At 35.8% G+C, this 144,179-nt stretch overlaps 6 protein-coding genes and 3 pseudogenes across 6 annotated transcripts; 1 reads left to right on the forward strand and 8 right to left on the reverse strand.

Annotated features, from left to right (window-relative positions):
* Window positions 1–5,971: 5,971 nt before the first annotated feature.
* On the forward strand, window positions 5,972–6,916 carry LOC141421456 (olfactory receptor 5P6-like). Its single transcript, XM_074067003.1, has one exon. The coding sequence runs from the start codon at window positions 5,972–5,974 to the stop codon at window positions 6,914–6,916; it is 945 nt and encodes a 314-aa protein (XP_073923104.1).
* A 15,279-nt stretch (window positions 6,917–22,195) lies between these two features.
* On the reverse strand, window positions 22,196–23,274 carry LOC109680812 (olfactory receptor 5P1-like; annotated as a pseudogene).
* A 108-nt stretch (window positions 23,275–23,382) lies between these two features.
* Window positions 23,383–24,148, reverse strand: LOC109680813 (olfactory receptor 5P4-like; annotated as a pseudogene).
* A 16,632-nt stretch (window positions 24,149–40,780) lies between these two features.
* LOC109680814 (olfactory receptor 5P1-like) lies at window positions 40,781–41,378 on the reverse strand (annotated as a pseudogene).
* A 676-nt stretch (window positions 41,379–42,054) lies between these two features.
* Window positions 42,055–42,993, reverse strand: LOC109680806 (olfactory receptor 5P4-like). Its single transcript, XM_020155489.1, has one exon. It carries the CDS (start codon window positions 42,991–42,993, stop codon window positions 42,055–42,057), a length of 939 nt encoding a protein of 312 aa, XP_020011078.1.
* A 19,301-nt stretch (window positions 42,994–62,294) lies between these two features.
* On the reverse strand, window positions 62,295–63,233 carry LOC109680803 (olfactory receptor 5P1). Its single transcript, XM_020155487.2, has one exon. The coding sequence runs from the start codon at window positions 63,225–63,227 to the stop codon at window positions 62,295–62,297; it is 933 nt and encodes a 310-aa protein (XP_020011076.2). The 5' UTR covers window positions 63,228–63,233.
* Window positions 63,234–72,945: 9,712 nt separating this feature from the next.
* Window positions 72,946–73,891, reverse strand: LOC109680804 (olfactory receptor 5P76-like). The gene has a single exon (XM_074067017.1). It carries the CDS (start codon window positions 73,888–73,890, stop codon window positions 72,946–72,948), a length of 945 nt encoding a protein of 314 aa, XP_073923118.1. The 5' UTR covers window position 73,891.
* A 27,854-nt stretch (window positions 73,892–101,745) lies between these two features.
* LOC109680807 (olfactory receptor 5P6-like) lies at window positions 101,746–102,691 on the reverse strand. Its single transcript, XM_020155490.2, has one exon. The coding sequence runs from the start codon at window positions 102,688–102,690 to the stop codon at window positions 101,746–101,748; it is 945 nt and encodes a 314-aa protein (XP_020011079.2). The 5' UTR covers window position 102,691.
* A 24,943-nt stretch (window positions 102,692–127,634) lies between these two features.
* Window positions 127,635–128,579, reverse strand: LOC109680808 (olfactory receptor 5P76-like). The gene has a single exon (XM_020155491.2). It carries the CDS (start codon window positions 128,577–128,579, stop codon window positions 127,635–127,637), a length of 945 nt encoding a protein of 314 aa, XP_020011080.2.
* Window positions 128,580–144,179: the final 15,600 nt, after the last annotated feature.

Raw genomic sequence — 144,179 nt, forward strand, 5'->3', positions numbered from 1 at the left:
AGAATGCCTCCTGTTGCTCCATTAGAATCAGTTCCTTATCTCATCACTCAGCCTCTAGCAACCACATGAGTTAGTTTTGATGAGCTTCCTTTTTTTTAAATTTATTTTATTCATATGCGCATACAATATTTGGGTCATTTCTCCCCCTTTCCCACTGCCCCCTCCCTTACCCCTCCGCCCCCTCCCTTACCTCCCCTAACCCCTCCCTACCAGGAAGAAACTATTTTGCCTCTATCTCTAATTTTGTTGAAGAGAGAGTATAAGCAATAATAGGAAGGAACAAGGGGTTTTTGCTAGTTGAGATAAGGACAGTTATACAGGGAGTTGACTAGCCTTGCTTTCCTGTACATGTGTATTACCTTCTAAGTTAATTCTTCTTGAACTAACCTTTTCTCTAGTTCCTGGTCCCCTTCTCCTATTGGCCTCAGTCGCTTTAAAATATCTGCATTAGTTTCTCTGCGTTGAGGGCAACAAATGCTATCTAGTTTTTTGGGTGTCTTACCTATCCTCACACCTCCCGTGTGTGCGCTTACTTTATCATGTGATCAAAGTCCAATCCCCTTATTATGTTTGCCCTTGATCTAATGTCTGCATATGAGGGAGAACGTACAATTTTTGGTCTTTTGGGCCAGGCTAACTTCACTCAGAATGATGTTCTCCAGTTCCGCCCATTTACCTGCGAATAATAACATTTCATTCTTCTTCGTGGCTGGATAAAATTCCATTGTGTATAGATACCACATTTTCTTAATCCATTCGCCAATAGTGGGTCATCTTGGCTGCTTCTATAACTTGGCTATTGTGAATAGTGCCGCAATAAACATGGGTGTGCAGGTGCCTCTGGAGTAACCTGTGTCACATTCTTTTGGGTATATCCCCAAGAGTGGTATTGCTGGATCACACGGTAGATGTATGTTTAGATTTTTAAGAAGCCTCCAAATTTTTTTCCAGAGTGGTTGTACTAGTTTACATTCCCACCAGCAGTATAAGAAGGTTCCTTTTCCCCCCCACATCCTCACCAACACCTATTGTTAGTGGTGTTGCTAATGATGGCTATTCTAACAGGGGTGAGGTGGAATCTTAGTGTGGTTTTAATTTTCATTTCCTTTATTTGATTAGCTTTCTTTTTCTAGGAGTTTTTCAGCTCATCAAAGTATTTTACATTGAATTGTTTTTAATTAATTTTATATCCCTATCCATATCTGCAAAATCTGTAGTTATATTGCCTTTTGGCTTCGCTACATTGATTTCATACTTTTTTTAATTTTTACATGATAAGGCCAGTAAAAACCACCATGAAAAAAGAAATATTTGTCTATATTCTCTTTCATTGTGTTTTGATTTTCTACTTGGTTAATTTCTGTTATTAATTTTATAATCATTTTCCTCTTCTATATATAATTATTCTTCTCTACCATATTGCAATGAATATAAATATTGGTAACTTTTAGTATTTTTCAATATGTGAATTAAAGCTTAAAACTTACTGTATAAAACTGTATTTCTCATTACAGGTTTTTATCTGTAGAATTTTTCTTATCATTCGGTTATTTCCTAATATCTATTTTGATTTCCTCCATTGATTCATGGATTACTTAATGGTCTGCTAATTTCTTTACCAAGAAATAGGGATTTTCTACTTATTTTTGTTGCTAATATCTAGCCTTTCCATATTTACTTTATCATTCAAGTGATTTCTATGATGTTCCTGTCCTCCATCTTTATGAATAGGATTGTTCTTCATTTTTCTTATGTCTGTATTAACAGCATCTGTCAGGTAGGTAGAGAGCAGGAGATTTATGTTTTTGATTCACATGTCTTCAGATCAAAAAGGACTACATCAAAGAGTCGTGCTCAAGGAACATCAAGATGCCTGAACTTGATTTAGATCTCATGATGTAGCTGTGATAGTGTAGTATTTTAAGTGACCATGTAAGGGTATCAATGTACTTTGGCATGTGAGAAATATATAAATAATTGTGGCCAGGTGGTTTGTGGTAGCATGGAAAAGGCTGAAAAGTCTTTGCCACTTCTCTCACTGAAAGCAGTGAAAGAAGTAGTAAATCTTATTTCCCTCCCAATTAATATAGACTGACTTTAGTGTTTTGTTTTACCAGTAGATGTAGGTGGAAGAGATGCTTTAGGTGATAGGAACACTACATTTTCCTTTTTGGTCTATTGAAACACCTGCTGTTGGAGTGAGTAGTAGGCTACCATGTGAGAAACCCAGCTCCCCTGCTGCTAAGACCATATGGAAAGATTTTAAGGCATGAAGAAAGGTGAATTTCCAATAACCCCTGCTAAGGTGCTGAGTGGTTAAGTGAAGCCATCTTGGATTCTACTACAAGTTGCCCCCATTAATGTCATATGAAGCAAAATTGCCAAGCCAACCATACCCTGTGTTCCTGATTCATGAAATAATGTAGTATAATAAAATAATTTTTAAGCCACAAAGATTTGGGTAACTTATTTATGCAGACAATCTAATACCTCCTTTCTTCAGGTAATAGATAGTATCCATTTAACATTTGCTGAATAATATTAACCACAGTTTCTGACTTGTCCTTAACCCCTTCTTTTATTTTAAACCTCCAATACTATTCCATCAGAACTTCTTTTCAGTCCTTTATATCATCTATATATTGAATAGGTCAATTTACCTCTAATGACAGTACAGCTATCTTAGTACAATTAATCATCATTCAGTTCTTGATTATTAGCCCTCTCACTGGTTCTTGTCTTCCACTTTCTGTTTAAGATCAATTTTCCAAACAATGGGAGTGATCTTTAAAAATATGAATCATATCATATTAAATTTCTTTCAGCAGCTTTCCATTCCTTTTAGAATAAAAAGTAAATACTTTTCCATGGCCCCTTATCTCCCTATGGTTTATCAGGTCTCCTTTTATTTCTTGTGATTATCAGGAGATTTGCATTTGCTATTTCACATCTGGTAGCTTCCCCCCTCTCTCCATTAATAAGTTCTTCTCAATTTTCTACTCAAATGTCACCTGATCTATGGAGGTTTCCTTGACACCTTATCTAAGCTAATATCTCTCACACCACCACATCAAACCTTAATCAATCACATGAATCACATTGATTCATTTCTTCCATACTACCTACCATGTTGTGTTTGTAAGTTTGGTTTATTCTCTAGAGTTTTTTCCACTGAAAACTAAATTTCATGAGAGTTCTTTTATTCATTAACATATCTTCACTGTTTACCAAGTTTCTAGGATACAATAAATGCTCAATAAAATGTTTTAGAAAGCATAACTGGATAAATGTTTATCTTATATCTACCTGTGGAACATCATTGGTCATCCTTGAGGCACTTAAATCTTGGGGGAAGTAGTAGTGAAAGCACACTTTCTAACATCCAATCTGACCTGGATTTAAATTGAATATATTTGGACAAGTAGTTTAAACTAAGCTTCACCTACCTCATTTATAAAAACTAGATGATGGAAATGTTTAGCTCACCAAATTATAGGGAGGACTAAATGAGATAATGTATACAAAGTGTTAAGCATAGCACTTGGTATAGTAAACTTTGAATTAAAGTTGGTAAGTACCATCAGTGATTGCATCATGGGGGCATTAGGAAGGCAAGGTAGAGCTTTGTAAAATTAGAGTTTGCAAACAGGTTTGAATCATCATATATTTAAATATATATCTTGAGGTTAAAGGTTATCAATTCTACCATATTTACTAGCTGATATCATCTAAGCCACTCACCAGTGGTCATCCCTTCAAGGTATTATGAGAGACTCATTCTTATCTGGAAGTTCCCCAAACCACTTTTCATTCATAGTTATCCATGTAATATTTAAATGTTTAATTTATACTGTTCACTGTAAAAACTATGTGTGCATCTTAAATATTGTTTAAAGCTCAAATTTGCGTGTCATTCTTCCCTATATTCCTCAAAGTACTTAATGGAGTATCTTACATTTATCACTGAAAAGTACTTCCCAAAAGAAAAGATGCTGAGAGAAAGAATCAAAAGTGATCCATTTGCTATTTGCAGTTTATATTCTTTTCATCTGAAATATGAAAATTAAAACCAACATTTAGGGTTGATGTCATTTGTTATTGTATGCTCCCAATAATTATCAAATGAAGGTGCACCAATATTAACATGAAACTTTAAAAAAAGGATCACTGAGGGTTGACAGAATCCTTGAAGATCTGTTATGTTTGTATGAAATGAAGTGTTCAATATTCACCTGAGAATGCAATAATGATCCCTAGTGTATTTGAATTCACATTTGAATCCAAACCTTCTGAGACTTATCCCCAAAGGCAAATAATAAAAAACATAAAATCTTCTATATAACCATAACAACTTAGAATTTCTTACAGTAAGATGAATGAATTCTTTGACTTTGACTTTTGTGAGTAAACTGAGTTTACCAATTTTCCTTTACCATTGGATAAGATTTAATCTTTGAAAATTATCTGTATTCATAAGCCCTAGTTGAGAAATAAAGCAGCTGGAATCAATCAATGGCACAAAAAACATCCTCAAAACATAGGCATAACTCAAATTTTCAAGATATGTAATTTATCTGCCCATAAGACCAGAAACTCACATGGTCTTTAACAGTATCTAAACTTAGCACTCACCCATAATATTAATAAATTCACTAGCTTTGAGATGCTTTCAGGGCTTACTGTCTATAAATATTTTGTAGAATGACCTACTTAGTTTAGTGATTGAATGCTCTCAGCATCACAGGCACCAAACAAAGAAAATGGTATAAAGCCAAAATCTCAGGAGATGATGGTTAAATTGGTCCCTAGCTGGCTGAACCTTGGTAAACTTCTAAACTTTTTATGCTGAAACTTTATTCACCATTATACTACATTGAAAACATTATTTAATTCCGTAATACTCCAATTAGAAAAAATTTTTATATCAAGAACTGATTTATGTTTAAATAGATAAACCTTAACAATTATATGCTAAATATTAGTCATATAATATTTTCATAGTAATTTGATTGATATTTCAAATGATGTGAGTAAACAATGAAATATAAAAATATTTAATAAATTTATACTAACTTAATTTATAACTTTAATTTCAGTTCCTTTCTATTTTTCCATGTTCTATGGAGAAAGTTTATTTTTCATTTTAAATAATAGCCTTAAACATGACCTTATTTAATTGTTAGACATTGTGAACTATGTGACTAAGGAGGCACCACTTTTATATATTAACAGTCACAGTACTGAAAAGCTAACCTGTTATCTTCCCACACATCTTCTGTTTACATGTGCATTCAACCATAATTTAGCTCATTATAACTAGAATTTCATGTGTAGTATGGTTACTAAAGGAATGGACTGAGTTAATCCTGCCTGAGGTTCATATTCTGATTCTACTACTTCCGATGTAACCTTAGGTAAGTTACTTTAACATTTTCAAACTCAGTTTCCTCATCTATAAAATGGAGACTTTAAAAAAGTACAAATATTTCAGGGAAACTAAATAGATTTGTATATAAAATTTTAAATCCTGTGCTGGTAATTTAGTAAGCATTTCATAAATGTAATTTAGTAAGCATTTCATAGCTCTATTCATTACATAGAGCTATATTCATGCCTTGTAATCCTTTTAATATGCTTACTATTACTTTCTGTCATTTTCATCTATCTTGTACTTTAGATTTAAAGCCATATGATTATATTTTATAGTACATATAAAATGAAAAGATACACATTATTTGAATAAATTTTCTAGTGTTTCTGTAAAAACAAAAATTTGAAAACAGACTTACTGCACACAAACATATAAACAATGTGACTCTAAAGTAAAATCCCAATTATTAGTCCAAATTTTAAATGATATATTTGTTTATAATAACCATATGCATGTATTAATGAAAATACAACCTCATTTATAAATTCTTTTATGAAATGTTTTATCACTAGCTTGTTTTGTCAGCAGCTACATTATATCATGGATTCTCTGGTGAATGGGAACCACACTGCGGTGACAGAGTTCATTTTGTTGGGATTAACACAGGATCCAGTCCTTCAAGTCATCCTCTTCATGATCATCCTGTGCATCTACCTGGTCACCATAACTGGCAACCTCAGCACAGTCATTCTTATCAGGGTATCTTCTCAGCTGCACCATCCAATGTACTTTTTTCTGAGCAATTTGGCTTTTGTTGACATAGGCTTTTCATCTTCAGTCACACCCAATATGCTTGTTAACTTCCTGGTGGAGAGAAATACAATCTCCTACCTTGGATGTGCCATCCAGCTTGGTTCAACTGCTTTCTTTGGGACAGTTGAATGCTTCCTTCTGGCTGCCATGGCATATGATCGCTTTGTAGCCATCTGCAATCCACTGCTGTATTCAACCAAAATGTCTGCTATGGTCTGTGTTCAGTTGCTCATAGTGACTTATACAGGTGGTTTTCTCAATAGTTGCACTTTTACTATTTGCTTCTATACTTTACTGTTTTGTGGGCCAAACAGAATCAATCATTTTTTCTGTGATTTTGCTCCACTAATTGGACTCTCCTGTTCTGATGTCAGCGTCCCCACACTTGTTCCTTCATTTTCTTCTGGATCCATCATTGTGGTGACAATGATTGTCATAGCTGTCTCCTACATCTACATCCTCATCACCATCCTGAAGATGCATTCCACTGAGGGCCGCCACAAGGCCTTCTCCACCTGCACATCCCACCTTACTGCAGTCACTCTGTTCTATGGGACCATTACATTCATCTATGTGATGCCCAAGTCCAGTTACTCCACTGACCAGAACAAGGTGATGTCTGTGTTCTACACAGTGATGATCCCCATGTTGAACCCCTGCATCTACAGTGCTAGGAACAAGGAGATTAAGGAGGCTCTGAAGAAAGAGCTTAGTAGGAAAATATTTTCCTAGTGATATCTATTATTTTGTCAGACTTTATATAATAATAACTTCTCATAGATGTAATAATAAAAGGAAACTGTCTGTGACTGAAATATATCTACTGATAAGTAATAAGTGTAGAGTTTTTTAGTAAAGGTAGAGTGTGAATTTTTAGATATCAAATAGTAAGTCATAGGTTCACCATAAGTTACCTTTAATTAATTTAATCTATAATTAAAACTAACAAAATATTGTCCATAAAATAATCTGCTCAAAGTAATTTTAGTTGTATTTATATTTTAACATAGTTTTTGCTATAAATTGAGATTTTGTAAATACAAATGTTTAAGATTGTTTCCTTTTTCAACAGCAGTCCACCCTAAAACATCCATAATAATTACACTTGATGGGGTGTGCATTCTGGGACCAACATTTATCTACTATTTCTCTCCTCTATCTTCATTGTTAGTTCTTATACTTCCTGAAGCATAGTGAGTGTTAATACATAGTAAGCTTAAATGAGTGAAAAAAATTAATAAATCAATGGATGGCTGAATAAAATATTTGCTAGTTCTAGAACAATTGATTCTGAAGGTTATGAATCCTTAGTTTATATAGAATATAACAGGTTAAAAGATCAAGATCACAGATTTCCTCTTAATACTTTGACATCTTTTAAAGCATAAATTCTTTAAGGAGAGGTGAAGAAAAAACTGTTTTAGAATTCTTCACCACGAAGTATACTGGGGGTACATTGTAACATATATAAAAGTTCTTACATTATATTATAATTTAACTCACCCCTTCCACCATTCTCCTTTATTCCCCTCCCTCATTCCTGGAATAGTTTCAACATGTCTCACTTTTCCATTTTCATACACAAGTACCTAGTATTTCCACTACATTCCTCCTACACCCTTGCCTTACATCCTCCCCCAGCACATATCTTTCTAGAAATGCTCTTCTTTTCCAAGTAAATATGGAGACATTCACTACTGAATAAGCAGGCTAATTTGTATTAGAGTAACTTATCAAAATGAAATAAATAAGGAGCTAGATAAATATACTTCAGAGTTCTAGGAATAGATTTCTGGTTTCATTGATGATGAATTAGCCTATTTGTTCCTGGACAGTCCTCTTATTACTAAAAGGAAACTAGATGTAATACAAACACACATATAGGAAGACTGAAAAGTAATGGGAAAATGCGTAGGGTTGTCAGCAGATGAGGAACAAGATAGCAGTTGGTCTCATGGGTTTCCTTATTGTTTCCATACACTATGAAAGGAGAAGCTAATCCTCCAACCCAGGATCATCACCACAGGGGCAAAAAAAAAAAAAATTAAAAGCTCTAAGAAATGCCTGGCCAGAAAACTAGGAAGAAAATGGTCTTTACACAACAGAGAATCCTTAGGACATACATTGGACAAACACTAATGAACAAATACTGCCCTCTGCTACCCCCAGGTTTCATTGGGACTAATCAAAAAGCTGATCCTCACCCTACCCTTCCTCCCATTCATTTGTATGGCTAGTGTCAGTAGGGAACACTGGGAAACATGAGTCTCCTCTGTCACCTAGAAATCATAGACCTAATGAGCAATGTGAGATGGGATTAGTTGGTACTCTGCCTCCTTTCCTGTGTGTAAGGACCTTGACAACCTCATCTTCCATCTCCACCTGGAAAACAAAGCACTGTGAGTCAGCTTTCCACTTCCTCCTTCCCTAGTGGTGATGAATCTCAACAGTGAGCAGAGCTTAGTAAATGCGAGAAGGCATGCAAGCCAGGGCCACACTTCCACTGTGAAGTCGACAGGGCGGGTGGGAGCTGAGCATCCATTCATCCACCTGGAAGGAGGCAGCATGAGTCGTACTTCACTTGTGGAAGTCTGGTATTGGTGGTGCTCAGCCAGAAGCTGAATATATAAACTTACCTGACCATTGTAGCTACTCCTCACCAGGAGGACTGCCTGCTAAAAAAAGAAGGAATGACTGTGACCCAGCATCTCATACTGTGATATGCAAATTGTTTATAATACAATATAAACCACCAGTCATATAAAAATGCCACAAAAAGTCACCTGGAATGAGAAAAGACAACAGATGCCAATACTAAGATGAATCTGAGTTGAAATTATTTGACAAGGATTTTAAAGTATTCATGAAAATGATTCAACAGAAAATGACTAAGTTTCTTAAAAGAAATGAAAAAGATAAAAATGTCAACAAAAATTAGGAGCTATTGAAAGGAACCAAGAGGAAATTATAAGCTGTAACATTGTAAACAATGACAATGTTGTAATTAAATAAGGGGAAATAAGTTTTCACAGTCTATTTCACAATAGAGTGATATTTAAGAATAATGTACTGTGTATTCAAAATAGTTCAAAACAGTCTATTAAATGTTCTCACCTTAAAGAAATGATAAATGTCTCAGGTGATGGTATGCTGAATCCTGAAATCACCATTGTAAGATGCATATATGAATTAAAACATCACGTGTCAGTCCAAATTAAAAAAAAACAAATACCCAAAACTACAACAATAAAAGCAGAAAAATAAATTATAAAACTGAAAATTACAATCATCAAAGTTAAATAAACAACTTATGTGGATGATATCCATAGTAGAGGACAGACACAGAGGATAGAGTAGTGGAGTGGAGACAGAGTATTCAAATGAAGATAAATAGAATTTGCCTGACCTAAAAACAAAAAGAAAATACACTGAAAACATAGTGAACAGAACTGTGTGTACCCCTGGGAGGAGAAAAACAGAGCCAACATTCATGTGTTAGGTGCTCCAGAAAGAGAAGAAGTCATGTATGGTGTCTCACACCTATAATCCCAACTATTTGGGATGCAGAGATAAGAATATCACAATTTGTGCCTGTCCTGGGTAATAAATCAGTGACACTGTACCCTAAAAACAATCTGAGCGTGGGGGCACATGCTTGTAATCCCAGATATGCAGGAAGCAGAGGTAGGAGGATTGTGGTCTGAGGTTTGCCCTGGGCAAAAATGTGTAACCCTATCTGAAAAAAAAAAGGACTGGGAGGGGAGTGTGGCTTAGATGGTAGAATGCCTGCCTAGCAAGTAAGAGGTCCTTAATTCAAACCCCAGTACTGGAAGGAATAAAGGCAGGGAGAAGAGGAGAAGAGAGGAGAGGAGAAAAGAGAAGAGGAGAATGAAAGGACAGAATAAATATTCAAAGAAATAATGGCTGAAAAAAAATCAAAATAACAACTTATAGAATATAAAGTTACAGAATATAGTCACAGAATCAGGTAACCTCTAATTTTAAAAATACCCAATGGCATACTCTAATTAAACTCTTTTCCTTTATTGTTTTTAATTTTCTTCAAAGTAGCCAGAGAGAAAGGATTCATTATGTTAAAGGGAAAATCAATCTGAAGGACAGTTAAGTTTCTTATCTGAAACCATGAAATGAAAAGGAAACAGCACAGTATGTTTCTTTTTAGTTCTGCTTTGATTTGTGTTTTTAAAATTTACATATGCTGAGCCAGGTGTAGTGGTATATGGCTATAATCCCTGAACTAAAGAGTCCTAGGCAAGAGGTCGCAAATTCGAGGCCAACATGGGCTGCATAGCAAGTTCTAAGCCAAGCTAGGCCACTTAGTGAGAACTTGTCTCAAACAAACAAACAAACAAAAAGAATTGTATGTGTTTGAGGTATAAAACATGATGTTTTGATATTCATATACATAATGATACCATTATTACAACCAAACAGATTGATATATTCATCATCTCATTTCACAGTGGTGGGAGCATTTAAAATCTATCTCTCAGCAAATATTCAGCATGTAACAGAATATTATTTGACTATATGCCTCGCACTATCCACTGGGTCACTGGAGATTCATTTTATGTAACTGCAGCTTTGTGTTCTTTAAGCTACATTTTCCATTCTCCTCACCTCCAATCCCTGGTAATACCAACACACTGTGTTTATGTATTCAGTTTTTTAAAAGATTCCATGTATAAGTGAGATCATGCAATATTTTTCTGTATCTGCCTTATTTCATATAGCATAATGTTCTCAAATTCCATCCATGTTTCTGCAGATGGCCAAAGACTTTCTCTTTTTAAGGCTTAATAATACTCCTTTGAATACATTTGCCACTGACATGTACTTAGGTTGTTTCTGTATCTTGGAAGCTCTGAATAATGCTGAAATGAATGTGGTCATGGCAACTGAAATATCTCCATGAGGTGCTAATTTCATTTCCTCCAGGTATACACCCAGAAAAGGAATTGCTGGGTCCTATGGTGGTTTTAGTATTTATTTGAGGAATTCTATACAGTTTCCATTCTGGCTGCCCCAATTACAATCACACCAACAGTGTACAAGAGTTCATGTTTTCCATACTTTCACCAACACTTGATATATTTTGTCTTTTGAACAATAGCTCTCCTAACGAGTATGAAGTAATATCTTACTGCAGCTTTTATTTCATTTTATTAATGACACTGATTAGCAATTTTTCTTACACCTATTTGACATTTGAATCTCTTCTTTAAGAGGGAAAGATTTGTTCACGCTCTTTGTCTATTTTTAATCAAGTTATTTGTTTTCTTGCTATGGAGTTGCATTGATTCCTTATGCATTTGGATATTTAACCCTTATTAGATCTTAGTTTGTTTAATGGATTGAATATGAAATGTCCCCTACAAGTTCATTGCACTGAACACTTGGTCTCCAGATGGTAGAGCTATTTTAGGATATTCTGGAAAACTTAACAAGTGAGGTCAGGTTAAAGAAAATGGGTCACTGTGGGGAGTGACTTTGAAGGTAATACCTGGTCTCTTCTCCCTCCTCATTCTCTCATTCCTGTCCACAATGAGGTGTTGCATCTCCACCATCACATGCTCCCACCACCATGTTGTTTTCCCAACTATGATGTCTCACCTATGCCTGAAATTCATTTCAATCTCATGATAGACCTCAATGCGAAGTGAAAACAGGCCTTTGGCCTCTCAAGCTACAAGGATCTTGAAATTAGGCCAAGACAAGTACTGTCCAGTAATGTAGTCTATTGTTCTTAAAAAGGAAGAATAATTTAGAGGTTGGAACTGAAAACCCAGAAGAACTGAAGCCAAGAGGCAGGGAGACTTATTAACAAGGAATAAAACTGGACTCTGATCAAGAAAATGACAACTTGGCGGAAATTCCAAGATGGCGGCTAGAGGTAGGAAGCAGAAAGCGAGCCTCCTATAGTGAAATCTTGGAGAGACGCTGGAGACACACTTTGCAGGCAAAACCACTGAGAAAAGGCAAAACTTTGACTCCTCCACATCTCCAGCCGGCGCAGAGAATCTCCACTTCACGTTAAACGGAGAACCGAGGAGGCCCCGGGGCCGCCAGTGGCCGGCGCCCATACGGCTTGGGAAGACGCGGACCAGGTGAGCTTCGCGGTACCGCGGTTCCCCCACAGACAAGCCTGGGCCAGAGCAGCATAGCCCCCTGGACAGACTGACCTCCACCCGGGAAAAAAAGAGAAACTGAGTACTAAGCAATAAGAACAGTTAAGACACGCTGGAAAGAGGGTGGGGCACCCTGAGCGCTGAAGATTGGGGGAAGGGAATCCTTCCCGGGACTGTAAATAAACGAGCCGGGCGGGCCGGAGAGGCTCTGGCGGGAGCGGGGCGCGCCCAGCAACCAGGAGCGGGGACGCTTGTGAGAGGAGGGAAGACCCACTTCCCACGTGAACTGTAAATAAACACGCAGGCCTGACAACGCGGGGCAGTGACGCCTTTCCCAGTGCTTGGAAAGGGAAAAGCCTGTAGCAGAGGCCCCCCTCCCCCGCACAGGAGAACTCTGAGCAAACAAAGCCTGTGGGACCAGGTGAGTGCTAAGCTCACCCCAGAGATCTGCATAAATAACGCCGCCAGCTACAGGCTGAGAGCAGCAGGCAGGCAAGCCACAGTTGCAGATACCACTCTCAGAACTGTCTCCAGACGCTTTTTTTTCTTTTTCTCCCTACCTTTGATGAGAGAACAACCGAATTACACCTGCAAGCCGAAAAACTTACTGAAACTATTGCATTTGAACTGGGGACACTTGGTGGGGCTTTTTTTTTATTTTTTCTTCTGTGTGTGTGTGAGTGTAGTTTTGTTCTACTTTATGCATCCCCTTTGATGAGACAACTACAGAACAACATCTGAGGCACCAACTCCAGGACTGGAGATTAAGACGGACATCCAAATTATTAAGACTGAAATTGCATTGCATATAAACTTGGAAGTTTTTTGGTTTTTTTTTTTTTAATTTCCTATTTTCCATTTTATTTTAATTCATTTTTATAAATAGATATTACTTTCATATACTTATTTTTTATTTTTTTTATCTTTGATTTTCAATCCTCTCTCTGTCTCTCTATTGTCTGTTCAGCTTACTGTCGATTAGTACACTAACACTCCCTGTTTATACCTTTGAAACTCTCTTGTCTGATACCTTGTTCTGCTTTCTCCCTCTTGTCTGTATATTTGTTTTCCCCTTTTCTTTAACTTCTTGCTTTCCATCTCAGCTCACTCTTCCGTTCTCAATATTACCATTGTTATTATTACAAGCTAGAAAATACTTAATTACACACAGTACAGGGACAGTAACAACACCAAGGACAATGACAGGAAGACAGAAAAAACAAGGAAACCAGTTTCCCCACAGCAAAAAATTAGTACAGGAACCAGAGGGGAATGAAGAGAACAGAAACTCAGAGCCAGACTCCAACAAAATGAAGATAAACTATGCCAAAGGACCCAATGAAGCCTACAAGAATAATTTAAAAGAAGACATACTACAAGTACTCAATGAGAATTTTATAGAGATGATACTGGATAGGGTCAACCAAAATGTACAGGAGACACTCAAGAAATTCCAAGACAATAAAAATAGAGAATTTGAAAAAGCAAAAGAAGAAATAAAGGAAACCATAGAAGCACTGTATAAACACCAAAGTGAAAGAGAGAACACAATGAATAAATGGATAAATGAACTCAGGACAAAAATAGACAACAATAAAGAAGAAAACAGCCAGGATATGGAAAACCTCAGAAAAAAGAACGAAACAGAACTGCAAAACAAAACGGAAAGCCAATCCAGCAGAATAGAACAAACAGAAGACAGAATCTCAGAACTTGAAGATGAAATGGTAATTAAAGGAAAAACCGAAGAACTATTAATTAAACAACTCAAGACCTGTGAAAAGAAAATGCAAGAACTCACCGACTCCATCAAAAGACCAAACTTGAGAATCATGGGCATCGAAGAAGGAGAAGAGGTGCAAGCGAAGGGAATGCGTAATATATTCAACAAAATAATAATGGAAAATTTCCCAAATCTAGAGAAAGATATTCCCATACAAATGCAAGAGGCCTCCAGGACACCAAACAGACCAGATCAAAATAGAACTACTCCACGACATATCATCATTAAAACAACAAGTTCAGAAACTAAGGAAAGAATATTGAAGGCTGCAAGAGAGAAAAAACAAGTAACATACAAAGGTAAACCCATCAAAATCACAGCAGACTTCTCAACAGAAACATTAAAAGCAAGAAGAGCGTGGGGTGAGATCTTCCGGGCACTGAATGAAAATAACTTCAACCCCAGGATACTCTACCCAGCAAAGCTATCATTCAAAATAGATGGAGCAATAAAAGTCTTCCATGATAAGCAGAAACTAAAACAATATGTGATCACAAAGCCACCATTACAAAAGATTCTGCAAGGGTTCCTGCACACAGAAAGTGACACCCAACTTAACCATGAAAAGGCAGGCAGCACCAAACCACAGGATAAGAAAAAGCAAGACAGTAGAGAGTAACATCAAGTTAGGTACACACAATCAAACCTTCAAACAACTAAGATAACTAAATGGCAGGAATCAGTACTAACACTTAATGTCAATGGACTTAATTCACCCATCAAAAGACACCGTTTGACAAAATGGATTAAAAAAGAAGATCCAACAATTTGTTGCTTACAGGAGACTCATCTCACCGACAGAAATAAGCATATGCTTAGGATGAAAGGCTGGAAGAAGATTTACCAAGCCAATGGCCCCCGAAAACAAGCAGGAGTAGCAATACTTATCTCTGACAAAGTAGACTTCAAACCTACATTGATCAAACGAGACAAAGAAGGACATTCCATACTAATAAAAGGGGAAATAGACCAAAAGGAAATAATAATCATCAATCTGTACGCACCCAATGTCAACGCACCCAATTTCATCAAACATACCCTAAAAGACCTAAAAGCATATATAAACGCCAACACAGTGGTTGTGGGAGACTTTAACACTCCATTATCATCAATAGATAGGTCATCCAAACAAAAACTCAATAAAGAAATCCAAGATCTAAAATATGCAATAGATCAAGTGGACCTAGTAGATGTCTATAGAACATTTCATCCAACCTCTACACAATATACATTCTTCTCAGCAGCCCATGGAACCTTCTCCAAAATAGATCATATCCTAGGGCACAAAGCAAGCCTCAGCAAATATAAGAAAATAGAAATAATACCGTGCATACTATCTGACCACAATGCAGTAAAAGTAGAACTCAACAACAAAAGTAAAGACAAAAAACATGCAAACAGCTGGAAACTAAATAACTCATTACTTAATGAAGAATGGATCATTGATGCAATAAAAGAGGAAATTAAAAAGTTCCTAGAAGTCAATGAAAATGAAAACACAACCTACCGGAACCTATGGGACACAGCTAAGGCAGTCTTGAGAGGAAAGTTTATAGCCATGAGTGCATATATTAAAAAGATTGAAAGATCCCAAATCAATGACCTAATGATACATCTCAAACTCCTAGAAAAACAAGAACAAGCAAATCCCAAAACAAATAGAAGGAGAGAAATAATAAAAATAAGAGCTGAAATCAACGAAATAGAAACCAAAAAAACCATACAAAGAATTAATGAAACAAAAAGTTGGTTCTTTGAAAAAATAAACAAGATCGATAGACCCCTGGCAAACCTGACTAAAATGAGGAGAGAAAAAACCCAAATTAGTAGAATCAGGAATGCAAAAGGGGAGATAACAACAAACACCATGGAAATCCAGGAAATCATCAGAGACTACTTTGAGAACCTATATTCAAATAAATTTGAAAATCTAAAAGAAATGGACAGATTTCTAGATACATATGATCATCCAAAACTGAACCAAGAGGAAATTAATCACCTGAATAGACCTATAACACAAAATGAAATTGAAGCAGCAATCAAGAGTCTCCCCAAAAAGAAAAGTCCAGGACCTGATGGATTCTCTGCTGAATTCTATCAGACCTTTAAAGAAGAACTGATACCAACCCTCCTTAAACTGTTCCATGAAATAGAAAGGGAAGGAAAACTGCCAAACACATTTTATGAAGCCTGTATTACACTTATCCCAAAACCAGGCAAAGACACCTCCAAAAAGGAGAACTATAGGCCAATCTCCTTAATGAACATTGATGCAAAAATCCTCAACAAAATAATGGCAAATCGAATTCAGCAACACATCAAAAAGATTATCCACCACGACCAGGTAGGCTTCATCCCAGGGATGCAGGGGTGGTTCAACATACGAAAATCAATAAATGTAATAAACCACATTAACAGAAGCAAAGACAAAAACCACTTGATCATCTCAATAGATGCAGAAAAAGCCTTTGATAAGATCCAACATCATTTCATGATAAAAGCTCTAAGAAAACTAGGAATAGAAGGAAAGTTCCTCAACATTATAAAAGCTACATATGACAAACCTACAGCCAGCATTATACTTAACGGAGAAAAATTAAAACCGTTCCCTCTAAAATCAGGAACCAGACAAGGATGCCCACTATCTCCACTCCTATTCAACATAGTACTGGAATTCCTAGCCAGAGCAATTAGGCAAGAAGAAGGAATAAAAGGAATACAAATAGGTAAAGAAACTGTCAAAATATCCCTATTTGCAGACGACATGATCCTATACCTTAAAGACCCAAAAAACTCTACTCAGAAGCTTCTAGACATCATCAATAGCTATAGCAAAGTAGCAGGATATAAAATCAACATAGAAAAATCATTAGCATTTCTATACACTAACAATGAGCAAACGGAAAAAGAATGTATGAAAACAATTCCATTTACAATAGCCTCAAAAAAAATCAAATACCTAGGTGTAAACCTAACAAAAGATGTGAAAGACCTCTACAAGGAAAACTATACACTTCTGAAGAAAGAGATTGAGGAAGACTATAGAAAGTGGAGAGATCTCCCATGCTCATGGATTGGTAGAATCAACATAGTAAAAATGTCGATACTCCCCAAAGTAATCTACATGTTTAATGCAATTCCCATCAAAATTCCAATGACATTCATCAAAGAGATTGAAAAATCTACTGTGAAATTTATATGGAAACACAAGAGGCCACGAATAGCCAAGGCAATACTCAGTCAAAAGAACAATGCAGGAGGTATCACAATACCTGACTTCAAACTATATTACAAAGCAATAACAATAAAAACAGCATGGTACTGGCACAAAAACAGACATGAAGACCAGTGGAACAGAATAGAGGATCCAGATATGAAGCCACACAACTATGAGCAACTTATCTTTGACAAAGGAGCTAAAAATATACGATGGAGAAATAGCAGCCTCTTCAACAAAAACTGCTGGGAAAACTGGTTAGCAGTCTGCAAAAAACTGAAACTAGATCCATGTATATCACCCTATACCAAGATTAACTCAAAATGGATCAAGGATCTTAATATCAGACCCCAAACTCTTAAGTTGATACAAGAAAGAGTAGGAAATACTTTGGAGTTAGTAGGTATAGGTAAAAACTTTCTCAATGAAACCCCAGCAGCACAGCAACTAAGAGATAGCATAGATAAATGGGACCTCATAAAACTAAAAAGCTTCTGTTCATCAAAAGAAATGGTCTCTAAACTGAAAGGAACACCCACAGAGTGGGAGAAAATATTTGCCAATTATACATCAGACAAAGGACTGATAACCAGAATATACAGGGAACTTAAAAAACTAAATTCTCCCAAAACTAATGAACCAATAAAGAAATGGGCATGTGAACTAAACAGAACTTTCTCAAAAGAAGAAATTCAAATGGCCAGAAAACACATGAAAAAATGCTCACCATCTCTAGCAATAAAGGAAATGCAAATTAAAACCACACTAAGATTCCACCTCACCCCTGTTAGAATAGCCATCATCAGCAACACCACCAACAACAGGTGTTGGCGAGGATGCGGGGAAAAAGGAACCCTCTTACACTGTTGGTGGGAATGTAGACAAGTACAACCACTCTGGAAAAAAATTTGGAGGCTACTTAAAAAGCTGGACATCGATCTACCATTTGATCCAGCAATACCACTCTTGGGGATATACCCAAAAGACTGTTACTCCAGAGGCACCTGCACATCCATGTTTATTGCGGCACTATTCACAATAGCCAAGTTATGGAAACAGCCAAGATGCCCCAGCACTGACGAATGGATAAAGAAAATGTGGTATCTATACACAATGGAATTTTATGCAGCCATGAAGAAGAACGAAATGTTATCATTCGCTGGTAAATGGATGGAATTGGAGAACATCATTCTGAGTGAGGTTAGCCTGGCTCAAAAGACCAAAAATCGTATGTTCTCCCTCATATGTGGACATTAGATCAAGGGCAAACACAACAAGGGGATTGGACTATGAGCACATGATAAAAGCGAGAACACACAAGGGAGGGGTGAGGATAGGTAAGACACCTAAAAAACTAGCTAGCATTTGTTGCCCTTAACGCAGAGAAACTAAAGCAGATACCTTAAAGCAACTGAGGCCAATAGGAAAAGGGGACCAGGAACTAGAGAAAAGGTTAGATCAAAAAGAATTAACCTAGAAGGTAACACCCACACACAGGAAATCAATGTGAGTCAATGCCCTGTATAGCTATCCTTATCTCAACCAGCAAAACCCCTTGTTCCTTCCTATTATTGCTTATACTCTCTCTACAACAAAATTAGAGATAAGGGCAAAATAGTTTCTGCTGGGTATTGAGGGGGGGAGCGGGAGGGGGTGGAGTGGGTGGTAAGGGAGGGGGTGGGGGCAGGGGGGAGAAATGAACCAAGCCTTGTATGCACATATGAATAATAAAAGAAAAATGAAAAAAAAAATAAGTGACAGTGCTATAAAGAATAGATCCTATCTAGGGTGTTGGTACCAGTGGGAGAGAGGCAGGTATCAGAAGAGGGTTGTGGCGGGGTGAATATTGTACAAATACTGTATATACATGTATGTATATGGAAAAATGTATCTATTGAGACTATTCCAGGAATGGGGGAAAGAGGGATAAAGGAGAATGATGGAGGTGGTGAATTCAACTCTGATATATTTGATATCTTATAAGAACTTTTGCAAATGCCACAATGTATTCCCCCACATCAGCACAATTTACAAAAAGAAAAAGGAAAAAAAGAAAAGAAGCAATCATTCAACTTTCTCAAAGAAATCAATAAATATTTTATTAACTCAAAAAAAAAAAAAAGAAAATGACAACTTGTGTCTTCTTGAATTTTGAAAATGTTATAGACTAGTGTTTGCTATGTTACTCTATATGACCTGGGGTGTTATCAAAGTTTTCTTGCCCCTATATTAACAGAAGTTGTGTTAGTATTAGTTATGTTAAGTGTTGTATTAGTTACTTTTGTGTCACTTTGAAAAAAACACTAGGCATAAACAAGTTAAGAGAGAAAGATTCATTTTTGCTCATGGTTACAGAGGGTTCAGTCCATGGTTACTTAGCCCCATATGCTTGGGAAGAACATCATGGCTGAAGGGGGAGGGGCAGTTCTTCAATTAATGGCAGTAGGGAAGCAGAGACAAGAAAGAGCCTTGGTCCAGTTAGATAACTTTCAAAGCCATATCCCCAGAAACTTACTTTCTCCATGTAGACCCCACCTCTCAAATATTCCACCATTTCTCAAAACACCACCACCAGCTATGGATGAAGAATTCAACACATGTGCCTGAGGGGTACAGTTCATATTCAAACTCTAATAAGTGCATAGGGGGCAAAAGACATCTGTTCAAATCAAATATGAAGTTTATCACAAGATAAAGACCAGGAAAAGGGCCTCAGGAGAAAATGTGAAACACTCCCCACTAGTGAATGTTGTTATGTTGAATAAACAGGGCAGCTGAGTACAGAGCAAGGAATATAAGGCTGAATTCAGAGGAGATTGGACAGGACTGGTTGATGTGAATTTGAGAAACTTTTTGCCTTTCAGTTGCACAGTATCTACTTCTATGGTGGCAGTGGACACAGTGAGAGAGCACACATTTTGCAGATATGTGATCTACCCTCTTTCTTATCTACTCTATCTTGAGACTAATCAGAGACTGTTGTTAGTAGATGATCCATTCATGGAAGTTGGACCATGTGAGTCATCACAGACTATACCTTCTCTCTAATTGCTCTAAATCTGTCTGTTTTGCTTCCAATAGTTTCTCTCTGGATGAGGTGCACCTCACATGGAATTTATGGGTTTTTGTAAACTGTTTCTGGTTGAGACCATCTGTCACCACTTCTCCTCCCTGAACTGAACAGTCAGCAACAGCACTGGAAAATCACTCCCTTGGGTTCTCTCTGTGGTATAAGATTCTTCATTGGAGGAGGAGGTCTTGCCAAGGTCACAGGGACTTTTTGCATGACTATAGCTCTTTCGTCCATAAATCGCAGGCAGAATATCCAGTGCCAGTATGTATCAAGCCTTTTTCCATGTAATATTTAATTTAGTTTTAATTTATAATGTTTCTTTTTTTGAGAAAAGTATTAACAGAGTGAAATTCAAAACAGAATATGCCATAGGCTATTATTAATCATTTCATAAGTTTTAATTTATCTTTGTTACCTTTCAGATATTGTTTTACATTTCCACCTTAAATGCAATACTATTTTATATTTTCCATGTTTCACTTAATGGTATATTAAAATATTTTTCTTTTGGTAAAAAAATTGCTTTTTAGGTCTCACAACTCTCACTTTTTTCAAGCATTACACTGAGATTAAGGGAGTTTATCTTTGAGTTGGGAGTCCTGGGCTCCAGAAAATCTCTCCTTTTCCTTTCCAGTCTGATTGCAGTGTTGTGAAGGAGACTCAATGATTCTCCATATTCATTCCCTGTGATCTCTGAAAAAGTTTTCTACTTTTTTCCATGAATTCTAATTTCTTTATAGATTACAACCAGTGGAACAAAGATTATCACCAATCCATTAACTGCAATGTTTAGAAGAAAAGAGATACCATTCTAAATACTACAAATAAGGTTGTATTATGGAAATGGGACTATGTATATTTTAATGCACACATAAATATGGATAGACTTCCAGTGAAATCATGTGATCATGATGTCAAGACCTGAATTCCTAAAGATGGGAATCAATCCAGTTCTATCCTCATCCTTGTTACTAAATCTCTACCACTAAAACCATGTGGGGGTGAAGACTGTTTTAAGCATCGATCCAAAGTTCTAGCTAAGGCTTGATCATACAGTACAAATCCTCTACCTCAGAAATAGTGCTAAAGCCATAAGAGTCATTGTAGTATGGTATAGACTAGCTGAATGGAGTCTTTAAACAGAGGACTTGACACACATCTATCTGGAGAAACTACTGGTACTCTCTATAACCCGGTTTTCCCTTCTGTAATTTGGAAATTTATAATCTCCTGAACCACAGGACTATTGTCACAGGCTATTCACATAGAATATTGTGAAAGTTAAATGGAAAAGCAAGGTGGATTTGGAATCAAACTTTCTGGATTCATATTGTGGTCCCACACAGCTTCATCACTTTGGGCAAGTTACTTCCTGTCTTTTGATTTCAGGTTACTTATTTTCAACAAGAAATAATAGGACCATGTCATAGAGTTGTTATAAGAATTAGATGAATAAAAGATGTAAAACGTTTAGAATTAGACCTGGTACATAGTAAATGCAAATTATTGTTCACTAAATAAATAAAGGAAATTGGCATCTGCATGAGTTCAACAGCAGTGATGGTTGCTGTGATCAGTATAACTGATCTCATAGTGTCTCCCAATTGTTTAAAAGAGATAATTAGAACAAACATATTGTCTTAATTTAAACAATCAATGGTAGGTCCTAAGTGTGATAATGATAATGAAAGCTTTATAGGTCATCTTCAACTCAAAGACTAGACCCTATGAATACAGGATGGTTGCCTTTCTCAGGGCCCCTTAACATCTCTGTTCCTTAGACTATAGCTCAGGACATACATCTGAGGTGCTTTTCTGAGTAGCTGGACTTGGGCATCACATAAATCAAGGTAATAGTTCCATAGTAGAGAGTGACTGCAGTGAGGTGGAAGATGAAGGTGGAGAAGGCCTTTTATTACCCTACAGTGGAGAACATCTTCAGGATTGTGATGAGGATGTAGATGTAAGCGAGAGCAATGAAAAGCACATGACCACAATGATGGAGCCAAAAGAGATGTATGGGAATATTTCAATAATAGAGCCATATGAGCAGGAAAGTTTGAGCTAAGTGAACAGAAGTGGAAAGAAATCACGCAAAAAGTTATCCATATGATTTGTTCCACAGGACAGACTCAATAAACAGCTAGTAAATGCCCAAGCATTTACACAACTACCTAAGAAGGAAACCCCGAGTAAGGAAGGCATACTCAGAGAGACATGTTTTAGAGCAGTGGTGAAGAGATGGCCACATAGCAATTGTAGGCCAAGGCAGACAGCATGAAGCATTTGATTAGCCCATGTATCAACACAGAACAGATTTGAGCTCCACAAAACCAATAAGCTTCAAAATATAGACATCATAAAAATTGAAGGAATTAAAATAAAATATTATAAAAACATAATAGTAAGCTGTTGACAAACCTCAATAAAAAATCAATAAGAATATAGATTTGAAAAATAGTTTATTTCAATTCCATTGAAATGTATGTAATATATAGTTTCACTATTTCCAAAGAGTTTGATAATCTTGTATAAGAGAGACTGAATCTTCCAGAGAAACTGACGTGGGCTGTCATTAGTGTCATCAATTCCATTGCTATTAGCACATTCTATTTTCCGAAATATTAATTTAAAAATAACATTTAAAATATATACTATGTAACTGAAGGATTAAAAAATCCTTCAATCAAAGACTCACTAAATTGTAAGCAGAAGAGAGAAAAAATGAAATTATGTTCCCCAGGTATCGTAATCCTGATCTGTACATATTAATATGTACAGCAGATATTTGTGAAAATGACATTTTATTTTGTGACTCTGAAAGGTTAAATTCAAGGTGGCATTAGTCAACACACTGGCACTATACATTTAAGACACTTCTTCACATAAAATAAAACTATTGGACAACATAAACAGGTGTCACATATGTTCCCTGAACCATAATTTTACAATTTCTGGATTCACATTGAATTTCTTTCAAAATAAGGAATATGTTCTCACCATCAATTCCCTTATGGCCTCTTTTGCATCCTTGTTCCTGAGACTGTAGATCATGGGGTTCAACATAGGGTTCACCACAGTGTAGAGCACAGACACTTCACTATAGCCAGGTGAATGGCTCGACTTTGGTATGACATAAGCAAAAGTAACTGTCCTATAAAACAAAGTGGCTGCAGTGATGTGGGAAGTGCAGGTGGAGAATGCCTTGTGCCTTCCCTCAATAGAGCGCATCTTTAGAATGGAGTGGAGAATGTGGACATAAGAAATTACAACGGTGAACAGTATAATTATAATGACTGACCTCCCTGAGATGTCAGGAAATATTTCAGCAATGTACGTACGAGAATGCTTAATGAGTGGTGGCAGGTTACAGAAAAAATGATTGATTTTATTTGGTCAACAGAAAGTCAGGCTCAATAAACAGCTGGTAAACGATGGAACATTCAAGCACCCATGCAATTAAGAAACAACCAGTAAGATGATGAAGACCCTGTGGGACATGTGGGTGGAGTAGAACAGAGGGGAACAGATACCACATAGCAATCATAGGCCATGACAGCCAGCAGGAAGCACACGCTGTCCCAAAGATAGCATCAGAAGCAAATTGGGCCATGCAACCAGTATCAGGGATGGTAGGTTGAGGGTAAGAGATGGAAAATGGGGAGACATTGGACAAAAGATCATAAGGGCACAAAGCTTCAGTTACACAGGAGGAAGATTCCTCAGGGATACTGTGCAGCATAATGCACGACAGTGTATTGCATATTTCAATATTAATAAAACAATAGATTTTAAATGATATCACTCCAAAAAACACGAGTTTGATGAGTGGTAGACATGTTAGGGAGCTTGATTTAATCTTTACACAGTGTATATACTTAACAACATTATGTTGTACCCCACAAATATACACAATTATTAGACAATTAACTAATTAATTGTAAAAGTTCATAACACAGGCAGAAGTGAGTTTTTATGCAATAAAATAAGTCCTCCCCAACTACTCTCACCGGATAAGAAGTGATCATGAATAAAACAAGCTGAAGTAGAACTCCAAGTGTCTGGAGACCTGTGCTGACTCCACAGCTATGACTTTGTGCTTTCATAGCTGTGTGAGCTGAAGATGAGGGCTTTCAACAAAGTAGGGTGGAGAGCTGACATTGCAAGCACTCCCTCCAAAGTCTACTCAAAATGCAAGCATCCTTACTTTAACCTCAATGGAATGACACTCTTTAAAATACCCTCTTACTAGCCAAAGGGAATGGAAAGGAAAAATTTCCATCTCAGTCTAGTCCCTAGAAAGGGAAAACAATGAATATCCTCATCTAAGAATTTTTTATAGTGCAAATTTGGGGTTGGACTTTACATTTTTTATGTAGTCTAAAATCTCAAGCTCTAAATTATCATGATGAGTCGTGCACTGGCAATACTATAGACTGAATTACTGTGATGTATTGAAGAGTGACAGAATAAAGATTTATTTGTGACAAATCAAAGATGACTGCTTTGATTTGTTTGCTTTGTTCTACTACTGCTACTTAGGAAGCAGTGTAATTCCCCACTTCTTGCATTTAGGTAGGATTTAGTGACTTGCTTCAGAAGCAGAAGCAATGGTCTGGAATTTCTGAGACTAGTTCAGCTTCCTTTTGGAACATTCATGCATCAGTAACAAAGAATGAATGTTACCTGCTAGTCAAACATTGTGATGAGGACAGAATACAGGATTCATCTCTGTGGAGCAGGTTTACTTACAGAGGACTTAGGAAACTTTGGAACACAAGACTGTAAGAACCTTCGTAACAGCCACACACAAGTTTGTTAGCATCCTATTGAAAATCCAGTGGGAGAAAACACAGTGAGACTGAGACAAATTTATGTATTTGCGTATTCCTACACCATTGTGCTGGCTAAGATATTCATTAAGATCTCATGGGCTTCATTTACTTTCTTCATTATTACTATACAGTTTTACAACTGGAAACATCTAATTAGTTTTCAAACCCGATGGAATAAACATAATTCACATGGGCTATGCTGTGATCATCAGTGGTATTTCACAGAAGTCATGACTGGGTGCCTGGAATTGTTGAGTATTGTCACACCTTAGGCACTGCAGGACGTGCCATGATTCCTTTCTCTGTGAGAAAGTGACCCACTATCTTACTTACATTGGCACTTTCTACTTATCATATTTTGTATTTTTATACAAAATCCTGGATTGTTGAGATAGAGAACTAGTTATTAAAAATATTTTTCTTTCTTAACCCTGTAATAATCTCTACACCAATGCACCCTGTCTTGACAAGGCAAGAATCTCTTCCTCATTCCTAATTTCCATATGGATTTTGCAAGTAATATTGTTTGTGTTGTCCTGAAATTGTTATTTTGGAAAGTATTTTAGATAATTCTATGTATTTATCTGCATCAGGCTTTGTAATAATTTCTATGATTTCATAGTATTTTTATGATTTTTTTATACTCATACTAATGCTTCATTTTGTCACTCTTTCTACTGAATCTACAGAATGAAGTGGAACTACTGGGGGAAAAGGTTTGCACAATGCAAATTCTAACAGACACTGGCAAATTGCCCTATAAGGAAAACCAGCATCATTTTAAGGAATGATGTTTCATGTTAATACCTATTAGATAAAATGTTTTGTACAAATTTGACCTACCAATACTTGAAAGTCTCACATTGTTTCTGAATTTTTAAATTTCTCATATTCATAATATATTTTTCACTATTTTAATACTGTTACATATATAAATGTTAATGATTGCTATAATTTCCTTGTTAATTATACTTACTATTTTATAAACCAATATAATGTTTTTGTCAATTTACTTCTCATAAGCAATATTTGAGATTACTCATTCCCTCACTTAACTAATGCTTGGCTTTATCAAAGTTTTTCATTTTCACAATCAACAGTATCAGTTGATCTACTTTTAGGCCTTTTTCTGTGTCTTCATCAGTTTTTTTTTTTTGCACTCCTTTTAATCTAATAATATAGAATTTATGTGACATTTCTTTTTTTTAAGTTGAACTTTTTTTACTTCATTTATTTATATGAGCATACATTGTTTGGGCCATTTCTCCCCCGTTTCCCACCCCATCTCTCTCCCCCCCTCTCAATTCCAGGCAGAAACTGTTCTGCCCTTTTCTCCAATTTTGTTGGAGAAGACATAAGCGGAGAGGTTCCAAGATGGCAACTAGAGGGAGGAAGCAGATAGCATGAGCTCTGTAAAGCAAAAATCTTGCTAAGATGCTGGAGACACACCTAGCAGGAAAAACTACCAAGAAGAAACAAACCTCCAACACTCCCAAACCCCCAGCCTGCACATAGCCTCTCCATGCCACGTTGTACAGAGAAACCAGGAGGGCTCCCGCACCGCCAGATGCCAGCTCCTAACCTGCTAGGGAGATGCAGACCAACAGGTGAGCAAATAACCGGCATGCAGTACCCCCACAGCCACCCTTGGGATAAACCAGCATAGTTCCCTAGACAGTCTGACCCCTGCCTGGGAAAAAAAAAACCTGAATAAAAAACAAGGAACTGAAATGGACACATAGCAAAGAGGGCGGGCACTCTGGAGAAAGGGGGAAGGGCAGGCACCCATGTGAACTTTAAATAAACAAGCCTGCCAGAGAAGGTGGGTTAGCAGCTCCCCCTAGTGAGCTTCGGGTAGACAAGGCTGAGTGGGACACTCTGCCAGAGTGGGGGAAAGGCAGTTCCCTGCATGAACTCTAAACAAACAAAGGTTGCAAGAGAAGGTGGATTTGGCGGCTCCCCCCAGTGAACTTTATATGAACAAAGGTTGCAACAGTGGCTAACATGCAAGATGCTCCACCAGAAAACTGGGGAAGGGCAGTTCCCTGTGCGAACACTGAAAACGAAGCCTGCAACTTTAGCTGGCTTATAGGACTCAAGGGGAGGAACAGGAGCCCAGGAGAACTCTAAATAAAGAAAGCCTGCTGGAGTAGGTGGGTATGACAGCTCCTCCCAGTGAACTTCAATAAATAAAACCTGCAGCAGCAGCCAGCTGGCAGTAGGTAGCAGCTGAGCCGCAGCCTGAAACAGCAGGTTGCGGTTCACACAGCTGTCTCCTGACCCAACCCTGGCGAGACAACCACAGTGCTACTGATTAAATACCAACACCAGGACTGGATGCTGAAGGAGTAATACCAGAACTACTAAGACTGAAACTTTATTTCATCTGAACCTGGGATTTTTTTTTCCTTTTTCTCTCTTCTTTTCTCTTTCTCTCGAATGCTTGTTTTGTTCACTGTTGATCAGTACACTATCTCTCCCTGTTAATTTCTTTGGTTCTCTATTTTTTCTTTTTCTTTTCTTTCTTTGCTTTCTCCATCCCCTCATGCTTCCATTCTAGATATCATTATTTTTACTATTACAAGCCACATAATACTAAATTAAAAACAATACAGGGACAGTAACAGCACCAAGAGGAAAGATGGGAAGACATAAAAAAGATGGAAACCATTTTCCCCCCAATAACAATTCAGTACAGGAACCAGAGAGAAATAAAGAAAACAGATACTCAGATCCAGACTCCAACAAAACGAAGATAAACTATACCAAGGAACCCAACTAAGCCCACAACAGCAACCTGGAAGAAGAAATCCTGCAAGTAATCAATGAGAATTTCATAGAGATGACACTGGATATGGTCAACCAAAATGTACAGGAGACACTCAAGAAATTTCATGACAACAAAAATAAAGAATATGAGATGACACAAAAACAAATAAATGAAATCATAGGAGACCTAAATAAATAACAAAGTGAAATAGAGAAAACTATAAATAGAGATATAAATGAATAAAAGATGAAAATTAACAACAATAAAGAGGAAGTGACCCATGATATGGAAAACCTCAGAAAAAAGAATGAAACAGAAATACAAAACAAAATGGAAGGCCACTCCAGCAGACTAGAACAAGCAGAAGACAGAACCTCAGAACTTGAAGATGAAATGGAAATTAGAGAAAAAAACTAAGAGCGATTAGTCAAACAATTCAAGACCTGTGAAAGGAATATGCAAGGACTCACTGACTCCATCAAAAGACCAAACCTGAGAATAATGGGCATTGAAGAAGGAGAAGAGGTGCAAACAAAAGGAATTCTTAATATATTCAACAAAATAATAACAGAAAATTTCCCAAATCTAGACAAAACTGTGCCCATTCACGTATAGAAACCTCCAGGACACCAAACAGACTTGACCAAAATAGAACAACCCCATGACATATTATCATTAAAACAACAAAAACAGAGTATAGAGAAAGAATACTGAAGTCTATAAGAGAGAAAAAACAAATAATATACAAAGGTAAACCCATCAAAATCACAGCAGATTTCTCAATGGGAACCTTAAAAGCAAGAAGAGCATGGGTGAGGTCTTCTGGGCAATGAATGAAAATAAATTCAAACCTAGGATACTCTACCCAGCAAAACTGTCATTCAAAATAGATGCAGAAATAAAACTCTTCCATGATAAGCAGAAACTCTTCCATGATAAGCAGAAACTAAAACAATACATGATCACAAAGCTACCACTACAAAAGATTCTTCAAGGAATTCTGCACACAGAAAGTGATAGCAAACAAAACCATGAAAGGACAGGCAGTAACAAACCACAGGAGAAGAAAAGGCAAGAAAGTAGAGAGTAACATCAATTTAGCTGTACACAATCAAACCCTTGAACAACTAAGACAACCAAATGACAGGAATTACCATATAGTTATCAATACTAACACTGAATGTTAAAGGACTTAATTCCCCCATCAAAAGACACTGATTGGCAAACTGGATTAAAAAGGAAGATCCAACAACATGTTGCTTATAGGAGACCCATCTCATCAACAGAAACAAGCATAGGCTTAGGGTGAAATGCTGGAAGAAGATTTACCAAGCCAATGGTCCCCCAAAACAGGCAGGAGTAGCACTACTTATCTCAGACAAAGTAGAGTTCAAACATACATTGATCAAATGAGATAAAGAAGGACGTTCCATACTAATAAAAGGTGAAATACACCAAAAGGAAATAACAATTATCAACCTATATGCACCCAACGTCAACGCATCCAATCTCATCAAACACACTCTGAAGGACCTAAAAACATATATAAACTCCAACACAATGGAAGTGGGAGACTTTAATATCCCCCTTTCACCAATAGATAGGTCCTCCAAACAAAAAATCAATAAAGAAATCCTAGATCTAAATCATATCACAGGTCAAATGGACCTAGCTGATGTCTACAGAATAGTTCATACAACTTCTACACAATATACATTCTTCTCAGCAGCCCATGGAACCTTCTCCAAAATTGATCATATCTTAGGGCACAAAGTAAGCCTAACTAAATATAAGAAAATAGAAATAATACCATGCATTCTATCCGATCACAGTGCATTAAAACTAGAACCTAACAACAAAAATAAAAGCAAAAAACATGCAAACAGTTGGAAACTGAACAACACAGTGCTCAATGATCAATGGGTCATTGATGAAATAAAAGAGGAGATTAAAAGGTTCCTGAAAGTTAATGAAAATTAAAACATGACCTACTGGAACCTATGGGACACAGCAATGGCAGTCCTGAGAGGAAAGTTTATAGCCATGAGTGCATATTTTAGAAAGACAGAAATATCTCAAATAAATGACCTAAAGCTACATCTCAAACACCTAGAAATACAAGAACAAGCAAATCCCATAACAAACAGAAATAGAAACAAACAAAAAAAAACATACAAAGAATTAATGAAACAAAAAAGTTGGTTCTTTGAAAAAATAAACAAGATCAACAGACCCTTTACAAACCTGACTAAAATGAGGAGAGAAAAAAACCAAAATCAGTAAAATCAGAAATGCAAAAAGAGAGATATCACCAAACACCATGGAAATCCTCAGAGACTACTTTGAGAATCTATATTCTAATAAATTTGAAAATCTTGAAGAAATGGACATATTTCTAGATACTTACGATAATCCAAAACTGAACAAAGAAGACATTAATTACCTGAAGGTATCTATAAAACAAAATGAAATTGAAGCAGCAATAAAGAGTCTCCCAAAAAAGAAAAGTCCAAGACCTGACAGATTCTCTGCTGAATTCTATCAGATATTTAAAGAAGAACTAATACCAAACCTCCTTAAACTGTTCCATAAAATAAAAAGGGAAGGAAAACTGCCTAACACGTTTTATGCAGCCAGTATTACACTCATCCCAAAAGCAGGCAAAGACACCTCCAAAAAGGGGAACCATAGGCTACTCTCCATGAACATTGATGCAAAAATACTCAATAAAATAATGGCAAACCAAATTCAACAACACATCAAAAAGATCATTCACCACAACCAAGTCGGCTTCATCCCAGGGATGCAGGGGTGGTTCAACATACACAAATCTGTAAGTGTAATACAGCACATTAATAGAAGCAAAGACAAAAACCACTTGATCATCTCAGTAGATGCAGAAAAAACCTTTGATAAGATCCAATACCATTTCATGATAAAATTTCTAGTCCAGAAAACTAGGACTAGAAGGAAAGTACCTCAACATTATAAAAGCTATATATGACAAACTTACAGCCAACATCATACTTAGTGATGAAAAACTGAAACTATTTCCCCTAAAATCAGGAATGAGACAAGGGTGCCCACTATCCCCACTCCTATTCAACATAATACTAGAATTATTAGCCAGAGCAATTAGGCAAGAAAAAGGAATAAAAGTAATACAAACAGGTAAAGAAACTGTCAAAATATCCCTATTTCCAGACCACATGATCCTGTACCTTAAAGACCCAAAAAACTCTACCCAAAAACTCCTAGATACCATAAACACCTATAGCAAGGTGGCAGGATATAAAATCAACATACAAAAATCATTACCTTTTCTCTACACTAATAACTAACAAATTGAGAAAGAGTATATGGAAACAATTCCATTTACAATAGCCTCAAAAAAATCAAATACCTAAGAGTAAACGTAACAAAGGATGTGAATGACTTATACAAGGACAACTACAAAACCCTAAAGAAAGAGCTTGAGGAAGACTGCAGAAGGAAGAGTGATCTCCTATGTTCAAGGATTGGTAGAATCAACATAGTAAAAATGGTTCTACTACCAAAAGCAAGCTACTTGTTTAATGCAATTCCCATCAAAATCCCAATGATATTCATTCAAGAGATTGAAAAATCTACCCTGAAATTCATTTTGAAACACAAGAGACCACGAATAGCCAAGGCAATACTCAGCAAAAAGAACAATGCTGGCGGTATCACAATACCCGACTTCAAATTATATTACAAACCAAGAGCAATAAAAACAGCATGGTACTGGCACAAAACAGACATGAAAACCAGTAGAACAGAATAGATGACCTGGATATGAATCCACACAACTATACCCAACTTATTTTTGACAAAGGCACTAAAAATATATGATGGAGAAAAGACAGCCTCTTTAACAAAAGCTGTTGGGAAAAGTAGTTATCTGTCTGCAAAAAACTGAAACTAGATCCATGTTTATCACCCTGTGCTAGTATCAACTCAAAATGGATCAAGGACCTTAATATCAGACCCAAACTCTAAGGTTGGTACAGGAAAGAGTAGGAAACACTTTGGAAGTGATAGGTATAGGCAAGGACTTCCTCAATAGAACTCCAGCACAGCAACTAAGAGATAGCATAGATAAATGGGACTTCATAAAACTAAAAAGCTTCTGCTCAACAAAAGAAATGGTCTCTAAACTGAAGAGACCACTCACAGAATGGGAGAAAATATTTGCCAGCTACACACCAGACAAAGGACTGGTAACCAGAATATACAGGGAACTCAAAAAACTAAACTCTCCCAAAATCAATGAACCAATAAATAAATGGGCAAGTGAACTAAACAGAACTTTCTCAAAAGGAGAAATTCAAATGGCCAAAAAACACATGAAAAAATGCTCACCATCTCGCCATAAAGGAAATGCAAATCAAAACCACACTAAGATTCCACCTCACTCCTGTTAGAATAGCCATCATTAGAAACACCACTAAGAATAGGTGTTGGCAAGGATGTGGGGAAAAAGGAACCCTCATACACTGCTGGTGGGAATGCAAACTAGTACAACAACTCTGAAAAAAAATTTAGAGGCTTCTTAAACATCTAAACATAGATCTGCCATATTATCTAGCAATCCCACTCCTGGGGATAGACCCAAAGGAATGTGACACAGGTTACTCCTTAGGCACTTGCATTCCCATGTTTATTGCAGCACTATTCACAATAGCCAAGTTATAGAAACAGCTAAAATGCCCCACTACTGACGAGTGGATTAAGAAAATGTAGTATTTATACACAATGGAATTCTACTCAGCCATGAAGAAAAATGAAATCTTATCACTCGCTAGTAAATGAATGGAACTGGAGAACATCATTCTGAGCAAGTTTAGCCAGACTCAGAAGACCAAAAATCATATGTTCTCCCTCATATGCAAACTTTAGATCTAGGGCAAATACAGAAAAGGGATTGGACTTTGGTCACATGATAAGGCGAGAGCACACAAGGGAGGTATGAGGATAAGTAAGAAACCCAAAAAACATAATAGTATTTGGTGTCCTCAATGCAAAGAAACTAATGCAGAAACTTCAAAGCGACAGAGGCCAGTAGGAGAAGGGGATCAGGAACTAGAGAAAAGGTCAGTTTGAGAAGAATCAACTTAGAATGTAACACATATGTACATGAAAGCAATGCCAAGAATCTCCCTGAATAGTGTCCTTATCTCAACTAGCAAAAACTCTTTGTCCTTTTTATTATTGCTTATCTTCAATAAAATTAGAGATAAGGGTAAAACAGTTTCTGCCTGGAAGCTAGGAGATAGGGGAGAAAGGGAGGTGGCAGGAGGTAGGAGGGAGAAATGACCCAAACATTGTATGCACATATGAATAAATGAAAAAAAAGAGAGAAGACATAAGCAATAATAATATAGACAAAGCGTTTTTGCTACTTGAGATAAGGATAGCTATACAGAGAGATTTCTAGCATTGCTTCCATACACAAGTGTGTTACAACCTGAATTGATTCATCTCTACTTGACTTTTCACTAGTTCCTGATCACCTTCCCATATTGACCTCTGTTGCTTTAAAGTTTCTGTATCAGTTCCTCTGCAGTGGGGACATCAAACACTTTCATGTTTGGGTTTCCTACCTATCCCCATTCCTCCCATATGTGCTCTCCCCTAGAACTGTTTTTATCTAGTTCTCTGAAGAATTCCATTTGTATTTTGATAGGAATTGCACTGAATCCATAAATTACTTGGGGTAGTATGAGGATTAACATAATTTCTTCCAACAACATTACTGCATTTGCCCTAGATCTAAAGTCCTCATATGAGGAACAATATATGAGTTTTGGTCTTCTGAGCCTGTCTAAACTCGGTCAAAATGATGTTCTCCAGTTTCATCCATTCACTTGAGAATGACAAGATTTCATTCTTCTTCATGGCTGAATGAAATTCTATTGTTTATAAGTACCACATTTTCTTAATCCATTCATCAGTAGTGGGGCATCTTGGCTGTTTCCACAATGTGGCTACTGTGAATATTGCTGCAATAAACATGGGTGTGCAGGTGCCTCTGGAGTAACCTGAGTCACATTCTTTGGGTATATCCCCAGGAGTGTGATTGCTGGATGATATTGCAGATCTATGTTTAGATTTTTAAGAACCCTCCATATTGTTTCCAGAGTGGTTGCACTAGTTTGCATTCCCACCAGCAGTATACAAGGGTTCCTTTATCCCCCACATCCTCGTCAGCACCTGGTGGTGGTGGTGGTTTTGATGACAGCTATTAATTATAACAGGGGTGAGGTGGAATTTTAGTGTGGTTTTGATTTGCATTTCCTTTATGGCTGGAGTGGTAAGCATTTTTCATGTGTTTTTTGGCCATTTGATTTCTTCTTTTGAAAAAGTTCTGTTCAGTTCAGTTGCCCATTTCTTTATAGGTTTATAGATTTTGGCAGAGTTTTAGTTTTTTAAGTTCCCTGTATATTCTGGTTATCAGTCTTTTGATGTATAGACGGCCAATATTTTCTCCCAGTCTGTGGGTGGTCTCTTCAGTATAGAGACCATTTCATTTGCTGTGCAGAAGATTTTTAATTTTATGTAATCCCATTTGTCTATACTTTCTCTTAGTTGCTGAGCTGCTAGGGTTCTATTGAGGAAGTACTTGTGTATACCTATTATTTCCAGAGTATTCTCTTCTCTTTCCTGTACTAACTAGACTTTGGGGTCTGATAGTATGTTTCTTGATCCATTTTGAGTTGATACTAGTATAGGATGATAAACAATCATCTATTATTTTGTCATTCTACCTACTTGGTACTTAGTGAGTCCTTCCTCTCTGAGGACTCTTGTCACTCTTCAGCACGTCATTTCTTTTTGAACTATTTCATTAGTTATTGCTTCTCCAATCTTACTCTATTCTTCATTTTTGGAGCTCTTACTAGATACATGTTGGAGTTCTCAGTTCCTCTTCTCCATCTCTTACCATTTTAATTTCTTCCGTCTTTGATCTTTTTGCATTGCATCTTTGCATATTCCTCTGCATTACTTCCCAGATAACTAATAGAGTTAATTTAATGCCCAACATATCTTTGGAAAGTTTGCTTTTTTATTTCAACAATAAAATTTTATTTGCTAGTATTTGAAGTCGACTTCTATTTATGAAATATTTCTCATATCCCTCTGAGTTTAATAATCATACTTACTCTGAAGTTTTTATTCTAATTGTTTTAACTCTTTCTGTGGATGTCTGAACTTATTATGACATTTGTTGTCTTGCCTCCATCCTATTGTTTTTCCCTCATTGATTAGCTAGCTGTTTCTTATTGCTTCTTTTCTACCCTCTCCTTCTGATTGTCTATGAGCTGCTGTGTGTGAATGGCTACATATTTACCATGGCCACCTCCAATGTCCTTGAGAGAAGGACAGGGTGTACTTTCAAGGAGGGAGTCCAGGAGCTGGATTTCTGGACCTGTCTTTTCCTCATTTTTCCTGGATGTTGGCCACTATGTAGAAACTTGAATTGTCTTTGGGCCCCAGATATTTCCTGACATCTTCCTCCTCGGGGAAAGCCTAACTGATCTTGGTTTGCAATTACTTCAAGTAGGGAGAATTAAAATGAGTTACTTACACTAGGATACCTCAACAATGACCCTGTTTGTTTTTATGGAGGTTTTTCTTGCTCCCTTTTGCTCTTGCCCTCAAAGTTCTACACCTCAAGAATTTGGTCAGTAGTTTTCTCTGATATGTTAGATTGTGGTTCTTTCTTTTAATTGTATTCTATCTGCTTTAATCTATGTTTATAACTGGGGCCACTAGAAGTATCCTTCTCCTTTTTGGTTTTTGAGGATTACTATAATTTCATTTATCTTTCCTATCATGGATCTTTAGTAGGAATCGTTCTCAGGATGCCTATTTATTCCAATCCTTAGGATAAGTCACTGAATCCTCCTTTATAAACACCTGCTTTATATCTTGTTGCGACAAGAGATGACACAATTGACACTAAAGGTAAATGAGAGGTAGAGATTGAAAATTGAATTGTAAATTAATGAAAGGTAATTAGGAAATGCCTTGAGAATAATAAAAACCAATGAAGGCAATGTTAAAAAGTAGATATTAAAGGAGTAGAGATGGTTTGGAAATGAGAGATTAGCAGGGGAAGTGAACAAGAAGGAACACTTCCCTCACCTTGTATGACTTAGTGCAGAATGTTGGGAATAAAGGGAGAATAGAAGTTCAGATGTACCCAGGAATTTCAGCAATATTGGGGGAGAGGAAACAAAGAAAAGTGTGTTCCCATAAATAGTAGGCACAGAGGATGGAAAGCAGAGAAGCTTGAGCAAAAGTGAGTAGTCCAGGAATAGAGGAAAGAATAGGGAAATGGTATGGGATTTTTCCTTCCTCAAAGTAAAAAATATCTACACCCAGGACTGAAGAGGTGGAGAAAGGAAGTAGGACAAGTTGTGTTTAAAAGAGATGTAATTAGCCCCCAAATTCTGTTTCTGGAGCCTGAGTTGAAGAAGCCCAACTCCAAGGGTCCCAACAAACAAATTTCAGCCACTCATCCCAAGAGAAAAACAAAGAGATGGATGGTAAAATAGGAATTGAAACTTTAATTTCCAGGTGGTCATACATGGAGTGTCTCTTTTATTGAAATGTTTATTCATATTCTTTGTCTATTTTTTAATCAAAACATTGTGTTCTTGCTACTGGGTTACTTTGGTTCCTTATATATTTAGATATTTAACCCTTATGAGATATCAACTAGTGTTATGATTTGAATATGAAATGTCCCTTACACATTCATTGTGTCCAACACTTAATTCCCAGCTGGTAGGGCTATTTTTGGATATTCTGGAAACTTTAGGATGTAGGGACAGATTGGAGAAAAGCCACTGAGGGGTGTGACTTTTTACCGCTCCTGTGCTGTCTTCACTCTCTGCTTCTGTTACCAGAAAGCCAGTTCCCTGTTCTCAATACCAATTTACAATTTACAAATAATGAGAGCAGGGTTTTGAGGAAAAGGAAATAAGGTTCTTTGTTAGATAAAGCGGAGGACAAGGAGAGTTAACCTCTCAAAGTTATGCCATCCCACCTCTGAGAAAAAATGTCCACTTTTAAAGGAGATTTCAGGGGTTCAGTTTGTCTACACGATGAAACACCATACCAGAGTGACTGCTGGCCTTGGTTTGCCAGCTGTCTGTTGCCACATTTCCAAAGCTGTATGTATTGACTGACAGATTTATTTTTTTTGTGATCAGAGTAGCATAAGGGTTAGAAGATTACCTGGTTTAATTGGTAAAGGGGGTTAACTTTGAACTCTTCAGCATGTAGAGAAAGAGGAAAAGAATATCAGCTTGCTTAACAGAGTAAACTAGCCAGCATGCAAGCTGGCTACAACCAAATATTTTTCCCTTTTGTACCCAGTTACACTTCCTGTCCACAACAAAGTATTGAATCTCCACTATGATGTGTTCCTACAACCATGATGCTCTACCCAACCATGATGTCTCATCCATGCCTGAAAATCACTTTGATCTCCTTATGATTTACTCAATGCAAAGTGAAAACAGCTCTTTGGCCTCTCAACCTATATTGATCAGGAAATTAGGCAAAGGCAATTACTGAGTTGTTATGTAGACTATTGTTCTGGGAAAGGAAGATTAAATTAGTGATCAGAACCAAAAATGTAGAAGTAATGAAGCAAAAAGACAACAGACTTATAAACAGAATAGGATTGAGGTCTGATAAGGAAAATGGCAACTTGTGACTTCTTGGATTTTCAAAATGTTATTGGCTGGTGCTTGCTATGTTACTCCTATATTCCTTCTATATGACCAGGGTGTTATCAAAGTTCTCTTATGTCTAGCTCCACAGTATCTGTTAAGTGTTGTATCAGTTGCTTTTGAGTCACTGTGACAAAATACCTAACATAAACCACTTACGGGAGAAATAGCTCATGGTTTCAGAGGGTTCAGCCATAGTTACTTAGCCCCATATGCTTGGGAAGAGCATCATGGATGCAAGAGTATTGGGGGGACTTCTTCACCTAATGGTAGTTAGGAAGCAGAGACAAGAAACAGCCTGGGACAATCAGACATATACCCAGTAACCTTCTTCTTCCATCTAAGCTCCACCTCCCAGAGTTTCTCAAAATAGCACCAAGCTGGGAACCAAGTATTCAACACATGTGCTTGAGGGGCACATTTCGTATTCAAACTCTAATAAGTGAATAAGGAGCATCAGACATCTGCTCAAATCAAGGATAATATGAAGTTTGTCACAAAATAAAGGCCAGGAAAAGGACCTCAGGAAAAAAACATCAATAACTCCCCACTTGTGAATGTTGTTATGGTGAATAAGCAGTGCAAACTGGGTACAGAGCAGGAAATATAGGGTTGAACTAAGAGGAGATTGGACAGGACTGGTTGATGTGAATTGAGACTTTTCTCTTTTAGCTAGACTTCCAATTGCACAATGATACTCTTATGGTGGAAGAGAACATAGTGAAAAATCTCACACATTTTTGCAGATATGTGATCTACCCTCTTGCTTTTCTACTCTACATTGAGACTTCAACAGGAGTGTGTTAGTAGATCATCTATTCATGAAAGCTGGACTGTGTGAGTCATCCTAGACTACTCCTTCTCTTAATTGGTCTGTTTTACTTCCTTTCACAAAGCCTTTCAGCAGCTCCTCTCTGAATAATGTATACCTCACATGGAATTTTTATGGCTTTCTGTAAACTGTTTCCAGTTGACACCATCTGTCACCACTTCTCCTTTCCACTTTATTCTTTATGTTTCATAAATCATCCTGCTCTTTCATTCTCATTTGCCATTTCCAATGTTGTTTCTTATATCTGCAATACTTCCCCCATTGTGCTTAACCTTGCTTTATCTAGTCATGTGGTAAGTCTGTTTTGGGGGTTTATCCTCCAGAAAGTGTTATTCTACACTACTAGATGGAAAAAGTACTCCTTCTTTGGGCTTACTGTTCCTCATTACATTTCTTGTACGTGTAAGTACCAAATTACTTCTACACAAGATAACACATAGCTTCTACGCAATGTAGTACATGTTTAGAAGTCAGAAGATTTTTGTTTCAGTATGATGCCTGGTACTTCATAAATGCTTAGTGAACCATCATGATGGTCTGAATGGTCTACAACAACACTAAAAAGCTATCCCCATGCATTCTCTCTGTGATATAAGAAGGAGGTCTTGCTAAGGACACAGGATTTTACATATGCTGTAACTTTGCTATCCATTAGTGGCAGGTAGGTTATTTAGTGGCAGCATGTATCGTCTTTTCCATATAGTATTTATTTTTTACTTCTAATGTTTCTTATGTTAAACAAAGTATTAATGAGTGAAATTCAATACAGAATGTGTATGTAGACGATTATTAATCATTTCATGAGTTTTAATTTATCTTTTACCATTTAGATATTGTTTTGCATTTTTACTTTAAATGCAATAATAGTTAAGATTTTATATATTACAATTAACAATACATTAGAAATATTTTTCCTTTTGCAAAAAATAGTTTTTTATATCTCCCAACCCTCACATCTTTCACCCCATTACATTGAAATAAAGGAAAATTAAATTTTAAGTCTTCCTTCTAGGTGCCTCAAAAAGATGCCTTAGTACTTGCTTCTAATTGGGAGTCCCTGTGTTCCAGCAAATCTCTTCTTGTTTTTTCCAGTCTCATTATAATGATGTGAAGAAGATAAGTTTCTTCTCCAAATTCTTTTCCTCTGATCTGTGGAAACATTTTTCACTGATTCTAATTTTTTATAGATTACAATCAGTGGAAACATTATTATTATTAACCCATTAATTATAATGCTTAGAATAAAAACATCAATTCAAATGTATACCATTGTATGATGGACATGGGACTACAGGTTTTTAACACGTATATAAATATAAATAGACTTCCAGTGAAATCATGTGATCATGATGTCAAGACCTGAGTTCCTACAGATGAGAATAAATCTATTTCTATCCTCACCTGTTTTCTTAAATCTATACTATCTAGACCATTTAGGGATGGAATTTGTTTTAGACATCAATGCAAAATTCAAGCTAAGGCATGATGACACAGCCCAAATCCTCCAGTTCAGCAACTGAAATCATAAGAACTATTTTGGTATCATATAGACTAAGTGCATGGGGTCTAGAAAGAGAGGACTTAACCCACATCCACCTGGACATACTACTGGAACTCTCTAAGACTCAATTTTTCCTCTATAAATTGAGAGGAATTTAGAATTACCTGCACAAAGTACTATTGTCACAAACTTTTTCACACAGACTATTGTGAAAATAAAATGCAAAAACAAGGTGGCTTTGGAACCAGACTGTCTGGATTCATATAGTGGTCCCACACATATTAGCTTCATCACATTGGGCAAGCTACTTCCTATCTTTTGGCTTCAGATTATTTATGTTTAATAAGAAAAAATAAGACTATGTCACAAAGTTGTTATAAGAAATAAATGGGTTAATGATATAACATGCATAGAATGAGAACTGGAACATAGTAAGTACAAATTATTGTTGTTCACTAAATAAATTAAATAAAGGATGAGTTCAATAGTAGTGATGGTTGTTGTGATCAGTATAACTGATCTCACAGTGTCTCCCAATTGCTTTAAAGTAAGAATTAGAACAAATGTATTGCATTAATTTAAACACTCAGTGAAGCAGAATATGGTAGAATCTAAGTGTGATACTGGTAATGAAAACTTTATAGGTCATCTTCAACTCAACAACAACATCTAAGAATACCGGATGGTTGACTTCCCTGGGGCCTCCAAAACATCTCTGTTCCTCTGACTATACCCTAGAATATACTTCTGATCTGCTTTCTTGAGTAGCTGGACTTGAGTATCACATAAATGAAGGTAATAGTTCCATAATGGAGAGTGACTGCAGTGAGGTGGGAGGTGCAGGTGGAGAAGGCTTTTGGCCTCCCTACAGTGGAGTTCTTCTTCAGGATTGTGGTAAGAATGTAGATGTAAGAGAGAGCAATGAAAAACATGTGACAACAATGATGGAGCCAGAAGAGATGTATGGGGTAATTTCAATAATGGTGATATATGAGCAGGAAAGATAGAGCAGTATGAGCAGGAAAGGGGTGAAATCACAGAAAAAGTTATCTGTATGATTTGGTCCACAGAAGAGCAGACTCAATTAACAGCTACTAAATGTCAAAGCATTTACACAGTCTCCCAGATAGGAAGTCTCCACTGAGAGAATACAGACTCTGGGGGACAGGTTCATGAAGAAAAACAGAGGCGAGCAAATGGCCACATAGCAATTTTAGGCCATGGAAATCAACAAGAAGCATTTGATCATCCCAAACATCACCATAGAACAAATTTAGTCTTCACAAAAGCAATAAAAGCTGCAAAATATAAAAAGCATAAAAATTGATGGAACTAAAGGAAAATATTATGAAAACAATAATAGTAAGCTATTCACAAACCTCAATAATTAATATACAGCACAACCAAGAGGATATAGATTTGAGAATTAATTTATTTTAATTCCATTGAAATGCATGTAATATGCACCTTCATTATTTCCAAAGATTGTAACAATCCTGTATAAGAGACATGAAGTCTTCCAGAGAAAGTGACATGGGCTGTCAATAGTGTCATCAATTCCATTGCCATTGAGTGTGTGGTGCTTTCCAAGATGTTATCTAAAGTCAACATTTAAATTGTGTGTATACCTAAGCACAGGTTAAAAAACACCCTCCAATTAAAGACACTAAATTATAAGCAGAAGAGAGAAAGAGTGAAACTATGTTCTATGGGTATCATAGTCCTGATATGTACATATTAATATATACACAGATATTTATGAAAATGACATATTTTATTTTGTGATTCTACAAAATTACTCAAGTTGGCATTAGTTAACATACTGTACAGTGTATTTGACACAGTTCTTTACATAAAATAAGCCTGATGGACAACAAGAACATCTATCATAAATGTTCCCCAAATTATTGTCTTACTATTTCTGGATTCACATTAATTTTTTTTCAAAATGAGGAATGTGTTCTCACCATCAATTTACTCATGGCCTCCTTTACCTCCTTGTTCCTCAGACTATAAATCAGGGGGTTCAACATAGGGATTATGACAGTGTAGAACACAGACACCACTTTAATATGGTTTGGTGAGTGGCTTGACTTTGGTATGACATAAACAAAAGTAACTGTCCCATAAAACAAAGTGACTGCAGTGAGGTGGGAAGTGCAGGTGGAGAAGGCCTTGTGCCTTCCCTCAGTAGAGCGCATCTTCAGAATGGAGTGGAGGATGTAGACGTATGAAACAATGATGGTGAACAGTGTGATAATAATGATTGACCCTGCCGAGATGGCAGGAGATATTTCAGCAATGTAAATATGGGTACAAGAAAGCTTAATGAGTGGTGGCAGGTCACAGAAGAAATGGTTGATTTTATTTGGTCCACAGAAAGTGAGGCTCAATAAACAGCTGGTAAACGATGAAGCATTCAGGCACCCACCCAAGTAGGAAATAAGAAGTAAGATGATGCAGACCCTGGGGGACATGTGGTTGGAGTAGAGTAGGGGAGAACAAATGGCCACATAACGATCATAAGCCATGGCGGCTAGGAGGAAGCACTCAGCTGTTCCAAAGACAACATCAGAGCCAAGTTGGATTATGCAACCAGCAACAGGGATAGTAGTTGTCTCTCTTAGAAAGCTCACAATCATGACAGGTGTGACTGATGTGGAATACCCTATGTCCACAAAGGCCAAATGGCTGAGAAAGAGGTACATTGGGGTGTGAAGCTGAGGGCTTCTTTGGATTAACATTATTATGCTTGTATTTCCCAGCACAGTAGTAGCATAGATTCCTAGAAAAACCACAAAGAAGACAGAAGAAAGTGTAGCATCCTCCGTTAACCCCAAAATAATGAACTCAGTCACCGTTGTGTGGTTCCCAGTCTCCATTCTTTTTGGAATAGCACCTATTGAAATAAAAAAACAGTGGATATTAGAATGTGTTGTTATGCTTGTTTCAGTATTTAGCCTATTAAAATAAAAATGTAGATCTCTCTGTTATCTGATGCCTACACTTCATGAAAGTTTCCAAAGATGTTACATTATCCATGATTTGAGAATATTAATATTTATTATTCTTAAGGCCATACATACAAAGCAGTCAGTGAACCCGGTTGCCAATCACAGTTTCAACTTCAGTCAATTCACATTGTTGAATTAATGCTGACAGCAGTGATGTTCTGGAAACCTAAATGGTTAAAGTGATTGACCTCATGCTAGTGTTTGACAATATTCATTCAATTTGCCCCTATTTCTAAGTCACATTAGACACCACGCTCCCCAGTCCTCTTGCAGTTGTGTTGTTTACATTGGCATGTGAACAGCAAATGCCAATGAGTTGTGGAAGGAAATATGTGACTTTTCAAGATCAAATTATATTACCAGTTTAATTTAATCTCTTTCTTTTCCACAATAATGTTTTTTACCTGATACGACTCCAAAATACTGCAACTGCTCAGCATCTTGGATTTTGAGTGAATGTGGAGAGCAGAAAATATACTGGAAATGTACTAGAAGCGAGAAAGAGATCTATACTAAAACAATAGATTTTAAATGTTCTCATTGCAAAAAATGACAGAGAGATGAGGTGGTAGATATGATAAGGAGTTTGATTTAATCTTTCAACAGTGTATGCTTATCAACATCAAGCCCCACAAATATACACAATTATTTGGCAATTTAACTAACTAATTTCAAAAGTTCATAATGCAGGCAGAAATAAACTTTCATGTAATAAAAGAAATCCTACCCAGCCACTCTCACCAGGTAAGGCATAATCATGAGCAAAACAAGGTGAAAAAGAACTGATATTGTTGGGAGACCTGTGTCAATTCCACAACTATGATTTTGTGCTTTCATAACCATGTGGACTGAAGATGAGAGCTTTTGACAAAGCACAGTGGAGAGCTGACATCCCAAGCACTACCCCCAATGTCTACTCAAAATGAAAGAAATCTTGCTTTCAACCTCAATGGAATGACATTCCTTAAAATATCGTCTTACTAGTCAAGGGAGATGAGAAGGAAATTTTTCCATATCAGTATAGTCCCTGGAAAGGGAAAAAGTACATCATGAATATCTTTTAAGATTTTTTTATATTGGCCTTTCATAGTGCAAATTTAGGGTTGGACTTCACATTTTTTATTTAGTCTAAAATCTCAAGCTCTAAATTATCATGATGAGTCGTGCACTGGCAATACTATAGACTGAATTAGTGTGATGTATTGAAGAGTGACAGAATAAAGATTTATTTGTGACAAATTAAAGATGACTGCAAATTTTGTTCTACTACTGCCACTTAGGAAGCAGTGTAATTCCCCACTTCTTGCTTTTAAGTAGGGTTTAGTGACTTGCTTCAGAAGCAGAAGCAATGGTCTGGGACTTCTGAGACTAGTTCAGCTTCCTTTTGGAACATTCATGCATCAGTAACAAAGAATGAATGTTACCTGCTAGTCAAACATTGTGATGAGGACAGAATACAGGATTCATCTCTGTAGAACAGGCTTACTTACAGAGGACTTAGGAACCTTTGGAACACAAGAGGTACCTTCACAGCAGACATACACAAGTTTGTTAGCATCCTATTGAAAATCCAATGGGAGAAAACCCAGTGAGACGGAGACAAATTTATGTATTTATGTATTTCTATACAATTGTGCTGGCTGAGATATTAATTACAATCTCATGGGCTTCATTTACTTTCTTCATTATTACTATACAATTTTACAACTGAAAACATCTAATTAGTTTTCAAACCTGGTGGGATAAACATAATTAGCATGGGCTATGCTGTGATCATCTGTGTTATTCACAGAAGTCATGACCGGGTGTCTGGAATTGTTGAGTATTGTCACACCTTAGGGCACTTCAGGAAGTGCCATGATATCTTTTTCTGTGTAGTGACCCACATTTTAACTTAGCATTGGCACTTTCTACTTATCATATTTGTATTTTTATACAAAATCCTGGACTTTTGAGATAGAGAACTATTTATTAAAGATATTTTTCTTTCTTAACCCTGTAATAATATCTACACCAATACTCTCTTACTTGTTCCTAATTTCCATATGGATTTCTCAAGTAATATTGTTTGTGTTGTCTTGAAACTATTATTTTGGAAAATATTTCTAGGTAATTCTATGTGTGTTTTGTCTACTTTATGCTTTATAATGATTCATATGATTTCAAAGTATTTTATTAATATTTATTTAATTATACCAGTACTAATGCTTCATCATACCACTCTTTCTATTCTGTATCAAGAAGCAGAAATATTGGATCAAAAGGTTTGCCCAATGTAGATTCCAACGGTCACTGCCAATCTGCCCTCTAAAGAGAACTAGCATTATTCTAAGGAAAGATGTTTCACTTGACACCCATTAGACCAAACTTTTGCTGTTTATTTAGTCTAGCAATTCTTAAATAATTTATCTTGAATTGTTTATGAATTCTTTAATTTCCCATATTCCTATTATATATTTTAAATATTTTAACACTATGGTATATAAATGTTAATGTCTGCTGGAATTTCCATGTTAATTTCACTTTTATTTTATAAACCATTGTAACTATTTTTTCAATTTACTTCTCGTAAGCAATATTTGAGAGTACTCAATCCTCAATTAACGGGTGGTATTATCAAAGTTTTTCATTTTCACAATAACCAACTTCTTCAATCATGACGTGATCTTATTTGTAAGCTTTTTCTTTATCAGAGTTCTTTGTACTACTTTTAATCTAACAATATAAACTTTACTTGTCTTCTTTCTGTTTATCTAGTAGTCATAATTCTTAAAGCTTTTTCACCTCGTTTATAATTTCTAACAACGTCTGGAATTAATTTGTTCCTAAACCTGGCTTTGAATATGACAAAAATCTGAGCTTATCTCAACCTCCCTTCCTTACTACTTTATGCCATTTACCATCTCACTATTAATGTTAGTTTTGGATTGCTATTTCAATCAATAATAATTTAGACTAACAGATCACTTTTGTTTGTTTGCTGCTATTTCCTATGCTTGCTATGTCCCCTTAGCCCTCTCCACATCCATAAAGGTAATGCTTGTGAGCAGCCAAGTGAGTATTTCCTAGGTATAACAATGTCTTATTTTTCTCTATTGCTGAGTCACATATTATTTGATATAGATTTCCATGTACCCCATTATTTTCCACTTCACAGCTTAGAAAAGTTGTTTACTAAACTTCCTGTATTTGGTGTTCTAATGAAAATTCTAGTGTCAGTATTTTCATCCTGTGTAGATAATTGCAACTATATAGAGATTTAGACATTTAGGGTAGTCTCTATAGCCCTTTTTTTGGCAACTTCATTACATTATTTTAGGATAGTGCTTTCTTGTCATTTTTCCCACTTTGTACTTAGTGAGTCCTTTCACTCTGAGGACACTTGTCACTCTTCAGCACTTTGTTTCTTTCTAAACTATTTGTTACTTACTCTTTTTCTATTTGCTTCTTACTCTTACTCTACTCTTCTCTCCTTGGAGCTCTTACTAGATACATGTTGGAGTTCTCAGTTCCTCTTCCCCAAAGCTTACCATTTTAATTTCTTCCCTGCCTTTGATCTTTCTGGATTGCATCTTAGGCATATTCTTCAGCATTACTTCCCAGCTAACTAATAGAGTTAGTTTAATGCTCAGCATATCTTTTAAAGGTTTGTTTTTTTATTTCAACAATCAAATGTTGTTTTCTAGTATATGAAATTGACTTCTATGTATGAAATATTTCTCATATCCCTCTGAGTTTATTAATCATACTTACTCTGAAGCTTTTATTCTAATTGTTTGATAAACTCTTTCCTTGGATGTCAGAACTTCTGATAACAACATTAAGTACCTTGCCTCCATGGTATTGTTGTCCCCTTGGTAATTGGCTGTTTCTTATTGTTTGTTCAACTCTGTATATCTGATTATCTTTGAGCCTTTGTGTAAATGGCATACACGTTTACCATGGCCTCTTTCAGTGCCTTTGAGAAAAGGACAAGGTGTATTTTCAAGGAGAGAGTCCAAGAGCTGGGCTTCTGAATCTGTCTGTGCCTCATTCTTCTCAAATAGTGGCCACTGTGTTGGAAACCTGCCTTGCCTCTGGGGCCCAAATATTCCCTGTCATCTTCCTACTACATAAAAGGCTAACTGATCCATGTATGCAATTAGTTCCAGTGGGGAAAATTAAAATGTGTTACTTATATTAAGATATCTCAACAATGATCCTGTTTCTTTTGATGGAGATTTCTCCAGCTCACTTTTGCTGCTGCATCCAGAGTTCTACAACTGCAGAATTTGATCAGTGCTTTTCTCATAACAGAAATGTTAGGCTGTGGTTCTTTCTTTTAATTTCATTCTATCAGTTTTTGTCCATCTAGGAATATTCATAATTGGGACCATTATATGTATCCTTTCCCTTTCTGAGATTTGAGCATTGCTATAAATTCATTTATTTGAATATTTATTTGAGAATTTATTTATAGAGTAGTAATAGAAGCTTACAGTTCTCAGGATGCCTGTTTAATCCAAACCCCAGGTGAAGTCATTGAATCATCCTTACTAAACTTCTTTATTTTTGTTGCAACAAGTGATGACAAGGTTGAAACTTAAGGTAAATTTAGGGTGGAGACTGCAAATTGAATTGTAAGTCAACGAAGGGCAATCAGGAAATGTCTTGAGAATAATAAAAAACAATGAAAACACTATTAAAAATAGATCTTAAAGGAATAGATGATTTGGAAATGAAAGATTAACAGGGAATCTGAAAAAGAAGGAACACTTCACCCACCTTGTGAGACTTAGTGAAGAATGTGGGGAGTAAAGAGAGAGCAGAAGTTCATATGTACTTAGGAATTTTAGTAACAACAGGAGAGGTGTAAGAAAGGAAGGAGTGTTTCCACAAGGAGTGGGAACAGAGGATGGAAAACAGAGAAACTTGAACAAAAGTGAGCAATCTAGGAAATCAGGAGATAGTATAGGGATTTGTCCTTAGTCTGTCCTTGGTAAAGTCAAAAAATTCCACACCCAGGACTGAAGAGGGTAGGAGAAAGGAAGAGTTTAGAAGAGATGTAATTAGCCCCCAAATTCTGTTACTGGGGCCCAAGAGAAGAAGCCCAACACCAAGGGTTCCAACAGACTAGATTCAGCCACTCATCCCCTCCAAAAAATTAGAAGATTGATAGTGAAATGGTAAAATAAACTTTAATTTCCATGTAGCTACACTGGGAAGAGAGGTTTCAAGTCTGTTCTTTGGGGAGTGAATAGAAGTCTTGAGATTATAAGCGGAAAAGAAAAATGACAAGTATTGAGGTGATTTCCAGTACATGCTGTTTTGTTGATATCAAAGAAGTTGCTGCTGCTTGGAGAGGAAGAGATCATCTCCAAATGCTTTCCAGGATATCAGACCTGTTTTGTTAGAATTTAAGAGGGAGAAAGCAACTCAGAAAGAGAGAGAACAATGGAATCAGGTCAATAATTGGATCCTCTTTCAATTCTAGCTAAACTCTTTATGTGATCTCCATCAATTTCTGGAGCCCCATTTCAAGGGGTTTTTAATGAAGATCAAATTTTCATGGTAAGATAGAGGAAGGGAATCAGCAGAAGACATAGGCTAGTGACAAAGTCAGAGGATAAATTAGTTTAGAACAATTTTTAAAAACTCTTACAAGCATTAAATGGGGGAGGAGTTTGTATTATTTCCATATGTAGTGGAGTATTACTCAGCCATAAAGAAAACTGAAATTATCTTATTTTCAGGAAAATGGATGGAAATAGAGATTATCATAGTGAGCACTATTAGCTAAGCTTGTCAGGCACTGGTGACTCATGCCTTTAATCCTACCTACTTGGGAAGCTGAGATGAAGAGAATTACAGTTTGAGGCCAGTCCAGACAAATAATTTACAAGACCCAATCTCCAAAATAACCATAGCTAAATGGACTGGAGGTATAGTTCAAGCTGTAGAGTATCTGCTTTGCAGGCATGAAGGCCTCAGTTCAACTTCAATCCCACCAAAAAATAGATAAGTCAACCTCAAAGAGTCAAATATCATGTTTTTGTTTGTCCTCCCCAGAGGGTTAGTGGTCTTATGGTTGAATATATCCTTTCTTTCAAATACCTACAATAGTTATTATAGCAGTATGGAAAATTAGTATCTTGTAATCTTCTCTCCAGAGATTAATGATTTTACCAACAATAAGGCCACAGTTTATCACTTCAAGTAATAAGAGTACCAAATTCTTAATTAATTCTTAATGCTCATTTTCAGTTTGTGCATGGGTATGTTGGTGTGTACAGTACTGACACTTGTGATGACACATGTATTGAATGTGCTGAAACAAGAGCTTGAAGGAAATATCTTCTCCTGAAATAAAGGAATAAGCAAGATCTTACAATATTTCTGCATGACAACCAAAAAAAGTCCCTTTTTTACATGAGGAGGGGAAATGCTCCATTTTTTAGATTCAAATCCATCATCTTAGGACAGTATAAGCCAACAGTAGGTCAAAAGCTTAACAAGACTCTGTGCTTTAAATGAGTCTCTGAGTCCACTTTAAATGTAACCCTGGCACATTCCAGGAGCATGCTCCTTCTTCCTATACTCTTGATATTAGTACCACCCAAAATTTAGAAAGAATATAGTGAAATCTGGAGCCAAGAGAATTATATTCCTAATGAGCTTAATATGGAAAGTGATTTCAAATGAACTTTAAGAGAACTTGTTGTCAAAGAAAGACTGAGACTTTGATAATGGCTTAGATACTGATAGACTACAGACCTCTTAATAACACAAAATGTTTGACTTCAGCATTAACATATTTGTGAATAAAGACTCTATTGATGGCTTGATTTTCATTCTTTCTATAAGTGTTTACTTAATACACAGTACTCACAAAATTTAGGTTTTAAAATTTACCATTTTTCATTTACCATTTTTGTGTTATATTTCATAGATTTATTTTGTATGAAAGGAAAAGTTGCACAAGGAAGTTAGGGGTTTTTAGTTTGACATTTGCTGTTTTGAGCATATAATTTCTAGAAAGTTGATAAGAAAAAACTTTGATTAGAGATAGCGTTGACCAATTAATTTGCATATCTTGTATACTAATCATGTGCCAAAAACCCAACCAAAAATTAACCATAGCCATTTTTCTGTGCCTATACATTTACCATGTGTGTAAGTGAAAATTTAGTATTTCCCTTCTATAAACACAAAAATGGAGGAAGAATGCATATTAAAAAATACCCCAATGGGCAGTACCCTAATTTACTGTGTAGCATTATGATTTCCTGAGTGTGATACTCATTTATCTTTCCTCTCCTCTCCTTCTCTAACATAAAAATAATAACCATATAGTTATACTAGAAAAATAAGAGAAAAAATGTTTGTAATGTATTTGTGGATGGGTTTTTACAAACAAAGACAGCTTTGATATCCAATTTTCTTTTAAAAAGCTATATCCTCTACAAAGAGGAAAGTAATGTTTGCAAATGAAAATCTTAGGCAAAAACCACTTTGCTAGCCAGAAACAGCCTGGGAGAAGCAACTATTTGATGTAGATATAATGGGATTTGTTAATGCTGCTCAATAAAGCCTCTGCTTCTGTGGTTGATTCTCTACATCTTGCAAAAGATATTTGCAAAAGACCACATTCAGAAACATGGTTGAATAGCTCAAGTCTTAGTTAAGGAATAAACTTGTTTTAAATTGGTTTATTGCTGGTTTCTCTTTTTTTCCTCCTTAGTTGCTCAAAAGTTTTAGGGGTAAACTTAAGTCTCAGAAAGGCATAAGTAGGAACTAGCTAATTTTACTTGTAGGAATGGTAGTAGTAAAGAAAAAGACACATAGTAAAGAAAAAAAACAAATCTACAACTCTTTCTCTCCCCAAAAGTAAGTTCCAAATGAATTCTATAACTGCTTTTGCCTGATGGGATCACCTTTTCTGACAATGGAATCACAGTTCCAGTCCATATTCCATGAGAAACTAGAAGAAGCAAATCTATCTTGGAAATCCAATTGCTTTCAAGAAGCTAGTTTGGACTTTCCCTTGTAGTCAACATATGAAACGGAGTGAAAAGTTTTTTCACCTAGTTTTATTAAGTGATCTGGGATTGTTCACTTATTTGGACACATTACACAGTACCATCTCCATTCATGAAGCAAATTCTAGAAATGGCATAGGCTTGGAAGCATTTGTAATCTTTTGAAAAATTATCTTGCTGGGAAATACAAAGAAGTTTCACTGTAACATAATATAAATTGTGCTTTTCCTTGATTATCATAATCTTAAAATAGTTCTTGACAGACTTCTCTGTGTTCAGACTTGTGACATCTCAGAGAACCACTGTGTTGTCTCTCTTTGCTTTTGTAAGTAAAGGAACTAGTAAAATTTGTGTCTGAAGTATTTACAGTTTATTCAGCAGAAGCAGCTAGAAAATAAGGCTTTGATTCAATAGCACCCTGGATTCAGAACCAAAAACTAGTAGTTAAATTCATGCTCTTCTATATTAAGTTATACATCTCTTTGATTCTTAATTTTCTCATGAATAATGGGCAAATAACAGAGTTTGATTCATAGGCATGGAGTAGAGATTAAATAAGAAGTTACAAAAAAGAAGTTTGTATGTTTTAACATATAACTATAAGTAGCTATGCTCAAGAAAAACTACTTAACCATCCATTCAACTGTTCCATGTTCCATCCATATGCTGGGAATTTTGCCAGACCTTAGAAATACAGAGATGCACAAGACATAAGCTTTTTACTCAAAGGATTCAATAGTCCAGTGATGAAGGAACAATTCACTGCCACAGCACATCATAGCAAGAACTTTGGGAGAGGCGGAAGAGTGTCACACTCCTCAGGGAAGGGACCTTCACCCATTTGAAGAAGTCAAGGAAGATGTCACAACTTAGGTGATCTCCAATCTATAGAATAACTATTGGATAAATCAGCTTGACAAAGAAGTGATCATGAGGCAAGGCCATATAAGCCTGGCTAAAATATATGTAGAAAAGAATGGCCCAAGGAGGGACATGGGATGTGTCATCTTTAAAATATCTAGCGGTAAGTATCTTTAATAGTTACTAATTTCATAGCTATTGAGTAAAAAAAGAAACCATTGAGGGAAATAAGTAAATTCGACTTTTTCAGAGATAAAGTGTTTTTGATAAAGAGAAAGGAGTTCATTCTTCTATTACCTGGCAGCCTCCTATCATAACACTGCTATGTGAATCAGGACATTATCTTAACTCTACGTCCCTTGAATGACTTGTAGCTTTCTAACCCCAGTTGGAAAGATTCATTAATATCTGACTGTGTGGCAGACACCAGAGACTGTGCTCTCAGACTCAGCCTCTGGGGTGGAGCAGAGAAGTTTTGCACACAACTGTACTCTAAGGTAGACTATGGCATCACCACCAAATTATCTGAGCAACTCTGTGCATCAGGAAGTGTGATACATAGTGCATATATAAGTATTCTTAAAATTAAGTTCCTATATTTGAGGAGCCCACAGTCTAATTGGGTTGAAAAGCAGAAATAGAAATGATGGCATGTGACAGAATTCATAAGAGAGTACAGAGTGCTGGGAAGATCCTATCAAGGGGGAGAGAACTCAGAATAAAAAGAGGATGCATGCCTAATAAGAAAGTGGAGCTCTATCCCACAGGCCCTTAACTTTGACAGTGGAAAGTCTACCTCGTTTTTATAGTATGTATTAATTGTTAAAGAGAGGTTTAATTGTGATATTTACATACATACATGTAATGTATTTTGATTATATTCTCCCTTCTATTACTCTTTCTTACCCCGTTCCAGGTTTTTAAAGTTTATTTTTAAATGGGCTTCATTATGACATTTTCATGCATGTGTACAAATTGCTCGATTTAGTTTCTGCATATGCAAGAAAGCAGATGGTCAACAACAAATGTTGGTGAGGATGTGGGGAAAAGGAACCCTCATACGCTGCTGGTGGGAATGTAAGCTAGTACAATCACTTTGGAAAACAATATGGAGGCCTCTTTAAAAACTAAACATAGATTTGCCATATGATCTAGCAATACCACTCCTAGGGATCTACCTGATGGAATGCAACTCAAGGCACCTGCACATTCATGTTTATTGCAGCACTATTCACAATAGCCAAGCTATGGAAATAGCCAAGATGCCCCCACTACCAATGAATGGGTTAAGAAAATTGTGGTATTTATACACAACGGAATTTTATTCCACCACAAAGAAGAATGAAATTTTGTCATTTGCAAGTAAATGGATGGAACTGGTGAACATCATTTTAATCAAAGTTAGCCAGGCTCCCTCAGATGCCTAAAACAAATTATAGACCTAAAACAAATGCAGTAATATTATTGGACATGGGTCACACACTAAGGGGAGAATGTGCACAGGAGGAATAGGGAAAGGGAAGGAAACCTAAAACTTGAATGTGGTTGATGTGCTCACTGTAGAGGAGAAAATATAGTAATCTTAAACTGGCTGAGACCACTATGGGAAGGGGGCTAAGAAGTAGTGAAGAGGTCAGGTAGAGATGAACCAATGTGAGTTGCAATGCACTTGTGCATGGAAGCAACGCTAGGAATCTCTCTTTATGACTATCTTTATCTCAAACTAGCAAAAATGCTATGTCTTTCTTATTAGTTCTTTGTTTTCTCTTCAACAAAATCGGAGAAAAAGAGGGAGAGTAAAGGTGGCCTAAACAATGTATACATGCGAGTAAATGTAAAAAATGATAAAATAAAATTTGAAAAAAGAAAGAAGGTGGTGCCTGTCTTTCTTAGCTTGGCTCATTAGTTCACTTAGCATGATGACCCCAGTTCTACCCATTATCCTGCACTGAAACATTCCTTATCCCTCACCATGCCTTTTCCCAAAACAACTTCAACTGAACTCTGTTAAATTTTCTACTCTTTTTTCTTCATTCACAGATAATTGGTCATATTGTTAGAGCCACAGATCTGGGTAAATATTGTTATAAAAATAAATAAATAAATACCAACACTTCTAACTGCCAACTCTACTAAAACCATTATGATCAATTATCTCAAACTGACAATCTCTTGAGGCTCAAGGCTAGGAATATTCTAGTTCCAGCACTGTTCTTCTTTCTGGGCTGCAGTATGGGTGATCCTTTCCACAGTTCATATGTCATGGTAATTATGAGTAAGATATCTGGGTGTGTTTTTAAGAATATGCTTAGTCATCAGATTTTGAGGGATCCCATAGCATTAATGTGAACCCACTTAAGGCCTCTGAAGCAAAGGTACAAGCACATCTGTACAAGAGTTATCATCTCTGCATGTGGGGTGATCATGACTGCTCACTGCATTGCAAACAGGTAGGGAAAGAGGAATAACAAACTCATAGATGAAGATCAGCTCACTCCTCCTCTCCCTTAGACTCAACAGCAATTATTAAAACATGGGGAACATCCTGTTTGCATGACAGAGCTTGATGATACTGTCAGATGGTACTTAACTAGCAAAAAATATACATTCATTGCAGAAGTAAAATATTTCACTTACTCAAAATGACTGAAGTTAACAATGACTAACACCTAAGTGAGGAAAAAATAACAAATAGGTTTTTATGAAAAATTTCTGGCTTTCATGAATTTCAGTGAAAAAATTATCCAGTTCATTAAATATCTTTAGAAGTGAATAAAGAAAACAAAGGAAGGTCAGTAAAATGTAAATTAGCCTCTCATGTCTTCCTTGTATTGGTCCTGCTTCTCCAAGCCTTAACCTAACAACTTCCAGCCTTTATCTGCTTTCTTGTGTAACTCAAAACTTTCCATTATTTTCAGTGGTCTTGGTACTTGTGATATTATGATCAAGATCCTGTTCCTATATTTGTCCTCTTTCAAGTCTGCAAGTATTCCTTATATGCTTACATGGTGCTATATGCTAGTGGGTGCCTAAGAGACAAAAATTACTAAGACATGATTCCTATCCCCAGAAAGTTGGCATTTTAAGAGTTAGCCAGATACAGTGGTGCGTACCTATAGTTACAGCTATAGGTTAAAAATCTGAGGCAGGAGGTTTTCAGGAGTTCAGTAGTTTGAGACCAGTCTGGGCAACATAGTGAGACCCTGTTTTTTAAAAAATAAATAATAGTTATAACGTCACTGCAATATGGCAGGTGGTAGGCTAGAAGGATGCTATGTATAGGTTAGGTATCAAACACAGACAAGAGTAAGTGTAGCTTATTAAGATAAATGATGCCTTTCACAATTTTGAATAAAAGCAACACTTCTAGAAATGAAGGGTCCCAAAGCTCTTAATACATCACAATGCATCCTACCAAGTTTCTTTAAAAAAACACCATTGACCTGGGAAGATGATATCCTTCTCTTGTCATATGAGATCTCTAAATTGCAAACATGAAAAAGGTAAGGAGAAGATCCTAAACTGTGGTTATCAGTCCCAAATCCCTCAGTATGTGTGTTGTTTGGGACATCAGAGTAACGGCTGTCCTTCATAAAATACACTCCATATAAGATCTTTGACTTTGTAGCAACATACTTACTGTAAATCATAAATCATTTCTATTCGCAAATCATTACTAATATTATAACTGGGCCAACCTCATAGGATAGCTAAATAAAGTCTTTGCAGCTTTTATGGACTTGGATTACAATGTATGTGCACCTGCAGATGATTATAAATAATATTGCAAATGTTCAATTTATTGTACCACTGGCTCCATGCCTTACTACTCCTGCACTGAATCTGGGAATCTCTGCATCTTATCTAATAGCATTGGAATCATTCTCTCTTTGTTCAGCAGCCTCACACCCCACATTATCTATACATGTCATTTTGAAGATGCCCATTTGTCAACATTTACAACTGTACTCAGAGGTTCATTGAAATCCCCAATTTTACTTTGAAATCTTCTTTATAGAAACATCATCAATGTTGCTGCTGGATAATATGATTTGAGACAGACAGAGGTAACAGAGGAAACTTTCACCTCTGAAACCATTGTCATGCACTCACATCTGCAGAAATCAATAGACTATGATATTGCCCTTTTGAAGATGGCTGGAACCTTCCGATTGGTAAACATTTGTGATGCATCCTGAATTGCCTACCCCATATTCCTCCTAGCCTTTGACTCATGGTACATCTTCTGTAGTTCATGCTATGCAGCATATGTCCAAATGTTTTGACTCATGCACTTTAAGACAGGGATTTGGGTTGATAGATCACCTACCTGAAACTCAGTTTGTTTGTATTTCTGGAGATAAGGTTATGTGAAGTCAGAAGAGGGATGTGGCTGGCAAGTGACCCTGAAGGAGTCAGGAAGAGATGTCACAATTTTTAAATGGTGTTTGGGGCCCACCTAAATCCCAATTGGTGAATGGTGTATGGTGCTTTTCTTCCACAGGTGAGACAAGCCCTGTCTTGATCTTTCTTTAGGTCAGTATGTGGGGCTCATATGTCTTCCAGAGCCAGGGAAGGAATGATTGAGGAAAATTGAGGCTGGATTTACTTGCACAGCTATAGGGTAGGGCTACGTGATTGAAGGTAAGAACCTTGTGTCACTCTTTCTAATCAGAGGTCAAAAGTTTGTGATGAGTAATCAGAAAATAGAATTTTAATTTTAATTTGTTAAAACAATTGTGCAAACATTTTGAAAGTCAGAGAATGTCATGCTGTACTTAGAAATTTACATTTTTAAAATAAAAACCACAAACCTGAATCCAGTTCATGATGATGAATGGGGCATCTTCAACTCAGAAAGTGTGAACTGAGGGCATTGATAGTCCCCATCCTTGTGTTCCAGATAGCAGCCTCCCCCCAAATGTGGAAGGAAGTAAACCTGTCAATTTTGACCCAGGAGGACTATCTGGAAACTGTTGACCCTAAGTAATCCCTTTAAAGGCAAGACCTGTTTCCGGGATAGAAAGTAAGGTACTTTTCAGGTAAATGGAAGCAGCTGGGCTGACAGGTTTGTCAACAGGTAAGGCTTAAAGAAGGCTGATTCCAGATAAAACTAGAATCTGGAAAAAGAGTCAGACATAAATAGGGGATATCAAGTTAAAATAAAAGGACAGTTTTAACAGTCTGTTTTGAGCAGGAAGTGAGAAGTCAGAAGAAGGTCTGCTTTTTCCAAAAAGACCAAATAGCAGAGATACTACAAAGAATGAGGCACTCAGGGTTCTCCCTCCCTAAGGATGTCTGTCTAGCTCTTTCCTATTTAGAGGTTTCCAGTTTGCAGATGTTCGGAACTTCACTTTTCCTCCATTATCACTGTTGACCAAAACCTCACGTCAATTTTATCACTGAGAAAGTTATCTCTGATTCTGTAGCATGATACAGGATGGGGAGAAATTTTGTGACTTTGGAGACAGCCTAGGATTGGGGAGAAAGATCTGGAATTGATGGACTCCAGTGACATTAGAGGATAATATGAGAATTGTGCTTGGGTGTTCTTCCAGGACCATATGTCTAAACTATTAGAAGTCAGGACCTATCACTGATCCTATCTAGCATCCTATGGAGAGCGAACACATTGAAGCATAGACACTGGCATTAATGATGAATGTAATTGGTGCAGCCAAAATGGAAACTGTATGGAGCCTCCTCAAAAAATAAAAATAAATATCTCTCTTTTGGCTTGTTTATGAATAATTCAGAATGGAGGTAAGGAAGAGGCTTCAAACACCAATGATTTTCTATCTTTGTGACTTCTAATTCTGTTGGGAATATTTGACAAAGGCCTTTAAGTTGCTTTGCAGGTGGTTATGGTTTAATCATTTATCAAGCCATTCCATTTAAATATTCATTTAGCACTTATTGTATTCTGGAAACTGAGTAAATACAGAAGGTATGTGAATAAATAAAAGAATTATCATGGAATTTATGTTTCAGTGAAATAGACATTAGAGAATAAATCAACATTATAAATACTGAAAATAGTAAGTAGTGCATGTCAACTCCCTGTATAGCTGTTCTTACCTCAAGTAGCAAAAACCCTTGGTCCTTCCTATTATTGCTTATACTCTCTCTTCAACAAAAGTAGAGATAAGGGCAGAATAGTTTCTGCCGGGTAGCGAGGGGTAAGGGGGGGTAAGGGAGGGTGGGGGGGAAGGGAGGGGGTGGGGGGAAGGGGGAAGAAATGACCCAAACAATGTATGCACATATGAATAAAATAAAATTTTAAAAAATAAAAAAATTTTAAAAATTAAAAAAAAAAGAAATCCATGGGGTTTCTATTGCCTGATAAAGAGTAGGTATGCTTTTATGGAAAATTAATTCTTGTCACTTCTCATTGACTTGCATGAATTATCAATGATCAAAGCTCAGCTAATGGCAGAGGACCCTTGAAACACTCTGATCTCTGAGATATGGGTCCAAAGTGTCCATGGGGAGGTTAGTCTTTATGTCCAGGAATGTGCAGTTCACATAAATTAAGTTCTAATATCTCATGGAGTCAGGATGCACCTTAAATGTTTACCAGACAATTGCATATATTTATCAATGGTAAAGACCAGGAATAGGACCTCAGGAGACCAAGGTATAAAGCTCCCCTCTTCTTAATGTTGTTATTGTGAAGAAGTATGACAGAGAGGGATACAGAGCCAGAAAATAGAGGAAATTGGAGAGGACTTGTCTATGTAAACATAAGGAACTTCTTTAACTGGCCTGAATCTCACAGTGACTACTACTATAATGGCAGGATCTGTAGGGTGAATAATAATAAATTTGGAGATACTGTAATCTGGTCCCTTTTTTTCCTATTCTACCTTGAGAGTGACTGGAATCAGTAAGCTCATCCACTCACAGAAGTCATGTTATAAGACCATGGCAGCCATCCTGCTATGCCCTTCCCTCTAATGTCTCCTTTTCTCAAACATGTTCTATATTTTCTACTTTTCTATAAAACCAGATCAAATATTTATCTTCTGTCTTCTGGACTATTAGAATGCCTCCTAACCAGTCACCCTTAAAAATACGCCTAACCATTTTACTTAAAAACACTCCTAACCATTTTACTTCCTTGCAGATAGCCTTTCAGTAGACCCCTGTCTGGATGGAGTACACTCCCACGTGGAATTTGTAGCTTTTTCTAAACTGTTTCAAGTTGACATCTGTCCACATATCTCTTCCCTACCCTATTTGCTTTTTTAAAGAAATTTAATTCGCTTTTTAAAATTACTGCATATTAATTACACAGAATAATGGGTTTCATTATGACATTCTCATACATGTGTATAATATACTTTGGTTATAAATACACCCACTATCTTCCCCGATCTCTCCTCCTCTCACCCTATTCTTAATGTTTCATAAATGTAATTCCCCACATTCTGATGTACCAATTCTAATAATGTTTCTTATACCTGGACTACCTCTACATTGCCCTTACCTTGTTCTTTAGTTGTAAGACTAAATTTTAGTGCTTTATCCTCCAGAAAGTGATATTCTACATTCCTGGTAATAAAAAATGCCCTTCCTATGGGCCTACTGCTCCTCACCATGTAGCCACAAGTGTAAGTACCAAGTTATTTCCAAACAAATTAGCAAATAGTTTTTATAAGCATAGTCTAAGATCAAATTTTAAGTTGTTTTTGTATCAGCATAATTCCTGGCATTTAGAAATGCTCAGTAAACCATCATGTAAAACTGAACTATTTTCAACTATACTGTGGAAGTATTCCTTTGGGTTCTGCTTCTGTCTAATGTACAAGATGTTTAGCCAGAAGAGAGAGGGGTCTCTCCAAGACTGCAGAGATTATCAATGTGGCAATGGCTCTATAGTCCACAAAAGAGAAGGGGAATATTCTCTCAATACTTAATGGGTAAATTTAGACATCTGTGATAGGACATCTGAAAAAACAACTACATAGTTTTGAGTGTCAATATGTATCAAGTCCTTCTTATGCATTATTACATTTTATTTTTAAATTTTTCTTTATTGTCAATAAAGTATTAAAATAAGAGAAATTCAAAAAAGAAAGTCCCCACTATACCATTCTTTCATCTTTTTGTGTGTTTATCTTTGTTACCTTTCAGTCTTTGTATTTCCACTGAAAAAATATTATACTCTACATTTTACTTAATAATGTCTTATGACTATTCTCTATTTTGTTAGAACTTATTAAAATATCTCCAGACCTTCAGATCTCTCACCCCATTGCACTGAGGAAGGACAAATGGATTCTAAGTTTTGCCTTCAAATGTAACCAACAGTGGTCTCTGCATTTACTTTGGAGTTCCCATATTCCAGGAAATCTTTTCTCACCCTTTTGAGTTTCATAATGATGATGATGTAAATGAAAGTAAGTCATTTCTACAAGAAAAATGTGCAGTGCCACCTGTGAAAGAATTTCTAGAATTTTTACAAGTTCTAATTTCTTTTGCTTTTTTTACATTTTTATTAGCATATATTAGTTGTGCAGGGGAGCGGTTCTTTTTTTTCAGGGTGAAATTAGTTTATTTTCTTTTTTTTATTATTATTCATATGTGCATACAAGGCTTGGGTCATTTCTCCCCCCTGCCCCCACCCCCCTCCCTTACCACCCACTCCACCCCCTCCCTCTCCCCCCTACCCCCTCAATACCCAGCAGAAACTATTTTGCCCTTATCTCTAATTTTGTTGTAGAGAGAGTATAAGCCATAATAGGAAGGAACAAGGGTTTTTGCTGGTTGAGATAAGGATAGCTATACAGGGAGTTGACTCACATTAATTTCCTGTGCGTGTGTGTTACCTTCTAGGTTAATTCTTTTTGATCTAACCTTTTCTCTAGTTCCTGGTCCCCTTTTCCTATTGGCCTCAGTTGCTTTTAAGGTATCTGCTTTAGTTTCTCTGCGTTAAGGGCAACAAATGCTAACTATTTTTTAGGTGTCTTACCTATCCTCACCCCTCCCTTGTGTGCTAAAGCTTTTATCATGCGCTCAAAGTCGGGGAGTGGTTCATTATGACATTTATATATGTATCTACAATGTTCTGTGATTAGACTCTCTCCCACCATCATTCTTACTCATCCCCGCCCCATCAAAACAATTTCAACAGGTTTTATTGTTTATTTTCATGTAAGTATACAAAATACATCAAACTTCCTTCAACCTGTCCTTTCACTCTCTCCCCACTCTCCCCTCTGGTACCCACCCCAAACAGGTTGTTTATCTTCATCTCCCTCATTTTTAAGCATACATTAATTATTCAAATGAGTTTCACCATGGTATCTCACATGTACATATAATGTTGTTTAATCAGGTTAGCCCCAAGTTCTAATTTCTTTATAGACTCTGATCTATGGAAGTATGATTGTTGTGAAGACATTAGTTGCAATGCTTAAAATTTTAAATGCCCCTATAAATTTCTACAAACAATGAAGTTTACATTATGCCAAACGGTCTCTTTGCTTTTAATATGCATTTAAGTATGGCTAGAATGTCTGTGATCCAGGGTCAAATCAATCCAGTTTTCCCAACCTTACCCTTGCTCCAGTATCTGCAGAACCAAGACCATCTTAGCATAAAATGATTGATGCAATGTACCAACTAACACTGTAAACTCTTGATCAAATCCTCTACATCAATAGTGCTAACATCACTAGACTGTGATGGGACAGAGAGATAGGTTAAGTTTGCAGAACAGAGAGATAGAGGACTCAAATCTGTATCTACACAGACAAACTATTTATAAACCCATTGTTTTTCATGAGTAAATTGAAAAATTCATAATAACAGAACCATAGATTGATTTATTGTGAAAATTAAATGCAGGAGCAATGAGGTCTTAGAGCCTGGCTCTCTTGATTCAAATGTTTATCTCACATCCACTGATCTGTGTGATGGGTAATCTCTTTACTATTTATACCTAAACAATTTGTTGGTAAAATAAAAATTAATGGTACCACTTAATCAAGTTGCTGTGAGGAATAAACTGGTTAAGATATATTATGCATTTAGAATAGGGCCTGATACATAGCAAGTGCAATCATTGTTTGCCAAATAAAATTCCCAACATCTGCAAGAGTTCAGTATTATCATTTTTATTGATTTCAGGATATCTTTCAACTGATGCAAAGGTGAATAAGGTGTGAGATAGAACAAAGTAATAGAATTTTAGCTTAAGCAATCAGCTAAGCTGAATGTAGCAAATACTAAGTGTGACATGGGTAAATGAAATCTTTACATATTTCTTAAATTTAACAATAGAGTCTAAGAATACATTCTGACAGTCACCTTCCTCAGGGCCTCCTTCACATCTCTGTTCCTTAGACTATAAATGAGGGGGTTCAACATGGGAATCACCACTGTGTAGAAGAGAGACACCACTCTGTTCTGGTTAGTTGAGTAGCTGGACTTGGGCATCACATAAATGAAGGTAATAGTTCCATAGTAGAGAGTGACTGCAGTGAGGTGGGAGGTGCAGGTGGAGAAGGCCTTGTGTCGCCCCTCAGTGGAACGCATCTTCAGGATTGTGGTGAGAATGTAGATGTAAGAAAGAGCAATGACAAACACCGTGAGCACAATAATGGAGCCAGAAGAGATGGAGGGAATAATTTCAATAATGGAGATATCTGAGCAGGCAAGTTTTAACAAAGGGGAGAAATCACAGAAAAAGTGATCTATATGATTTGGTCCACAGAAATACAGACTCAGTAAACAACTCATAAATGTCGAAGCATTCACACAGCCACCCAAGAAGGAAGCACCCACTAAAAGGATGCAGACCCTGGGGGACATGTGTGCAGAGTAGAGCAGGGGAGAACAGATGGCCACGTAGCGATCATAGGCCATGGCAGCCAGCAGGAAGCACTCAGCTGTCCCAAACATCACAACAGAACAGAGTTGGGCTTCACAGCCAGCCACAGGGAGAGCTACTCCATGTCCAATTAATCCTATAAGCATTATAGGTGTGACCGATGTTGAATACCCAATGTCCACAAAAGCCAGATGACTGAGGAATAGGTACATGGGGGTGTGGAGCTGGGAACAGCTTCTTATTAAAGTGGTTATGCTGATATTGCCTATTAAAGTAATAACATATATTCCCAGAAATATCATAAAGAAGATGACACAAAGTGTAGGATCCCCTGTTAACCCCAGAATGATGAACTCTGTCACAGTGGTATGGTTTCCAACCTCCATCTCTTGTATAAATATTCCTATTGAGGGAAATGGGAATATTCACTTGTTTAATTTTAGCTTTCTTGCCATACATTCTTCACTTTCTTCAGTTATTCTGCAGACTCATTCATGGTAGCCTCTTCCTTTATCCAACCTGTAAATATCAGTGCTCTTGAGGATTGGGGAATTTGTCCCTTTCTCTTTGCTTAAAATGAGAATGAATGATCCTTACTCTGTGACATCTCATTTATATTTTATTTATGTAATGTTATTTCAAACCTTGACTCCTAGGCCAATTTCTCTCCCATGGTCCAGATTCATACTGTCAATGATCTATTGGGATTACCATCATTCTCAAGAACCTATTGAAAATTCCACAAATACCCCAACCTACGTGTTCCCAATTCCATACTCATCCTTTTCTTCAATCTCTCCTCCTTATATTTTATATTTGGAGAAAGACACCACCATCCACCTAGTCTCTCATGCCTGCAATTTGGGAGTCTTCCTAGCCCTCTTCTTCTCATTATACCACATTTAGTAAAATCCTATTGATTCTGTCTAAAATTTATTTTCCCTTCTTTATCTCATCATCTTCTCTTTTTCATTGCCAGTGTCCCCACTTAGATGAAGACCCTGATCATTTTTTCCCATTTTATTCATTTCTTTACCTGCTTTCCTTTCATTATTTTCCTTTATAATTCACAATAATATGACAGAGTGATAGTTTGATTTTACAAAGCAGAATTGGCCAATGTGATTCATTTAATCTGTTCAGTGCTGTCTCAGATTTTCATGGTGAAATGTAGCCTCATTCGCACAGCATCTTTCTGGTATATCCCTCCATGTGATTTTGCTTTTCTCTCAGGATTTTTCTATCTACCCTGACACTGACCCAGATTTCCTGAACTATTTACAATCCCCACTGTGAACACTATTTTTAATGATACGAACCTTGTATTTTCTGTATTAAAAACATTTAAATACTGAATACAACTATAATGCCTACACTGACTTCCGTTTTCTGAAATTAAGCATCCACAGTTCCTCTGGTCATTCCATCAATAGCATGATTTCCACATCCTTTGAAATCCTCTTTCTTCAGACTCTGAACATACTCTCATCTGAGAAATGATGCCAAGCACAAAGCATCATTTGTGCTCTTGGCCTTCTGACTCAAGCAAATTTCAGTGAGGTGACCTTGCTTTCGTTGTGTCAACATATGAGTCAGTATGTTCAGACAATGCAGTCCTTGGGCCTCCCAAAAGCCAGCTGCAATGATTTGTATGTGTCACTTAATCTTTTGTCCTTCACGTTTATACTAACAAAATAGGAAGAATTATTCCTCTACATAGTTTTGTTCTGATTTTAAAAGAAATGATAACTAGGCCTGCTGATACGTGACTACAATCCCAGCTACTTGGGAGACAGAGGAAGCAAGATCTCAAGTTAGAAGCCAGTGTGAATAATGGTAACAAGACCCTGTCTCAAAATTGGAAACAAAAATGTCTGCAGGCATAGTTCAAGTGATAGATCGTTTGCCTAGCATACACAATGCTCTGGATCCCTATTCCTCTCCAATAAAAAGAAATGATATCTATGAAGTTCTCGGAGGTATCTGGTAATCATATATCAGAGTTTTGTTTTAGTGCTATTTGGTTTTTTTTTTCTTCTTCAGACAAGGGCTTGCTATTTAGTCAAGCTTGGCTGGAACTTGATATCTAGTGCCAACTGGTCTCAACACTGTATCCTTCAGTCTCCAAAGTGCTGGGATAACAGGTATGTACCATCAGGTCTAGCTTCAAGCACCTTCTTTAATTAAATAAAATCAACAGGTTTCCAACTTTTTCATGAGAAGTATGACTTTATTTCAAGGAAGCTGGATTTCCACCAAAATCCAAAGTAAGACAGGAGTACAGTACCTGATGCCTACTTCTGTGAAATTCATAGGCATAATATAATGATTGATTTGAGGGCTTTCCTTACCTTCCAGTCTAATACTCTCCACTACTGACATTTGTGCTTCTCCACCTAGGCTTGGGACACAGACCACTCAAATATCCTTTCTTTCAATGCATTGCTCCCTTGTAATTACAGGGCGTAGTATCAGGTTATTCATCGGATTTCCTTTTCATATTCTCAGCTGCTCAAACCTCACAATTGTTTGAACTGGCACAGACCATCCACACTCCCTGGAGTCTCCTGGGTAAATAGGTCTAGGGGCACCAGAAAGACCATAGCACAGAGCCTCCCTTGGTGGGGACACAATAGCCATAAAGGTCAAGACCTAAAACTGGTGAAAGCAGTTCTTTTATTTTCAATTTCTTCTTGAACAAATGAAAACTCATCTTAACAAAATCCATTAATCTTTCACTTACCTTTGACAAGCACAATTATTGATGCTGAATTTCAAACAGGAGCTTATAAAGTACATGTTTTCCACTTATTTTTATAAGTCATGGGAACAAAATATTCATAAATATGAACCATTGAACATACCCCCTGGTCACAAAACATACTTGTATGTTGATGGATGTTTTTGTGTGTGTAGTAGGAGAGAAAAAGAAGGCAATAACCAAACATGACAAATCCTCTAGGGCTACTGTTGCTTGTCTCTTTGAGAGAAAGGTATTGCATTGGTGTACAGAAATGACTTATGGAACCAGAAGACTCATTAAGGCCTGGCTGGCTCTCCCCAAAGGGACATTGGCATGCCATGATGACCTTTGGACTTTTCCCCTTTTTAAATGAAAGTGGAGACAGTTCTTGGTTTCCCAGAAGTGTTTATAACATTCAAAACAAATAATTTACCCACTTAATTGGGATTAGTATGGTGATGGCAGAGTAGTTTCAACTAAAAGAAACTTTGAATCAAATTGAAAAGGAGCATGAGAATGGGAAGACAGAATAGTAAAAAAGAAAACTATTTAACTTAGTGATCATTTTATTGCTGAAAAAATGGGATTCTGGAAATCCATGTATGCATCACTGTCTCTTTTTTAAGTGTCTTCTAATTTGTTCTTCCCACCCCTCAATAAAACAATTCATGAAGCACTTCTAAGGCATCAGTGCAGCTGCATTCCTTTGAGGCACCGACAACATGCCAAAGAAATTAAATATTTGACTAGGTTACCATAATATCTGACCTTTCTTTATGTGTCTCATGGGTTGCCATTAGGGCTCATCATTTCTGCATCTCTTTTGACAATTTCCAGTAAGCAAAGCATTTCAAAGTGATTTATTTTCTATACATCAACTATTGTCTACCCTCAAATTCTGCTCAGAGCCAAACTCCTTTACTTCCTCCACCATACATTTACCTTATGTCCCTTCTAGAACTATCTGAGCCAACTTTGAATATGTCATTCAAAACATACCCATCAAAATATGTGTTTCCTTTTCAGGCTTGCCCAATGAACTACGATCCACTGTGGATGTTGAAATGGTTTCATAAATCAACTTCTCAATAGCTTCCTAAGAATAGGCATGAAAATCTGAGAGACCTGCACATGTGTCATCCTGAGATAGATCTGAAGATCTCAGTTTCATCTTATCTGTGAACTCTGAAGCAGCCCTGTGACTCATTTCCATCCTCACCCAAGCACATCTCTCAAACACAGAGTGCAACAGTACTGCCTGCCTCAGGACTCACCCAGTGACCCAGAGAATATCTCCCAGAGACCAAAGAAGGCATGCCTGTCAATTGAGGTGGTAATATAACCTCTATCTTCAGATCTTGAAGTGGACCTGCTTCCCAGCACCAGGCTGTGGACCAAAGTACTAGAGATAGACCAGTCATCCAGAGCCCAGATAGCATCCACAGCTCCTATATTTAACAGACCTGTTAAAGCGCTATATTTAACAGACCTGCCAAGAAAGACCACACTGTGCACCTGCATACCCAAGTAAGAAAACCAAACCAAACAACATACAAGAAAATTAACTCAAAATGTATCATAGATCAAAATGCAAATGATGAAACAATGAAATTTCCAGAGATAAATACAAAATAAAATACTTCCTTTTGGGAAAAATACTGTAGGCATAACACAGAACCACAAACCATGAGTTATAAAAAATAAAACACGTTTGATTATTGTAGATTATTTTGTTCTTATTTTCCTTTTTCTGGCTGATATTCACACCATATAAATTTGAGATTTATCTTATCAATCTGTATGAATAATGCTGCTAGTATTTTGTCATAATTTCAATGAAAATATCATTCAATATTTTGAAAAGTTGAATTTTACTGATATTGTTTCTTTTATTCCATGAACATGTTATCTCTTTCCATTTATTATATCTTTGTTTTCTCTCATAAAGGGAATAATTTTTAGTGCAGGCATCTTTCATGACATTTCAACAGCTTATCACTAAATATTTGTTTGTATTATTGCCTGTTATAAGTTACTCCAAGTACGTAAAATGCAATTTCTATTTTATACATTAAAAAAAATAATAATATCTCTCATGACTTTGCTAAGTTAGTGCTACTGATATGCTTTAGAAAGCTCTCATAAGTTTGTGTTTAACCCATATGCTACCTACAAATAGAGACATTTTTCCTATTTCTTGGCTGACCTTTCTTCATTTTATTACTTTTATTTGACTTACTGCATGCCAAGGACTCAGTAAATATTAACTAGAAGTGATGAGATTTGGTCTTCTTATTTCCTAATCTTAAGAAAGCATGCAGTATTTTACAACAAGAGTAAATTACTTATTTCAGCTAAAAATGTCTCCCTGCTTCATTTAAATTGCTGAAGTGACAGAATTTCTTCTTCTTTTTCATGGCTGAATAATGTCATGTGCTTGTGTGTTTGTGTGTGTGTGTGTGTGTGTGTGTGTGTGTGTCTTTTCAGTTTTTTCAACTTCCAGCTGATGCTATTAAAACATCTGTTTCTAAGCTTTCTTCTGACCCTTCATGACATCACTGTTTCATCTTTCTGCACCTGATGTCTGGGTTTATTAATTCAATGAAAAGAGCAACAAACCCATAAATCTTATTCTAGGCAGTCCAACAACTCAAGGATAGATCTTTTTCTTTTCTCTCAGAGCCCTATTGTCTAACCCAAGATTAAATAATTTTGTGATAAATCTAGGATTTTGGCAGAATTTATACTCAGAATTTATGTCTCTAGCCTTCTATTTATCTCTCTTCTATTAGTACTGTCATTTTAAAATTTCTAAACAAATTACCAATTATGATCTCTTTCTTCTACTGACCTCAGTTTACAAGACTGCTCATAAAAAGTGCACATTTTGGTGGGGTATTATGTAATGTTTTGATACATGTACATACTTTGTTGTGTTTAAATCAGGTTAAAATATCTAGTGCTTCAACATTTACTATGTCTTTATGTTGAAAACCTTCAAAACCATGTCTTTTAGTTCCATATTGTCATCTATAGTCAACCTGCTTTGCAATGCTGCACCAGAACTTTTTGTTCGTATCTAAGTATAACTTAGTATCCATTGATCAACTTCCTCATCACTTCCTCACCACACACTATCTCCTTGATATCTGGTAACAAGCATTCTATTCTAAACTTCAGTGAAATAAGCTTTTTCAGATTCCACACAAATTGGCTGTCAGGTAAATTGGAAAACTCTTAGAAGTGACATGAATTTTCTGGTTATTTTTTGTTGATTTATAGCTTTATCACACTATATTGAGCAGTGATAACTTATATAATTAAAAACCATTAAAATAAACTGATATTTGTGCTCTTTTTCAATTCTAGATTAAGTTTTAAGAATGCACTTTATTTAATATATTCCTTGCAATTGTTTGCTGAATACTAAATATATTCATTCTATATATCTTTAATGTCCATTGTGGTTCAGAATATCTGCCTTATGTACTTAAAAACTGAGGTTAAAATTCATTCTAAAAAGTCTATTACTACCTTCTTAATTTAATTTTTCTGAATATGGCATTTTAGGTTTTCTGAACTATTAACTTTTCGTAAGTAAGTCAATTAAGTTTAGTAGCATTAATAAAGTTATAAGAGAAATGATTATAAAATCCATCAACAGCCATATATATATAATTTTGTTGAAATAATATTTTCTGTATAGACTCATCAACAAATAGGTATATAGTTTTGGCAATGAATTTGGAAAATTTCCCAATGAAAAGGTAGAGAACTGCAAAGTTATAGTGGTATCTATTTTATACAACCTGAAGATGTATTATAATTTCCCTGAGAGTCCTGTACTTGACACACAGTGCAGGTAGTTCACTTCACAATAACAGCATTTAGGATCCTTAAGTTCTGCCTATGATCCAGTGTGAAATCTGAAGCAGAACATTAGTTCAGAGCACTTAAGATCACTGCTGACATATACTGTTGCCTTTCGACAAAAGAGTCACTATTTTTACTTCAACGAGGCCAAATTTCCTCTGGCTGAACTTCTTCTTTCTCCTAAACCACCAATAAACTTAAGTGTCAGTTGGGTGACATGCAACATTACTTATAAATAAAATAACTATTATATGATGCATCTTGATTGGAAGGACGGTACGTGAAACACATGATGCATCTTGATTGGAAGGACGGTACGTGAAACACATTCTGTTTTATGCCATATGCTTCCTTGAGGACAGTGATTTTTATAACTATAAGCAACCCTTGCAGGGACAATGGAACCATATCTGACATTGCTATGAGACACATTTATCCCAGTGAGGGTCAAGGGGTTTCTAAAGTAGGATGCTTTTATCTTTGTGATGCCATCTGCCTAAAAACCCGTGAAGACTATGCTCAGAAAAGACAATTGGCTGGTTAACTCTGCTAGCATGGTGAAATCTTCAGTTATGAAGTTCTGTATGACTACTCTGAACACTACATGGTCATAATTTTTTGGTTTTGTAACTAAAAGCATTTGAAGTAGTCTTTTACCTTTTAAATCAAAGTTATATTATGATCTGTGTTGACTAATTCCTATATCATAAATCTTATTGGATTTGCTCCTGTTGTCTCTTGTTGGCACTTGTTCTCAAATTTGATATCTTGCTTCCTTTTGATTGATCTTTATTTTTTTCTCTGTGCTTGATTGAAATCACTAGGCTTGTGTTATTTGCTTATCCAGTTCACCTTGAGCTTGTTCTTGAGCATCTCATAGGCAAGTTCAAGGCTGGCAGTTCCCTATACTTCCATAGCAGCATGAGTCAAAGACTTGGTTATTCAAGTTTCCTTTTATCCTAAGGATATATGTGAGGTATACCAATCAGACTTCTCACAGGGATATGTTCATTTTTTTTACTTGCCCCCTATAATCCTTAAAGAGCACCAAATTCAGCTCAGGTTAATAAGACTTTCTTTCAATTTATCAAATTACATCATTTCAAAAGAGTTTTTTGAGAGTTAGTCAATTTCCCTGGGTCTTCACATTTTCTTCTGATGGATATCCTTATTATCCTGTAAAGCCTAATTTGATATTTAAGCTGTGCTTAACATTTTATCATCTGTTTCAGTTGTATTCACCATGGGATTGATTAAAATGGCCAACCTTGCCATTGCTGGAATGGAAAGTCAAATTACATGTATGTGAGTGGAACATTAGACTCACACAAATCCACACACACAATTAGTACCATATTAAACATGAAGTTTACTCACTTTCTGCCATGTTTGCTCAGGTGTTATATATGCATTGAGACCAGCACTGACTATTCCCTGTCCATGGCACATCAACTTCATACACTTGGCTCTGTACTTTTTTCTCCATAATATTGATCCACTTTCTCATTATCCATAGCATTTTTCAGTTTGAATCCTATACTAAAAGTTAAATTCCATTTCTGACCATCACTTATACTTCCAAAGGCTTAACTCCTGGATATAAGAATCGCCTCAACTCAACTATATCCAGGAGTTAAGCCTGCTGGAGGATCTTTAGTTCATTGAGGGCATGTCATCAAAGTGTAATGGGATGCCAGCCTGTTACTACTTTTCTCTTTTGCTTATCAGGTAAGAGGTGTATGGTTTTGATCCAACAGATGATGATGTGCACCACACACTCAGAGGAACTGAACAAACTCGTTATGGACTTGGGTTCAAGAATTAATAAATGTGTTAGTCAGCTTTCTGTTACTATAACAAATAACTAAGATAACTTATAAAGAAAAACAGATTGATTTTACAGACAGTTTTGGTGATTTTGTTCAACCTATCAAAGTTTGCATGACATGTTGATAGCATCATGCTAGGGACCAAGCCTTTATTTCATGGGCCTTGGGAACACTTAACATCCAAACACAAAGTACAAAAATTTTAACATATGGCACAGTGTAATGCCATTTACCGGTGGAACCTGGGTTACCGAAGCCGTAAAAAGATGAGGAGACTACGGAGTCCTGCTCAATAGCCACTTTAATGATGTATACATTGCTTTTTATGAACTCCTTTTACACAGAGAGCATTTGGTCAGAAAAAGCATGCCAAGTATTACATGTCAAGGTTACATTAGTACAGGGAAGCACAGTTAAAATTAACTCTTTGTCATGTCTCATTTAAAATGGGGACAGACCACCACTGACAAATGGATTAAGAAAATGTGGTATTTATACACGATGGAATTTTATGCAGCCATGAAGAAGAATGAAATGTTATCATTCGCTGGTAAATGGATGGAATTGGAGAACATCATTCTGAGTGAGGTTAGCCTGGTCCAAAAGACCAAAAATTGTATGTTCTCCCTCATACGTGGACATTAGATCAAAGGCAAACACAACAAGGGGATTGGACTTTGATCACATGATAAAGCGAGAGCACACAAGGGTGGTATGAGGATAGGTGAGACACCTCAAAAACTAGATGGCATTTGTTGCCCTCAACGCAGAGAAACTAAAGCAGATATTTTAAAGTGACAGAGGCCAATAGAAGGGGACCAGGAACTAGAGAAAAGGTTAGTTCAAGAAGAATTAACTTAGAAGGCAACACACATGTACAGGAAAGCAATGCATGTCAACTCCCTGTATAGCTATCCTTATCTCAACTAGCAAAAACCCTTGTTCCTTCCTATTATTACTTATACTCTCTCCTCAACAAAATTAGAGATAAGGGCAAAATAGTTTCTGCCGGGTAGCGAAGGGTAAGAGGGGGTAAGGGAAGGAGCGGGGGGGGGGGAGGGAGGGAGTGGGAGCAAGGGGGGAGAAATGATCCAAATGTTGTATGCACATATGAATAAAATAAAATGAAAATGGAGAAGCACATGGTCAACATAACTTTCTTATTTATATCTGAAGGACACAAAGCCATCTGGGAACCTTGAATACTATTTTTCTAGACATCTGGCTTTCTCACAACACCAGATACCAACTCACACACACACAGTCTGGTCCTGAAGCCTTTGCCTCAGTTCCTTGGAGCTTTCTCACAAGGTCAGATGCCAACTCACACAGGCAAGGTCCCGCTGATGGCTCTGACAGCACAGAATAACTATTGAGAAAATATGAAAAAAAGACTTTAAAAGTATATTTAGCAGGTTTTGTTTTATGTAAATCAATTTGGTTTATTAATTACAACTTTAATTTGTTTTCATTGAAAGTAACTGTGAGCCTCTTATTTTCTGAAATTCTAAAAATTGAACCACATATTTACTGAAAAACTTCACATAAGCTAATGATATATCAACAAATATATTTCAACCACTCTCATTCAATTTCCTTTTATTATTATATCTATGGGATACTATTACTCTCTATAGTCCTATAAAATAACAGACTTCACTAAGAAAATATTTTTCTAGTAAGCTCTCTCTTCAGAGCCCCCTTGATCTCATTATTCCTTAGACTATAGATAAGGGGGTTCAACAGGGGAATCACCACCATATAGAACACAGATATCACCTTGTTCTGGTCAGTGGAGTAGCTGGACTTGGGCATTACATAAACAAATGTAACTGTTCCATAGTAAAGAATGACAGCAGTGAGGTGGGAGGTACAGGTGGAGAAAGCCTTTTGGCAGCCCTCAGTGGCACTCATCTTCAGGATGGTGATGAAGATGTAGATGTAGGAAATGGCAATTACAATCACCGTGAACACAATGATGGAGCCAGAAGTAAATGAGGGAACAACAGCAGGGATACTGACATCAGAACAGGAGAGTTCAATTAAAGGAGCAAAATCACAAAAAAAGTGATTGACTCTGTTAATACCACAGAAGAGTAAAGAAAAGAAGGAAAATGAAAAGGAGGAGGCATTAAGAAAACCACCTACATAAGTTACTACAAGTAACTGGACACAGACTTGTGTGGACATTTTGGTTGAATACAGCAGTGGGTTACAGATGGCCATAAATCGATCATATGCCATGGCAGCCAGAAGGAAACACTCAACTGTACCAAAGAAAATGACTGTACCAAGCTGGATGGCACATCCAAGGTAGGAAATTGTGTTTCTCTCCACCAGAAAATTAGCAAGCATATTGGGTGTGACAGAGCATGAAAAGACTATGTCAGAAAAAGCCAAGTGGCTCAGAAAAAAGTACATGGGATGATGGAGCTGAGAAGAGACTCTGATAAGAATGATTGTACTGAGATTGCCAAATATGGTGACCAAGTACATGAATAGTATGATCATGAAGAGAATGATTCGAAGGAGTGGATTATCTGTTAAGCCCAATAAAATGAACTCTGTCACTGCAGTGTGGTTCCCATCAACCAGTGAATCCATGAGACAATGTAGCTGTGGCTAAACAAACCTACAATAAAAAAAAAGAATTTATAAATATGGTAGTTTCATTTTCTTTAACATATGTGGAACATCATAAATAAATATATTCAAAAACCAATACATAAATGCAATTATGAGTTTCTACAATTTAAAAATTGATTTTAGTGGAGATCCTTTAAAAAATTCCTTCATATACATGCATTTTTCTTTAAAGTCAAATAATAATTCAAGACAGTTCACCATAGCAGAAACTGTTGTTGAGTATATTGGGAAGAAAATATGCCTAATCTTTTGCAAGAAAAACCTGAATAATAGCTAATACAGTAAGCTTGCTTTATTTGATCAAGCACAGTCAAAAATAAATGGATAAATCAATAAAAATCAAAAGAAATTTCATTAACAAAATTTAAATTCCCTTATACACAGTACATAGCTCATCTTATGCATAGATGGTTTCAGTCAGTCTTGTGTTATCATCAGTTGTGTTTAAATCATTTTAAATAATCATATGATCTGTCAAGTGTTTCCCTGCCCTTCACTTCTTCAAAAGCCAGTGGTGCCCAAAATGTAAGGTAAAATTTCCAGTAATCCTCCCTAGCCTAAAAGGGCATGTAATGTACTTAAAAGTGGCAAAGCAAAAATTTTAGTTTTGTTGAAAGGTGGATGGATGCCTTTAGAAGAAGCTGAATGGTATTATAGAAATTAATCTTTCCCAGTATTCAAGATAAAGAACAGAAAAAAAGATCTAACTCTTTGTGAGAAGTATAAATTTGCACAACAGTAATTTTTGTTTCAGTAATGTAGCCTACTGCATGCAGTTGAGGTTAATGGTTGCTCAAAACTACTGAACATATGGTATAGGTAAATTTAAGTAATTTTAGAGCATTAATGGTTTTTTCCTGGATAGTTATCTTCTTGGAATCATATACCCATGGATACTAATGGCCTACTGCATTTATAACATATTTCCTAAATGATAAGCATACAGCTAAGAATTGTATATATAAGCACATAAACATGTATGTAGTTAATGACATTTTCCATAAAATATTATTTTTAATCCTTTAATTTTTAATTCTTATTTTAATTCTTTTTCATCCCTGAGTATATTAACTTTCTCTGCAATAATTACACGTTCTTCTCACACACCATTGTTTCTTATACCTTCACCACATACACTTCATTCTCTCCCCATCTTCCTTCTTTTTTCCTTCTGCCACACCACTTCTTTTTCTTACTTAATGTTTAATTTCTATACCTTTAATAATTTTAAACTCCTAGTATACTCCATAGCAACCAGAGATACTGTTATATATAACCTTATGTAGAGAGCTGGTGCAGATGGTGTTTTCAATTGTTTATTACTTCTTTTCAATATCTGGTCTGGTATTAAATTGTGATTTTACTGTTCCTGAGCTACACCCCAAGTGCAGTTCTGAGAAACTAAGAAACTGCACATTAATGGACATAGTTGATACATTGTAAGAACCTTTGTAAATGCCACAATGTACCCTCACCCAGCACAACAATAAAGGGAAAAAAAGACTGCAGGTGACTTGGACACAAATGTACAAATCCAATGTAGAAGCACAGTAAATATGAAAACACAAGGCAACACAACTCTTCCAACAGTTTCACAACAATGGACTCTAATGGCAATGAAGTGAATAAAATCCCAGACAAACAATTCACAAGCATAACCATAAGAATTATAAGTAAAATTAAAGAGGACACAAGTAAATGTCTGAATCAGTTCCAACAGAATAAATGACTAAATTAAATAATGAAGACAATGCAGGATATGAAAGAGGAATTCAATAAAGACATAGAAATTCTGAAAAACCAAATTGAAATTCTAGTATGGAAAGTTCATAAATCAAATAAAATGCTCAGCTGAAAATCTCACAAATGGACAAGACCAACTTGAAAATATAATATCAGAGCTTGAAGATAAGGTAGGGGAATTTTGACAAAAAATTTAAAAAATAAGAAGAAAGTATGAATGGAACACAAAAGACCTCTGGGATACCATTAAAAGACCAACCCTACAAATTATGGTAGAAGAAGGAAAGGAGAAGAGGTGCAAGATAAAGGTACAGAACATCTATTCAATAAAATAAAAGCACAAAGTTTCCCAAATATTGAGACAAAGACAATTATCCTGAAGCAGGAGGTTTTTAGGACACTAAACAGATGAAACCAAAAAAAAAAAAAAAAAACCTCTCATTATCATATTGTAATTAAAACATTACATATACAGAACACAAATGAATATTTAAATTTGCAAGAGAGAAGCACCAAATATTATATAATGGAAAACCCATCAGAATAACATCAAACTTCTCAACAGAAATTTAAAGGCCAGAAGGGCATAGAATGATGTATTCTAAGCCTGTAAGAAAATAACTGTCCTCCTAGAAACAGTAACCTTACAGTATCCAGCAACACTATCATTCACAACTGAAGGAGAAATAAAAAGATTTCACAATAGGCAAAAGCTAAAGGAATTCATGACTACTAATTCGACACTGCAGAAGATACTTAAATGGATCTTCCCCACAGAAGACTGTGAAAACAAGAATAAATCTCACTAGATAAATAGATAAGCATGTGAGGATTAGGAAATAATCAAGTACTACAAAAACAGCAAAAGTGACAAGAACCTATCTTTCAATAGTAACCGAATGCTAAAGGTCTCATTTCTCTAATCAAAAGACACAGGGTAGAGGTTGGATGAAAAATTGAGACCTAACCATTTGTTGTTTGTAAGAAATGCATCTCACAGGCACAAATAAAAGTTTTTAAATGAAAAGATAGAAAAATATATTCTAAGGAAATGGAGCCCAAAAGCAAGCAGGAGTAACTATACATACATCTAACAAAATGGCTTCAAACCAAAACTAGTTAGAAGAGACAAAGAAGGAAACTTCATATTAATAAATGAAAGACTCCATAAAGCAGATATGACTATTCTAAGTGTATACACACCAAAGGCTGCCTCACTGAATTTCATAAAGCAAACAATAAAAGCACAGATAAACTCCAACATAATAGTGTATGACTTCAATAACTCACTGTCATCAATGGAGAGGTCATTCAGACAAATCGGTAAAAAAAAAATCAAAAGTAAATGATAGATCAAATGAATTTAACAAACATCTACATAACATTCCCCTTAGCAGACATAGAATACACATTCTTCTCAAAGGTCTACAGTTTTCTCTAAACTATGCTATATTTCAGGACATAAAATGTCTTAACAAATACAGGAAAAATTGAAATAATCACCTGTATTTTATCAGGCCACAATGGAATGAAACTAGAAATCAACAGTAAGAGAAACTACAGAAAATATTCAAACACAGGGAGAATGAATGATACAGTTTCAAATGATCAGTAAGTCATTGAAGAAATAAGGATGAAATTTTCAATAAATAAGTGAAAATGAAAACACAGCTTACCAAAATCTTTGGGACAAAACAAATGCAAATTAAGCTATGAATGCCAACACTAAGAAATAAGGGTCTATGAATAAATAACTTAATGATGCATCTCAAGCTCTTAACCCAAAAAAGACAGAGTAAGACAAATCCAAAATCAGTAAATAGAAAAAAATCATAAAGGTCAAGGAAAAATTAATTAAATGGAGACTAACAGAATGATAAAAATAGTCAATGAAACAAAGCATTGGTTCTTTGAAAAGATAAACAACACTGACAAAGTCTGAGCCAAACTAATCAAAAGGAAGATGGAAAACATCCAAAATAATAAAATTAGAGGTCAAAGGGGATATCATAACAAATAACAATGAAATTCAGAGGATCATTAGGGAATATTTAAAATTTTTATTTTGCAATAAACTGAAAAACCTAGAAGAAATTGATAAATTTCTAATGCATATGACCTACCAAAATTGAACAGAGGATACAAACAACTTAAATTTGTAATGAGCAATGGGATTTAAGCAGTAATGAGGCATCTCCTAAACAAGAAATGCCTAGGACTGGATGGATTCACTGCTGAATTCTACTGAACCTTTAAGGAAGAACTAATAGAAATGTTCCTCAATCTGTCCCATAAAATAGCAAGGTAAGGGATGCTACCAATGTCATTTTATGAAGTCAGTATTACACTGAGGTCAAAGGAAAATTATACAACAATTTCTACAATGAACACATACATGGTAGCATTCATTCTACTTATGTTAAAAACAGTTTATAGTGTATACAGCAATGCTCCTTATAAATGCTCAAGAAAAAAGCCTTCACAATGGGCTTTCCCCTTTTTCAGATGTCAAATGACTGAGAATCTGTGAACATAAAAATGTAGCCAATGTGGAGAAATTTTTATCCAGATTCCAGATACAATCATAGAAATAAAATGTTCTCCTGGAGTAATGCATGTGAAAGGCATGTATGTGGAGAGGTTCTCATTAGTCATTCATCACAAAATGTGCTGATCAACGTTGATAATGGACACAAAATATAGAACATAAGAAACGTGGAAAAAAGCTGTATAAACATAGGGAATGTGGTAAAGCTTTCATTTATCCCTGTTGGCTTTAGTACCATTAAAGAATTCATAATAAAGAGAAACCATATGCATATAAGTAATGTAGTAAAGTTTCACTGATCACAGAAAACTTCAAAACCATGGGCGATGTAGAAAATTCTCAATTTGATAATTACCAACCAAATTCAACAGCACATTAAAAGAGATAACACATGATAATCAAGTTTAATTGACTCCAGGGAAACAAGGATAGTACAAAATACACAAATCAATAAATGTAATACAGCACGTAAACAGAAAAAGGACAAAAACTACATAATGATCTCAATAGATATAGAAAAATTCTTTTGACAAAATTCAACATCCCATTTAGATAACAGCTTGTAAACAATAGAAAAAGAGTGAATATATTTCAACATATTAAAGACTCTGTATAACAAACTTATACCCAGCATTGCTTTAAATAGGGAAAAAATGTAAACATTTCCTTTGAAGTCAGGAGCAAGATGTGTCCTCTCCACTCTTACTCTATATAAGGCTTGAATATGTAGAGAAATAAGGCAAGATAAAAATAGGAAGAGAAGAAGTAAAATTATTCCTATTTGTAGTAGATGTGATCCTATACATAAATGACTCTAAGGACTCCACTAAAAAGCTCTTATATGTGATAAACACTTTCAGAAAAGAAGGAAAATATAAAATCAGCATTTCAGTAGTTTTTCTATACTCCAGGAATGATCAGGCTGAGAAATTAACAATCCCATTTATAATAGTCTCAAAAGTACAAAGAAATAAATTTAACTAAGGTGGTGAATGAGCTCATCTATGAAAACAGTAAAACATTGAATAAAAATTAAGGAAATTTTCAGAAGATGAAAAGAACTCCCATTTTCATGGATTGGCTAAAATAGCATTTTTTAAATGGCTAAACTGTCAAAAGCAATGCAATCCCAATCAAAATCCCAATGTCATTCTTTACAGAGACAAAAATAATCAATCCTAAAATTCATACGAAAGCATAAAAGACTGAATAGGCAAAGAAATCCTGAACAAAAAGAGGAATGCTAGAGGTATCATAATTTCTGACTTTAAATTATACTAGAGTCATAGTAATAAAAGCAGCAGATATTGGCACAAAAACAGACATGTAGACCAATGAGATAGAATAGAGAGCCCAGAAAAAATCAGCTCTAACCATCTGATTCTTAAAATAGGAGGAAAAAGTATATGTTGGAAAAAACGACAGCCTTGTCAACAAATGCTGGAAACACTGGATATCCACATGAAGAATGCTGAAAATAGATCTCTATCTTTTACCTTATACACAATTCAATTCAAAATGGACCAAAGATATGAATGTAACCCATGAAACTTTGAAAATACTATGGGAAAACACCAGAAGATATGGGCATTAGGCAACAACTTTCTGAATAGAACTCCAATACCTCAGCAAATAAGACCAAGTTTGACAAGTGCGATTGCATAGAGTTAAAAAAGCTTCTGCACATCAAAGGAAACAATTACCAGATTGAAAAGATAATCTGCAAAATTGGAAAAAGGATCAAGACCCAGAATATATAAAGAACTAAAATAATAAACACCAATTAATTAATGGTCAAATGAATTGAACAGATGGTTCTCAAAAGAAGTACAAATAGCCAACAAATACCTGAAGAATTCTAAATTTCCTTAGCCATAAAAAGAAATACATATCTAAATGACATCATGTTCCCTCCCACCCAAATCAGATTAACTATTATCAATAAAACAAACAAAAACAATGCTGGTAAGAATGCAGGAAAAAGTAGTCCTTCTAAGCTGTTATGGGGAATGTAAACTAATGCTGCCTCCAAGGAAATCAGTATGAAGATTCTTCAAAAAACTAATAACAGAACTCATATATACAGGCTACACCTTTCTTGGGAATTTATCCAAAGATATGTGCCAGCATACAATAGACATATCTGCACACCCATGTTTACTGCAGCTGTATTCACTATCCTATAGCCAAGCTAAGGAATCAGCCAAGGTGTCTATCAAACAATGAATGGAAAAAGAAAATGTTATATAGGGCACAATGGAGTATTCATCATCATAAAGAAGAATGAAATTATGTCATTTGAAGGAAATGGTTGGAACTGGAGATCATCAGGTTAAATGAAATATGCCAGACTCAGAAAGACAAATATCATATGTTTTCTTTCTTGCCTGGAATCTAAACTTTAAAAACACAAAAAAAATAGATATATATATATAGAAGGAGGATTCTTTGAGGAAGTAACGAATGGAAAGGTGGAAGAAAAGGAGAGACTGATAAGGAGGTGACTATGATCAAAGTCATTATATACAAAATTGAAACATTAAGAACTGTAACATGGAGGTGGCAGAACAAATACTAGATGGGGAGAATATGATCAAAGTACATTATATGCATGTATGAAAATATCACAATAAAACCATGGTACAATTAAAAATATACAAAAATTTAAAACACAGTGCTTTACAATAAGCAAAATAGTTGACTTTAAATAACTGTAATTTTAAAGATATTTACATTTATATCAGAAGGAAGAAAATATTTGTCTTGAATGATATATGAGTAAGTACAATTAAAAAGAGGGTTGGATGTCTTCCTAAAGTGAAATAGAATCAAACCCTTGACTGACTGAAGAGTTCAAACAGCTTGTGCTGAGGTATTCCAACTCCCACTGTCAGTTTCCTGCTTCTAGTGCTACCCTCTAAGTATCCACTGTAATGCTTCACTCCTTCTCAGAAGCTTGACACTTTCTGGGAAGCCATCAGCAGTCCACATGCTAGCACCTCCCAGATGTGGAAGAGTAACCCCAAATAATGGAGGCTGGAATTCAGTGCACAGACATTATTCTCTTAACATTCTGATGGACCATTCTGGAAGGCCCACTATGAGATTCCCACACATCCCAGGAGAATGCAGTTGCTATTGCTCTGTCAGGGACCTTTATTATACCACCATGAAGATGGACCTTAGGGTAGAATGGGAATCTCTTACTGTCAGAAATGGATAAAGAGAAGCTAAGTGGAAAATGCCTAGTTTAGTATAAAAATGTTTTCCTTCTAATTCCTTTAAAATAGATAAACATCAAATGAAAACACAATATTAACTTTTTAGTGTTTTTATATGAACAGATATAAGATGCATAGGAACAATATTATAAAGGTAGTAGAAGGTATATAGAGTCTAGGGATCTTTATATTTTGTGTAAATTACTACACTACTAACTGTGTGAAGCATGAAGTTTTAGGAAAAGACATTATACGACTGAGAGCAATTATTTAAAAAGTAATGTAAAGATGTTGAAATACCAAAGGAAAAAACTCTAATTCAGAAAACTCAAATTCCAAAAGAAGACAGGAAATGGGAAGACAAAAAGCATAACTTGATAAAGAGCACCAATGTAATTTCTGAGTGAAAGAATGAGTTGATGGTTTTCTAAGTTACAGTTTCCAGAAATACAATTAAAAGTATTCTTTTATGTACCCTGAGTGCATTTCTTCATAGTTGAGGGAGGGGGAAAGTGTCCTCAGCTTCATTTTCTAGCTGGAAATGATACTGTTATTGTTATTACTCTTCCTGCAGCTGACTGACGTTGCATTGGGAAGAGTAGAGGACAAATATAACAGCAAACAGGTGGGCTAATGATTTAGGAATCAGAAGCACAGAGTTGAAAGCAACATGCAGACTCATCTTTCTTTGGCACATTGTATCATACACTTCCATAAGCAATCAACTATGCAATTTCAAACTCCATGAAATAGAAGCACAAGAAAAATACCAATATCTAGTAATGAGAGCCATTAGCAACTAAACAGAAATCCTAGCTCAAGAGACAAATACATTTTGGCCTGTAGACAGAAATTCAATCTACATGACTATATGACTGGCGATGATGGCTAAGGATTATAATTGTTTCCTTAGTGAGAAAGTCTTTGAGCCACAAATAAAAACTTACTGCTTATACTTCACTGTTTTTAATTTTGAATGTGTGTAATGAAGTACAGGCAATTCTTATCCTGTGTTCACTCCATCTTTTGACAAATTCTTCAAAAGCAGAGTCTTAGTAATTCTCATACAAATGATTCAGTGGCATGGTCTCAGGGGAAGACTGTAGGGATGAGAGAGGCAGACAAGAGATGGGGAGATACCAGATAAAGATGTGGGACCAGCTGAAGTCTTAGCCCACAGGGAACACCAAAGCATGCATCTCAGCTCACAGCATTCCAACCTTGCCATAACAGGGTGGGGGTTTTTTTGTCTTTAAGTCACTTTATCATTCAGTTGGTGGCTATGGGCTCCCTGAAAGGAATGGCATTCACTCCCAGATTTTTCATTCAATAATGTTACTTTCAGCTAAGAGCAATACTCAAAAGAATACGGCTCTGCGTATTAGCAGCTGTCTCTCAATGAAGCATGAGGACATATTCCCTGCCTTCCTAAGAAAGAAACAAGAAATGCATTGAAATATCCACCTAACTTCCAAAAAGTCCTAATTCATTGTTATGCACAGCTACCTAGTCTACTGATTCACCAGCACCGAGGTTTTGGTAACCAGTAGAGACCATTCAGATGTCCCTCTGAGAAGATTTCCTTTTCAGTCACTGTACTTTTTCTTTCCATTATTATTCAGCATGCAAGCAAGGGCTCCTGGATGAGATAATATTTATATTGAAACTTGAAGAGTAGAAATAAGGAAGATGAAGAATTTGTCAAAGATATCATAATCAAGGCAATACTATTCAGACATAAAAAAGGATGAAATATTCACATTTGGAACAACAAGAAAAATGAACAAAAGATAACTATGTTGAGTGAAATAAAGCAGGCACAGAAAGACTAGTACTGTCTGATTTCTCTAATGCATGAAATATAAAAATGTTGGTGGGTTCTCAGGGAGGTCCCCAGAGAAAGTGGATCTCAATTCTTGACTCTGCAGGTCCTTTGTGTTCAACAGAGAAAAGCAACTTCAGACCAAGACATCAGGAAAAGTAAAGATTGGCAGAGTTTTATTCAGCATATAATGTGGAAAAGACACACCTCATAGGCAAAGTATGGCTGAATAGAAGAGATTCAATGAGCAATTTTAGCATCTGTAGATATATATATATATATATATATATATGTACATATATATATATGTACAGTGTGTGTGTAATATATATAGATGAAAGTTATATATATGTATACATATATGAAACATGTGTGTATATATATATATATATATATATATATATATATATGAAAGTTAAATGGGGTAGGGATCTTGATTTAAACATTTTTCTGGGTAAGAATCTGTGTTGTTCTGAACATATGGTGTGTTCAATCATTCCTGTTATTACAATAGTTTGACTTTATTGGATTCAGACACACTAAGCCTGCTCTGGGTACTAGATTTTTTGATCCTTATGACACAGATATATTGTCTTTTTACAAAAATTCCTGTTGATTAAAGAATGAGTTTCACCAGATATTTTCCTTAAAATATTTTTCCAGGCTGTACTTATCAAGAAGTTCAAGCAATCATTAGTGAAAGATAAAGACATCATTGTCTACTACAACCTAATAGGGAAGTAGAAATCAAAGAAAAATGTAAATGTACCACTGATCAAGTTATCTATTAATGCAGTGTTTTTCTTAATGTTTAACTCTTGATTTCCATGTTCATGGTCCCTATTCTATCCTGCCTCAGTAGACTGTGAGAGTAGAAAAGAAGGAGGGATGAGGAAAGGTTGACTGATAGGTATAAGTTATAGTTAATAGGAGAAGGAAGTTCTTGTGTGCTATTGGAAAGTATGGTGACTATAGATAATAATAATTTACTGTGTGATTTTAAAAAGCCAGAAGAAAGAATTTGACTGTTTTCACCAGTAAGAAATGATGAGATTCAAATGTTGGATTAGGGCACTAACACTTGCCAGCTTCCCCAAGAGATAGAACCAAAACAACAGGTATGTTGAGTTGGGAGTGGAGGAAAGCACAGGTATGTTGAACTGGGGATGGGGGAGAAGTTGTGGAAAGAGTCAGTGACCAGGTAAAACTGAGAAATAATTAGATATTAGAACAGTAAGAGAAACAGAGTGTTCCAGCACTGAGGTGTGGATGCTCAGCAGAGGAAGAGGAAGTACACAGTTTCTGCAAGGCAGTAGATGAAAGAGAATCTTGGTGGTCTCTAGAAGTGCAGAATCCAGAACCTTACCAACAAATAATCTAAACAGTATAAACAGACTAAACGGTCTAAAGAGACAAGAGAATTGAAATATACAGAGCAAGTTTGCACTGGAGAAGTTCTATGCACTTCCCAGCATATGTACATGGTACCATTGCAGGGAGCAATCTTGAGAAGGGCTCTATTGTCTACTCAAAGATCATGAGCCTCTGCATTTCTCTATCTATAAGACTCAGTGGCCTTTTCTCTGCACTGCTTCCGCAGATGGCTGCCTAGAGAGACAGTTTTGGTCCAGGGTAAGGTCTCAAATACTCTGAGAATTCTATGCAGTGGTATTTGTGGACTGTGATACATAGGGAAGCAGAAGGCACTTCCCTTTGATATTGGCAGTTCTGGAAGATCTGGAATTAGATAATTTGGAGAGAACAGTCATGTATGTTTTTGTTGGGATCCAAATTTGGGTGTCCCAAGACCATCATGGATTTGGATTGCACAAAATCGATCATCCCCTCTCCAAACAGGGAACTTTGAAGCCTGTGGCCTTTCCCAAACTGCACTGACTCCCCATTCTTTGTCCCAAGTTAGTAGCAAGCAGCCCAAGGAGCATGGGAGAGAATCTTTGCTTATGGTGTGACATATACAATGCTAGTTAGTTAGCACACCTTGGGGCCAGCATTTTCCCCAAAGCACAAAAAAATCTCTGAAAAGAAATTTTGCCTAGTGGATTTAGTTTTCCATTCTGGCTCATTAACCCAGGGCTGTTCAGTTTTACCTCCTGCCTAGGAGAACCTAGTCCAAGGAACTATGAAAAGAATAGAATCATTGCTAATGACTTCCTAAGTCTACATTCTGCAAGGTAGCTCCATCTAAATTGCAAACCATTGAGAAGAATTACAAAAAGCTTCACCTTCAAATCACTCCTTCAAATCTGATGAGCATCACAAGGCAAAGAATTGGGGATGCAGATCTCTTGTCATTGGTTTTTTTCTTTTTTCTTTTTGGGTTTTTTTTCACTTTTACAACTTCTCTTTTTTTGGTCACTTTTGCTTTTCTTCTTCATTTGCTCTTTTTATCATTTTGTTTTATTTTGTATTTTATTACCCTTTCCGTTAGCTATTGCAATCTTAAATTGTTTTTTAACAATTTAAAAAACATATGAGGGACATAGAAAAAAAAGAAAAATATTTTTTTATATTCTCTTGTTTATATTTTTATTTCACATATTCTTTTACTTTTCATGAGTGTTCTTTGTGTTGTTGCTGCTATTCATTGTTGTTTTTATCATTTGAAGGGCTGTTATTCTGGGTATGCCTGGAGGCCAAGCACAGGACTCTGTGGGTGCTCTGCCATGAAGGTATCATCCCAGCATAACTGAGAGGAACAGCATCTGTCTCTAACCACTACCTAGTTCTAGGTTGAACCTTGGCAGATAGTTCAACTTAAAGAATTCAATGGACTTGGCACAGCTGGGGAAAGGGTTTAACATTTGCTCATGGGAAATTGCCCACCATAACAACAACAAAAGAATAACACAACTGTTGTGAACACTACACCTGTAAAGGTTCTCAACATCAGGCACTCTCATACCATGTCAAATCGCATGCAGCTGACAACAATGGATATGAATGCCTCAGAGGGGCCCTCTGATCCTGGCCCTGACCGCTCCATGCGAAACTCCAGGACCTGCAATAATGGCTAACAAAGGATGGAAACTTCAGATCCTTCACCATGACTGGGACAGCCCAAATCAGAATCGCTGTCAACTAATGTTACTCAAGTAATAACTTTTTCTTATCCTTAAATATTACTTTCCCTCCAAAGCCTTCTCTGACTCATAAAGGTTAGTCTGATAAACTTTCTTTGTGGTGTAGATAATCACTTTGCAGGTGTCCAACTTGCCATTGTTAATCCTGGGTTATGGTTGTTTTCTTATTTACCTTTTATTCTCATCACTCATAGTTTTTTTTCCCCTTACATTATTAATACTAAGTGTTTGGGCATAGTATGTGTTGGAAAAAAAACCTGTAGAATGTATGCATGATGTGTGCCATGAGCAGGCTCTGTGGAAACAAGAGATGAACAAATTTATGTTCCTCAACTAGAAAATCATCCTTCAGTGACAAGAAGGAAATGAAGTTTAGTTAATGGAAAGTACTACAAGAGAGGTAGAGCTGAAGGCTTCTTTTGTTTTTAAATAAAAATAATGTCACTATGTTGGGAAAAAAACACTTGACAATTCAAAGGAAACATTCCTCTGAAATGTGGCTAGTATGACACGTTTAACCATTAGAACGTTGATACATTTATGTCCAAGAACTTTTCCCCTCTGGATTTATTTTAATATGCCATTTAGCACATTGAATAGTTGTATGCATACATATATATTTATTTATTTGTGTATGTATATGTAAACATATACGCACCTATATTCATAAATATGTATATACACATATATATGTATATATATATACATATACATACATATGTATGTATATGTATTTAAGACACAATCTCATTCTGTAGTACAGGCTGTCCTTGAACTCATTATTTTCCTGCCTCAGTCTTCCAAATGCTGTGATAACAGGCAGGTGCTGCTACACCTGCATGCATATATATGTGTATAAAACATAGTTTTTGAGATTTGCCTGATAATGCACTGAATCAAATTTAACTGATCATCATTCATTTTGGAAATGTCACTATTTACAACTCTTAGCTACCAGAACTAGGAATTCTACAAATGGAATCAAGTATCATGGTAATGGCATTATAACAATTTAAAAAATAATCACACTTTCAGTTATTTTTCTTAACATTAGAAAAAGTTTGTTCTGTGTGCCAAGGTAAGGCTATCATTACAATTTGCAATAATGAGCACACTAAACCAAGTTGCTCCCTGTTGCTCATTGGTTTGTTGAGTTCATGGCTGTATCTTGATTCATGGGTTTAGTGCTTTCTGTGTGTGCTCCCATTTGTTGGGACAAAGACAAAGTTCCTGTGTTTTGAAGAAATCCTAAGGAAACATAATTAATGACAAATAATATTTATAATTAATTAGTGTAGAAACAAAAAGTATTCACAAACATACTAAATATCCAGTGAAAATTACAAAAGAAAGGTATCGATAAAGCAGATACCTTAAAAGCAACTGAGGCCAATAGGAAAAGGGGACCAGGAACTAGAGAAAGGGTTAGATCAAAAAGAATTAACCTAGGAGGTAACACAAACACACAGGAAATTAATGTGAGTCAACTCCCTGTATAGCTACCCTTATCTCAACCAGCAAAAACACTGTTTCTTCCTATTATTGCTTATACTCTCTCTTCAACAAAATTAGAGATAAGTGCAAAATAGTTTCTGCCAGGTATTGAGGGGATGAGGAGGGAGAGGGAGGGGGTGGAGTGGGTGGTAAGGGAGGGGGTGGGGGCAGGGAGGAGAAATGACCCAAGCCTTGTATGCACATATGAATAATAAAACAATAAATAAATAAATAAATAAAAATACACAAAATGAAAACATCAAAAAAAAAGATCAAAGGCCTAAATCTAAAAGCCAAAATAAAATAACTATTAAGAAAAAGAAAAAAAATCAAAGAATGCAAGTAATTTCACAGAATGTCTATCAAATATTGTAAAATAAGATTAGTTTAGTTAGGAATTGCTTCAGGGTTTGAAATTTTTACTTATGTCCATTTTTTTGTCCTTCATTTCACATAAATCTCACTAGGTAAGATCTTTAGATTTACAAATTTTTGCATGCATTTTCTTTTATTGTCTTGCATACTATTTAGCAACTAAAAATTCTTTCCTATAAACATTTAATATAATGACTAGCAATCCATCCAGAGTTATTTTATTTTGGGGCTATATTATAGTAATAACCATCTTGTTTATTCCATTTTAATTTATATTTTTACTTAATATTATCAGTGACATATTTCTCAATTTTTGTGAGTAATCTTCACAACTGGAATTCTATACGAACAGATGTTAAACTCTAGCATGACTCTCACAGAGTCTTTAAATCCATCGTCAATTACTTTACCAAATTTGTCTCCCTATTACATGTTTCTTGATACAATTTTGTTCTTTATGATTTCTACTCTAGGCCATTGCATGTAATATTCATAGAGACATATTTTTTTCTAACAATGTTATTATAGTTCTTAAGATTTTAAACATTTCTCTGAAATAATAAACATCAGTATTAAATGTCTTTAATATGCCTTAATTCCTTAAATTTCTTCTTTTAGAATAAGTAAGTGTTCCATTTCTCTGATGATGAGACTGAGGTCTTTGACTAAGTGAATTTTAAAGTGCAAATAAATTTATAGTTAAGAACCTGCAGCCCATTAAATAGTGTGTTCTATTTCTTCTTTGATCTTGAGTGAGTTTAAGTTACTTTAGTAACAGGTAGTTTATTGCCTTTTGGTTAGCTTCATCATTTAAAAATAATTATTAGTTTAACCAATTTCTTGCCACAAGTTTATTGGTACAAACCAGCTACTTTCTATATAAAAGCACTGAAATATTTTAAAATAGCTATTATGTTTCCATTGCTTTTGCTTTTCTAAAATTAAGCATCCATATAGCTTCTCTGGTCATTCCACATATGGCATGCTTTTCAGATCCCTTGAAATCCCCTTTTTCGACTCGGAACATACCCTGGTCTAAGGAATGAGGTCAAGAACTGAGAAGCATTTGTGCTCTTTGCCTTCTGACTCATATAGGGCTCAGTGCAGTGATGTTCCTTTCATTGTGACACCATATGAGTCAATCTGTGCTGCTGCAGAGTCATGGAGAGGGGATTCAGACACTATAGATCCTGGCCAACTATATTAACTGGAGTAATCTGCTTGATTCTCATTCATTGTACTTGTAAAAGGGATAGAATTGTCCCTATAGTGCAAATGTGTTCTGAGATTAAAAGAAATAATTTCAGGCTGGCTGTGATATTCCAGAGGCAGAAACAAGAGGATCTCGAGTTCTAGGCCAACCAGAGAAAAGTTATCTCAAAAACAAAATGTTAAAAAAAAAGTGCTGTGGGCTTGGGTCAAGTGGTAGAGCATAAGCACAAAGACCTGGGTTCGATCTATGGGATCAGATATGGGAGTGGATATCTGTAAAATGCACAAAGTATCTGGTTATACATCAGAGCTAATGCTTATAATTAAATAAAAATGAACTATTTGGAGATTTTTCAATTCTTCAACTTTTTGAGAAGTATAATTTTTTTCTTTCAGCATGTCTGGGGCTTTTCATCACAAATCAGTGTAAACTTGGAAATGCATATTTGATGCCTTCTTTATTCAGGGCTGTGCCATTCATATGATTAATATGATGACTGGTTTTTGCCCTCTCTTCCTTAAGTGTCCACTTAAGGACTAGGGTTTTCCACTATTGGCATTTGTGCTTCTCAACTTCAGCTAGGGACTCTGACCACTCAAATATACTTTCCTTCAAAACACTGGTCACTTGTGACTATAGAGTGTACCACTCTGAGCCATATTCAACGTAAGTGTCAGGCTGTTACTTCCGATTTCCTTTTTATATCCTTAGCTGCTCAATCCTAACAATGGTTTGGGCTGACACAGACCATCCGCTCTGCCTCAGGTCTCCTGGGCAAACTGTCTAGTGGCACCAGAACAACCATTACCCAGAGCCTTTCATGATGAGCACACTATTTCCATGAGAGTCAAAGCTAAAATTAGTGAAAGCAGTTCTTTTATTTTCTATTTCTTCTTGAAGTGTGGAAATTCATTTTAACTAAAATATATTGATGTTTCACTTACCTTTTAGAAGCAAAATTATTCATGCTAAATTCCAAACAGGACTTTAAAAAGTATATGTTTTCCATTTACTTTTATAGTTAGTGGGGAGGGAGCAAATATTCCACGATATGAACCAGTGAATGCACCCACTGATCAAGGGTGGATCTCTTTGTGTGCATAGTGGAAGACAGACTGTTCTAATCAAACATGACAAATCCCCTTGAACTCTTGCTGCTTGTCCCTTTGAGAGAAAGGTCCTTGGGTTTGTTGTACAGAAATGACTTATGGAACCAAGTGACTCATTAAGACCTAGCTGGCCTTCCCTAAAGAAATCAACATTATATGCTGTCCTTTGGAAAGTGGAAAGAGTTCCTAGTTCCCGGAAGAATATCTGACTTCAAATAACTTACCTGCTTAATAGGGGTTAGTATGATGATGCCAGAGTATTTTCCAATTAAAATAACCTTTGAATCAAATTGAAAAAGAGCTAAAAGAGCTTGTGATTGAAGACAGAATAGTAAAGAAGGAAATTATTTCTTTGATTTATACAACATTTCATTGCAGAAAAATAGCATGTTCTAGAAATCCCTATACACATAATTGTCTCTTTATTAAGTATATTGGAACTCTCTTCCCACTCTTCAATAGGACAATTTAAGAAGCTTTTCTGAGGCATCTGACCACCCACATTCCATTCAGGTGGTTGACAACATGCCAAATGCATTAAACATTTATCTCAACCCTAATAACCAATCTTTTTTTTAATGTGTCTCAATAGTCTTAGGGCTCAACATTCCTACAGCTCTTTTGTCAAGTTCCAGGAAGAAAAATATCTCAATGATTTATTCTGCATACACATCCCTCATTGTCTACCCTCAAGTTCTCCTCAAGGCCAAAGTCCCTTACTTCTTGCACCATATAGTTTCCCCATGTCCCTTCTAGAACTGTTTTTCTCAACAAGGGAATATGTAATACAATGCCATTAAATTTTTTCTACCTTGCAACCTGACCCACTAAACTAGGCCCAAATGTGCATGTTCAAATGATCCTATAAATCAGCTTCAGTATCTCTCAACGGTATTATAAAAACAGACCTAAAATTTGTTGAAAGACACACATGTGTGTGACCCTAAAGATAGAACCAGAGACCTTAAGTGTCATCTCAACTGTGGACCCTGAAGCAGCCCTGTGACTCAGTTCCAGGATCTCTTAAACACACACTTCTATAGTACTGCCTAAGGACTCATCTAGTGATCCAGTAGGGTTCTCCAAGGGACCTAGACAAAACCATCCCTATCCTTTGAGGTGATAACAGGCCCACTCTCTGTGTGCCTTAAAGTGGATCTTCATCCCAGCACCAGCCCTATAGACCAACATAATGGTAATAATGCAGTCAGTCATCCAAAAACTAGACAGGATCCATTTCCACAAGAGTTCCTACTAAGAGACCTGACAACAAAGACCACACTCTACAACAAACAATTGCTACTAAAACACGTGCATATCCATGTGGAAAGAAGAAACAACCCAAGCATCACACCATATTTTAAAAATTAACTAAAAATGTATCATAGAAATGTGAATAATGAGACAATGAAATTTCCAGAGATAAATGTAAGAGAAAATATTTCCTTTGGAGAATAGCTTAAAAAGTTTTAGGCAAAACACAAGAACCAGAACCCATGAATTGCAAAATAGAAAATACTTTTCATTACTGTTGATTTATGATAAGTTTTGATATTATGTATTGCAGATAATCAAACATTTTTCTTAAACTTTTTCATTTTTCCAGCTGGTGACATAACCATACATTTTTTATATTTATCTTAGCAGACTATACAAATGATACTGTCATAATTTTATCATAGTTTAATGAATAGTTTAATATTTTGAAAAGTTACATTTTAATAATATCACTTCTTCTACCCTGAGAATAGTGTGTATGTCTCTCTACTTATCTATACCTTTATTTTTCTCACTGGGATTCTATAATGTCTCATACAGAAATCTAACATGACCTTAACAGTTTAACAGTAAGTATTTTGAGCTTTTTTGGTTTTCCTTTTCTAATGTTCAATTATTTGCATCAAGTATTTAAAATACAGCTTATGTTTTATATATTAATCCTAATAGTATCTTCCATGACCTTACTAAATAATTTCTAATGCTATGCTTAGAGACCTCTCATAATTTTCTCTGTGAAAAGGTATGGTAGATGTAAACAGAGTTTTTTTCACTTCTTCTTTGTCTGATCTTTCTTTATTACTTTTATTTGCCTTATTGCATGCCTAGGAGCTCCACTAAAATATTGACTTCCTGTTTACTAATGTGAATGTGCCTTCATGTTTACAAATAAAAGGTAAAGCATTCAGTGTTTTACTACAAAGAATAAACAGCTTATTTCGCCTAACATAATGTTCCCCAGCTTTATCTATGCTGCTGAAATGACAAAATTTTCTTTTTTTCAAGGTTGAATAGTTTGTGTGTGTGGTGTGTTCTTTCAGCTTTAGGCTGCTGTCCTTAAAATGTGACTCCTAGGGAGATGCCAGATGATTGTGAATCATCTGCTAATTGTACATTTTATCCTCAATAGAGGGAGTTCATCCCTCCTGCAGTTCCCTTATATTTAGCTACTCACCAAATTTCCTGTTGATTATCTGCTACCAAATTCTGTCCCCTTCTGACCTTTCAAGTCATCAGTGTTTCATATGACTCTGATGTCTGCTGATGTCTGGATTTAGTCATTCATTCAGTGAAGATAGCAGTAAACTCATAAATCTTACTCTATGCAGGCCAGAAATGGATCTCCAGTCTAGCCCAGGCTTAAATATTTTTGTGGAAAACTGAGATTTGGGCAGAATTTATACTCAGAAATTAGGTTTCCATCATTCTGCATGTCTCTTCTTTGAGAATGTCTTCTCTAAATTACCAAACGAGTTACCTAAGGAGAGAGATCTGTCCTCAGCTGACTGTGGCTTGCAAGACTGTTTTTAAAAATTACACATATTAATGGGTACCATGTAATATATGTGTGTGTGTGTGTTCACATTTAAATGAGGTTAAACATATTTTTGCCTTCAACATTTCTTTATGGTTAAAACCGTCAAAATTCTCTTTTACCCATTTGAAATTGTTACTTATAGTCAATCTGCTGTACACCAGAATTTCTTGCTCCTATCAAACTATAACCTCTCCCCATCCACTCCAACTCCCCCCTCACACAATTCCCTAATTTCTGGTAACTGGTAACAATCATTCCATTCTAAACTTCAGTGAATTAAGTTTTTTAGATGCCACATATGAGTTGGCTGTCAGTCAAATTGGACCATCCTTAAAGTGTAATGTACATCATTGCTTTTGCTCTTTTGATAATCCTGTCTTTGTCTTCAACATTTGAAAACTTGCCTTAGTCCTAGGTAGATTTTGTAGAGTTGAATCTGACTGCTGACCTGTGACCTTCCTATACTTAGATATTTATACTCTACTCTAGTTTATGGAAGATTTCTGTTATTCCCTTGAATAAGCTTTCTGTACATTGGACATTTTTCCTCCTAAACCCCAGTAGCCTACATATTTCCCTTTAATTTTTTTTGTGCTTCTTTTTTGTTGTTGTTCATTTATTCACATGTGCATACATTGTTTGGGTCATTTCTCCACCCTGTCCCCCTCCCCCACCCTCTCCCCCTCCCACACACCTTGTTTGCTTTCCTTATTCCTCTTCATTCTTTTTTCCTGTACTACCTCAAACTTTGTATTTTAAAATCCCTTGTGCTTGGGCTTACTGGTTCTTTCTTCTATTTATGTATTTTCCTATTGAGAACTTTTATCACACTTTTCACTTTGCTTAATGTACTGCTAGGCTGAATGTTTTCTGTTTCTTTTCTTTTTAACTACTTCAATATCCCTGTTGAATTTCTAATGGCAAATCATATATGCTATTCATAAATTTCTCATTAAGTTTGCTAATATTCTGGGGATTTTTAAATCTAATTTCATGGAAAAACTTGGATTATGGACTGGATGGGTAGCTTACTAATAGAGTCCTTGCTTAGCCTTTTGGATCCGATCCCCAGCACCCCACCCGCCCACCCACCCACACACAAAGTTTATCTCTAATTCCATTTCCTTTTATCTTTCCTGGTTTTAGTATAAAGACTTCCCAGGTATTATTGCAGTTGAACGGTCCATTCTTTGGTTTCAATGGGTTTGTGTAATATTGGAATTATTATTTCATTAGTATTTAGTAAAACCTTTAATGAGGCATTTCTGTCTGCACTTCTTTATATGCCAATTAAATTTCTTTAATTATCTCTCGATTTTCTTTCTCTGAGTTAGTTTTGACTACGTTTATTTGTCTAAAAATTCTTCAGTTCATCTAAATTATACAATTTATTTTATTTTATTTTTATTATTGTGCTGGGTAGAGGTGCATAATGGCATTTAGAAAAGTACTTACAATAAATCATACTTGAATTCATCTCCTCCACCATTCTCCTTTATCCCCCCCCTTGCATTGCTGGAATAGTTTCAACAGGTATCATTTTTCTAGTTACATACATGTCACATAACATGCACTGTATTCACTCTCCCATACCCCATACCTTCTCTCCCTTGCACTGGTACCAAAACCCCCAGGCAGGACCTTAATCTCATAATCTTACCTATAGCGGTAAAATCTGTAGTTATATTGCCTTTATCTTCCCTAGATTATCTGTACTTTCCCTTTCATTTTCACTCAATATGGCCAACAAAAATCACTGAAAGGAAACAAGTATATGGTTATGTTCAAGACCTCCACTATGTATTCTTTTCTTTCTATACCCTGAATTTAATGTTATTCCTTCTCTCTACCTTGTGGAAATGAATGTAAATCTTACTAATTTTTATCATTTTTCTAGTACATTAATCTAAGTTTACAAATTTCCTTATAAAATTATATATTTCTATTAAACATTTTATAAATAGAAATTTTCTCATCATTTTCTTATTTCCTCATATAATCTGATTTCATCATTGACCCATGGTTTCTTAAATAGTTTCTTAATTCATTTGCCAGTAAATGGGGGTTTTCCAGTTATCTTTTTATTTTTGATATATAGCTTTATTGCACTATATTTAAAGATACTTTCTATAACTGAAAGCTATTAAACAAATTTGCTGGGCAAAGTGGCTCATACCTGTAATCACAGATCCTCTGGAGGCAGAAAAAGGATGATTATTATTCAAGACCAGTTGGGGCAAAGGTAGCATCTAACACTTGTATCCAAAAAAAAAAAAGAAGGTCTGGAACCATAGTTTAAGTGGTAGAGGTAGAGCACCTGGCCTGCCTATGTTCAACACTCAGCCCTACAACAGAAAGGAAGAAAAGAAAAGAGAGGGGAGAAAGATAGAAAGAAAGAAATAGGAAGGAAGGAAGGATGAAGAAAGGAGAGAAAGAGAGAGATGAGAAGGGCAAAGAAAAAAGAAAGAAAACTTAGATATTTGTGTCTTTTTTCCAATTCTAAGTAAATTTTTTTAAAATACTTGTTTAATTGATTCATTGATTGCTATGTTCTAAACATATACCATATATCTTTACTGTTATCTATTATCGTTCAGACTTTCCACTTATACTACTTAAACATTGATGTTAAAATCCATTCTGAAAAACCAACTTACTACCTTTTCATTTGCTATAGTCGAAATGGCATTTTAGTTTTTCATCATCTATTAATTGCTTCCTAGCCAAAAATATATAATTTTGTTAATGTTTTCAGTATAGACTCATCAATTAATAGGTAGATACTTTTGTCAAAGGATTTGAGAATGTTCCAAAGAAACACTGGAGAACTGCCAAGCCTGTAATGGTACCTCTGGTTTTTCCCACATTTTTATTAGGGTATATTAATTATACAATGTGACAGGGTTTCATTGTGATGTTTCCATACATTTATGTAATATACTTTGATCATATTCACCCTTTTTCTCTTTCTTATCCCTCCTCTCCCACTCACCCTTTTTTATCTTTCTTGCAATTTTTAAAATGGGTTTCATTATAACATTTTCATAGATGTAAACAAAGTACTCTGACTATATTCTTCCCTCCCTCCTCCACCTTCTCTTTTCCCCTGGCAACATCCTGCTGGACACTCTCGCCCAAATAGTACCCCATTTAACTTCATGTCCATTTTTAAATCTTCGGATCTAGCTTTTAATATGAGAGAAAGATGTAGTATTTGTCTTTCTGAGTCTGGCTTATTTCACTTACTATTGTGATCTCCTGTTCTACGCATTTTCATGAAAATGACATAATTTCATTCTTCTTAATTACTGAATAATACATCATAGTGTATATATACCATATTTTTATCCTTTCATCTATTGACAAGCATAAAGGCTAATTCCGTAACTTAACAATTGTGGATAGTGCTGCAATAAACATGACTGTTCAAGTACCTCTTTTGTGTGCATGCTGATTTGCATTGCCTTGGATATATGCCCAAGAGTGGTATAACAGGGTTATATGGTAGTTTTATTTTTAGGTTTTTGAGGACACTTCATAGTGCTTTTATAATGGCTGTACTAATTTGCATTCACATCAACATTCCCCTTATTGGATTACTTTTTTGTCCAAATCCTCACCACCATTTGTTATTTGTTTTCTTGATGACTGCCATTCTGAATTTTGAAGACATTTCATGATTTCTCTGAGCATCCCATTCTTGACACATAACATGTAGCCCATTTCTCAAATAACAACATTCAGGAAACTTATGTTCTGTCTATGCTACTAAGCAGTGCATTTAAAAAATTTTTTTGAATTAGTGTACATTAATAGTACAAAGGGATTGCATTGTGACAATTCCTTGCATGCTTACAGTGTACTTTGAACATATTCACTTCCCTCCATTTCCACCTCCCTCCTCCCACTTTACAAACAGCGTTTGATGGGTTTCGTTATGCTGTTTTCATATGTATATATGCAGCTTACTTTGACCATTGTTACACCTCTGCACTCTTGCTGATTCCCCCCCCCCCGACATTACCTCATATGCATTCATGTCCCATCATCATTTTAGGTGTAGGTTCCATAAATGAGGGAGAGCATGCGATATTTGAGCTTCTGAGTTTGGCTTATCTTATTGAGTGTAATGATCTCCAGTTCCACATATTTTCCTGCAAATGACATAATTTCATTTTTTATGGCTAGTAATATTCCATTACATACATACATACACACAGATGCACACACACACACACACACAAACACATATATGTATATGTATATCTCTATATATATCATTTTCTTCATCCATTCATTGGTTATTAGGGGACTCAGCTGTTTGTACGGTGTGGTTATTGTGTAGAAGGCTGCAATAAACATAGGTATACAGGTATCTTTCTTGTATATTGATTTACACCCCTTCAGATATATGTCCAAGAGTGGTATGGCAGGGTCATAAGGAAGTCTATTTTTAGTTTTTTGGAAATATCCATACTGATTTCCATAGTGGTTACACTAGTTTACATTCCCACAAATTGTGTGTGAGGATTCTTTTCCATACACACATCCTCACAAGCATTTGGTATATGTTTTCTTAGTGATAGCATTCTGACCAGGATAAAATGAAATCTTAGTGTAGTTCTAATTTGTGAAGATTCTCTCCCATTCTGTGGGTTGTGTCTTGATTCTGGTAATTTTCTTTTGATGTGCAGAAACTTTTTAATTTGTTAATTCTTGCTCTTATTTTTTGGGCAATTGGACTCCTATTCAGAAAATAATTACCTATGCCTATATCTTCCAGAGTTTTCTCCATTTTTCCTGTAGTATTTTCAACATTTCAGCTTTTACATTAAGATACTTGATCCATTTGGAGTTGATTTTTGCACAGGTTGAGAAATACAGGTCCAGTTTCAGTATTCTGTATATAAACAGCCAGTTTTCTTAGCACCATTTGCTATCTTTTCTCTGGTATATGTCTTTGGTTCATTTGTCAAAGATTAAACAGTTATAATTGTGTGGTTTTATATCTGGGTCTTCTTTCAATTGGTTTTCATGCCTTTTTTTTTTCTAGTACCAAGCTGGACTTTTTACAGTCACCTTTTACTGTGACTCTGTAGTATGATTTGAAGTCTGGTATTGTGATACTTCCAGTGTTCTTTTTGCTCTGGATTACTTTTGCTATTTAGGGTCCATATGAATTTTAGGATTGATTTTTCTATTTATGTGAAGAATGACATTGAAATTTTGATGGGTATTTCATTGAACCTGTAGAGTGCTTTTGATAGTATAGTCACTTTCATGACATAATTCTACCAAACCATGAGCATGGTTTTTCCACCTTGTGATATTTTCTTCAATATATAAAACAATGTTTTATACTTTTAATTGCAAAAGTCTTTGACCACATTGGTTAAGTTTACGTAGGTATTTTAATTTTTGAGGCTATTTTGAATGGGATTATTTTAATGATCTCTTTTTCATCCTGTTCACTGATTTTTTATATGTTTATTTTATATCCTACTACACTGTCAAGTATTTATCAGATCCAGGAGTTTTTAGTGGAATCATTGGGTCTTTTAAGAATAAAATCATATCATTTACAAACAGAGATAACTGACATCTTCCTTTCCTATTTGAATCCCTTTTATTTTTTTTCTCTTGCTTTATTGCTCTGGCTTGAAGTACTATATTGAACAGTCTCGTTTCTGATTTTAGAGGAAATTATTTCAGTTTTTCCCATTTAATATATTGGTGGCTATAGGTTTGTCATATATAGCCTTTTAAGTGGAGGTACATTCCTTCAATTCCTTTTTTCTTCAGAGTTTTTTACATGAAACAACATAAAATTTCACAAAAGTCTTTTTTTGTATCAATTGAAATGATCATGTGATTTTTGTCTGACTCTGTTTATGTTAAGCCGTGCATTTATTAAGAATTCTATATTGAAACTGCATGACTTTGAGATCCAATATTACAAGCACTCTTCCCTTTAGGGGAAGAATATTTCTACTTCAATTGAAGGTCAAATTGTCCTTGGCTGAACTTCCTATTTCTCCTAAATCCTAATAAATGTGAATGTCAGCTGTGTTACATGCAGCATTGCTTATGACTAAAATGATTAATTATAAAATGCAGCTGGACTTAGAGGACAATAAAAAATACATTCTCTTAATTTCTTATGCTTCCCTGAGTAATGTCAATTTTATGACACTAAACAACCTTTGCAGGGACCTGAAACTATATTTTACAGTTATTAAATGTATTTGTTCTATCAAGGGTCACAGGGTTTTTATGCTAGAATACTCCTCTTCCTGTGCTATCACTTGCAATCCTATATAAAAACTCATGGGAACTATGTTTATCAGGGAGACCTCCATGATACAAATCTGAGCAAGACTTGGTACTTCCAGTTTTCCCTCTTCCTGAAGGTAAGGTAAGAATGAAGGTAGGTGTATCAATGAGACTTCTCACTAAAACATGCCCTAGATTTTTACTTTGACTCTATCATCCCAGAAGATCACTAAGTCTATAACCATGGTTATATAATTTGTCAAATTCTATCATTGCAAAAAAATTAGTGTTAGTCTACTTCCCTGAGTTCTCACACTTTCTGGTGATGGAATTCCTTACTACTTTGTAAGATCTGATGTGATATTTAAGATATACTTAACAGTTTATCATCTACTTTATTAAATTCATATGGGATTAATTAAAATGACCATCCCTGACCTTGGTGGAGAAGTCCAAAAGTAAATGACATGAAGATAAGTGGAATGTTGGTCTCATACAACTGTACATGGTAGTTCCAAATTCAACCTGATGTACCCTCACCTCCTGCCATCCTTTTTCAGGTGTTATGTGATCACTGAGATCTGAACTGCTCACTCCCTGTCTTTGTCACTTTAATATCCCACACTTTTTTTTCTTTCACATTTACTCATTACCCTCTCATTTGCCTTTAGGTTTTATTATCTAGAGCATAAATCCCATCTTTGCCTACTTGTCACTTGTAATCCAAATAGCCTAAACTAGTGCTTAGAATATAAGAATCACTCAAATAATTTTAATAGATGAAACAGTAAGCTTCATGTCCTTGGTCTACCAGCAAAAACATGGAATTTGTTTCTGAAAAACTAAGGAGGGGAGAGGAAAGGGAAATAACTGAGACATTACCATATGAATGTTGATTAAGTCTTTCTGGGAGACAGTCAGAATTTCAAAGGAGAAATAACAATTCTGTTCCAGCATCCTCAACATGATTTGTGGGTCTGACCATTAAATCATTCTAAAAGTTTGATCTTTTGGTTACACTATAAACCTGAGTCTCCTTGGAAATTATTGTTTGTTTTTGTTTCACCGAGTCCTTAGAAGCTCAAAATTCTGTTATTCCATCAGAGGACCTTGCCTGCTTTGACTGGAAAGAGGAATTCACAGATTAATTAAGGATGGGTCCTCCTGGTCTTCTCTTCTAATGCCTTTATTAGGCTGAAAGAAGAAATCTGGATCACAGACCAAAATTTTATGGGCCCACAGAATTTATCCCCCAAAATAACTTGGGGTAAATGAGTAAATGAGAAAGAAAAAAACAGTCATTTTAATCTCTGGTCATATGTCATCATTTCTCTTACAATGCACTGAGTCATGGATATAGTTACCAGGCTTATCTCATGTTCACCAGATGTTGAAATGGACACAACCTAAAGAATTGAGATGTGTGTTAATCAGCTTTCTGTTACTATAACAAACAGCTGAGATAATCAACTTAAAAAAGGTTTATTTTTGCCATGGTTTTGGAGATTTCAATCCGTGATGAGTTTATTCTGGTTCTGTTGTGGCACACCATGGGAGAAACATGAAGTGGGGCCAAACCACTTACCTCATGCTCAGTAGGCAAAAAAAGATAAAGAAAAAGGGACTGGGATCCCACTATGATGGCAAATTATGAATAAATGAAAGATACCTCACTAGGTTCAACCTGTCAAAGTTTCTACCACCTCTCAATAGAACCACTCTAGGGACCAAATCTTTACCACACGAACTTCGGGAACACTTAAGATCTAAACCATAACAACATAAAGGAGCCTTAATATATATCACAGAACAACTATACTTGAAAAGTATTTTTAGAAGATTTTGTTTTATGTAAATAAATTTTGATTCTTAATTATAAATTAAATTCAGTTATTAAAAGTAACTAACAGCCCTTTGTTTTCCATATATTCTAAGAGTTGAACCCCTATATTTACTGAAAAACTCCACACTAGGTAATGACATATCAATAGATATATCTCAGCCACAAACACTAATAAATAATAAAATATAAATTCTTCTAATTATTGTATCTATGGGATACTATTATTATATAAAGTCCTACAAAATAGCATACTTCATTAGGAGAGTATTTTCCTACCAAGCTGTCTCTTCAGAGCCTCCTTAATCTCATTATTCCTGAGACTATAGATGACGGGGTTCAACATAGGGATCACCACTGTGTAGAACACAGACACCACCTTGTTCTGGTCAGTGGAGTAGCTGGACTTGGGCATCACGTAGATGAATGTAATGGTCCCATAGAACAGAGTGACTGCAGTGAGATGGGAGGTGCAAGTGGAGAAGGCCTTGTGGCGGCCATCAGTGGAGTGCATCTTCAGGATGGTGATAAGAATGTAGATGTAGGAGACGGCTATGACAATCACTGTGAACACAATAATGGAGCCAGAAGTAAATGAGGGAACAACTTCAGGGACACTGACATCAGAACAGGAGAGTTCAACTAAAGGAGAAAAATCACAGAAAAAATGATTGATTCTATTAGATCCACAGAAGAACAAAGAAATGAAGGACAGGGTAAAGGTGGATGCATTAAGGAAACCACCAATGTAAGCTACTACAAGTAACTGGACACAGACTTGTGTGGACATTTTGGTTGAATACAGTAGTGGGTTGCAGATGGCAACAAAGCGATCATATGCCATGGCAGCCAGAAGGAAACCCTCAGCCGTCCCAAAAAAAATGACTGAATCAAGCTGGATGGCACAACCAAGGTAGGAAATTATATTTTTTTCCACCAGGAAGTTAACAAGCATATTGGGTGTGACTGAAGATGAAAACACCATGTCAGCAAAAGCTAAATGGCTCAGAAAAAAGTACATGGGATGTTGGAGCTGAGAAGAGACTCTGATAAGAATGATTGTACTGAGATTGCCAGATATGGTAACCAGGTAGATACACAGGATGACCATGAAGAGGATGACTCGAAGGACTGGATCATTTGTTAAGCCCAATAAAATGAACTCTGTCACTGCAGTGTGGTTCCCATCTACCAGGGAATCCATGAGACAATGTTGCTGCTACCAAAACAAACCTGTAATGGAAACAATATATGAAACAAAATTATAAATATGATGGTTTAATTTTCATTCACACATGTAGGACATCATACTAGGTAAATATATTCAAATGTCGGAAGATATGTAAATGCAATTGTGAGTCAGCATCTACCTATAACTAAAAAAATGATTTTAGAAGGCACACCACAAAATTCCTTCATAATATATATTTTTCTTTAAAACCAAATGACAAAAATACAAGACAGATTAGTAAAACAAAAATGAATGCTGAGTTTGTTGGGAAAAATAAGAATACACATCAAGTTTTGCAAGAAAAACATAGATAATAGCTAATATAATTACATAGAATGTAAATGATAAACATACATCTAAGAATTATACACACTAAAATATGTAAACAGTTATTTACATATTATGTACACATACTAATATTTCTTATTATTGTATAGAAGAGTTAATGAACTATAAAAGTTATTATGTAACATACATAAGGTAAAATAGCAAGTGGTAAAATAAGAATACTAACACTGGAAGTCTGATTGCCAATTGCATTAGTAACTATATAATAATAAAGTTAAATAATAATTACTGTGAAGTCCAATACAACCAGCAATGAGTGGATTACAGGTTCCTTTACTCTCTTGGAGAGCTAATGCATAAAAAGTCACATAGGTTGTTCTATACATCACAATATCTATCAATTAAATAGGATCTTTTTTAAAAGAAGAAATAAAATTGTTTTCCAAACTATAACCAGAAAGGAATTTTAACTTGTGTTTATAAATGAAGTCTCCTATTGGATATTGACTGGATATATTTATATATTTGAAACAGTAAGTATTGTTTTACCAAATACTTTGAGCTATCAATGTAATCACTATGAAAAAGCATGGTTGATAATCAGCCCATAATTAAAGTAGGTTCATTAAAATAAATCAGATCACTTCCTTACCCTAACAATGATTTTTTAAAGTTTTTAGTTAGCATACATTCACAGTACAAGGGAGTTTCAGTGTGATAATCCCATAGATTTCTACAGTGCACATTGAACAAGCTCACCATGCTCTCCATAACCCAGTGATATTTCCTTCCCCATCTCTGCTAATCCCTCCCCAGATAGACTTCTTTTACTCTCGTGTTATAATATTATTGTTATTGTTGTTGTTATCATCATCACCATTTTAGCTCTAGATCAAAAACATGCAATATTTGGCTTTTTGATCTTGGTTTATCTCACTCAATATTATGACCTCTAGTTCCATCCATTTTCCTGCAAATGACACAATTTCAGTCTTCTTTATGTCCATATATGTATATATAAATATATATATGTGTGTGTGTATATATATATGTGTATGTATATATATGTGTATATATATATCTATGTGTGTGTGTACACATACACATATACACACATATATACGTATCATGGAGTATTATTCAGTATTATATATACATGTATATATACCATATATATAATAAATATCACATTTTATTTATTTAATCATTAGTTATGGGACACTTAGGCTGCTTCCACATCTTGGCTGTGGTGAATAGTGCTGCAATAAACATGGGTGTTCAGGTATCTCTCTTATATGATGATTTACACTCATTTGGATATGTGCACATGGTTGGTATGGTAGGTTTATTTTTGGGTTTTTGATGAACCTCCATATAGATGTCTACAGTGATTGCACCAGTCTACATTCCTACCAAGAGTGTATGAGGATTCTTTTTTCCCTGCATCCTCATCAGCAATTGTTGTGGTAAGTTTTCTTAATGATTGTCCTTCTGACTGGGCTGAGATGGAATCTCAGTGTACAGTTGATTTGCATTTCCTTTATGTCTATGGATGTTGGACTGTTCATCATATATTTATTAGCCATTCGTATTTGTACTTCTGAAAGCTGTTCATTCGCACAATTATTAATTGGAATTTTTGTTCTTTTGTTGTTTAATTTTTGTGTTCTTTATTTATTCTAAATATTAATACTTTATCCAATAAATAGCTGCCAAATATTTTCTCTCATTCTGTGAGTTGTCTCTTGACTCTGGAAATTGTTTCTTCTGATGAGAAGCCTTTTAATTTGATGAAATCCCATTTGTCAATTCTTACTCTTATTTCCTAGCCAATTGGAGTTCTATTAATAAAAAAAATTGCCAGTATGGTATCTATACCTTACAGTTTTTTCCTGTAGTAAGTTAAAATTTCAAATCTCACAATAGGATCTGTGACCCATTCTTGTACAGAGTGACAGAAAGGGTCTAGTTTCATTCTTCTGCATGTAGATAACCAGTTTTCCCAGAACCATTTGTTGAAGGGGCTGTCTTTTCTCCAGTGTATGTTTCTGGCAACTTTGTCAAAACTCTGTTGGCTATAGCAGTGTGGGTTTATTTCTGGACTTTGCATTTTGTTCCATAGGTATCCATGTCTGTTTTTGTACCAGTGCCACAGTTTTTGCAACTATGGGTTTGTAGTATAATTTGAAGTCCCGTATTATGATACCTCCAGCAGTTCTCTATTTTCTCAGAATTACTTTCACTAATTGAGATCTTTTATTCTTCGACATGAATTTTAGGATTGATTTTTCTATTTATGTGAAGAACAATATTGAGGTTTTGATGGGAATTTCATCGAATGTGTAGATTGCTTTGGGTAGTATAGCCATTTTCACCTGCCACTCCAGGTACATGAGAGGTCTTTCTATCTTCTGGTGCCTTCTTCAATTTCTTTCAAGGTTTTATAGTTTGCATGGTAGAAGTTTTTTACTCCTTAGTTAAGTTTAATCTGATGTATTACATTTTTGAGGCTATTGTGAACAGGATTGTTTTCCTCATTTCTTTCTCAGCCTATTCATTATTAGGAAATAGAAAAGCTATTGATTTTTATATGTTAATTTTATATCCTGCTACATTACAGAAAATGTTTATCAGATCTAGAAGTTTTTGATGGAATTATTAGGGTCTTTTAAGTACAGATCATATCATCTACAAATAGGGATGATAACTTGAGTTCCTCCTTCCCTATTTGATCCCCTTTTATTTCTTTTTCTTCCCTTATTGCTCTGACTAGGAATACCAGTACTATATTGAATAAGAATGGAGAGAGTGAACACCCTTGTCTTGTTCCTGACGTTAGAGGTAATAAATTCTGTCTTTTGCCTTTTAGTATAATGTTAGCTATAGGTTTGGAATACAAACTTTATTATATTGAAGTATATGTAACAATGACTTCTAATTGGGATTTTGTGTCATGAAATAATATTATTTCAGCATATAATAGAGACACCTGTACACCAATATTCATCACATCACTATTCACAATAACCAAACTATGGAAAAAACTATGGAAAAATGCCCTACGACTGATGAATGGATGAAGAAAATGTGATATATTTATATATCAGATTATATATATATATATATATATATAGAGAGAGAGAGAGAGAGAGAGAGAGAGAGAGAGAGAGTGGAGTTTTACTGAGCCATAAGGAATAATGGCATGTAGTTTGAAGGTAAATGGATGCAATTGGAGGACATCCTGTTAAGTGAAGTAAGCCAGGCTCAGAAACACAAAGGCCACATGTTTTCTCTCATACATGGCAGATCTAAAAGATAGACATACATACAAAAACAGACATGATCATACACAAACTCATATGTCAAAGTGTTGCCTCCTGAGTTCTTCCTTATGCTGTAGGTTGATTATGATAGAATGCCAGAAACTTCAATTCAAAGACAGAGTCTTACTCTAGTTCTCTTACTAATCCTCATTTTAGAATCTCCTGTCTAAAATCCTGTAGCCCCACTTCTGAGGAAAAGATTACAATCTCTATAATAACTTCAACCAAAAATTCACACTATGCCAAAAATCATGCTAAGCATTTTACATATATTTAATCAGCAATTTTATGAAATAGGTTCTTTTATTTCTCTCATTTTTCAGAGATGAGAACTAACTGAGACTGAGTAGTTCAAACAGCTTATAATTAAGTATTCCAACTCCCACTCCCCATTTCCTGCTCCCAGCACGATCCACTAAGCTCTTCACTTTAATCCTTCACCACTTCTTTGAAACCCAGGACCTTCTGGGAGGCCACAGAACCCTGTTCAGTCCAAGGGCATGCACCTCACAGCGTGAAATCAGTTTAGGTCTCTGAAGGCAACCTCAAATACTGGGGGCTAGAATTCAATGTATACACATGATTCCTTTAACTATCAGATGGCCTATTCTAGAAATCATCTCTGAGATTTTCACATGTCCCAGGAGAATCCAGCAGCTGTTGTTCTAGCAGTGCCCTTGAATATACTGCCATGAAGAAGGACCTTAAGGGAAGAATGGCAATCTCTCACTTTTGGGAATGGATAAAAAGAATCTAAGTGGCAAATACCTGGTTTATTATAAAGATGATTTCCTTCTAATTCCATTAAAATACATAAACCTCACCAAACAAAAAATGTAATATTGTCTTGTGGTGTCCTTTATAGGAACAGATATAAGACATATAGAAACAATATCATAAAGACAGTGTGAGGAAAATAAACATATAAAGTATTAAGATCTTTATATTTTGTGTAAATCACTACATTACTTAGGTAAAGTGTGAAATATTAAGATTACATGTTAAATATTCAGAGAAAATGTTTAGGGGACTCCAAGATGGCGGCTAGAGGGAGGAAGCAGAAAGCGAGCCTCCTATAGTGAAATCTTGGAGAGACGCTGGAGACAAACTTTGCAGGCATAATCACTGAGAAGACACATAACTTTGACCCCTCCACAGCTCCAGCCGGTGCATAGAATCTCCACTTCACATTAAATGGAGAAACAAGGAGGGCCCCCGGGCCACCAGTCACCCACGCCCAGACAGCTTGGGAAGATGCAGACCAGGTGAGCTTCGCAGTACCAAGGTGCTCCCACAGACAAGCCTGGGCCAGAGCAGCATAGCCCCCTGGACAGACTGACCTCCACCCGGGGAAAAAAGAGAAACTGACTAATAAGCAATAAGAACCATAAAGACACACAGGAAAGAGGGTGGGGCGCACTGAGCCCCAAAGATTGGGGGAAGGGAATCCTTCCCTGGACTGTAAATAAACAAACCGGGCAGGCCGGAGAGGCTCTGGAGGGAGCTGGGGTGCATGCCTAGCAACCAGGAGTGGGAAAGCTGGTGAGAGTGGCAGAGGGAGGAAAACTCCACAGGAGAGGAGGGAAGACCCACTTCCCACGTGAACTGTAAACAAACATGGCGGCTGGCAGGAGCAGCAGCACCACCCAGTAATCAGGAGCAGGAAAGCTTGTGAAAGTGGCAGTGGGAGGAAAACTGCACAGGAGAGGGGGGAAGACCCACCTCCCACATGAAAAGTAAATAAACATGCAGGCCTGAGAACATGGGTGCAGTGTCACCTTTCCCAGTGTGCTTGGAAAGGGGAAAGCTTGTAGCAGAGGCTCCCGCACAGGAGAACTCTGAGGAAACAAAGCCTGCAGGGCCAGGTGAGTGCTAAGCTCACCCCAGAGATCTGCATAAACAACACCTCCAGCAACAGCAGGCTGACAGCAGCGGGCAGGCAAGCCACAGCTGCAGATACCATTCTCAGAACTGTCTCCAGACTCTTTTTTTTTCTTTTTCTCCCTACCTTTGATGAGAGAACAACCGAATTACACCTGCATGCTGAAAAACTTACTGAAATTGTATTGCATTTGAACTTGGGACACTTGGTGGGGTTTTTCTGTGTGTGTGTGTGTGTGTGTGTGTGTGTGTGTGTGTGTGTAGTTTTGTTCTACTTTATGCATCCCCTTTGATGAGACAACTACAGAACAACATCTGAGGCACCATCTCCAGGATTGGAGACTGAGTGGACACCCAAATTATTAAGACTGAAACTTCATTGCATTTGATCTTGGAGATTTTTTGGTTTTTTGGTTTTTTGGTTTTTTTTTTTTTAATTTCCTATTTTTCATTTTATTTTAACTCATTTTATATATAGATATTTCTTTCATTTACTTATTTTTATTTTTAATCTTATCTTTATTTTTTTATTTTTGATTTTCAATCCTCTCTCTGTCTCTCTAATGTCTGTTCAGCTTACTGTCGATTAGTCCACTAACACTCCCTGTTTATACCTTTGAAACTTTCTTGTCTGATACTTGTTCTGTTTTCTCCTTCTCATCTGTGTATTTGCTTTTCCCTTTTCTTTAACTTCTTGCTTTCCATCTCAGCTCAGCCTTCCATTCTAAATATTACCATTGTTATTATTACAAGCTAGAAAATACTTAATTGCACACAGTACAGGGACAGTAAAAACACCAAAGACAATGACAGGAAGGCAGAAAAAACAGGGAAACCAGTTTCCCCACAGCAAAAAATTAGTACAAGAACCAGAGGGGAATGAAGAAAACAGATACTCAGATCCAGACTCCAAAAAATGAAGATAAACTATGCCAAAGGACCCAATGAAGCCCACAAGAATAATTTAAAAGAAGTCATACTACAGGTACTCAATGAGGATTTTATAGAGATGATACTGGATAGGGTCAACCAAAATGTACAGGAGACACTCAAGAAATACCAAGACAACAAAAATACAGAATTTGAAAAAGCAAAAGAAGAAATAAAGGAAACCATAGAAGCACTGTATAAACACCAAAGTGAAAGAGAGAACACAATGAATAAATGGATAAATGAACTCAGGACAAAAATAGACAACAATAAAGAAGAAAACTGCCAGGATATGGAAAACCTCAAAAAAAAGAACGAAACAGAACTGCACTGTATAAACACCAAAGTGAATCAGAGAACACGATGAATAAATGGCTAAGTGAACTCAGGACAGAAATAGACAACATTAAAGAGAAACCACCCAGGCTATGGAAAACCTCAGAAAAAAGAAATAAACAGAACTGCAAAACAAAATGGAAGGCCAATCCAGCAGAATAGAACAAACAGAAGACAGAATCTCAGAGCTTGAAGATGAAATGGTAATTATAGGAAAAACCGAAGAACTATTAATTAAACAACTCAACCTGTGAAAAGAAAATGCAAGAATTCACCGACTCCATCAAAAGACCAAACTTGAGAATCATGGGCATCGAAGAAGGAGAAGAGGTGCAAGCAAATGGAATGCATAATATATTCAACAAAATAATAATGGAAAATTTCCCAAATCTAGAGAAAGATATTCCCATACAGATGCAAGAGGCCTCCAGGACACCAAACAGACCAGATCAAAATAGAACTACCCCACGACATATCATCACTAAAACAACAAGTTCAGAAACTAAGGAAAGAATATTGAAGGCTGTAAGAGAGAAAAAACAAGTAACATACAAAGGTAAACCCATCAAAATCACAGCAGACTTCTCAACAGAAACATTAAAAGCAAGAAGAGTGTGGGAGGAGATCTTCTGGGCACTGAAAGAAAATAACTTCTTTTCTTTCTTTCCCCAGGATACTCTACCCAGCAAAACTATCGTTCAAAATAGATGGAGCAATAAAGTCTTCCATGATAAGCAGAAACTAAAACAATATGTGACCACAAAGCCACCACTACAAAAGATTCTGCAAGGGATTCTGCACACAGAAAGTTTAACCCAACTTAACCATGAAAAGACAGGCAGCACCAAACCACAGGAAAAGAAAAAGCAAGAAAGTAGAGAGTTCCCTATAGATTCTGGTTATCAGTCCTTTGTCTGATGTATAGTTGGCAAATATTTTCTCCCACTCTGTGGGTGTTCTCTTCAGTTTAGAGACCATTTCTTTTGATGAACAGAAGCTTCTTAGCTTTATGAGGTCCCATTTATCTATGCTATCTCTTAGTTGCTGTGCTGCTGGGGTTTCATTGAGAAAGTTCTTACCTATACCTACTAACTCCAGAGTATTTCCTACTCTTTCCTGTATCAACTTTAGAGTTTGGGGTCTGATATTAAGATCCTTGATCCATTTTGAGTTAATCTTGGTATAGGGTGATATACATGGATCTAGTTTCAGTTTAGCAAACTGAAAAAGAATGTATGAAAACAATTCCATTTACAATAGCCTCAAAAAAAATCAAATACCTATGTGTAAACCTAACAAAAGATGTGAATGACCTCTACAAGGAAAATTATACACTTCTGAAGAAAGAGATTGAGGAAGACTATAGAAGGTAGAGAGATCTCCCATGCTCATGGATTGGTAGAATCAACATAGTAAAAATGTCGATACTCCCAAAAGTAATCTACATGTTTAATGCAATTCCCATCAAAATTCCAATGACATTCATTAAAGAGATCGAAAAATCTACCGTGAAATTTATATGGAAACAAAAGAGGCCATGAATAGCCGAGGCAATACTCAGTCAACAGAACAATACTAGAGGTATCATGATACCTGACTTCAAACTGTATTACAAAGCAATAACAATAAAAACAGCATGGTACTGGCACAAAAACAGACATGAAGACCAGTGGAACAGAATAGAGGACCCAGATATGAAGCCACAAAACTATAACCAACTTGTCTTTGACAAAGGAGCTAAAAATATACAATGGAGAAATAGCAGCCTCTTCAACAAAAACTGCTGGGAAAATTGGTTAGCAGTCTGCAAAAAACTGAAATTAGATCCATGTATATCACCCTATACCAATATTAACTCAAAATGGATCAAGGATCTTAATATCAGACCCCAAACTCTAAAGTTGATACAGGAAAGAGTAGGAAATACTCTGGAGTTAGTAGGTATAGGTAAGAACTTTCTCAATGAAACCCCAGCAGCACAGCAACTAAGAGATAGCATAGATAAATGGGACCTTATAAAGCTAAGAAGCTTCTGTTCATCAAAAGAAATGGTCTCTAAACTGAAGAGAACACCCACAGAGTCAGAGAAAATATTTGCCAGCTACACATCAGACAAAGGACTGATAACCAGAACATATAGGGAATTTAAAAAACTAAATTCTCCCAAAACTAATGAATCAATAAAGAAATGGGCAAGTGAACTAAACAGAACTTTCTCAAAAGAAGAAATTCAAATGGCCAAAAAACAGATGAAAAAATGCTCACCATCTCTTAGCAATAAAGGAAATGCAAGTTAAAACCACACTAAGATTCCACCTCACCCCTGTTACAATAGCCATCATCAGCAACACCACCAACAGGTGTTGGTGAGGATGCGGGGAAAAAGGAACCCTCTTACACTGTTGGTGGGAATGTAAACTAGTACAACCACTCTGGAAAAAAATTTGGAGGCTACTTAAAAAGCTAAATATTGATCTACCATTTGATCCAGCAATACCACTCTTGGGGATATACCCAAAATACTGTGACACAGGTTACTCCAGAGGCACCTGCACGCCCATGTTTATTGCAGCACTATTCACAATAGCCAAGTTATGGAAACAGTCAAGATGCCCCACCACTGATGAATGGATTAAGAAAATGTGGTATCTATACACAATGGAATTTTATGCAGCCATGAAGAAGAACAAAATGTCATCATTCGCTGCTAAATGGATGGAATTGTAGAACATCATTCTGAGTGAGGTTAGCCTGGCCCAAAAGACCAAAAATCGTATGTTCTCCCTCACATGTGGACATTAGATCAAGGGCAAACACAACAATGGGATTGGACTTTGAGCACATGGTAAAAGCTTTAGCACACAAGGGAGGGGTGAGGATAGGTAAGACACCTAAAAAATTAGCTAGCATTTGTTGCCCTTAACACAGAGAAAATAAAGCAGATACCTTAAAAGCAACTGAGGCCAATAGGAAAAGGGGACCAGGAACTAGAGAAAAAGTGAGATCAAAAAGAATTAACCTAGAAGGTAACACACATGCACAGGAAATTAATGTGAGTCAACTCCCTGTATAGCTATTCTTATCTCAACCAGCAAAAACCCTTGTTCCTTCCTATTATTGCTTATACTCTCTCTACAACAAAATTAGAAATAAGGGCAAAATAGTTTCTGCTGGGTATTGAGGGGGTGGAGGGGAGAGGGAAGGGGCAGAGTAGGTGGTAAGGGAGGGGGTGGGGGCAGGGGGGAGAAATGACCCAAGCCTTGTATGCACATATGAATAATAAAATAAAAAAAAGAAAATGTTTAAAAAGTAATGTAAACATGCAGGCCTAGGATACCAATGGAAAAATTAGAATAGAACTCAAAAATTTCAACTAATATGAAGCAAGGCATGAAATGAGAATAGAAAATGAAAAAACATGATAAAGAGCTCCAACACCATTCTTAATGGCAAAATGATAAAATAACAGATGACTTCTATTCATGTTTGGGAAAAAGGAAAGATCAGTTCTCATCAATTTTATTCAATATTGAGTAGAGTCCTAGTATTGAAATAAGGTAATAAAAAGTAAAGCAAAGCGCCTGCCTAGCAAGTGTGAGGCCCTGAGTTTACACCTTAATCATGAAGTTAATAATAGATGCAAAACTCTTCATTTGCATGTAGCTGTTCATGCAGTAAACTCTAAGAAATCTAAAAGCATATAACCAAGTAAGATAGGAAGTAAAATGATAATATATACAAAATCAACTATTTTATGTACTAATAAATATTAAAACAGGAAAAAAATACATTTAAAATGCTAAAACATATTTATGAATAAATTTATGGACACCTATGTAACAGCTCTTTACTAAAAATTTCAAAGATAAATTAAATAAAACCTACTTATATGGAAAGAGAGATACCATTTTCATAAACTGGAAACTCCAAGATCACGAAGGTGAGACTTCTCAAAAATTTGACCTATAGATTCAATGCAGTTTAGACCAAAATTCTAAAAGGACTTGTTAATTTATAAATTAACAAGGTGATTTTGAAAAATAAGAAAAGTAAGCAGAATTGGTGAGAAAACTTTAGAAAAGAAAGCACAAGTTTAGGAGATTTTCATTGCACGACTTCATGATCTACCTTATATCTAATATAATCAAGACACTATGACATTGGCAAAATAATAGATATTGAAATAATGGCACAGAAAACACAGTCCAAAAATGATCTACACAAATATTGGCTATATCCACGTATGTTTTAGCCCATTGATTTTGGGCAAATGTTAAAGACTATTCAATGGGGAAAGAATTTTTAGGATATATTACTTGAAGAACTTCATGTCCACAAGGAAAAGGTGAAAAACAACCCTTTAACTCAAACCAAATAACTCAAAATGTCTCATAGACATAAATATGAACACTAAAACTGTAATGCTTCTAGACCTGAATGTATGAGAAAATCTTTGTAACTTTAAGGCAAGCAAAAAAATTTTTAGGTAGAACCCAGAAGCACAAACTAGAGAGGAAATAAAAGTCACAACTTGGATTTCATCAAAAATCATAAAAATTTGCACTTCAAACAAATAAACAATGATAAAACGCTAAAAAAGAAAATGTTTGCCAATATATGCACATGTGAATAAATGAATAAAAAAAGAAAATGTTTGCAATACATATACATGAAAATGAATTTGCATATGGAATGCATTAATAAGTCAGTACTAAATAATAAGAGGACAGGAGGGGTTTTTTTCTTTTGGAGTACCAGGGAATGAACCCAAGGCTTTGCAGATGCTAGGCAAACAAGTACTCTATCACTTGAGCCATGCCTCCAGCTAAGCCTGAGTTTTTAATGAACATATAAATATTTGAACAAGTGTTACAAAAGGAGATACCTGAATCTCCAGGAACTAATAAGATGCTTACCACTAGTAGTCATCAGATAAATGCAAATGAAATAGAAAGAGATGTTATTATACAATTAGGAATATGGGTAAAACTAAAGAACAATACCAAGGGTCAGTGAGGTTTTTGAGCAATTGGAATTCTCAACATGACACTGTTCAACAATAAAAAGAAATGAATGAATTACTGAAATGCATGACATGAATAAATCTCAAAATAACTATGCTGGCATAAAGAAGTCATACAATGAAGTACTTCATGTGTGATTGTAAGTCGTAAAACCTATACACAAAAAGCAAATGAATTTAAATAGGCAAGAAGCACACCTGCAGTTACCTGTGGGAAGGGCAGAAGAAGCATGGACTGCAAGTACTATGGGGATTATTTGTAGAGTGAAGGAAATGTGTGTTTAAGTTATTGAAATGAATGACAAGGAGCACTGCTAACAGAAAACACTTTTTTCTTTTTCCAGGACAATATTATCAATTATTGAATTATTCTTGTATTCAAGAAAAATATTATCTTAGAATAAAATCAGTAGTTCCTAGTCCCACCTTAGTGAGTTATGCTTTTTCTCTCTACTTTCTCTCTTCAGCATCTGTTTTTTTTTTTTAAATATTCCTCTCTGTTCCTTTTTATCTTTCTTTCTGTTCCTTTCTAGAAGGTAGGACACATAGTTTAAATAATGTCAAGTTATCTCTGAATACTCTGAGAAGATAATTAAATATTTATTTTCTGAATGACAGAATGAGTTAATGGACAAAATGAATAATATGCTATGTTACTATTTCCAGGAATTTGGCTAAAAGATTTATTTTTCATTTTGGTGATACTAAAGTTTGAGCTTGGGGCTTCACACTTGCTAAGCAGGCGTTCTACCACTGTAGCCAAGCCAAGAAATAACTTTAGTTATTTCTCATGTGAGGTCTCTCATTTTTTCTTGGGGCCAGCCTCAGACCTCAATGTTCTCTGTGTAGTTGGGACCAAAGGCATGTACCAGCATGCCCAGCTTAGTGATTGAGATCAGGTTTCACTAACTTTTTTGCCCTGTCTGGCCTGAACCTGTGACCTTAAGGTCTCTGCCTGCTAAGTAGCTGGAGTTACAGGCATGAGGCACAGATTCTAGGTCAAAGTATTATTTTTTAACGTAGCCTGCACATATATGAAGGGGGAATAATGTCCTTAGCTCCATTTCCTACCAGGAAATGATGATGCTATTGTTACTTTTTCTATAGCTGGCTGACAATGCATTTGGAAGAGTACAGGGTAAAGATAATAATGAACAGATAAATGGAAATTTCGAGAGACACAGAGATAAAGCAACAGGCAAACCAATCTGTCTTTGGCTCATAGTATCAAACTCTTCATCATAAATCAACAGCATAATTTCAAATTTCATGTACTGTATTCTAAATAGATGTACAAGGAAAAAATTACCAATTTCAACTAATGAGTGTCAATTAACAAGAAACAAATTTAGTACCACAAAGAACAAATACAATATGGCCTACAGACAGAATAAATTTAATCTATATGACTATATGACCGGAAATGATGGCTAAAGGTTATAACTGTTGTCTCAGAGAGAAGATCTGGGCCAGCGATCAGGCGTCAATGTTTATAGTACATTGTTTTTAATTTCAAACACATATAATGAAGTATATGCAGTTTTTATCCTGTGTTCATTGGAACTCTTATCTTCTAGCAAGTTCTCCAGAACACAACCTTTAGTAATTTTCATGCAAGTGATATTGGAGTGATCTCAGGGAAAAATTGTGAAGATGAGAGAGGAGGACAAGACTTGGGGAGACACCAGATAAAGAGATGGGATCTGCTGAAGTGCAGCTTCGGTCTCAGCTCACAGGGAACACTGGAGCATAATTGGTGTCCCACTGTGGTCCAATCTTGTAGCACCAGGGCAGATTTGTTATTACTGTTTTTAAAATCGCTGTAGCCTTCGTTTGGTGGCTATGAGTATAAGGGTAGGCACTCCCAGATTTTTGCAATCAAGTGTGTTCCTTTTAGCCAAGAGCAATTCTCAAAAGAATATAGCTCTGCATGTCAACACTGGCTCTCAAAGAAGCATGAGCATGTGTCCCCTGCTAGATCCAGGAAAGGCAACAAAATATCCACCTAGTTTCAAAAATTCATCACTCCTCATTATACCTAGTCTACTACACAGCATCTTTTAACATTGAGGTTTGGATACCTACAAAACTCATGGCTTCTCTGCCATAGCTTAACAAGCAGCTGCCCATAGAGAGAATTTTGGCCCGGGGAAGTGTCTCTAAAACAAAACCACTGAGAATTCTATGCAGTTGCAAGTGTGGACTGTTACGCAAAGTGCAAGACACTTCCCTTTGAAATTACTAGCCTTTGGAGATTCTACCACAAAAACTTTGAGAGGAAACTTTGCCTAGTGAGCTCAGCATCCCATGCTGGCTCTTTAACACAGGATAGCATAATTTTAGCCCCTGCCCAAGGAACATCCAGTCCAAGGGACTGTGGAGAGAATGGAGTCATTGCTAAGGACTTCTTACTTCTGCATTCTGCAAACTAGTCCATTCCAAATTGCAAACAGTTGAGGTAAATTCTTCCCTCTCAAATCACTTCTTCCAGTCACCTGGAGAGCACCAGAAAGAAAAGAATCGAGGCATGCAGATCTTTTGTCATCTCCCCCACTTTCTTTTTCTTTTCAGTTTCTCCACTTTTTCAATTGCTAACTTTTTTCTTTTATCCCTTTTTTTTACATTTTACTTTCCTCTTGCTTTATTTACCCTTAATATCTTTTCATTTCATTCTGCATTTTCTTACCCCATGTTTTGTGCTACTGTCAATTATCTTTTTTAAAATATATTTTTGGTGAAGAGTGCAATAAGAAAAAGTTTTTTGTATTCTCTTGTTTATATTTTATTTTTATTCTACATTTTCTTGCCCCTTTTTTGTGTGAGTTCTTGTTGTTGCTGCTGTGGTTGTTCTGCTGCTTTTATCATGTGTGTGTGGCAGGGGTTGTCCTGGCTGGGGATCTACTCCAGGACTTACTGCACATAGGACAGATGTACTGCCACTGAACTACACTTCCAGCCTCACTGACAGGGATAATATCTACCTCTAGCCACACCTAGTCCCACCTAAACCTTGACAGATACTTCAAATTAAAGAATAAGTAGGACAAAATCCCCAATGGATGATATGTCAACATTATGCTCTTGAGTAGATAGTCTCCCACACAGTAACACCAGGTCTATAAAGTTCCTCAGCATCTGTCACCCTGTCAGATCACATATACTGACAGCAATGAATGTGAGGAACACAGAGGGGACACTTGACCCTGGTTCTGAACACTTCATGGAAAACTCCAGCAACTGCAAGAGTGACCAAGCAGAGAATGAAAAGTTAAGGTCCATCACCACAATTGGAACAGCCAAAATCAGAATCACTTTCAACTAACACGGTTCAAGAAACTTCTTGTCATCCTTCAAGATTACTTTCTTTCCAAAGCCTTCCCTGACTCATAGTGGTTAATCTGATAACCTTTCTTTGTAGTATAGACATCATCTTTCAGGTGTCCCAATTGCCATTGTTAATACAGTTTATGGTTGTTTTCTTGTTTCCCTTTTATTCTCATCAATCATAGTTTTATCCTTGTGCTAAAATTTCCCAGTATTTGGCCTAACATCTACTGAAAAGTGAACTTATTGAATGTATGCATGACGTGTGTAGCAAGCAGACTGTGTGGAAACAAGAGATGAGAAAATTTATGTTACTGGGCATAAAAGAAAGACAATAAGCTTTTAATGGAAAGTACTAGAACACTAGTATAAATGACAGCGTATTTTGTTTCTTAATACAAATTATTCTACTAAGTTGAGAAAAAACACTTGAAAATTCAAGGGAAATTTTCCTCTGAAATATAGCTAGTCTCACACATGAACCAATAGGAATTTTGTACATTTGTTTCCAAGGATTTTCCCCCTCTGGATATATTTTAATATGCTTTTTGTAGTCCCTTTAGCATATTAATGTTTGTACACACACACACACACACACACACACATGCTGGGATTACAGTTGAGTGCCATCATACTGGGATACATGTTTAAACTCTGCTTTTCTTACTTTAAATTTCAATATAAGAATTGTGTTACATGAGAATTATTCACAAACATAATTTTGAGCTCTGCATGATAATGCACTGAATAGAACCTGATGTAGTTGATTATCATTCCTTTTGAACATTCAGCTGTTCACTCTCGACTATCCAAACTAGAATCCTACAAATTAGATCAAGCATAAGGGAAATGAGTAACTATGGGGAGTGAGGATTAATCTGACTAAAACATAGTCTATACAGGCATGAAGTACCAAGATGAAACTCTCCCCTTGGGCTATCAATACACAGTTCAAAAAAATGTAGGACAGGAGGATAAAATAAGACTTTTCCAGGGATGGGTACCAGTAGGAGATTGGGGGACATAAGGAAATGGGGAATGAGCATGAAAATGGTGGATGAATTTTATATTCATATATGAAATAGAAAAATGAAAACTGTTGAAATTGTTCTAGGAAGGGGAAGGGGGAAAGAAGGAGAATGGTGAAGTGGGTAAATCTAACTAAGATTTATTGCAAGCATATATGTAAATATTGCAATGTATCCCCTGTATACCTATTACATGCTAATGAAATTTAAAAGGGGGATTTAGTACTTCCTCCATGTTTTGGTACTTTGTTGGGCAAAGTTTCTGCATTTTGAAGCAGTCCTAGGAAACATAATTAATAACAAATAATAATTAGAAAAGTTTATGTATATATATATATAATAGAAAAGTTTATATATATATATATACATGAACTTAAACAATGTAAATAACTTTACAGCATTTCTGCCAAATATTATAAAATAGAATTCAAGTAGGAATTATTTTAGCTTCTAAAATTTTCTTTATGTACAACTTTTCTTTCCCTTCATCTCAGCTAAATAGCAATCTCTTTAGGTAAGGGCAACTGATTTATAAATCCTTTCATTTTCTTTTATTGTCATGCATATTATAGCAACTAAAGAAAACTCCTATAAATCTTTAACTTTTTATTAAAGTTATAATGCTTCATAATCAATTCTGAGTTATTTCGATTTGGGGATATTCACTAGTATTTATATACTCATAACCATGGTATATATTTGATTTTTTTATTTACATTTTTACTCAATATTATCAGTGAAATATTTCCCATGTTCCCAGTAGTTGACATAACTGAAATACTATATGAATAGATGTCATCCTCTGTATCATGATTCTCACAATTTCAAAATGTATCCTCAATCACTTTTCTAAATGAGTCTCCCCATATTCATATGCTTCTTTGCAATTTTATACTCTTTAAGAGTCATGTTGACATGATGCTATGATTTTCCACCCAAAATTACAAGTTGTAATATTCATAGAATCAGAATTTTTTCTAACATTATTACAATTTTTAATAGTTTAAACATTTATCAGAAACAGTAAACATCTGTATTAAATGTCTTTGAAAGTCTATATTCCTTAAAAGTTTAAAATTTTCTTCCTTCAGAATAAAGTAAGCATTTAGTTTCTCTAATGGTGGAACTTACATCTTTGACTAAGTGAATTGTGAGATGCAATGAATCTAAGGATTCATTAAAGAACCTTTAAAAAATGTGCTCTACCTCTTCTTTGACCTTCATTGTGTTTAAATTAATCTACTAGCAAAACGCTGTTTTTAACCTTATTAATCACACTGAGGTCAAACATTGAGCAGCTTTTGCTGTTTTTGCCTACTGACTCAAGGAGGGTTCCACAGGGCAATGCTCCTTTCACTGTGACACTATGTGAGTTCATCTATGCTGACTGCAGTCATGGAGATGAGATTTGGACATTGCATGTCCTGAGCCTCCCAATGGTCATCTGTATTGGCTCACACTTGTTCCTAATGTCCTTGCATCTCAGTTTTTAATAATTGTGAAATGGAAATATTTGTCCCTATGATGTGGCTGTGTGGTGAAATTTTAAAAATGATATCAGATGGGACGGTTTAGCACATCCAAACTACTCTGGAGACAAAGGCAGAATGATCTCAAGCTCATGCCAGTCAAGGCAAAGTTACAGAGATGCTATTTCATCAACAAAATAAAGACAAAATATTTTCAGCATAGCTCGAGTAGTAGAGTGCAAGTACAAGAACCTAGGTTTCAACTACAAAACCATTGGGGGAGATATATGTAAAATGCACAAGAGGTCTTTGGTCATACATCAGGGTTAAGAAAGTTTTTAATTAAATAAAAATTATTTATTGCTAAGTTTTCAGTTATTCAAATTTTTATGAGAAATATAGTTTTTCTTTAAACATGTCAGGGGTATTTCAAAGTAATACAGGCAGTTCAATTCCTGATGAGCTTTTTACTTCTGTGATGTGCCAATCAAATGCTTAATATGCTGATTGATTTTGTCCCTATCCTTTATCTCCATTGTACACTTAAGATGTAGAACCCTCCACTACTGGCATTTGTGCTTCTCAACCCAGGTCAGCGACTCTGGCCATTCAAAAATTATTTCCCTCAATGCTTAGTTATCTGATTTTAAGATGTAGCACTATGAGCCTTATCTAACCAAAGCACAGGCTGTTTCTTCTGATTTCCTTTTCATAGCCTCAGCTGCTTAAGCCTAGCAATGTTTTGGGCTGGTGCAGACCATCACCACTGCCTAGGGTCTCCTAGACAGTCTGTCTAGGGGTACCATAATGACCATTACACAGAGCCTCCTTGCTGAGCATGCTGTTTCTATATGAGTAAAGAGCTAAAATTCGTGAAATCATTTATTTTATTTTCTATTTTTCTTGAAATTTGAAAATTCATTTTAATAAAATACATTGATGTTTCACTTACCTTTTAGAAACAACATTATTGATGCTGAATTCCAAACAAGATTTATAAAGTATATGTTGTCCATTTACTTTTATAGTTAGTTGAGGAGGCAAATATTTCACAACATGAACCACTGACTAATGTACCCACTGGTCAAGGAGCAGAGTTACATACATTCAGTGAGGAAGAGGATGGATTTCTTTGTGAGCATAGTGCCGGGAAGAACACTCTAATCAAACATGACAGATCCCCCAGGACTCTTGCTGCTTGTCCCTTTGAGAGAAAGGTCCTTGGGTTTGTTGTATAGAAATGAATTATGGAATCTAGTGACTCATTATGGTCTGACTAACCCTACCCAAAGGGACATAAACATTCCATGTTGTACTTTGGACTTGTTTTCCCTTTTTTAAAATTAAATTTAAGAATAGGGTTCTTGGCTCTCCAGAATCATATCTGACTTCAGAACAAATAAATTCCCTGCCAACTAGGTTAGTGTGACAATGCCAGAGTGCTTTCCAGTTAAAAGAACCTTTGAAAAAATTGTTATTTATTGTTTACTTATTTATTCATATGTATACACATTGTTTGGGCCATCTCCCCCCTTGCCCCACATCCCCTCTCTCTCCCCACAACCTCCCTCACTTCCAGGCAGAACCTGTTCTGCCCTCTTCTCAAATTTTGTTGAAGAGAAGACATAAGTGATAATGAGAAAAACGTAACATTTTTGCTATTTTGAGATAAAGACAGCTATACAGAGAAATTCCTAACATTGCTTCCATGCACATGTGTATTACAGCCTGAATTGGTTCATCTTTACCAGACCTCTTCACTACTTCCTGGTCACCTTCACATAGTGACCTCTGTCAGTTTAAGTTTACTTTATTAGCTTCTCTACAGTGGACACATCAAACACTTTCAAGTTTTAGGTTTCCTTCCCTTTCCCTATTCCTCCTGTATGCATTCTCCCTTATGTCTAATAATATTACTGCATTTATTCTAGGTCTAAATGAGGGAAAACATATGATTTTTGGCCTTCTGAGCCTGGCTAATTTTTCTTAAGATGATGTCCCCCAGTTCCATCCATTTACTTGCAAATAACAAAATTTCATTCTTCTTTGTGGCTGAGTAAAATTCCATTGTGTGTAAGTAACACATTTTCTCAATCCATTCGTCAGTAGTGAGGCATCTTGGCTATTTCCATAACTTGGCTATTGTGCAGAGTGCTGAAATAATCATAGATGTGCAGGTGTCTTTGGAATAACCTGTGTCACATTTCTTCAGGTGTATCCCTAGGAGTGGTATTTTTGGATCAAATGGCAGATCTATGTTTAGTTTTTTAAGAAGGCTCTATATTGTTTTCCAAAGTGGTTGTACTATCTTACATTCCCACCAGCAGTGTATGAGGGTTCCTTTTTCCCTCTGCATTCTTGCCAACATTTCTTGGTGGTGGTGTTTTTGATGATAGCTATTCTAACAGGAGTGAAGTGGAATCTTAGTGTGGTTTTGATTTGCAGTTCCTTTATGGCCAGGGATGGTGAGCATTTTTTCATGTGTTTTGTGGCCATTTGGATTTCTTTCTTTGAAAAAGTTCTGTATAGTTCAGTTGCCCAGTTCTTTATTGGTTCATTGATTTGGTGATAGTTTAGTTTTTTGAGCTTCCTACATATTCTGGTTATCAGACCTTTGTCTGATGTATAGCCAGCAAATATTTCTTCCACTCTGTGGGTGGACTCTTCAGTTTAGAGACCATTTCTTTTGTTGTGCAGAAGCTTTTTAATTTCATGTAGTCCCATTTGTCCATCCTTTCTGTTAGTTGCTGGGCTGCTGGAGTTCTATTGAGGAAGTCCTTGCCTATACCTTTTGCTCCCAGAGTATTCCCTACTCCTTCCTGTACTAAATTCAGAGTTTTGGATCTGATATTAAGGTCCTTAACCTACTTTGAGTTGATACTAGTACAGGGTGATAGACATGGATCTAGTTTCACAAAGGAGTAGTGGAGTTGAATGGAAAAAAGTAAAAAAGGAAATTATGGTTTTGACTTAGTGACCATCTCTCTGCAGAAAAATAGGATGATTCTGGAATCCATGTACACATGATTCTGTCCTTTTTAAATGCCCATAAGCTCTCTCTTCCCACCCCTCATTAGAATAATATAAGTAGTTCTTCAGAGGCATCTAAGAACTCACACCGCATTCAAGTAGCAGGGAATATGTCAAGGACATTAAATACTTGACTCAATTTACCCTAATTACTCAATCTTCCTTTATGTATCTCAAGTGGTAACATTGGGACTCTTGCTACTAAGCAGAATAACTCAAAGTTTTTATTTGTTATACACACCCATTATTGTCTACCCTCAAATTCTGCTCAGGGCCAGATTCTTACATCTTGCACCATATATTTACCTCATGCCCCTTCTAGGATTGTCTGACTCAACAAAGGAATATGTTCTTCAACATAAAGATGTCAAAATATCTTTCTTCCCTTGCAGGAAGAAAGGGAACTAGGCTCCCACTAGTTCCCACTAATTAACCCACTGAACTAGGCTCCACTGTGGACCTTGAAAAGGCCTTGTTCATCAGCTTCAGTGTCTCTCAGTTGTATTCTAAAAACAGGCTGAAAATTTGTTGGGAGGCACACACATGTGTGACATAAGAGATAGAACTGAAGTCCTTACTTTCATCTCATCAGCAGACCCTGAAGCAGCCCTGTGACTCAGTGCTAGCAACTCTTAAACACACAATCCTACAGTACTGCCTGCCTAAAGACTCACCAAGTGGTTCGGTAGGAGCATTCCCAGGGACCTAGAGGAAGCCATGCCTATCATTTGAGGTGGTAACAGACCCACCATGCACAGACCTTGAAGTGGATCTGCATCCCAGCAGCAGCCCTATAGACCAAGATACTGGAGATTGTTTAGTCATTCAGAGACCAGAGAGGATTTACATTCACTTGAGCTCCTGGTAACAGACCCTTCAACATGGACCTTAACATGGACCCAGAAATTATTACTGAAACATTTGCAAAGCCATATGGAATAAAACTTAGCCATAACATCATACCACATAAGAAAAATTAAATCAAAATGTATCATAAGCAGAAATACAAACAATAAAACATCAGGAGATAAATGTAAGAGAAAATATTTCCTTTTAGGAATAGGTTTTTAAAAAAGTTGTAGGCCAAACACAAGACCACAAACCATGAGTTACAAAAAGAAAAACATATTTAGTTACTGTAGATTTATGATAAGGTTTAAAATGTTGTATTGCAAATAATCAAACTTTGTCCTTATTTTCTTAAACTGTTTTCCTTTCTCTAGTTAAATTTTAGACTTAGATTAGATATCTGTTCAGATCATTCCACCATAATATTTATCATAAATTCAATGAATATATAGTTCAATATTTTGAAACTTTGAATTTTAATATTTTTTCTTTCTCCTTGTTTATTGAGTTTCTAATGGTAAATCTATAAATCTTTCTTAGAATAACCCCAAACATATATGGATATATTATGCCATTCATAAATTGCTGATTAACTTTGCTACTATTCTGAAAATATTTTTCATCTACTTTCATAAAAAAAAAAAAACTTGAGCTATATGCTTGGCATGTAACTACTGGGTAGGGCACTTACTCAGCCTGTGTGAGGCTTTGGATTTGATCCTCAGCATGGCATACACACAAAAATTTTGTCTATAATTCCATTTTTTTATCCTTCCCAGATGTTATTACAGTTGAAGTTTCCACTCTTTGGTCTCAGTGAGTTTGTATAATAATGGAATTATTACTTCATTGGTTCCATTGAGAGTCACTGGCTTCTAAGTTAGGATGCTTCTCAACTCATGTTGTCATTTGCATTCCTGCCTAAAAACACATGAGGCTTATGCTTTCCAAGGAGAAATGGAGAAATGCCTGCTGTAACTCTGCTGGAATAGTGAATATTTCAGTTATGAAATTCTGCTTGACTGTTCTGCATATATATATATATATATATATATATATATATATATATATATATATATTCATTATTTTTCATTTTTTGAGATTATATACATTTCAAATAATCTTTTACCATTTTAATCAAAGGATATCATGGTCTATGTTGGTTAATTCCTGTATCATAAATCTTATTGAGTTTGGCTCTGTTGTTTATTTTTCCACTTGCTCTCAAGTTTTGTGTCTCATTTCCTTTTAACTGGTAATTATTTTTCTCTGTGTTTGATTGGAATCCGTAAGTTTTGTTATTTATTTGCTTATTCAATTCACCTTAAGATACCACTTTTTCTTCAATACCTACAGGCAAGTTCAAGGTTTGAGATTTCCTAGACCTATGTGGCTGCAAATCTATGTATGGATTAGTGACTTCCAGTTTCCCTTCATTCTGAGAATACATGGGAGGACACCTGAGAGGATATAAATGAGAATATAAATGTGATATAAATGGGACATGCCCTAGTTTTTCTACTTTTTCCCTGTTATACCAAAAAAACACTAAATTCACAGCCCAGGTTAGTAAGCCTTTCTCCTGACTTGTCAAATTTTGTTATTGCAAAAGAATTTTTAGTGCTAGTCGACTTCATTGGGTTCTTATACTTTGGGGCAATGAATTACTTATTATCCTATAAGTGTTAATTGGGTAAGTAAGGTGTACTTAACATTTTATCATCTATTTCAGTTGTGTTGATAATGGAATGTATAAAAATTACTGACCTTGCCATTGTTGGAACAGAAGCCTCAAAGGTAAATTGCATGTACATTATTGGAACATTAGATTCAGAAGTATACACAGGTAGTGCCATATTCAACATGAATTGTCTGCACATGATGCAGTCCACTGAGACCAGCACTGACCACTCCCTGCACCTGGCACATCAACCTTCCACATTTGGCTCTATGTTTTTTTTTTCTTTCTCTTTAGTATTTACTCCCCTCTCATAGACTGTATTATTTACTTTTAAGTTTTATTTTTCTTACACTAAAACATATATTACAACTTTGACTGTCAGTTATAACTCCAATAACCTAGACCAAGACCTGGAATCTAAAAATCACTCATTAAAGTTTTTGAATGTATGAAGAATAAGTTATTGAATTAAGAAGATTAATGCCATGTGCCATATACACAAAAAGATGGGATTTGTTTCTAAAAAACTAGGGAGAGAAAAGGAAAGAAAAATAAATGTGATGGTTGTCAGCATGCAAAGGTGTACTAAATCTCTCCAGAAGATAGTTCCAGTTTCAAGGGAGAGACAGCCATGTCTGCTCCAACATCCTGAGCAGAATGTGGATCTAAGCATGAAGTCAATCTAAAAGTTTGTTCTTCATAGGCTCATCATTGTCACACTACAAGTTGGCCTGCCTTCTTTGAAACTAGTGTTTATGTTTCACTCAGTTCTTAGAAACTCAGGAAACCCCTGCTCGATCCACCAAAGGAACTCACTTGTTGAGGCCCAACAGAGAGCTTCACATATTAATCAAGGATGATGCCTTCTTCCTTAGGAACCCTAAAAGTAGACAGAGCCAGAAACCAGGAACAAAGACCAGAAGTTCATGGGTCCATATAACCCATTCCCCACAAATAACCTTCTACAAGAAGAACATTTCCAGGAATTTTTCTCTTTGATTGCACTTTGACATTTCCCATACAGTGTGCTCAGTCATAACTAGAATTACCAGGCTTATCTCAGGATAAGCTGATGTTGAGATCACACAATTTAAAGGATTGAACGTGAGTCAGCTTTTTGCTACTGTAATAATCTTACTGCTACTGAGATAATCAACTTATTAAAACAAAAGTTTTATTTTGGCACACTCTTTCTGGGTGTTTCAGTTCTTGATGAGATGGCTCCATTGCTCTTTGTCTGTGATGACACATCACAAGAACACATGGTAGAGCAAAACTACTCACCTCATGCTCAGTAGGCAAAAGAGATGAAGAAGAAGGAACTGGGATTCCAATATTCCCTTTGGTGACATGCCCCCAATAAACTAATGAACTCCCCACTAGGCTGCAGCTCTCAATGCTTCTACCACATTGCAGCACCACCATGCCAAGGACCAAGACTTTAATAAATACAAGGATCTTTAGAATCCCTTAAGATTCAAACTATAATAAAGTATAATTACCTGAGAGTATGGCATAGAACAACTTTTTAAAAATATGAATACAACTTTAAAAGGATTTTTAGCAAATGTCATTTTATGTAAAATTATTTATTTATAAATTTAAATTAGTTTTATTAAAGGTAGCTCACTGTAGGTCTCTTATTTACTATGTCATCTAAAAACTGAGCCTCATGTTTACTGAAAACCATCACACTAGCAAATGATACTTCAATGGATATATATGAAAACAGATATTCAGATTTCTTAGACCTTACTAAGAAAATATTTTCCTACAAAGCTTTCTCTTCAAAGCCTCCTTAATCTCACTATTCCTGAGACTATAGACCATGGGGTTCAACATGGGGATTACCACCATGTAGAACACAGATATCACCTTGTTCTGGTCAGTGGAATAGCTGGACTTTGGCAACACATAAATGAAGGTAATGGTCCCATAGTACAGAGTGACTGCAATGAGGTGGGAGGTGCAGGTGGAGAAGGCCTTGTGGCGGCCCTCAGTGGAGCATATCTTCAGGATGGTGATGAGGATATAGATGTAGGAGACAGAGATAACAATCACTGTGAACCCAATGATAGAGCCAGCAGAAAATGAGGGAACAATTGCAGAGACACTGATATCAGAACAGGAGAGTTCAACTAAAGGAGAAAAATCACAGAAAAAGTGATTGACTCTATTTGATCCACAGAAGAGTAAAGAAAAGAAGGATAAGCTAAAGGAGGTATCATTAAGAAAACCACCTATGTAAGTTACTACAAGTAACAGGACACAGACTTGTGTGGACATTTTGGTTGAATACAGCAGTGGATTGCAGATGGCCACAAAGCGATCATATGCCATGACAGCCAGCAGGAAGCATTCAACTGTCCCAAAGAAAATGGCTGTACCAAGCTGAATGGCACATCCAAAGTAGGAGATTGTGTTTCTCTCCACCAGGAAATTAACAAGCATATAAGGTGTGACAGAAGATGAAAAGATGATATCAGCAAAAGCCAAATTGCTCAGAAAAAAGTACATGGGATTGTGGAGCTGAGAAGAGACTCTGATAAGAATAATTATGCTGAAATTGCCAAATATGATCACCAGATACATGAACAGGATGATGATAAAGAGGATGACTCGAAGGGCTGGATCATCTGTCAAACCCAATAAAATGAACTCTGTCACTGCAGTGTGGTTCTCATTCACCAGGGAATCCATGGGACACTGTATATGTTGCCAAAAGAAACCTGTGATAAAACATTTCATGAGAAACTATATAACTATGAAGACTTCCTTTTCTTTAACATGGGTGTAATGTCATTATAAATATATATTCAAATACTAATATATACTTGCATGCAATGATGACTCTACCTGTAATTTAAAAATTGGTTTTAACAGAAACACCAAAAAAATCCATTAAGGTATTGTACATTTTTCTTCAAAGCCAAAAAATAAAAATACAAGGCACATAAAAACAATAAAAACAAAGGCGGAATTTTGGAAAAGAAGATGCTACATAACATTTTCTAGGGAAGACTTTGATAATAGCTAATATTGATTACACACATCTAAATAATAAGCATACAGTGAGGACACATACACAAATACATATTATTGTCTTTACTACATTTCCATGAAATGATTATTTTCAGTACAATTTTATAGCTGAGTTAACAGATTCTGAAAGACATTATGTAACTTGCACAAGTTTACGTAGCAAGTGGTAAAATCAGAATAGTAACCCCAGGAAGTCTGACTGCCCATCCCCTAAGTAACTACATATTAATTACTTAATTAAGTTAAGTAATAATTACTGTGAAATCTAATACAACCATCAGTGAGTGGGTAACAGGTTCCTTTAAACTTTCTGAGAATTAATGTGTCAGAAAAGTTACCTAGTTTGTTCTGTACTCCACAGTATCAAAATAATGTGAATGCTTTTTAAGAAGAAGAAATGAAATTGGTCTTGGTAGCTAGACGGGAATTTCTAATTAAGATTATAAATGAAGTCACTTACATATTTATATATTTGAAATAGAAAATTTTGTTTTAGCAAATAGTTTGAAATATCAATGAAAAAAGCATGATTATTACTCAGCACATACTTAAGGAAGTTTCATTCAAATAAATCAAGGCACTTCCTACTGAAAAAATGATTTCCAATTGGGACTGTGAAATAATCCCAATTGAGAGAGTGAAATAATGTTATTTTCAACATAATATGTAGCTGCATAAACACAGAGTAAAAGCTTAAGAATAATCAATGAATTAGTCTAGGTTAATCCTCATCACCAAATTTTCTGAGTGTACATAACAAGCTTTATCTAAAGCTTGCCTTGAACCTAACACACTTAGATGGATAAATGAACTGTTTCTGTAAAGATTGTTACATGTTTATATTTTAAAATTTTCAATTTGAATCTTCAAACATAAACAAATGCTCAAAGCTACCATGTAGTCAGGGCTCCAAGATAGTGCTGAAAGACCATATGACTGTGTGTCTTATGGGTAGGTAAATAAAGAGTCCTGGAAACTTGGGTTGTGACTATTTACTCACATGAAACTGATGAACACAGAGTACATCAACCAAAATTGTTCTCTGTCTGATTGTTTGATTATACCTGCCCTGTTTATACAACATGACTTGTGAGTTCTGATCACTTTAGAGAATAAAGTTTTCTTGAATGGTAAATGAAAATCAGGAAGTCAGATGCATTAACAAAACCAAAATCTTACATCTTAAAATAAAACTCATTCATCTTTCCAAAACAAAGTCATAGAGTTCAGATAGCTATGTTTTTAACTTTATTTTTTCTGTTATAGGTAATTCTCCAAAGATCCTGGAGATTTAATTGTTAAGTCAAATAGAATGTCATTAAGTTCTGTAGGGGATATTGAACAATTCAATTAACACAAAAAGAAAACCAATCTTTCAGACTGTCAATTGTAAAATGGTCAGTTTATTCTTTTGTTTCAGTCTTGTTGTTCATGCATAGTTCTATAATTTCTTTAATATTTACTAGAGTATGATATAACCAATTTCCTAAGGTTACTTTGATAGTTAGGCTTAAGAAAGAGTACTAAACTTCAGGTATGAAATGCTAACCTTAACTTTAACCATTTAAAATGTGCTCATTGTTAAGTATTTTATCTTGAAATCTATAACACATACCATTAAGTACCATGGAGAACATGAGGAAGAAGTAATTAAAATTTAATTAACAAAAATATTAAGACGTACATTTTCATATCAGAAGGAAGAAAATTTAAATGTATTGAAAATATTATAAAGTATACATTAAAAAGAGTATTAGATGCCTTCCAGAAAAGAAGTAGTGTCAAAAGAATTGCCTCTGGAGTCATGAGTTAAGGTGTAGGTGGGTCATGATAGAACACCAGAATCTTCAACCCCAAAACATAGTCTAATCCTCATTTCAGAATTTGCTTTCTATACCCTTGTAGCCTCACTTTTGAGGGAGGGCCTTTAAAACAGCCAGGCTGATTAGAAGCAATATTCCTCCACAGCACTCTCTATGCTAACAACAGTGCTAAGCATTTAGCATATATTTAATCCTCATAGCAATTTTATGAGGTAGATGCTTTTATATTCCTGATTTTTCAGAGGAGAGAACTGAGAATGAGGAGTTCAAACAACTTATGTTGCATGATTTCAACCCCCACTGTCAGTTTCCTGCTTCCAGTGCTATCCACTAGAGTCTGCACTTGAATCCTCCACTCCCTTAAAAGTGGATGTCTTCTGGGAAGTTATCAATAATCTGCTCAGTCCATCGGCAGGCACCTATGAGATGTGGAAACAGTTAAGTTCCCTGAAGGCAACCCTAAATAATAGAGGTATACACGTTATTCTCTAAACTTTCAGATCGAATATTCTGAAGGCCATCTCTAAGCTCCTCACATGTCAGAGTAGAATGCAGTTACCCTTGCCCAGCAGTACCTTGATTTTGCTTAAGAAAGACAGACAGCAGAGGGAGAGTGAGAACCTCTTACTTGCAGGATTGGACAAAGAGAATTGAAAATAGAAAATAAATGATTTAATGCAAAGATGTTTTACTTCTAATTCCTTTAAAATACATGACCTTACTATATTAAAAATACAATATCACCTAGCAGTGTGTTTACATAAGTACATATAAGACATATAACAAAATATCACAAAGTAGTTTAAGGAAAATAAATATGTAAGATGAAAGGATCTTTATATTTTGAGTAAATTACCACATTGCTAACTCTATATAAAGTGTAGAATTTTAGGAACATATAATGATGATAGTGATCATTTTTAAAGTAATGCAAAGAGCTGGAGGTTTGTGGCTCAAGTCATAGATACTTGTGCAGCAAGTGCAAGGCCCAGAGTTAATACTCACTACCTCAAAAAAAGTGATGCAAAGACATATAATCTAAATGCAAATGGAAAAATTAGAATAGAGTTCAAATAATTCAAATAATCCTATATAAGGAAAGAAATGAGAAAAGCCAAATCCTAATAAACAACACCAACATCATTCTTAATGGTAAAATATTGAAAACTTCTACTTATGTTTGAGGAAAAGGTGGGAAGGGCAACACTCAATACTACTATTCAACATTATAGTGTTGTCCCTGGTGTTGCAGCAAGGTAATAAAAAGTAATTTAAATAGCCATAAAGATGACACAGGAAGAAGTAAAATACCCCATTTGTACATAGTTGTTCATGCAACAAATTCTGAAAAAAATCTAACTAAGAGATAGCATAGATAAATGGGACCTCATAAAACTAAAAAGCTTCTGTTCATCAAAAGAAATGGTCTATAAACTGAAGAGAACACCCACAGAGTGGGAGAAAATATTTGCCAATTATACATCAGACAAAGGACTGATAACCAGAATATACAGGGAACTTAAAAAACTAAATTCTCCCAAAACTAATGAACCAATAAAGAAATGGGCATGTGAACTAAACAGAACTTTCTCAAAAGAAGAAATTCAAATGGCCAGAAAACACATGAAAAAATGCTCACCATCTCTAGCAATAAAGGAAATGCAAATTAAAACCACACTAAGATTCCACCTCACCCCTGTTAGAATAGCCATGATCAGCAACACCACCAACAACAGGTGTTGGCGAGGATGCGGGGAAAAAGGAACCCTCTTACACTGTTGGTGGGAATGTAGACTAGTACAACCACTCTGGAAAAAAATTTGGAGGCTACTTAAAAAGCTGGACATCGATCTACCATTTGATCCAGCAATACCACTCTTGGGGATATACCCAAAAGACTGTTACTCCAGAGGCACCTGCACATCTATGTTTATTGCGGCACTTTTCACAATAGCCAAGTTATGGAAACAGCCAAGATGCCCCAGCACTGACGAATGGATTAAGAAAATGTGGTATCTATACACAATGGAATTTTATGCAGCCATGAAGAAGAACAAAATGTTATCATTCGCTGCTAAATGGATGGAATTGGAGAACATCATTCTGAGTGAGGTTAGCCTGGCTCAAAAGACCAAAAATCGTATGTTCTCCCTCATATGTGGACATTAGATCAAGGGCAAACACAACAAGGGGATTGGACTATGAGCACATGATAAAAGCGAGAGCACACAAGGGAGGGGTGAGGATAGGTAAGACACCTAAAAAACTAGCTAGCATTTGTTGCCCTTAATGCAGAGAAACTAAAGCAGATACCTTAAAGCAACTGAGGCCAATAGGAAAAGGGGACCAGGAACTAGAGAAAAGGTTAGATCAAAAAGAATTAACCTAGAAGGTAACACCCACGCACAGGAAATCAATGTGAGTCAATGCCCTGTATAGCTATCCTTATCTCAACCAGCAAAACCCCTTGTTCCTTCCTATTATTGCTTATACTCTCTCTACAACAAAATTAGAGATAAGGGCAAAATAGTTTCTGCTGGGTATTGAGAGGGGGGAGCGGGAGGGGGTGGAGTGGGTGGTAAGGGAGGGGGTGGGGGCAGGGGGGAGAAATGAACCAAGCCTTGTATGCACATATGAATAATAAAAGAAAAATGAAAAAAAAAATCTACAAAATATACACTATAGATAACTTAGTAAGATATGAGAATAAAAGCATAATATATAGAAAAATAATTTTATCTAATTTGCTAGTAATTATTAAAAAATTATATTTAAGATGTGCCAAAAACCATATTTAGGATTCAATATATTAACACCTATGCAAAGCTTATTTATAAAAATTTTAAAAATAAATTAAAGAAGTTCTAATAAATGGTAAGAGATATGCCAGATTCCTGTACTAGAAAAACAGTATCATTATGGTACAAATATCCAAAAATTGGTCCACAGATTCAATGAACTGTGGGTCAAAATTCTGTAAGAACATTTTATATAAATTAGCAAGGTGAACCAGAATTAGTAAGAGTAATTTTAGAAAACGACCAAGTTAAGGATGTGCATTGTATAACTTCAAAACTTACCATAAATCTAAAGTAATTAAGGCAGTAAGATATTGACAAAGTGATAGGCATACAGAAAACCAAGCACAACTGCTTCTTTGTATTTACCCAAGATATTAGAAGATACGTATGATGCACAGACTATTTGAAAGTTCATAGACACCAGATATTTTATTTAAAGTCCCAAACTGGAAATGACCTCAAAAACTGATATATCCATTGAGTACACTATTCAATAATAAAAAGAAACATTACTGAAATGCATGACATTAATGAATCTCAAGATAATTGTGCTGGTAGAAAGGAGCCAGATAGAATGAAATACTTCTATGTGATTGTAAGTTATAAAACTCATAGAAAAAAAATAAATCAAAATTGGTTAAGTTCTGCAGTTATATGGAGTCAGGGACAGAAAGAAACATTGACTGCAAGTGGACATGAAGATTGTTTAGAGGGTGAAGGAAGTATGTGCTTAAGTTATTGAAATGAATAACAAGGAGAGGAACATTACTAAAAGAAAACATTTTTCTCTTCCCAGAACAACCTCATCAATCATATTGAAATACTCTTGCCCTCCAGAAGAAAAGGATCTTAAAATCAAAATAGCAATCCTACTCCCACTTAATTGACTAATGCTTTGTCTCTATTTTCTCCACTAAATTTCTCTTTTTCAATCTTCCCCTCTTCTCCTTGCTAGAAACTAGGACAAAGTTTAAATGATTTCAAGTTTTTAGACTACTCTGCATAAGAAAGCAATATGAGTCAGTTTCCTCTTTTAATTTTTTTGCACATTTACTTTATGCTAAACCATGCTCCCTCTTTAAGTGCTTTGGAAATACTGAGATAAATTCCATGATGGCAGACAGTTCCAGTTGTTTGTCACTGACATTTCTGATAGGCTAGGAAAGTACCTGCACTATAAGAGGCACTCAGTATAATTTCTAAATGAAAGAATGAGTTAATGAATGATAATGTTCCTGGTTACTATTTCTAAGAATATGATTTAAAGTATTTATAAATGTAAACTGCATGTATTTCTCCATAGATGGAGAAAGAAGTATTAGTGTACTTAGCTCCATTTTGTACCAGGAAATGATACTGCTATAGTCATTAATCTTCTAATCCTCCTGTAACTGGGTAACATTCCATTTGGAAGAACACAGGATAAATATAACAGCAAACAGGGGGACTCAAAATTTATGGTAGACACAGAACTGATGCAACATCTAGACTCATCTGCCTTTGGCACATTGCATCAAATACTTCCATCAGAAACCAACTACATGAATTCAAATTTCATGAAATATTCTCTAAACAGAGGCATAAGAAAAAGTACCAATAGCAATAATTAGGGAGAATTAGCAAGAAACAGAAATCCTGGAACAAAGAACAAGTACAGTATGGCCTGTAGACAAATAGAAATTCAGTCTGTATAACTATAATGCAATGATAGATAATAACTATAACTTTCGTCAGTGAAAGGACTCTGGGAAAGTGAAAATTAATCTGGGAAACAAATAAGACCTCAATGTTTGTACTTATTAATTTTAAGTTTGAATGTGCAATAGTGAAATATAAGTACACAGTTCTTATTTTTGTGTTCATTTGCACTCTGTCTTCTGACAAGTTCTTCAAAACCAAAGCCCTAGTAATTTTCATGCAAGTGATTTATGGAAGGTGTGACCTCAGGGGAAAACTGTAGTAAATAGCAGGAAGGACAAGGCATGAGGAGACACCAGATAAAGAGGTGGGGTCATCTGAAATGCTTCTTGAGTTTTAGCCTATAGGGAACATGGCTCTGGAATGGTATCAAGCGGGGAGTCCAACCCTGTGGTAACTAGCCATTTTGTTATCATTGTTTTTAAATCATGCATTTAAAATGTGTTTAAATGCATGATAACATGAATCATGTTATCATTCATTTGGTGTCTATGGGCCCCCTGAGTGTAAGGGCAGGCACTCTCATATCTTTCCAATTAAGTATGTTCTTTTCAGACAAGAGAAATTCTCAAAAAAATATAGTTCTGCATGTTAGCAGCTGGCTTTCAGTGAAACATGAAAATGTGTCCCATGCTCTCCTAAGATATATACAGGAAAGGCACTAAAATATCCACACAGCTTCAAAAAGTCCCAATTCATTGCTATGTATAGCTACTTGGTATACTACACCTTGCCTGTTGCATTGAGATTTTGGTGACCTTTGGAAACCATGCAAATGAACCTCATAATAGATTTCCATTTTTATTAGCATATATTAGCAGTACAAAGGGGTTTCATTGAGATACTTCCATATATGTATACAATATATCTCACTAAAATCCACCTCCCCTATCCCTCCCTCTCATACCTCCTTCCCCCTTCTTAAAACAATTTTAAAAGCTTTCACAGATTTTCCTTTTTATCCTAATGCTTTCTCTCCCTGCTATTATTCACCATGCAAGCAAAGTGCTTCTTGGGTGAGATAGCATTTGTTCTGAACCTTGAAGGGTGGGCAAGATTTTAGATGCACTTAGCCCAAGCACGAGCTTTTTAAACAGAAAGTATATGGAACAATTTTATATTCAATGTTATATTATTCACCCATAAAAAGGATGAAATCCTGTCATGTGCAACAACATTGATAGAACTAGAGACCACTACGTTAAGTGAATTAAACCAGGAACAGAAATACAAGTACTGTCAGTTCTCGCTGATGCATGGAATACAAAAATGTTGATCTCATAGAATTAATAGTAGAATGATGATTAGAGGTACTGGGGAAGAGTTGGGACAAAGGAGAGATGGAGAAAAATTGATAGATGGGTAATAAGTTATAATTAATAAAAGTATGAAATTCTGGTGTGCTTTTGTACACTGTGGTAACTGTAGGTAATGCTAATGTACTATATACTACAAAAATGCTAGAAGAAAGGATTTTGAATGTTTTCATCAAGAAGAAATGATAAGGGGATTGAAGATAGTGAATTAGAGGCACCCCAAACTCTCTTGCTTCTCGAAGAGATAGAAGAAAAACAATAGATGTATGCAGCCTTATGTTGAAGTGGAGTGGGTAGAGTAGGAAAGCCCCGAAGTTCAAAAGTAGAGAGTCAGTTACCAGGTGAAACCTAGGAACTTTAGATATTACAATAGTAAAAGAAACAGAGTGCCGAACACTGAGGATTGAAGACTCTGTAGGGGAAGGAGAAGTACCCTCCTGCAGGGATAGAGGTCAAAGAGAGAGTCCTGGCACTCTCCACAAGAGCAAACTCAGACATCTTGCAAACATATAGTATAAACAGACAAGAGGCTTGAGATATGCATAGTGAACTGGCACTGGAGTTCTCTGCATTTCCCACCATTTTCATATGGTGCCTTAAAGGGAGCCCTCTTGAGTAGGGTCCTACTATCTAAGCTTATTTCTCAGGAATCACAAGCCTTTACATTTTTCTCTCTTCAAGACTCCCTTCTGTTCTGGTTCAGCAGCCAGCTGTCCAGACAGTATAAGCCCAGGGAAGTGTCTCTAACACAAATCTACTGAGAATTCTACCCAGTGGTAGTATGGAATGTAATTCAAAGGGAAGGAAGAGGTGCTTCCCTTTGAAATTGGTAATTCTGGGAGATCTGGTATTAGAACCTAAGGAGAGAATAGTCATGTATGCCTTCTTCTTCAAGATCTGAGTGTAGGGGTTCAACACCATGGATGGGATTGCAAAGACCCTGCTACCACCTCTCCTACCATAGATTGTTGCAGCCCCACAGCCTTTCCCCAGCTGCCACTGCTCTAACCACATGCCCCATTCTTTGTCCCACTCTGGAAGCATATAGCTTAAAGAGCATGGTTGAGAATCTTTGCTTAGGGAACTACACATACCATGCTAGTTAGTTAACACTCCTTAGAGTCAGCATTTCCTTAAGAGACCCTAGTGTAAGAAGCTCTAGAAAGAAACTTTGCCTAGTAAGCTCAGCATTCCATGCTGGCTTATTAACATGCTATAGTTTTTGGCCCAGCCCTAGCAGTATGCAGATCTAGGTAGCATACAATTTTTGCCTATCAATTTGAGCAAGCTCCTTCCAAACTGCACAGCAGATAAAAGGAAATGCTTCACTCCAAATCTGTTCTTCCAGTCACCTGACAAACACCAGAAAGGAAAGAATTGGGAGATGAACAACTTTGGCTCTACATTTTTCTTTTTCTTCTCCTCTTTTGAATAGTTCATTTATCTCTTTCATTTCATTTACTTTTTACTTTTTTCCTGTTTTATTTATCCTTCTTAATTTTTTAAATTTATTCCATATCTTCTTCCCCTATGTGTTTTTTTATTTTTAATTTTTTTTGTTTATATATTTTTATTTCATATATTCTTACCTTTTTCCAGTTGTTATTGTTCTAGTAGTGGTGGTTTCTTTTTAATCATTTTTGGGGGGCATAGCAGGGGATCTGGCCCAGGGCTTAATGCAAATGGGGCAGTGGCTCTATTACTGAGTTACACTCCCAGCATCACTGAGGGGACTAGCATCTATCTCCAGCCACACCCTAGTCCCTCCTGAACCTTGACACAAATATTCAACTTAAAAAATAGAAAGGACAAAACCCTCCAGCTAATAATAAACACACAAGTGGACACAGGAAGGGTGAGTCCTATCATTCTGCTCATCAGAAGTCACCCACACAATAAAGAAGAACACAACCGCTGTGTCCACCACACCATAAATGTCCTTAGCATTGGTCACTTTCACATCTGTCAGGTCACACATAGCTGACAACAATGGATATGAATGCCTCAGAGGGGCATTGTGACCCTGGCCCTGACCTCTCCATGTGAATCTCCAGGAACTGCAATGGCGGCTAAACAGAGAACGAAACTTCAGGCCCTTCACCATGATTGGAACAGCCAACATCAGAATCACTTTCAATTGGTGCTGTTCAAGTAATTTCGTCTTGTCCTTCAAGATTTCTTTCTCTCCAAATCCCTCTCTGACTCCTAAGGTTTAATCTAATCATCTTCCTTTGTGTTGTAGGTATCACCTCTTGTAGGTCTCCAAATTGACATTGGGTTATTGTTGCTTGCTTACTTTGTATTCTCACCAGCAACTGTTTATCCTTGTATTACAATTACCCAGTATTCGGCATAATACGTTCTAAAAAAATTTTGGCAAATGTATGCATGATGTATATTTTGAGTAGAATCTTAGGAACCTGAGAGGAACATAGTTTATGTTCCCTGTCCAGAAAAAACAAAGAATAGAAAAACAATGAACAGTTTTAGTTAATAGAAAGTGCTATCATAATAATGTAAGTGATTCCTTGTTTTTATCTGAATAAAAATTACATAAATATTTTGGGAAAAAAAGCATTTGAAATTCAAAGGAAGCATTCCTCTGAAATGAAGTTACTTTCACACTTGCCAACCTTTAGAAACTTGGTACATTTTCCTCTGTGGATGCATTTTATATGCCTTTTTCATATTGAACATTGTATACACAATTGTATAACATTGTATTATATATATATAATGTATAACATTATATATATGTATACGTATAACATTATATATATGTATACGTATAACATTATATATATGTATACGTATAACATTATATATATGTATATGTATATATATACACATACATAGGTCTGGCTTGGTAGTACAGGCATGATTCTTCTACCCTTCCACCTCAGCCTCCAGAGTGCTAGATGACAGGTCAGAAAATGTATACAGTGATACTATCAACTGAACTTAGGGCCTGGCACATGCTAGGCAAGCGCTCTGACCCTTGAGCATTCCCTCAGCCTTTTGTTTGTATTTTGTTATGAGGTAGGATCTTTCTAACTTTGCCTAAGCTGGCCTCTAGCTTGAGATCCTCCTGCCTCAGCCTACCTAGTCGCTGGGATTACAAACATGTGCCACTAGGCCTGGCTAGGTATATTTTTAATACAGCTACCTTTTTCTTTAAATTTCAATGTAAGAATTGTACTACGGTATAGTTCCTCACAAACATAATCTTTGAGATCTACACGGCAATGCACTGAGTGAAATAGATCCTAACTTAGCTGATTGTCATTCCTTTTGGGCAGACAGCTGTTCACAATTCTTTACTCTTAGAACTAGGAATATTACCAACTAGATCAAGCATCTGGAGGGTAACATGACAAAATATGATAAATGTTTAAAATTATCATATTCTTAGTTATTTTTCTTAAGACAACAATTTAAAACAGTATTTTCTGAACATCAAGGTAAGTTTATCTCTGTGATTTGCAGTAATGAAAATGCTAAACCAAATTGTTCCCTGTTATTCTGATAGTGATTGAATTCATCACTGCATTTTGATTAAAGAGTTTAGTGTCTTGCCACCTAGTTGGAAAAAAAGTAAAATTCTTGTGTGGGATCTTTATCCTGTGCTTTGAAGCATCCCTAAGATAGCATAATTAATACCTAATAATTATCATCAATTAGGCAAGAAGCAAAATGTTTCAGCAGCACATTGATTTCTCAGTGAAGACTAGTAAAGAAAGTTGTATTTATCAATATGAAAAAAATCAAAGGATGCAAATAGTTTTATAGCATTTCTGTCAAATACTATAAAATAAAAATAATTTTAATTAGGAACATTTCTGTTTCTGAAAATTTCAATTATATACTTCTTTTCGTGCTCTTCAATCAAGTAACAATCTCTTTAGATAAAATCTACAGATTTAAAAATCCTTTGTGTATGTTTTATCTTTTATTGTCTTGCATGTTATTTATCAACTAAACAAAAATCTCTCCTATAAATCCTTAACCTTAATACTACTTCACAATTCATTTGACTTATTTCAGTTTGGAGGTCTGTATATAATACTATGTATATATTCACAGTCATATAGCATATTACAGATTTTATTCATATTTTACTTATTATTATTAATGAATCATTTCCCATATTCCTAAGTAATCTTCATAGCTGAGATACTGTATGAACAGATGTCAACCTCTGTAGCAACTTTCTCACAGAGCTTCACAATCCATCTTCAATTGCTTTTCCAAGTGTGTCTCCATATTACATAAGCTTCCTTGCAATTTTGTACTTTTTAAATCATATTAATACAATGCTATGATTTTATTCTCAAGGTTACTAGTTGTAGCATTCATAGCAACACAATTTTTTTCTAAGAACATTAGTGCAGTTCTTAAGGCTTTAAACATGTCCAAGAAATAGTAAACATCACAATTAAATGTTTTTTAAATTTCTTAATTTCTTAAGTTTTAAATTTTCTGCTTTTAAAATGAGTGTGCATTTAGTTTTTCTGATGGTGGGACTGAGTGAACCAATAGTTGACAAACTTCAGCGAACTAAAGACTATGTTAGGTGTCTTGTATGATTGATCTTCGTTCAGTGTGTTGAAATCACTCCACTAACAGGTAACTTATTTGCTGAATCATTAACAATCTATTTTTCATCTTGTCAGTTCCTCGCCATGACTCTAATGATACAGACTATGAACTTTCTACATAAAACCTTGAAGTATTTGAATACAGCTGTCATGCCTTCTGTTTTCTGAAATTAAGCATCCATATCTCTGGTCATTCCACCATTTGTTCTTTTTGCCTTTTGCCTTCTTTCATTGTGACACCAGATGAATCAATCTGGGATGACTGCAGAGTCATGGTCATGGGGTTCAGAAAATGAAGATCCTGTTCCTCATACTAGCCAGCTGTACTGATTTCCACATGTCTCTTAATCTCAGTTTTTGTACTTGTAAAGGGGAATAATGCACTTTTATTGTGAGATTAAAAGAAATGATGCCTTAAAATGACCCAAGGTATTTGGTCATGCATTGGGATTAAATAAGTTTTTTAATTACTTTAAAATTATTCAACATTTAAATTTTATTAGCATATAATAATTGTGCAAAGGGGTTTCATTGTGATATTTCCATATTGCATACAATTAACTTTGATCAAATTCATCCTCTGTATTACTTTTTCTTAACTTTCTTTTTTAGAATAACTTTATATGGGGTTTCATTATTCTATTTTCATATGTGTACAACATATGAAACGTGTATAATTTTTCTTTCAAGGGGTAAGGGGGTCTTCATCACAAATTCAAAGTAAGGCAGGAAGTGTAATAGCTGATACCTCCTTAGTTATGGACTGTGCCATTCATATGTATAATGCACTGATTGATTTTTGCCTTTCCCTTCTTGTCCATTGGACACTTAAGGTCTAGTACTCCCCACTATTGGCATTTGTGCTTCTCCACCTGAGTCAGGGACTCTGCCCATGCAAATATCCTTTCATTCAATGCATTGATTGTTTGTGATTTGTGATTAAAGGGCTTATGACTGTGAGCCTTATCCAACCTAAGTATGAGGCGTTTCTTCTGATTTTCTTTTCATTCTCACCTGCTCAAACCAAGCAATGGTTTTGGCTGCCACAGGTCATCCATACTACTATGGTCTAGGGGCTCCATAATGACCATTACATAGCCTCTCTTGCTGAAGGAACAGTTTCCACAGGGGTTTAGAGGTAAAATTAGTGAAAGTATTTTTTGATTTTCAATTGTTTCTTGAACAAATGAAAATTCATCTTATCAAAATCCATGGATCTTGCACTTACCTTTTACAGGCAGAATTAATTGATGTTGAATTCCAAAGAGAACTTTATGAGGTAGATGTTTTCCATTTACTTTTACAGTTATTGCATAGTGAACACTGGTACTATGAACAATAGTACTTGACCCACCAGTCAAGGAACACAGTTACATTCATGCATGAGGATGAGGATGGGTGTCTTTGTGCACATGGTCAGAGAAAGGAGGCTTTAATCAAAAGTGACAAACCCTCTAGAGATATCAATGCTTTTGTCCCTTTGAGAGAAAGTTCCTCGAGCTGATTGTACAGAAAGGATTTGAGGAACACTATAGTTCATTAAGGCCTCATTGACCCTCCCCACAGGGACATCTACATGCCATAGTCCTTTGGACTTTTTCCCTTTTTGAGTAAAAGTGAAGAAGAGAGTCTTTGGTTTCCCAGAAGCATATCTGGCACTCCAAACAAATAACTTATCAGCTTTATTGGGGCTAGCATGTTGATGCCAGAGTATTTTCTAATTAAAATAATCTTTGGATCAAATTGAAAATGAGCATTGGATTTGAAGGACAGAATAGCAAAGAAGAAAATTATTACCTTGACTTAGTGTTCATTTTACTGAAAACATATTCTGAAATTCTGCATACATGATTGTCCCCTTTTTAAGTGTCTTGAAACTCTCTCTTGCCACTCCTCAATAGGAAACTTGAAAATCTTTTCTGAGACATCTGAGCACCTACATTCCATTGAGGAAGCATGAAATATGTGGAAGATGTTAAATATTTGACTCAAATCATCCTAAAAATCAACTTTCCCTTACACATCTTAAGGGTTATCATTAGAACTCATCATTCCTGCAACTCTTCTTGCACCATACATTTGCCCCATGTCCCTACTAAGATTGTCTGACCCAGCAAACGAATATATCCTTCAACAGAAAGTATCAGGGTGTTTTTCTTCCCTTTCAGGCTGATTCACTGGACTAAACCCAACTGTGGATCTTGAAATGGTCTTGTAAATCAGCTTCGGCTTCTCTCAATTTCATTCTAATAATAGGCCCAAACACTGGTTTAGGAGAAGCACATGTTCTCCTAGAAACAGACCTGACGACCTTAATCTCATCTCATCTACTGACCCTGAAGCACCCCTGTGACTCAATTCCAGCACCTCTCAGCCACACACTGTGAAGTACTGCCTTCCCAGATTTAACCAGTGATCCAGTATGAGCTCTCCCAAGTACACAGAAAAAGCCATGCCTGATCAATGAAGTGCTAATAGGCCTATCACGTGCACACCTTAAAATGGACCTGCAATCTGGCAGCAGCCCTACAGACCAAGACATTAGAGATAGTCTAGTAATCCAGACACCAGAAAGATACATGTTCACTTCAGTTCCTAGTAACAGACCCAGTAACCAAGACCCCAATATGGAACCAGCAATTGTTATTGAAACAGCTACATGTCAACTTGGAAAAAAACTAACCTTTACATCACACTATATTTAAAAATTAACTCAAAAGATATCATAGATAGAAATGCAAATGGTAAAATAATGAAATTTCTGGAGATAAATGTAAGAGAAAACAATTTCCTTTGAGAATAGTCAAGAAAAGATTTAGGTGGTGTAAAAAAAGAACGGTAACCATAAATTGCAAAAAAAATTTTTTTGATTACTATAAATTTGTTGTAAGTTTTGAAATTATATATTATTAATAGTGTTTCTTCTTCTTTTGTTGAATTATTTTCCTTTTCCTAACCAGTATTAATATCCACATAAGTTTTAGATTTAACATAACAATCTTTATAAATGATCCTAACAATT

Source organism: Castor canadensis, chromosome 1 (assembly GCF_047511655.1).
Source record: "Castor canadensis chromosome 1, mCasCan1.hap1v2, whole genome shotgun sequence".
Lineage (NCBI taxonomy): Eukaryota > Metazoa > Chordata > Mammalia > Rodentia > Castoridae > Castor > Castor canadensis.

What these genes read in the sequence shown, in the direction of transcription:
- LOC109680803 (XM_020155487.2), bottom strand. Translation starts at nt 63,227, where the DNA reads ATGGAGGTTGGAAACCATACCACTGTGACAGAGTTCATCATTCTGGGG.
- LOC109680807 (XM_020155490.2), bottom strand. Translation starts at nt 102,690, where the DNA reads ATGGATTCCCTGGTAGATGGGAACCACACTGCAGTGACAGAGTTCATT.
- LOC141421456 (XM_074067003.1), top strand. Translation starts at nt 5,972, where the DNA reads ATGGATTCTCTGGTGAATGGGAACCACACTGCGGTGACAGAGTTCATT.
- LOC109680808 (XM_020155491.2), bottom strand. Translation starts at nt 128,579, where the DNA reads ATGGATTCCCTGGTGAATGAGAACCACACTGCAGTGACAGAGTTCATT.
- LOC109680804 (XM_074067017.1), bottom strand. Translation starts at nt 73,890, where the DNA reads ATGGATTCACTGGTTGATGGGAACCACACTGCAGTGACAGAGTTCATT.
- LOC109680806 (XM_020155489.1), bottom strand. Translation starts at nt 42,993, where the DNA reads ATGGAGACTGGGAACCACACAACGGTGACTGAGTTCATTATTTTGGGG.